At 33.8% G+C, this 140,817-nt stretch overlaps 18 protein-coding genes, 2 long non-coding RNA genes and 1 other non-coding gene across 37 annotated transcripts in view; 8 read left to right on the forward strand and 13 right to left on the reverse strand.

The window, feature by feature from the left end:
- Positions 1–9,946: 9,946 nt before the first annotated feature.
- On the forward strand, positions 9,947–10,532 carry LOC120280914 (protein NEGATIVE REGULATOR OF RESISTANCE-like). The gene has a single exon (XM_039287886.1). It carries the CDS (start codon positions 10,011–10,013, stop codon positions 10,383–10,385), a length of 375 nt encoding a protein of 124 aa, XP_039143820.1. The 5' UTR covers positions 9,947–10,010; the 3' UTR covers positions 10,386–10,532.
- Positions 10,533–10,828: 296 nt separating this feature from the next.
- On the forward strand, positions 10,829–15,027 carry LOC120280927 (protein NIM1-INTERACTING 2). Of its 2 annotated transcripts, none has more exons than XR_005542448.1 (2): positions 10,829–11,228; positions 14,730–15,027. XR_005542448.1 is itself a non-coding variant. In XM_039287898.1 (2 exons), exons 1-2 carry the CDS (start codon positions 10,888–10,890, stop codon positions 14,848–14,850), a joined length of 456 nt encoding a protein of 151 aa, XP_039143832.1. In that variant the 5' UTR covers positions 10,829–10,887; the 3' UTR covers positions 14,851–15,027. The 2 variants fall into 2 exon arrangements, 1 of the variants encoding a protein (XP_039143832.1); XM_039287898.1 differs by having other exon boundaries at positions 10,829–11,222.
- Positions 15,028–16,905: 1,878 nt separating this feature from the next.
- LOC120281533 lies at positions 16,906–17,044 on the reverse strand. The gene has a single exon (XR_005542673.1). It is a non-coding gene; the product is annotated as a small nucleolar RNA Z247 (small nucleolar RNA).
- Positions 17,045–24,569: 7,525 nt separating this feature from the next.
- LOC120280131 lies at positions 24,570–25,777 on the reverse strand. Its single transcript, XM_039286873.1, has 3 exons — positions 25,670–25,777; positions 25,321–25,532; positions 24,570–25,203 (listed from the first exon to the last, which is right to left on the reverse strand). The coding sequence occupies exons 2-3, from the start codon at positions 25,492–25,494 to the stop codon at positions 24,925–24,927; spliced, it is 453 nt and encodes a 150-aa protein (XP_039142807.1). The 5' UTR covers positions 25,495–25,532; positions 25,670–25,777; the 3' UTR covers positions 24,570–24,924.
- Positions 25,778–29,151: 3,374 nt separating this feature from the next.
- Positions 29,152–30,983, forward strand: LOC120280121 (metal tolerance protein 7-like). The gene is made up of 5 exons (XM_039286859.1): positions 29,152–29,382; positions 29,579–29,691; positions 29,809–30,054; positions 30,134–30,445; positions 30,523–30,983. Exons 1-5 carry the CDS (start codon positions 29,259–29,261, stop codon positions 30,865–30,867), a joined length of 1,140 nt encoding a protein of 379 aa, XP_039142793.1. The 5' UTR covers positions 29,152–29,258; the 3' UTR covers positions 30,868–30,983.
- Positions 30,984–34,466: 3,483 nt separating this feature from the next.
- On the forward strand, positions 34,467–37,118 carry LOC120280067. The gene is made up of 3 exons (XM_039286791.1): positions 34,467–34,715; positions 36,362–36,567; positions 36,656–37,118. Exons 1-3 carry the CDS (start codon positions 34,614–34,616, stop codon positions 36,918–36,920), a joined length of 573 nt encoding a protein of 190 aa, XP_039142725.1. The 5' UTR covers positions 34,467–34,613; the 3' UTR covers positions 36,921–37,118.
- A 1,481-nt stretch (positions 37,119–38,599) lies between these two features.
- On the reverse strand, positions 38,600–39,935 carry LOC120280813 (LOB domain-containing protein 41-like). The gene is made up of 2 exons (XM_039287763.1): positions 39,660–39,935; positions 38,600–39,080 (listed from the first exon to the last, which is right to left on the reverse strand). The coding sequence occupies exons 1-2, from the start codon at positions 39,847–39,849 to the stop codon at positions 38,719–38,721; spliced, it is 552 nt and encodes a 183-aa protein (XP_039143697.1). The 5' UTR covers positions 39,850–39,935; the 3' UTR covers positions 38,600–38,718.
- Positions 39,936–44,166: 4,231 nt separating this feature from the next.
- On the forward strand, positions 44,167–51,389 carry LOC120280389 (U-box domain-containing protein 4). Of its 2 annotated transcripts, XM_039287232.1 has the most exons (6): positions 44,167–44,279; positions 45,572–45,850; positions 47,658–47,774; positions 47,893–48,443; positions 48,537–49,944; positions 50,926–51,389. In XM_039287232.1, the coding sequence occupies exons 2-6, from the start codon at positions 45,581–45,583 to the stop codon at positions 50,983–50,985; spliced, it is 2,406 nt and encodes an 801-aa protein (XP_039143166.1). In that variant the 5' UTR covers positions 44,167–44,279; positions 45,572–45,580; the 3' UTR covers positions 50,986–51,389. The 2 variants fall into 2 exon arrangements, with proteins under 2 accessions (XP_039143166.1, XP_039143165.1); XM_039287231.1 differs by having other exon boundaries at positions 47,893–49,944.
- Positions 51,390–51,911: 522 nt separating this feature from the next.
- On the forward strand, positions 51,912–59,615 carry LOC120280646 (KH domain-containing protein At4g18375-like). 2 transcript variants are annotated; one of them, XR_005542379.1, is made up of 10 exons: positions 51,912–52,022; positions 52,809–53,504; positions 54,154–54,624; positions 54,729–54,974; positions 55,123–55,326; positions 56,693–57,183; positions 57,264–57,363; positions 57,697–58,293; positions 58,597–58,661; positions 59,504–59,615. XR_005542379.1 is itself a non-coding variant. In XM_039287549.1 (8 exons), exons 2-8 carry the CDS (start codon positions 52,851–52,853, stop codon positions 57,868–57,870), a joined length of 2,340 nt encoding a protein of 779 aa, XP_039143483.1. In that variant the 5' UTR covers positions 51,912–52,022; positions 52,809–52,850; the 3' UTR covers positions 57,871–58,464. The 2 variants fall into 2 exon arrangements, 1 of the variants encoding a protein (XP_039143483.1); XM_039287549.1 differs by lacking the exons at positions 58,597–58,661; positions 59,504–59,615 and having other exon boundaries at positions 57,697–58,464.
- Positions 58,673–60,874, reverse strand: LOC120280650 (NAC domain-containing protein 92). The gene is made up of 3 exons (XM_039287552.1): positions 60,467–60,874; positions 60,093–60,358; positions 58,673–59,903 (listed from the first exon to the last, which is right to left on the reverse strand). The coding sequence occupies exons 1-3, from the start codon at positions 60,618–60,620 to the stop codon at positions 59,451–59,453; spliced, it is 873 nt and encodes a 290-aa protein (XP_039143486.1). The 5' UTR covers positions 60,621–60,874; the 3' UTR covers positions 58,673–59,450.
- A 1,288-nt stretch (positions 60,875–62,162) lies between these two features.
- LOC120280647 lies at positions 62,163–64,475 on the forward strand. Its single transcript, XM_039287550.1, has 6 exons — positions 62,163–62,439; positions 62,533–62,744; positions 62,841–63,143; positions 63,240–63,617; positions 63,737–63,948; positions 64,047–64,475. Exons 1-6 carry the CDS (start codon positions 62,168–62,170, stop codon positions 64,290–64,292), a joined length of 1,623 nt encoding a protein of 540 aa, XP_039143484.1. The 5' UTR covers positions 62,163–62,167; the 3' UTR covers positions 64,293–64,475.
- A 1,578-nt stretch (positions 64,476–66,053) lies between these two features.
- On the forward strand, positions 66,054–67,321 carry LOC120280491 (zinc finger protein STAMENLESS 1-like). The gene is made up of 5 exons (XM_039287349.1): positions 66,054–66,066; positions 66,152–66,264; positions 66,362–66,481; positions 66,612–66,687; positions 66,799–67,321. Coding segments are annotated over exons 1-5 (834 nt in total). The 5' UTR covers positions 66,054–66,064.
- Positions 67,322–69,270: 1,949 nt separating this feature from the next.
- Positions 69,271–73,553, reverse strand: LOC120280648 (formin-like protein 20). The gene is made up of 7 exons (XM_039287551.1): positions 73,391–73,553; positions 73,214–73,291; positions 72,385–72,423; positions 71,736–72,281; positions 71,545–71,631; positions 69,669–69,860; positions 69,271–69,578 (listed from the first exon to the last, which is right to left on the reverse strand). Exons 1-7 carry the CDS (start codon positions 73,484–73,486, stop codon positions 69,444–69,446), a joined length of 1,173 nt encoding a protein of 390 aa, XP_039143485.1. The 5' UTR covers positions 73,487–73,553; the 3' UTR covers positions 69,271–69,443.
- A 1,160-nt stretch (positions 73,554–74,713) lies between these two features.
- LOC120280632 (formin-like protein 16) lies at positions 74,714–83,194 on the reverse strand. 7 transcript variants are annotated; one of them, XM_039287514.1, is made up of 9 exons: positions 82,259–83,194; positions 81,819–82,023; positions 81,661–81,737; positions 81,248–81,393; positions 81,081–81,158; positions 79,587–79,772; positions 79,397–79,482; positions 76,378–79,295; positions 74,714–75,779 (listed from the first exon to the last, which is right to left on the reverse strand). In XM_039287514.1, the coding sequence occupies exons 4-8, from the start codon at positions 81,323–81,325 to the stop codon at positions 79,280–79,282; spliced, it is 444 nt and encodes a 147-aa protein (XP_039143448.1). In that variant the 5' UTR covers positions 81,326–81,393; positions 81,661–81,737; positions 81,819–82,023; positions 82,259–83,194; the 3' UTR covers positions 74,714–75,779; positions 76,378–79,279. The 7 variants fall into 7 exon arrangements, with proteins under 7 accessions (XP_039143448.1, XP_039143447.1, XP_039143446.1 ...); XM_039287513.1 differs by having other exon boundaries at positions 81,819–81,988; positions 82,229–83,194; XM_039287512.1 differs by having other exon boundaries at positions 82,229–83,194.
- Positions 83,195–83,330: 136 nt separating this feature from the next.
- On the reverse strand, positions 83,331–86,954 carry LOC120280635. 2 transcript variants are annotated; one of them, XM_039287521.1, is made up of 5 exons: positions 86,792–86,954; positions 86,649–86,710; positions 86,018–86,186; positions 85,783–85,852; positions 83,331–85,679 (listed from the first exon to the last, which is right to left on the reverse strand). In XM_039287521.1, exons 1-5 carry the CDS (start codon positions 86,813–86,815, stop codon positions 85,645–85,647), a joined length of 360 nt encoding a protein of 119 aa, XP_039143455.1. In that variant the 5' UTR covers positions 86,816–86,954; the 3' UTR covers positions 83,331–85,644. The 2 variants fall into 2 exon arrangements, with proteins under 2 accessions (XP_039143455.1, XP_039143456.1); XM_039287522.1 differs by having other exon boundaries at positions 83,331–85,676; positions 86,792–86,945.
- A 7,557-nt stretch (positions 86,955–94,511) lies between these two features.
- LOC120280634 lies at positions 94,512–105,036 on the reverse strand. Of its 2 annotated transcripts, XR_005542376.1 has the most exons (9): positions 103,664–105,036; positions 103,476–103,565; positions 101,970–102,114; positions 101,805–101,882; positions 100,529–100,714; positions 100,339–100,424; positions 100,137–100,237; positions 95,253–95,529; positions 94,512–95,149 (listed from the first exon to the last, which is right to left on the reverse strand). XR_005542376.1 is itself a non-coding variant. In XM_039287520.1 (8 exons), exons 4-8 carry the CDS (start codon positions 102,045–102,047, stop codon positions 100,222–100,224), a joined length of 444 nt encoding a protein of 147 aa, XP_039143454.1. In that variant the 5' UTR covers positions 102,048–102,114; positions 103,476–103,565; positions 103,664–103,998; positions 104,093–105,036; the 3' UTR covers positions 100,051–100,221. The 2 variants fall into 2 exon arrangements, 1 of the variants encoding a protein (XP_039143454.1); XM_039287520.1 differs by lacking the exons at positions 94,512–95,149; positions 95,253–95,529 and having other exon boundaries at positions 100,051–100,237; positions 103,664–103,998; positions 104,093–105,036.
- A 1,897-nt stretch (positions 105,037–106,933) lies between these two features.
- Positions 106,934–108,404, reverse strand: LOC120280636. Its single transcript, XR_005542377.1, has 5 exons — positions 108,256–108,404; positions 108,098–108,175; positions 107,522–107,670; positions 107,286–107,371; positions 106,934–107,176 (listed from the first exon to the last, which is right to left on the reverse strand). It is a non-coding gene; the product is annotated as an uncharacterized LOC120280636 (long non-coding RNA).
- Positions 108,405–109,492: 1,088 nt separating this feature from the next.
- LOC120280637 lies at positions 109,493–112,464 on the reverse strand. The gene is made up of 2 exons (XR_005542378.1): positions 110,337–112,464; positions 109,493–110,196 (listed from the first exon to the last, which is right to left on the reverse strand). It is a non-coding gene; the product is annotated as an uncharacterized LOC120280637 (long non-coding RNA).
- An 831-nt stretch (positions 112,465–113,295) lies between these two features.
- On the reverse strand, positions 113,296–121,508 carry LOC120280631 (lysine-rich arabinogalactan protein 19-like). Of its 5 annotated transcripts, none has more exons than XR_005542375.1 (10): positions 121,358–121,508; positions 121,214–121,281; positions 120,228–120,413; positions 119,993–120,062; positions 117,479–117,594; positions 117,364–117,379; positions 117,044–117,278; positions 116,861–116,933; positions 116,441–116,662; positions 116,278–116,353 (listed from the first exon to the last, which is right to left on the reverse strand). XR_005542375.1 is itself a non-coding variant. In XM_039287511.1 (7 exons), exons 3-7 carry the CDS (start codon positions 116,558–116,560, stop codon positions 114,345–114,347), a joined length of 474 nt encoding a protein of 157 aa, XP_039143445.1. In that variant the 5' UTR covers positions 116,561–116,662; positions 116,861–116,933; positions 117,044–117,314; the 3' UTR covers positions 113,296–114,344. The 5 variants fall into 5 exon arrangements, 1 of the variants encoding a protein (XP_039143445.1); XR_005542372.1 differs by having other exon boundaries at positions 117,479–119,886; XR_005542374.1 differs by having other exon boundaries at positions 117,044–117,215; positions 117,322–117,379; positions 117,479–119,886.
- A 7,432-nt stretch (positions 121,509–128,940) lies between these two features.
- Positions 128,941–135,811, reverse strand: LOC120280622 (synaptotagmin-5). 2 transcript variants are annotated; one of them, XM_039287500.1, is made up of 14 exons: positions 135,406–135,811; positions 134,884–134,958; positions 134,690–134,797; positions 133,831–133,863; positions 133,657–133,746; positions 132,616–132,741; positions 131,852–131,995; positions 131,215–131,619; positions 130,934–131,068; positions 130,606–130,824; positions 130,232–130,507; positions 130,009–130,146; positions 129,428–129,736; positions 128,941–129,346 (listed from the first exon to the last, which is right to left on the reverse strand). In XM_039287500.1, the coding sequence occupies exons 1-14, from the start codon at positions 135,592–135,594 to the stop codon at positions 129,131–129,133; spliced, it is 2,463 nt and encodes an 820-aa protein (XP_039143434.1). In that variant the 5' UTR covers positions 135,595–135,811; the 3' UTR covers positions 128,941–129,130. The 2 variants fall into 2 exon arrangements, with proteins under 2 accessions (XP_039143434.1, XP_039143435.1); XM_039287501.1 differs by lacking the exons at positions 134,884–134,958; positions 135,406–135,811 and having other exon boundaries at positions 133,665–133,746; positions 134,690–134,792.
- A 4,947-nt stretch (positions 135,812–140,758) lies between these two features.
- Positions 140,759–140,817, reverse strand: part of LOC120280493 — a 933-nt gene continuing 874 nt past the window's right edge. The window contains exon 1 of the mRNA XM_039287352.1: positions 140,759–140,817. This exon is cut by the window's right edge and continues 874 nt beyond it. Within this exon, the coding sequence (XP_039143286.1) occupies positions 140,759–140,817 (59 nt within the window).

Here is a 140,817-nt window from a genome sequence, read left to right on the forward strand (position 1 = left end):
GTCAGCCGCGCCGACCTAGCGCCAGCGCTACTTGCCAGCCTTGCGCGCCAGTAACGCCTCGCCGCGCCTTGCCAGCGCCCAGCCGCGCGCCCAGCGCGCCTCTCGCCCATGCGCCTGACGCCGCCGCCCGCCCGCGCGCCCAGCAGCGCCTCGCCCGCCTTATGACCGGCCAGCGCCCGCCAACGCCTGCGCCGCAGCGCCCGCCGCCCGCCTTGCGCGCCGCCAGCCCGTAGCGTCCCAATGCCCTCTCGCCGCAGCGCGACCAGTAAATCGGCTAGCGCCGCGTCGCGTCCCCAGCCTTAGCGTCCCAGCATGCAGCGTCAGCCTAGCCGCCCGTAGCAGCGTCGCATGCAGCGCCGCCAGTACGCCGCCAGCCATGTAGCCGCCACGCCTGCCAGCGTCGGTAACGCGCCGCCCGTCGCGGCGTCAGCGCCCCCGCGCCGCTACGCCGATCCTCGGCCCTCGCGCTTTGTGTTGCCGTTAGCGGCGCACGCGCCGCCCTCGACCAGTGGTGTGTTTTTCCATAGCCTCTTCTCGAGGTTTCTTATCTGCAGGCGGATGTTATGCTTTCGATAAGCGAGAAATTATAAAGCATGGTACGTCCACTTTACGTGTACTTCTTACGCGGACTTAATCTTTGGGGTCATGTTGATGGTACCCGTCCGCCTCCGATTTCTTCTAGTCAGCCTCTTCGGCTCTTCTTAAACCGTCTGATTATCGGTAGCGTCCTCTTCCCACGTCTCTTGACTTGCTCAAGTGGGCGAGGATGATCTTTCGTACCATTGCTATCATCTGTCGATCCACAGTGAGGCTTCCTATTACGCTTGGGTCTGTTTGTGCATCTTTCTGACCCAAAGCGATTTAGAGATCATCTGCGCGCACTCTATCTTCCTTCCGATCGGGCGTTGCGCTACTCGCTTGCTACTGAGACTCTCACATCTACCTACTCGGCGTGAGGCGTGCATCTCGGATTCTTCTTGCCGTGCTTTCGGTGATTTATGGCGTCGGTGTGATGAGATGACACCACTCTCCTTCTCCGACACGTGCCAAGTGTCTTGCCGTTTGCTCGGGATCGTGATTATCTTCGTACTTATGAGTTTCTCATGCGTCTTCGCCCACGAGTTCGAGGGCCGTTCGGGCTCGGCTACTACGGGTTACACCTCAGATGCGCTAGTGATACTACGGCATATGTGTGCTTCGAGGAGACTGCGTCTTGATCCTTAGATGTGGTTCCACCACTGCTTGCTCCTCACTCTGTTCTTCTTTGCTCCCAGCGGCACCGATCTGATCGTTGCTCCTTTGATGCCGTCTCACAGTCTTAGCGCTCTGTCAGTCCTCTATCTCGGTCTCGAGGATCGGTTTCTGAGTGCAGCCTCCCTCGGCGAGTCGGGTTCGGTGTCATTCTTGCCATGCTCCAGCCATAATGCGTCTTGAGTGTCGCAAGCTTCAGCGAGGCTCGGATAGCCGGCCTAGCGGCCCGAGCACCCACCCTCACCCTACTCAAAGTGGTCGGCTATGCCTTTGGCGCGGTTTTGACAACTTATCGACGACTTTCCGAGTCGGATATCTCCTTCTTGCCCCGATACTCACTCAGGGGATGCCTCCAGGCGTCTCCACTCACCCATCGATCGCCTCACGCCCTCTCGGGTATTTCTTCGTCCTCTTGGTTACTTGACTCCGGAGCTTCTTTTCATATGACCTATGATGCTACCCACCTTCACTCTCTTCATCCTTTTTTTCTTCAGATCTTGCGTGTCATTATTGCTAATGGCATGACACTTCCCACATCTAGTCGTGGCCTCCTACACACCACTCATTTTTCATATTCCTGATGTTGCCTTTGTACCACAGCTCTCCATGAACCTTATTTCTGCTAGCCAACTAGCTTCTCTTGGCTATCTTGTTATTTTTAATGAGTTTGGTTGTCGTGTGCAGGATCGTCTTCGAGGGGACCCTCATTGGGCCGGCCGTCGCCATAGTGGGGGTGTATGTGCTCGATCATCTTCAGTCTTCCATCCCTCTTCTACATTCAGCTGACCTCTGTTTATTGTTTTTCTACTGTTCGTTTCCATCAGTGGCATCATCGGCTTGGCCATCCTAGTGGTTCTCGTCTGTCTTTTCTTATTCATCAAGGCTTTTTAGGTCGTGTTTTAGTTGATAATTCTCATTCTTGTTCGGGTTGTAAGCTTGGCAAACGACTGCAACTCCCGTATCCTTCAGTGTGTCTAGAGTGCAGGTCTCCGTTTGAATTAGTTCATTCGGATGTTTGGGGTCCTGCCCCGTTTGTTTCCAAAGGTGGACATCGTTATTATGTTATTTTTGTTGATGATTTCTCTCGTTACACTTGGATTTATTTTTATGCGTTCTCGTTACGAGTTTTTAAAGGTTTATATTGATTTCTCTAATATAGTGCGTGCCAATTTTTACGCCACCATTCGTGCTTTCCGTTCGATTCGGGGAGAATATCTTTCTCATGAGTTTCGTGAGGTTCTTGCCTCCCAGGCACTCTTCCTCAGCTCTCTTGTCACGGTGCCCATGCGAGAATGAGCCTTCTTGCAAAGAAACATCGTCATATTCTTGAAACCAGCTCGGACTCTTCTCATTGCCTCCCATGTTTCCCCCTCACTTTTAGGGTGAAATTTGTCTCTCTTCTTCATGTTTACCTCATCAATCTTCAACCCTCTTCCTTTCTTGAGGTTTGTAGTCGAGAATGTTTTTCTCCGACCCCCACGTTATTCTCATCTTACGTGTGTTTGGTTGTTTGTGTTATGTTCTCCTTATGCCTCGAGGCGGACTAAACTTTTACCCTTTCGATCTATTCCTTGTGTCTTCCTTGGTTATAGTCCACGAGCACAAAGGCTATCGAGTGTTATGATCCTGTTACCACGTCGCCTCCAGTATCTCGCGTGATGTCTCTTTTGTTGAGGATCGTCACTTTCTTTGTTCCTTCCTTCCTCTTCTTCTCATCCTCTACTACATCGACCGATGTTCGGTTTCTCATTGTGTCCTCACCACCTCCTCTGTCCCCCACCTCCACCTGTATCTCCTCCATCAGTTTTCACCGTTGTTGTTGACCCTCGTCCATGTTTCTATTCCGCTCCTCCTCTTCCTGAGCGGTCACCCCAGGCGCCCAGCGGTTTCCTCGATGTGTTCCACAGTGGATGATCCCCACACTGCGTCGCTATCCTCTTACGTGATCGTCGTCCCCACGATCGCCCTTAATCTTGCCTCTCGACTTCTTGACCTACCTATTTCTCCCTCAATGGCCCTCGAGCCGTCTTCTTCTGAGAGGCGTCAAAATACGAGTGGCAGGCTGCTATGTCTGCTGAGTTGGGCGCTTGCAGCGCACCTCTACATGGGATTTGGTTGTCCTTCCTCTGGTCTTTGTTCCCATTACACCAGTGGGTCTATAAAGTCAAGACTACGCTCGGCCGGTTACGTAGAAGCGGTGCAAGGCTACTGCCCTAGTGGCTCGTGGTTTTCGGCGAGGCGAGGGGACGAGATTATGATGAGACTTTTTGCTCCCGTCGCTCATATGACTACCATTCGAGCTCTCATTCTTTGTGCTGCTGATTCGAGCGATGGTCCCTCTTTCGACTTGATGTGAAGAATGCTTTTTCTTCCACGGGGATCTTCAGCGGGGAGGTTTACATGCTTCCTCCCCACGGTTTTTTCTTCTCCTTCGGTTTTGGTTTGTCGCCCTGGAAGGCTCTCTATGGTCTCAAAGCAGGCTCCTCGGGCTGGTTTGAGCGTTCGATTCTTGTGGTTCTTCTTTCGGTTTTCGACCCTAGTCCGCGTGATCCCAGCTTTGTTTGTGCACTCTTCCTCTCGTGGTCGGACTTTGTTGTTACTTTATGTGGATGATATGATCATCAGCTGGTGATGATCTGCTCGTATGGTTTTTGTCGAGCATCGTCAGCCCGAACATTTCGGATGGTGATCTTGGTCGATTGAGCTATTTTTTTGGGCATTGAGGTCACTTCTACTTCTCTTGGTTTTCGAGTTGTCAGCGCGTTACACATCGATATCCTGCTGCAGGCGGCTCTCTCGACTCTTGTCTTGTAACCACTCCTATGGAGCTACATCTTGATTCTGCGTCTTGATGAGGGGACTCCCTTATCGTCCGAAACGCACTCTCTCGTCACTTGGTTGGGGATGCGGTCTATCTTACCCTCACTGCGTCCGGACATTGCTTATCTTTGTGCATGTTTTGAGTCGGTTTGTTAGTGCACCTACTTACATTCACTATGCCCATCTTTTTGAGGCTTTTGCGCTATCTTGAGGCGACTTCAGTCTCGAGGGCCTTCTTTTCTCTCGGCCGCAGTTCTGCGGAGCTTCGTTCTTATTCGATGCTACTTGGGCTAGTGATCAGTCGATCGTCGTTACATTCTTGGCTTACGTTTGTTCTTGGGCTCTTCTCTCATTGCTTGGAAGTCAAGAAGCAAGCGGTGTTTTCTCGGTCTAGCAGCGAGCAGAGCTTGCGCTATAGCTACTCTTCGAGGAGATTGTTTGGTTGCGTTGGCTTTTTGCATGATCTTGGTGTTGTCTCACATGCTCCTACTCCTCACATTGTGACAACACGGTGCCATTCGAGATCACTTTGAATCGCATCAAGCATTCCCTCTCCAAGCATATTGGTGTTGATGCTTTCTTCTTGCGTGATCGATGCGACAAAGGCATTACGGCTCCCCAGTTTGTTCGCTACGGCGTCGACTGCGGATCTGTTTACTAAATCTCAGACACGGGCACAACATGATTTTCTCTTGTCCAAACTCTCGATGTTTTGATCCCCGTGAGTTTGTGGGGGTGTTAGGGGAATCATGTTTGTGTATACTATCTGTATATCTATATTTGTATAACTACCTTATTTATATAACTGTGTATCTATATATACCTTGTACATTGTAGGTTTTGTGTTAATGAAAAATTGTTTAATCTTTTCAACCTAACACAAATGACTTCGTTGTTCACGTAATTTTTTTTTTTCCCATTTAGTAAATTGTGCCAAACCCAATTTATTTTGTAGTCCTAAATGGGGTTTCAAGCCCCCAACAACAACAACAACAACATATGTAACCATTACTTTAGACCATGAAAATTAAAAGCAACCATAATTACTCACCCAATTTATTTTGTACTCCTAACTGGGGTTTCAACCCCCCCAACCCCAAAAAAAACACACACACACACACACACATTTGTAACCATTACTTTAGACCATGAAAATTAAAAGCAACAATAATTACTCACCATATATATTTATGATAAAATAAAAATATATACAAAAAACTTACACCATTGATATTCTAGAGACCAAGACTCAAATCCAAACCATTATTTTCTTCTTCTCCACCATCTTCCATCATCATCATCGTCATCATCTTCTCCTTCCTCTTCTTCTCTTTTTCTTCTTCATGTGCTACTTTTTCCAGTGACAATATATCACCATTAATCATGTTGTTCTTGTTGTTGTCGTCGTCTTGTTTGAAGTCTTCTAAGTTAAAGGATGGAGTCCATGTTTGTATCTCCTTCTTCATGGCTTTCTTGCTTGAGTTATAACTACTCTTCAAAAGATCTTTCATGGCTTTCATGTTTAATATCAACTCATTGAACTTCTCCATCTCTTCATCTTCTTCATTTTGAAAACTTGATGACCTTTTAATCCCTTTTCCCTTCTCATCCATAGCTAAGAAATTTATTAGCATTTCTTCATCACTTGGTCTTTATTTATATATACATTCATAAAACCGGCCACGAGTTTGGAAAACAGTGAACTACTTGTTCTGGCAAAACGTGTTTTATTAAATCGATGACTTGGAACTTAGAAGTCATATTCAATTTTTTTTTACGTAAATGCCCTTGAACCTTGACTAATATATACAAACAAATATATGTCAATGTGTATATATATATGTATGGATATTTAGATTTTTAAAAAAAAGTACTATTATTTAAAAGTCATGGTAAAATTATCAAGATGGGAAGATATTTTCATGATTTTTAACATTATGTAATTTTTTTAAAAGAATAGAACTAATAGAAAAATTAATTTTACTGATGTATTTGTTTAATAAACTTTTTAATTATTATTATGCGGTGATATTTGAAATTATTTTTACTTAAAATAATATTTTTTTAACATTATTTTTGAATTAATTTAATAAAAAATAATAATCAAATGTTTCTGAACTTGAAACTTTCTTCATTAGTCTTTGTAAATTATTTTTTTTTTCAATAATTTTGTTCTTCACTTTTAAGAGTAAGAGAGAAAATTTGAGAAATTGAATATTTATTAATAATTTATTAACAATTGTTCTCATATTTTTTTAAAAAATATATGGCTATCTTAAAAAAAAGGAAAAATATACTGAATGGTTCTTAATTTTTTTTTAGAAAATTTATATATATAATAATCACAATAAATTGGGAAGTTTTCGATGGGGTAAAATGGACATTTTTTCTAGTCTTTGCTTAGGTCAAGCATGTGTCACAATGATATCATGACACATACGTCATACCATTATGACGTTTTCTTAATGACGCCATTAGCATGGGTTAAATCGAGAGACATTCCTTTAAGAACTTAACATTAAATCTAATTAACTATGATTATTCCCTTGACTCACAAATTAAAGGTTTAACTTAGTTTTATACTTAATAAAATATGAAACATGCTTGTAATGATATGCATATCATTATTTCTTTCTTATATAAAAAAATCAATAATATTTATTTTTTTTTACAATAAAACGTTTGTTCTTTAGTTATTGCTAATAGCATATCCCCCTAAACATGAACAACATTAGGGATGCTTGGATTTGGCTTCATGACTGCAAGGGAATTTACACTGTTAAAAGTGTGTACATAGCCTTGTATAACATCCATAACTCTTACTCACATTTCGGCCCCTATTTTTTTTTTTTTTTGAAAGAAAATATGGCACTTACAAATCAGTTCAAGGCATCAGTGATCCGTTCATGGCCGAAATGCTGAGTTTTCGAAAAGCTTTGAGCTGGCTAAAAGGAAAAATATGGTTTTAAATAGTGGTGGAATTGGTTGCTCATGTTGTTTTTCAGATGATAAATGATAAGTCATACTTCCTCTCTTATTTAAGTTGACTAGAAAATTATTATCAACAATTTAAAGCTTTTATTCCCTTGTTATTTTTTTGTATTTGTCAAGAGATCTGTGAATTAGGTTGTCCATTTCATTGCAAGGGTGTTTGCTTCTATGCCAGACTCTGTTGTATAGGAGTTTTATTTACTCTTTTTTTTATATATATATATATCTGATATTATTATAACTTGACTTGCAAGCTTAATAAATTTTATATTAGTTTCAAAAGAAAAGAAAGAAATTAGAATAGTTATTATTTATTTTCGCTCCTTTGTTTTATACTGCCATCGTTTTCACTTTTAATATTATTCCTTATCTGAATCATTTTTCTTTCTTTTTAAAAAAGTTTTATTCTTCATCATTTATTAAATGGGTTTCATGCGGGTGTTCTTATAGCAATGCCCATCTTTCCTACTTTATTGCTACTCCATTGAAAGAGCCAAACATGCTGTTCATTTAATTCACAAAAGGTATTAAAAAAAAGAAATAAATATAAAAATATATATATACATCCAAATATTATATATATAATGAATTAGCACACACTACTACGAGACGTTGAACATACCCATTGTGTACTAACCGAGAAACATGTGATGTGTTATATATGAGTTTTTTGCTTTATTGTAGATCTAATAAAAATAAAATTTAACAATTATGATTGCTTTAATTATTATAAATATTTAATTAAATAGTTCAAATTAAAATACATCAACACAAATAAAATCATTCGAAAGTTCATAGATTTTGAATCTACGTGTTAAGATGTGAGTAGGAAAAAAACTTAGTCATCTAATTTATTCAAGAAAAAATTGCTTGTATGCCCCTACAAAACCATGAAATTGCTTAAATACCACCATAAAAATACTATTTACTTGCATACCCTCATAAAACTAACTTTTTTACTCATATATATTCCTACGTTATTGTTAGCCACCGTTAGGGTTTATAGAATTAACCATACTTCCCACTTAACCTAACTTAACAAAATTATCTAATTACCCTTAGCATCATCCAAGGTCATAATTTTTAGTATGAAATTATTTGTTATTTTTTAGTATGAAATTACCCAATTACCCTTAACATCATCTAACTACCCTTAACATTATTCAAAATTACCCAATTACCCTTAACCATAGTATGAAATTATTTGTTATATATTGTTACACGTTGTAATTTTTATCTATTTTTAGGTTGTGTTTGTAAAAAACATGTGATAATGTAAAATGTTTTAGAGATGTTTGTAAAACCTTAAAAATATGAATTTACTCAAAAATCCATGATTTTTTAATAATTTTTAAAAATAATTAAAGCGTATATAAAAAAATATAATAAAAAATTTTGATGGGTATATTAACAAACTCATAATGGTCATTTGTTAAATGAAATGAGTAATGTCTACAAAATAAGATTTTTTTTTTTTGAGGGGTATATAAGCAAACACATTTTGGTAATTTACCCATAGGGGCATAAAAGCAAATATAATTGATTTGTAGAGGTATGCAAACATATATCATTTTTATGGGGGGTATTTAAATAAATTCATGATTTTACAAGGGTATGCAAGTAAAATCTCATTCTAAGTTATTCAATCTATGGAATTCACTATTCAAACATATGAAATAAATAGTACTATATTATGACAAATGAGCAAACATGTGGCTCTACCCATTGGAAATTGTAAGGTCAAACTAAAATTATTATTTTTTATTTTGTATTATTTTTTCTGTCACTTTTCAAATGAACCATTTAATAAAAAAATTTCTCCGATTTAAAAGAAGGCATCAAAGGCAAAATAAATCTTGGGCTCCACATCTTCCGCCACTAATTTATTTGTGGTTCAAAATTTCCAACAATTTTATATCACCTAACTTTTTTTTTTTTTATCACCTAACTTCGACTTAATTTATTAAGTATCACAAATGTGATTTATTATTTATTCGTTTTACACCTAGTTGGGGAAAAAAATGAAAACCACAAATAATAAATTAAATAGTTTAAAAACATTGTTTTAGTTGAAAAAAACTTTGAATTTTTGTTTGGGTTGAAGTTTTAACCCAAACATAATATTAACAAAAACATATTGACAGTTTAATAAATTTTGTTCAACAATTTTGGTCAAAACTTTCATGTAATGTTTAATTTGAAACACATTGTTGACCATTATTAACATATTTAAAATAATATCGAATATTATATTCCTTAAATGACAATTTAACCTTTATTCTCACCACCTAGGATTGCCATGTACCGTTCAATAAGAAATCTAAACTTTTAATTTCACTTCCAAACGTATGAAAAAAAAAGGAAATTTTTTTCCAAAAAATAGTAAAAGAATTACTTTATTTATTTATAAAATCGACAAATATTATATTTTAAAGACATGTATAGTGTGTGCATGAATAACAAATTGATCCTACATATCTCACATTCTCAACTTCGTAAAAGAATTCACATTCTCAACTTCGGAAAAAAAATTTGGGTTACAAGCCTGCACACACAACTGCTGATATATTAACGCTGATATTTTTAAAAGGTTTTAAACTTAAAATTTTTAAATATCACACACTTTTTCCACAAAGAAACAAAAACCACAAGCGTATAAACCCTTACTTTATTTTATTAAATGAATTGTTTGAACGTGAGAATATTATTAGTTTTCCAAATAAATAAATAAATAAAATAAACACAACAAATATAGAAAGACTACCGAAATAGACTATCTCTACCCTTGTTCTTTCTCTAGTCTTCCCACGAGAATCATCAACCAACAATGACGTCATGACCGTGACGTCATCAAACCCCCGTAAGTTCTATAAATTTCGTTTTTTTTTTCTCAGAAACTTCAGGCTCGATAATCTCGACAAAGGAACCGTTCGTGTGAACGGATCGGAATGGAAACGGGTGCCGGGAAACGCCGGAGAAACGAATCGGAAACAACGACGAAGGAGGAGGTCGGGGAAACGAGGGATGTGACGGATGACGAGGTCAATGAGTTTTTCGCCATCATTCGCCGGATGCGGGAGGCTCGGCGCCGGCTCGCCGGCTCGATCGGCGCCAGATCACGTGAGGAGCGCGTGAGGACGAAGAAAAACGACGACGACGACGACGATGAGGAGATTTGGAGATGGAGACCGGTGTTCGTTTTGGAGGACTTTAAAAGGCCTCAAGCCGAACCTAAGCCGGCTCAGCTCGACCTGAACACCAAGCCGGAAGCCGACGACGCCGGTGATCATACCGGATCGGTGTCCTCATCCGAGAAGCAATAAAGCTTCATTGATGATCTATTGAACACCTTTGTTTCTCTCTTTTGTGTGAATGTCACTTGTGAACATAACGCTTTGGATTATTTTTTGCCATTTTGTTTTTATATTGTAAAAGAATTATTATGGTGGAAATTACCTATTACCCCCACATTCAACTCGTCTCTCTACTCAATTGGTTTATTTTTAAAAGTAAAAACCGATTAAATTAGCGGTAGATGATAATATAATATTATTTAATGTTAATAAAATAAGAATTATAAAAAAAAAAAAAAAAGCTGAGGACCTGGTTTTATCCGGTGGTAGTGCAGGGCCCACTTGTATCTTGAGTGACGTCATTAGCTTTCGGAAAGAAAGTGTGTGAATTACGTAAGGAAGGGATTAATTAAATAAATAAATAATAATAAAGAATAAGAATAATATATTGAATAAATGGGAAAGCGATATGCGGTTTTAGTGAGAAGCTCGAGAGCGGGGGGAGGGACGGCGTTGGTCTGGAGATCGAGAGATGAAGCGGAGAAGAGAGGGAGAGGATGGAGGGGAGAAGAAGGCTGGGGAGGGTGATCGGACGGTGACGGACGAGGAGGTGGAGGAATTCTTCACCATCCTACGGCGAATAAGTGAGGCGTGGCCGATGATCGCAAGGAGAGATGGTGATGCGAGCGTGAATCTCGGTGAGCGGTGGCTGCCGGAGTTCGTTATGGAGGACTTCGAGGCTGGAGAGAGAGATCAAGGACCAGGATCACGGGATGAGGACCAGATCTCGAGGCAACTCGATCTCAATCAAGAGCCCAAGTCTGATAGCGTGCCGCCGAAGACACAGACAGAGACGGCGAGAAGAAGGTGATGGTGAGGAATTTTCTGTAATTTTTAGATATTTATGGTGTTATTTTTTTTTTTAAAAAAAAATTTGTTTGTTTGGTAATTTGAATGTTAGTTTCTTTGTTGTATTTTTATTTTTAAAAACAATTTATAATTATTTTAATTCATAGAAGATATATATATATATATGTAATATTTTTAACTTTTAAATATTTACTTTGTATTAAGAGGAATTTCATTTAGTTTAATATTTAATATGATTAAAAATTTAAGAGAATAAAATAGAGCTATCCTGATATTTTTATAAAATTTAAATTCTTAAAAAAAAAAAAATAGCACTGTGTGTTGATTGGATGCATAAAAACTATATAGGGCCCTCTTATTTGAATGGTCGAGGGCTTTTTTTTTTAAATATTGCTTTTTTTTTAATTAATTACTAAAATAGGTATTTTTTTAAAATTATTTACCAAATTAGGCATTTTTATTTTTTTAATATTAAATTTTAAACTTTTTTAATAGATGTGGGTTCCACTGGTTTTTTTAATATTAAAAATTTTTATTTTTTTTAAAAATCGGCAGGTCCCACTAGTTTTTTAATATTAAAATTTATTTTTTTAAAACTGAGATGCCTACTAGTTTTTTTTAAATTAAAAACAATTTTACATTAAAACCCTTATCATTTCATAAAATTTTTTACAACTAGTTTTATTCTCACTCTATTTTTCACTAATCCCTAACGGATAAGGGTTTTTAGTAATATTCGGTTAAAAAAATTTAAAAAGATAAAAAAATTGTTGTGGTTAAAAATTTTTTTATATACATAAAAAAATTAAAATTATCTCCAATAATACATAAAAAAATTAAAATTATCTCTAATATTAGAATAGTCAAAAGATGTAATTGTTAGGGTAGGGTGGAGAGTATTATTGGGGGTTGATGGGATGAATTATTGGTGGCAGTGGCACTCACCCCATTCACAAGAGCTATTAGATCAAATTCATCATAACCATCCATTTGTTAGGGTGGAGCTCAAAAATTATCTTATAGTAAAAGATGTAATTGTTAGGGTAGGTGGAGAGTATTATTGGGGGTTGATGGGGATCGAATTATTGGTGGCAGAATAGCCTCACCCTGATTCATAAAAGCCATTGGATCAAATTGATCATAACCATCCATTTGTTAGGTGGAGGCCTCATTCGCTAATCCTAACAATTACATCTTTGACTATTCTAATATTAGAGATAATTTTTAATTTTTTTATGTATTATTGGAGATAATTTTTAATTTTTTTATGTATAAAAAAATTTTTAACCACAACAATTTTTTTATCTTTTAAATTTTTTTAACCCGAATATTAGTAAAAACCCTTATCTGTTAGGATTAGTGAAAGTAGAAGTGAGAATAAAAGCTAGTTGTAAAAAAATTTTTATGAAATGATAAGGGTTTTAGTGTAAAATTGTTTTTAATTTAAAAAAAACTAGTAGGACCCATCTCAGTTTTAAAAAAATAAATTTTAATATTAAAAAACTAGTGGGACCTGCCGATTTTTTTAAAAAATAAAATTTTAATATTAAAAAACCAGTGGAACCCACAGCTATTAAAAAAGTTTAAAATTTAATATTAAAAAAATAAAAATGTCTAATTTGGTAAATAATTTTAAAAATACCTATTTTAGTAATTAATTAAAAAAAAAACAATATTTTAAAAAAAAAGCCATGGTCGAGCACTTAGAAAAACGTACCAAAATAGTTGTTAGAGGGGTCATTTCATAGTGGGCATTGGGCCCTATAAGTTTAAGTGGGTTCCAGATAGTTGGGCTTAGTTCAAGGCACCTCCACAAGTCATTGAACATTATCATAATATCTTAAGCACCAAGTAAATACCCTGTTAAGATAGACGAGCTTTTTAATTTATCATCATAAAAGATGAGGTGGCAGACTTAATAAGTCATGAATTTACCATTGACTTACTTATTAGTCTATCAGATTGAATTTCTAATTGTTTAAAAAAAAAAAAAAAACTGAGATCAAATATCAAAATTTATATATATAAAGATGGTTCAGAAAAATTGAGTTATTAATTTTCTGTATGTGTATATTTTTTACTGGAGTTTTTGTCTGTTATTTATTTAAAAAAGTCAGTCAAAAATTTTATAAAATAATATTTTTATCCTGATTTATCTAGTATTTTGGGATTTGATATAGCATTGTTAAAATAAAAAAAAAAAATATGTAACCGGACATCAAATGGGACTAACTTGGTGGTGTTGTCATCATCGTTGAGCAATGATTCTAAACCTTAAATGATGACTATGTTAAAAAAAATATAATTATATTTAGAGAAATAGCATATTAATATGTGTAACAGATTGAGTTTCATTGAAATAGGGTTTTAGATTTCATTGAATTTAAAATGAATTCTTACGTCACTAAAAATAGCACCAAATTTATAAAAATAATGCGACATGTCACATGACTTATATAGTGCCTCGATTAACTCCATATATATATATATATGGATCATGAAAAATTGTTATTAATTTTTTTATGGATCATGAAAACATGAAACACTAGGGCTTAGATTTGAGTTTATATTTGATCGGCAGTTCATGGGCTATTCTCTAGGGTAATGCAATAATATCTCTTCCCCTTGCTTTGAAATTCAAAATTTTTTGTTTTTATATTCAAATTTAAGTTATCTTCATAACGATATAAAATTAAATAGATTTAAAAATTAATATTCAATAACATTATCATTAAAATTTATATTAATCCAAATTATTCTTTGGATAACAATTTATTTTTAATTTATAGTGAAGTTAATCTTTTGCATAAGAGTTATATATACACTAGAAGGCTAGCACATAGGATCCTTGATCTATGTTTTTGAAGCACCATCAACTGTAAATTTTCAAATGTTGATATAAATCTCAATAAGGTACGTATCAATTATACAATAAATCATTGAATCTTTTGTGTTAAGAAATTTACTTAAAATTATCTGATTGTGTAGACATTTGAGTTTTTTTTAATGGTGTTTACATAAATCTATAGTTTATCCATTTTATTAAAATATATATATATATTTACATGTGACTGTTAATGGGTTATATGTGATTTTATGAATAATTCAGTGGTTTTTTTTTTTCACTGGCTCCTAGAACTTGGAGACATTCAAATTGCTGGTTTTGAGTTGTTTGGCAGCCAAGTGTTATGTTGGAATTATAAAGTTGGGCTTATGTTTCATTAGCTCAGTTGTGTGATTTTTTGCTCACTTGTTGTTCAACTCCCAGAGTCTTTGAACTGCTTGGGTTTTCTCTTGTTTTATCGCTGATTCATGCTAATTATGAGTTTAAAATTTTAGTATTTATTGTTAGGCCTCAACATTATTTTCATAATATATATATATATATATACATATTGATAAAGGTAAAAAATAAACAATTACATTAGTACATCAGTTATGCTATCCTAAAAACTTCCAGAGATTTCTCATATAAGGTAAGCTAACAAAAAATAAATAATTCAGAGGAGGCCTCGTCGAGATCGTTTTCTCGGATGAGGGTGAGGATACGGTTGTGGTTGCGGTGGCGTCTTCAGGGAAGGCGAAGAAGAAGTCTGTGAGGATTGGGCTGAGAATTGTTGGTTGATAGAAGCTTGGTCTGTGAAAAATAGTGTGACTGTAAGCTCAAATGAGAATTGTTTTACAATATTTCAACTCAAAGCCATTTTTACTATGAGTTGAATTACCGGGGAATGGAAGTGAGAAGTAACTTGTATCACATGTGAAATGTATTTTTACCTCAAACCAAATACTAAAAACTAACTTTTACATGAAAAACTAGTTACTTCACTGATACTTATACTTACACCAACTTATTGTCAACCAAACAACCCTGTAATTTTTTATGCTTACACAGTGCTATTTTATATCTTATAAATATTTTCTTAGAAACTCAACATTTATTTATACCAATTGTGTGTGTACATATATATAGAGAATGAATCATCTATGAACGTTTGTAGATTTGAAATCTAAGAATGTTGCTATCAACTGTTAGACCGTCCAACCCTATTTCTACTACACTTACAACAACCAAATTATAAATAAAATCAAAACTAAAGAACCTAGTCAACCCTTGATTATGTCTCAATGTAGCATCATGCTTGATACTGTATTTACCTGTGGACGTTCTACTAACGTCCACAGCTCATGTTTTCTCACATATACATATATATATATATATATATATACTTTCTTATCATTTACTATTGACCAACACCCCACGGTCACTGCCATCAATCCCATGGCTTATGTAATATCAATTGATTATTTATTTATTTATTTATTTACTATTATTATTATTATTATTATTTTCTTTTACAAAGTGGACAACAACCTCCACCACGAATTAGTTATCTAGCATATGCACTCGCCCAAAAGATGAGGCAGTTATAAGTATTCTCATATAATCAGGGACTGTTTTTAGCATCAGTTCATAATGCGTGCATTTTAAATCCTGGCAATGAAAGTCCTCGTAAGAAAGTTCTCACAATGGATCAATACCATTGTACCAAAGCCCTTTTGGTCAATTACTTTATTTTAAAGGTAATTATGTATTTGATTTTCTCAAAATAAAATATCATTGAGAATTTCATTTATTTCAAGGTTCATTTGTTGCATAGTATAAGATAAGAGCAAATATAATATAAGAACCGGATAGGACCATATAGTATTTTGTTTATACATTTGAAGTGGGAATTGTATGTAAATTAATAAAATTATCTTTTATATTATAAATTATATTTTTTGAAAAGATCTATTTTTTGCGCACACCTATCTCATCGTTGAGACACTTTTCTTCCAAGTCTAGAATATGATGATTGAAAGAAGAGGAGATATAGTAAAACCCTCAACGTTGAGAAGCTTCTCATCCAAACCTAGAGTGTGACCATGGATAGAAGAATAGATATATGAAACCCTCATCATTGAGTGGGTTCTCGTCCATACTTATGACTATAAAAAAAAATAGAGATATAGTGAAATCTAGATAATAAAAAGAGATCGAGTGAAATGGCAAAAAAGTAAATTTTATTTTTCCTCATATTCAACTAATTTCTATCCTGATTTTCCACACAAAATTAGTTATCATATATTTGGTAGGATAATTGGCTTACCAAACAGAAATAAGATCGGGTAATATATGATAGCTTATTGTATTCTATCCTTCATATTTTGTCCATTAAACGGGCTTTTAAGGTACTTATTAGTTGTAACTGAACCCCATTTGCATGTGATGATAATCAAAGTTTATCTTATTTCTTAAATAATTTATTTTTTTTCATGGAAATAAATATTCTGCTTATATAATACTTATAAGAACTTATTTCGCAACATAAAAAGAAAAAGAAAAAAAAAGATTTAGTGATGGTTATTAAAATCTATAGGATTGACTAGTGATGTGATCCGTGGCTCTTGTGTCAGTGTACCAATTTGCATCCACGGCATAGGATTCAGTTATCTCGGCAACAACTGCTACACGGGTGCCTTCAATTGATAGGAATGGTCGAAGCGATGATACACACTTGACATGTGAGATGATGACTACCCCCGGAGTTATGCTGGTAGTGTCCACGCCCTCTGTGCCACTGCAGCTTTTGCCAGGCCCACCACGGTTTCCACGTGATGCCGAGTTGAGTGAGCATCTCAAATGCCATAAAGTGAGCATGCACCTCGTTAAGTGAGACCAGCTCAACCCCCGTGGTTAGAGATGTAACCGGCGGATCATAGTCATTGTTGAGCCTTGTGAGGACGTAGGTGGCGATCTCATCATCGCTGAGTGGATGGCCAATCGTAGCGAGCATGTCCACCAAGTTTTTACCTTGTTGAATTACTCCGTAGCACTGATGTCCTTTTGCAAAGAAGCAAGCTCACGCAGGATCTGCATGACTCTGGCCCTAGAACTTCCAGATAAGAACATGCAATCAAGGGCCGACCAGACCTCGTGAGCAGTAGTCAACAAGAGGACCTGCGCAAGTACATTCTCAAAGAGCGAAGAAATAATTGCACTAAGAACCATCTTGTCCTTTTGGAGCCTCTGTTCATACGCCGGTTGGTCTCCATGACGACTCCATTGTTTGTAACACATGTGATCATCTTCTTCTCCGCAACCACCGATCCATCTACATAGCCCAGGAGTTGTTAGCTATGAAGGTAGGTGAGGAATTGCGCCTTCTACGAGAGGTAGTTTTCCCTACTCAAACTCACATTGATCAGGTAAACAATGGGAAGAGCTAAGGGAGTCAATAGAAGGCCACCAGGCGCTGAAGCGGCACCAGTCATGACGAAAGCAAGAGTAGGGCCGAATCAAGCAACAAGCTCTTATGCCATCTAAAGAAATGAAGAAATAGATTGGTTTTGGAGAGAACACACAAGGGGTTTTGTTGTGTTTTATGTTGGTATAATACTCAAATTGGTCCCTCTACTCAGAAATACTTCCAACTAGTCCCTCTATGATTGAAAATAACCCAACTAATCTATCTATTTTTAAAAGTAGAGATACTAGTTGAAAAGAGACTAATAGTAGAGGGACTAAGTGGGCTCATCATTTCTGAGTAGAGGGACCAAAAAAATAGTGGGACCAATTTAAGTATTATACCTTCTATGTGTATATACTCGGGAAAATTGTTATATTGGCTACATGATGCATGATAAGGAAAAAAAAAAAAGCAGAGAGAAAGAGATTACAAGAGAGGTTACAAACTCATTCTATCTCTAAGAATAGATAAGAGTTAAATATATTAAATATACAACTCTATCTTTAAGGTGCTGTTTGTTTGTAAGGAATGGAATTAATAATGAATGAGATAGGAATTAGAATGAGAGGGAATGAATTAGGAATGGAAAGAAAACTGTGTTTGGTTGGAGGGTATGAGAGAGTAATTCATTGGGAATGAAAAAAGTAAAAGAGAAAATTTGTGGTGAAAAGACTTTTATATTCTTAATACAAGTTAATAAGGAAATAATATTATGATAGATAATTATCTTTTATAATAAATAATAATTATTTTTTAATTATAAAATATTTTGACTATTGTTATTTTTATTTAACTAAATATTTCACTTTAATTATTATTTATTATTAAAATTATCTATTTAATTATTATTTAAACTAGGTTATTATTTTTAATTATTAGTTATTATTTTTTACATTAATTATTATTTATTGTTAAAATTATTTATTTAATTATTATTTGAATAGATTATTATATTTAATTAGTAGTTACTATTATTTCACATTAATTAATATTTATTATTCAAATAACCTAATTAATTATTTTTTAAATTAAATTATTATTTTATTTATTGGATATTATTATTTCACTTTAATCATTATTATTATTGAATTAAATTATTACTTTAATTATTAAATAAGAGGGGCAAATGTGGTATTTCACCCCAAGGAGTTTGAGAGGAATAAGCAATCCTCCCATTTTTGGGAGGATTGCCATTCATCTCTCACTCCTCACTTATTCCTTCCTCACTTCCATGCATGGTCATCCAAACAAGGCATTGGAATCCCCAAGTAATGGTTCACAATCCATACCTTGCAACCAAACACCCCCTAACACTTTGGAAGCGATGAAGGCGGGCAAGTAGTTCTCTGTATCTCATCAGCACATGATCTTTGAAATCAGAACTATAGTGTTGTTTAATATCGCAAGGGAAATCAACACTTGGTTACCATAATGAGTTACATTAGACCTGGACAAAATGATCATTGGAAGACCTTTGTCGCGAGTAGGTCACAGGTTCGATCCCAGAGGGGATGAATTTCGTGTCTACTGTATAATACCTGGATTTTGTTGAGGGACCCTTTGGCCCATCTGTCTGTCTGATCTAATTTTTCGCTCTTAAGAGTGTAGTCTCTAACAAAAAAACATGCCTTTTATGTGAGAGAATGGCCCATCTTAGTGAGACCTAAAATAAAACTCATCATAATCCAAGTATTGTTTCGCTTATTCGGGTATTCACAGTCCCTAAGCCTTTTATCTCATTTAAATAAGCGTCTCTCACCAATTGATCCACGACGCTTGTCATAAGAGCGAGACAAAGAGTAGGCCGCAGGTTCTATCCCAGAGGAGATGAATTTCGCGGCTAATGTACAATACATTGATTGCGTTAAGGGGGACTGTGGGCCCATCTGTCTGTCTGATATAATTATGGATGGCAATGGGGCGGGGGCTGGGCCGGGCGCCGGCGGGGCACTATTCTTGCCCCGTTTTTTTAATAAATCTCCCGCCTTACTCATAATTACAAATAAGTAACCAAAATTCATAAAAAACATTTATAAAATAGATTTTTTTTATAAAAACATATACTTATAAAAACAAACTCAGAAGAAATTTATTGAAAATTTTTAAAAAAAAATTCACTTACCCCATACATTATATAATGTTTATAATAAATTAAATCATTATCGGGGCGGGGCGGGGCGGGGCAAGCAAATACCAAACCCGCCCCGCCCAAAACCGGGGCGGATCGGGGTGGATCGAGGCGAATCGAGTTTTGCCATCCATAGATATAGTCTGTCACTCTTAAAAAGACAGTCTCTAAAAAAAACATCTTTTTTGAGAGACTAGCCACCTTAGTGAGACTTAGAACATAACTCAATTGGTGAGAGACGCCCACTTTAATTGAGACAAAAGAATTATGTTGCGGGTTCGACTCCGAGAGAGTGTGAAATGCTCAAATAAATGAAACAGTACCTGGCTTGTGCAAAGTTTTATTCTGGGTCTCACTGAGGTGGATCAGTCTCTCACAGTGTATGTGGAGGATTATGATCTCATGGACTCCTTAAAGATCTCTCAATGTATTGGTACTTGGGATCCAATCAACATATTGAACAAAACTGGAAACCATTGGTCTGGATCACTTCATATCTGAATTAGAAATATGTATTTAATATACCCTTCCATAAGCATGTAGCTAGTTAGTTACCTCTTTTTGCTTATCCTCATTGTATCTTTTATTTCTTTTGTTTCTTGATTTTATATATTGTCTCGTTAGTATCATCTATCTTGTAAGTCTTGACTGCACAAACATTCATATATATTATGTTTTCCAACTTAAGTAAAACAGATTTGAGCAAGTCTTTGATGTTTTTTTGAATTATTTACAAATGAATATGTTAATCTTGATACCTTTCTTGAAATTGGGATGTATGTAATTGACTCATTCTTTAATTTCCTTTTAACAGTTGAGTATACTGTGAGGATTTGCCGGCGTGGAGAACGGATAGGTGGGTTAATCTTTGAAGTTCACATTGTACTGCTACTCATGATTCAAGCTCTTCATTCTGATTTTTTCTTTTTAATAAAATGGGTAAATCACTAATTCAAGCTTTTCATTCTGATTCTTTTTGTTAGTCTTGATTCCTAGATAGCTAATTATCAACATATTTACCCAAATACAGCGGCTGGAACTAGTAATTTCTGAATGCAAAGGTTTCATTTCCTTACGATAAAAAAAACTTGTGATGAATTTTAGATTTCATTGATACTTGTTTATTGATTCACCAATGCTTCCCTTGCAACACATACAGCTTCAAAAATATTAGAGTATATAATATTTATTAAGTATGAACCGACATATGCATGCATGCATGGCTTGATTGATAGAACCACCATTTTTCCAAGAACGTTCTTGGGGATAAAGCTGGCCATGTAGTGACTATTTACAAACAGTACAAACTAAACATGCATCGCTGCTTTGGGGAGCTAAAAATAATTTTAATTCATTTCTTAGTATCATTTAATATATATATATATTATTGATATAGCCTGTTTGAATTAAAATGCTGAATAAGATGATGAGTGATGACAGACTTATTTCATCTTTTAATGGATTTTTAATTTTCCTCCCATTATTTAAAAAATGGCAATGAATTTTAGATTTAATCAGTACAAGTTTGATTCACCAAGGGTTATATATATAGGCACAAAAATTTGAAATTACATCTATATTTAATAACTTACTCAAATACAAGAGAGAGAGAGAGAGAGAGAGAGAGAGAGAGAGAGATTATATAGCTATTAAAATATTCGTATGCAAATTAAATTAACATTTAAAAATTTTCATACTTCACAATTTGACTAAAATATTTCCGTATAAATGCAAACATTTTACTGTTTCATTTTTATTTAAAATGAAAAAAATATATTCCATTCACTGCTCACGTTGATCGATGTTGATAGAAAAACTATATAAAATTATTCAATAAGCTTAAGACGTTAAGTAATAAAATGAAACTTAAAAGGGGCCAAAGTGAGAAAATTAAGTCCAAAGGAGTACTGCAAAAACAAAAATAATATCCTAATTTGAAAATGCCTTTGTCGCATAATTGACCACACAACACCAAGCAAGACCTTCCACGCTATGAATTGCCAGCCTTTGAAAAGAATTCTGATATTTTTGTTAAAAAAAATTAAATTATAAAAGCAAAGAAATAACAGTCAATTTTATACAAGTTCAATAAGAATTGGTATTCTATTTCTCTCCTGAGATATAAAATTTATCACATTTTGTTTGAATTTATAAAAAAATAAATAAATAAATTTTTATAAAAAAAAATTAAACTAATATATATATAAGGACACATCATTCACGTACGTCTAAAATACTATAGTAATAATTAGATTTATATTTAATAGTTATGCTAATTCATATACAGTGACAAACTGTGTATAACAACAGATTAAACACTTTAAAATAGTAAAAAAGAAAAACACGACATGATCTAATAACTCTAAATCAAACATCCCTTAAAAAAACACCACCTAACTATGTTCTTAGGTAATGTTTTCACAATATATTTATATTTATATTTATATTTATAGAAAAAGGGTAAAAAAAGGAATAAAAACAAAGAGAGTTTGATTGATGTTTGTTGTCCACTGAGAAATCCAGGCTTTTTCCAAGGCAATATTATGATCTGGTTCCTACTTCCTAACAAAAGATGCCTGATTTTTGAGATTTCGAGTATCTTTTGTGAACTTGTATCCAAACCAACAAAGCTTCCTGCCAACTTAGATGATGCAATGCATGTGCAACACCTCTCTCTCACATGGATCATTTCTTTTTTTCAAAAAAACTCCAAAGAAATTAAAATTATTATAATATATTATTTTTTTAAATTAATATAATTATTTACCCATTAAACCACTTAACTAGTTTTTTTTATATATAATTGATGATAAATCCCTTACTTAAGAGTTATGTTAAAATTGATTTTATATACAAATTTACTTCTTGGTCTATTAAATTTTTTACGTAAAATTTTTGTTTCTGTGAAATATGGGATTAAAAGTTGAAATCTACTCTAAGATGAGAGCATGGTATGTTGTTGAGTTTACGGAAATGCTTCATATCAGTGGATGTCCCTAATTATAAATTTTAAATATGGATACGTTATTGCCTAGTGTCAAGAAAATAAAATGAATAAAACAAAATAAAAAAGAATTGATTTTATATATGACCATATAAGAATCAATCCAAAATGAACCCTCAGACCTCAATTCTAGATGTGTGTATAACATCAATATATTCCATCAACACAACTTCCTCTAGAATGCATTTCTTCCTAAACATAGATATACATATATATATATATATATATACAATCAAAATCAACAATTAATTATGGACACTGAAGACAGTTGATGAAGCATTCTCCCCAACAATAGGGAAAAATATTTAACCTTCTTAAAAGAATAAAATAAGTGACATAATTTATTGCATTTGGGTTAATGAACAAGTTGCTCAGAAGCAAGTAGCTTCCTCTCTAGCTTGCTTTATCTCATTCGCAAAATAATTTTGTTTACAAATTCCTTATATATATATATATATATATATATATATATCAAATAGAGATCAAAGGATCGGTTTCAAAACTAACTAAACTGTGTGAGCGCACGGCGCTTGTGCATGCATGCATTGATCAATCGATCAAGCTTCAAGATGAACATTAATGATGACAACCACCACCGAGACTGGTTCTCATTTATATGGTTAACGTGATAATCACATATTATTATCAATATTACAACCACGTGATAATCCGAAGAAATTACCACATAACAACGCTAGTATTTTCGCATTACTGCGAACCAAACAACGAGCCTGATGAATACTTGAATGTCGCTCAAATAACTAATGTGAAACTAATTCTGAATCCGTTACATAACCCTAACAATATCCGTTTGCACGAAATGCTGCAGACGAGGAGAAGAACGGTCAAGGTGCTCTCCTTTTTTCCAATTATGAACTTTGGGATTTTATATATTGATTGATCAATCTCTTTTTGCTTGTTTATTGTGAATTGGTCATCATAGACAAACAGGACAATTGTTTATCCTCTCTATATCTTTTAATTCTCTGTTTTGTATCATTTAATATATACATATATATATATATATATATATATATATATTTATCTGTATATGGTTGAATAAGAGCCCCTTTTTTGCAGTCTATGATATGATGAGACAAATACATTGAAGATGATGACCAACTTATTTCTTCTTTAAATGGGTTTTGTTCTTCCAAAAATTATTTTAAAAAAAGTGGCAATGAATTTAAGATTTAATCAGCACGCAGCTTGAATCACAAATTGCTATTATATATATATGGAAAGATACAAAAAAACTAAAATTAACAACTATATATATAATATCTTAATCAAATACAAAGAGAGACATTATTTATAGCTATTAAAATATTTGAATGCAAAATAACATTTAAGATTTCTAATACTGTACATTTAGACAGAAATATTTCCGCATTAATGCATGCACTCACAGTTTTAATCTTAAATAAAATGAAAATAACATTTTACCTTTCGGCGATGTTGATAGATAATTTATATAAAACATTTCAATAAGTTTAAAACGTTTCGTAATAAAATGAAACTTTGATAGGGGCCAAAGTGAGAAAATTCCAAAGGAGATATCGCAACGTCAGAAGGACTTTTTCGCATAATTGACCACACGATCTTCCAAGCTATGAAAGGCCGCCCTTTGAACAAATTTTCTTTATTGGACTAATTCCAAATTTCAAAATAAAATATAAAATAATTAATAACATTTTTTTAAAAAAAACAAAACAATTCAACGCATTCAAAATTCAAACATACTATAAATAAAATAAATATGACAAAATGGAAAAGAGCTGGCATGACAATCAAAATAAATGATATCTATCCATCACCACCCAACAAAATCAAGCCATAACTTTCAACACTTTCATGGACTTAAACACTAAATATAATACATACACAAAAAGACCCCTTAAAAATACATAAATTTCAACTGAGGATGAAAAAAATTAAAAAAAAAAAAAAGATAAATTTCAAAACCAACATACAAATGGAAAAGCTTTTTCTTTCAAAGCTTTTTCCATTTTCTCAAAATTATTACAAAGATTTTTGTTTAAAAAAAAAAAACAAAGAAAAACATATCTACATATTGGACTTACATAATTACAAAAAAGTCCCCCAGAAAATTATATTCACAGTGACATCCTCTCTTCCTCAACAACAGCACAAAACACAAACATAAACAAGATAATCATCATCATCATCATAAAGATCATTAAGAAGATCATTAACAACTAATCTTTGTAGTTAGCTTAACTTAATCGGCTCAGAGGTGGTAATATTTACGGATTATGCCATGGCAGTGATGCCGCGAGTTGGGTGGTCACGGCGGTCGAGGCACGCAAAACCCTCGATGCGGACCGGGGCCGGTTTGAACCCAAACTTGGTTGGACCGCACCCTTTCCTTGTTGGAGATAAGGGCGAACCGGTTTGGTGAACCGGTCCGGTCTGGAAAACCGGTTTATCTTCTCTGAACCGGGCGTCGTGCACTAACGGGTTAGCGGATCTGGTCGGCGGCGACCCGTTAAAGAACGGCGGTGACGATCCCACCTGGTTATGCTCCCCTCCCTAACAAAATAAAATTAAATTAATTAACTAAATTAAAAAAAACTACTTTTTTCGAGAAATTAGTAGAAAAAACCACAAAAAAATTTAATTTTAAATTAATTAAAAAAAATTAATTACCTTTGAGAGGAAAAGATCAAGGAGGTCGGAGGGAGAAGGGGAATCGGGCCGGAGACGGTGGCGATCGAGGGCGGCGACACCGGCGAGCTGACTAAGCCGACGAGGTTTAGGGCAAAAGACGGGGCCTTGGCGCAGCTCGGCTCTCATCTCCTCCAAGGCAGCGTAGCGGCTCATCCTTAACCGGATCTATTAAGATCTATGCCCTAAAACGCCTGAAACCAAGAAAAATCCCCAAATTTCTCATCAGATCTAAAAAATTCTCAAATTTCAAAGAAGAAGGAAGGAAAACCAAGATGAAAGCTTTGAATTTGGAGGAATAATTACGATAAAAAGAGATAAAAAGACTCACCTAAGCTACCAAAAAGGGAAGAAGAGGATGGAGAAGGAGAGGATGAGAGAAAAGTTTTGTGAGGTTATATAGAGATACAATGGATTTAATTTTCTTTATTTGGGAAAAAAAATATTAATTTTTTTAATTTAATGGATGATATTGGTCAGTGTGAACCCTTTTTTTTATAGAAATAAATAATTAAATAAATTGAATATTATTAATTTATTAATTAATAAATAAAATTAGAAAACAGAGGAGCCCACGGGAAATATAAATAAAGAGGAGTTAGTTCAGTCATGCGAGCAGTGCAGTGCCCGAGAGAAAAGAAGCGGGGGTGCTGTTTTCAATGTTTTTTTTAATTATTTTTTTTAAAATAAATATTTAAATATTTAAATATTTAATTAATTTTTTAATATATATATTTAGATAAAGGAAATTTAAAAAAACAAAAAAAAGGAGGGATAAGATCAAACAGGTAAAGTGGGTTGGATGGTGGCCATTCATTTGAGTTTGAAGGTATGACCATTTCAAAATAAAGCATGTGTATTGCGAGAGTGGACCCAACTTTTAGGTTTAGGGTTAGGGTTAGGGTTAGGGTTTGGATGACACGACGTGGATCTCTATGTTTTATATGTGATCTTTAGGGTGTGATTGCTGCCAGCCAAAGTGGTCGTATTAGTGTATTGATGTGATATGATGCCTTTCCTATCTCATAAATATTTATTTTTATATATATAAATGAAAATATAAAGATGGAAATCAGATTAATTTTAATTTTTTTTTTATTTGGTTTATTTGGATTTAGATTTGAGATGATAGAATCTGTGTTTTTTAAGAATGGATCAAGACAATAATAAACATACTAATATTAAATTTTATAAATAAAAAAAATATTGAAAACTAAGACTAGAGAATTAGTCAAAATTCCAAAGTCTATACTCAGTCAAACTGTAAAAGTATTAACTTGTCAAAATTAAATTTTTCTTTTTTCTTTTTTTTTTTGTATTTTTGTTTAATATTATTGCTGATATGCACTAAAATGAGAAAGATGAGTGGTAGTCAGAGTGAGATAATATTCTTTAAAAACATGATAATTTAACTTTTATCAACAAAAAAGAATCTTTCTATTTATGTAAACAAATATACAAATTTATCTCATATATATATATATATATGTATTAATAATGTCCATAACCAAAAAAAACAATGTTTTTAAGGAAGTTTTTTTACATTGGAGGTGGCAAAAATAATTTGGAGTGGAAACTGTTTATGTATTGAGTTCCATTGATTTTATTTTTTTATATTTTTTAAAGATGAAGCATATCATGTATTTGCATAAATATAAAATTAAATATTCAATACACTTTGTATTCTCACTCTATATAAATTGAAGTTTAAATTCACCTCCTCAGTAATACACTAATATTTTACACAAAACACTCTATGTTCTTATATTAAGAAATTGTTAGCAAAATTTAATATTTTTAAAATATTATATTATATTAAAATACTTATTATTATTATTATTATTATTATTATTATTATTATTAACAATTATTTCATTGCATTAGAGTTGTTAGGTCTTAGTTTCTATCATGGAAGTAAAAGTCCATGCTAATAAAAATTTCCATGGTTTTGTTTTTCCTTCCCTTTTAATATATTTTGTGGATGAGATTGATAAAAGCAAACCATGGATTGTGACTCTGCACATAAAAGAAAATTCAAAGACGAAATGTCTTTAGACTTAGTGTTTGAGCAAGCAACCCAACACCATAATAATAATAGGAACTGATTTTTATGTTAAGTTTTCTCTCTCTAAATAATACAAGAAGAATATAAAATATTTTGAACTTTTATAATTATATGAATGGTCCTTTATACGTACGTGGTCCTCCATATATCTTTTAAATCAAGAATCCAATTCTTTTGGGTTTTTTTTTCAACTTTGGATTAATAAAAAGACAATAGGTGCTAACCTTTCCTTATTTTTCTTCTAATTTATAAAACAAAAATATAGTACATCATCTCATTAATTACATGTTTGAAGTTAAAACAATACAAAATAAAATTACTTTTAATTTTTTAATTAAAAAGTCATTTAATTTGGACCATCTTGAGATATTTGTTAGGTTTGACAAGCCATTTGGATATCACTTGTCTCTTTAATGAACATTATATTAGTAAAATAAATAAATCAATTATTAAATATTTTATTTATTAAGTAATGCTTGAAATGAGCTAAAGTAAAGAAGACAAGAAGGCTTAGAAATATAAAACAACCGGCCAAGACATTGTGTGTTGCATGTCATCCTTGTCGGGTCCATGATCACGATGGATCCAATAAGAATAATAATTCATGTGCTCGTATTAAATTAATTTAATAAAATAAAATAAATGCCTTTTTATCAAGGAGAGGAAAATACTTGGAAAGGTCCTCTAGATTCCAATCAAATCGTTTGGAAAACAGATTTCTAACATGACTTTTGACCAAAAACATTAGGGCAAAATATGGGTAGGGTTAGGGTTAGGGTTTGGGGTATGATCATATTTATACCCACTTATTTAAAGGTGGAATTTAGGTTTAGGGTTGAGCGTTTAAAGAGTTCTGATTTGATTTGCATGTATGAAGTTCAAGACTTCTTATGCATTTTATTGTATAGAGCATCATTAAATTTATTAGTTTGACATGTCAATATCTTGATGTTGTTTATTAAAAAGTAAAATTAAAATATGTTGTCACATGTTAGGTAAAAATTAATTCACTCCATCATATGAAAGATAATATTTACAATATAATTTTTAATAAAAACTATATATATATAGGCTAAATGTCATATACGGAAGTACTTAAAGCAGTTGTAAATGATAAAAAAATAAAAAAAATAAAAAATTGATGAGAGATATAGACACAAAGTTGATGTGAGAGATAATACTACAATAGAAGAAACATACATAAATACAATAATGAATCTGTTGAGATACATCAACATTGTAAATTTCACGCACGTCCCCAAATAAATGCCCTTCACACACACACATATATATATATAACAATGATATAAAATAAAAACAAAAAACAAAAACACACATATGATCAACTTACATATAAAAACAAAATCATCAATTCAATTTTAACACCCCATAGCTTTCTACATATGTATTAAAAAATAAAATTAAATAAAAAAATTTAAAAAAGCAAAGTCCAAAAAAAGCAACCCTGTCATAAAATGTTAAATTTCAAATTAATAATAATAAAAATAATAATATCAAAAAATATACCTTACCTTCCATGAAGCTTCCAACCCTAACCTTACACTCCTTATCATCTTTGTCTCTTTTTCCGGACTCACATCCAATCAAATACACAACCAGTAGTACTAAAAAATCATACAACCATCTCTAAATCATGCCACGTACACCACCTCTCTCTAACTACCCATCTCTTCCCGGGATACTGAACCACATCTATAACTACCCATAAACTGAACTCCATCTCTCTCTCTCTCTCTCTCTCTCTCTATATATATATATATAAGCATACATATAACCCTTTAACTTCTTTTCTTTGAAACCCTAAAATTAAAAGAGATTGATTAATTAAGTGAAGATGGAAATCCATACCGAGCTATTGCAGAGCTCTGAAGGTGCACAACCATGGAAGATCAACGCCGGAGATTTCCGGTTGCCGGAGAGACCAAAGGAACCTCTTCTTGCCTCTCTTGTGCTCAAGAGTACAACATCTCTCCATCTTTTTCTTATTTAAAAAGTTTTTTTTTCTTGTGGTGCTTTAATTAGTTAGAATCATGTTCATATTTTCCATGTTGCAGTGTATGGTTAGAATGTAAAGTTATGTCTACTTGAAAAGATTTTTTTTTTTTAAGGAGATTAGTTAATTAAGTGATTTTAATGGGTTTTGGTTTGTTCTAGGCAAGGAAAGGAAAATTGCAAGGTATTACAAGAAACAAGAGAAGTTGCTGAAGGATTTCAATGAAATGGAAAGCATTTCCAGTGCTGGATTTACTGCAGATGCACCAACTGAGGTTTATTTTGGACCTACTTGTTGTTTTCATTTCAATCACATCATTTATCATGAAAGATGAACTAATATATATATATATATATATATTTATTTATTTATTTATTTATTGGTTTTATAGGATGAACTTAGAAAGCTTGCGAGGAGTGAAAGAATGGCTATAAACATCTCAAACTTTGCTAATTTAATCCTGTTTGTGGCCAAAGTTTATGCATCAGTTGCAAGTAGATCAATGGCAGTCATTGCTTCAACCTTAGATTCTTTCTTAGATCTTCTTTCCGGTCTCATCCTACTGGTCACATCTCGAGCAATGTCGAAGCCGAATCAGTACAGTTATCCGATCGGCAAAAAAAGAATGCAGCCAGTGGTAAGCAAGTTGAAGAATATATATCAAAATGCTCTAATACCATTTTCAACTTGTCTCTTAATTCTGATTCATCTATCAGGGAATAATAGTGTTTGCATCAGTAATGGCGACACTCGGCTTTCAAGTAATATTCGAGTCCGGTCGCCAAATCCTCGAGCAATCGCAACCGAACACTGATTCAGTGAAAGAAAAATGGATGATTGGAATCATGGTCTCAGTCACAGCAGTAAAATTCATACTAATGCTTTACTGCAGAATGTACAAGAACAAAATTATCAAAGCTTATGCACAAGATCATTTCTTCGATGTCGTTACTAATTCCATCGGTCTCATTACTGCAATTCTCGGCATCAGAGTTCGCTGGTGGATCGATCCTCTCGGAGCTATACTAGTAAGTTAAAATTAACATTACTATTCTAATAACTAATCTTGACACAAATCTGATTATAAATGTTTGTATTAATTCAGATTGCAATATATACAATTAGTACATGGGCAAAGACAGTGATGGAGAATGTGTGGTCACTGATAGGACAAACAGCACCACCAGAATACTTAACAAAGCTAACATATTTGATATGGAATCATCATGAAGATATAAAACATATAGATACAGTGAGAGCATATACATTTGGGTCACATTACTTTGTGGAAGTGGACATAGTGCTGCCAGGGGAGATGCAACTGAGCCAAGCTCATGACATTGGAGAGGATCTTCAGGTTAAGTTGGAGCAGTTGCCTGAAGTTGAGAGAGCTTTTGTTCATGTGGACTTTGAGTTCACTCATAGACCTGAGCATAAGGCTATGGTTTGAGTCAAGATTAAGTAATGAATTAAATGTAACCTTTTTCTGTTGTTAATATATTATCTTTGTCTTATTTGTTTTCAAACTAAAGATATTAACTTGTAATCTATTATGGCCAATTTATAATTTTCTTTAATCTACTACTACTACTACTATATATATATATATATTCTTTTGTTTTGAAGTTAAATGCATCTTTTTGTTTCCAATTTTTAATCTCCTTCTATGTCTGTAAGAATCCCTCCAAGTATAAAAAAAATATAGATATTATTTATATTAAAAAAAAATGAGGGAGACAACCACTAAATTTTCCGTGGTTCTCTTTTAATTCTTTTGACTTTTTTTCTCCGCACTAACTTTTCAGAAGGGAATTGATATAGATGTTTAAATAATTATTTTTGATATCTTAAAAAATAAAAAACTACTCACACAACTTTTTTTTTTTTAATAAAGCGGAAAAACCATAAATTTATTAAGATAGAGAAAAAAACATGGAGAACCAAGTACAAAGGAAAAAAGTATCGAGCAGAAAAACAACAATAATAAACCTGATATCCTCACCATGAATGAGAATAATAGTTAACATGATTGAGAGAAATACATTAATGAAAAAGAGGGGAAAGATAACTAGCTGAGTCGGCGAAGTCAACCAATAGGAGACACAGTCCTGTTCAGCAACAAAAGAAGCAAATTACTCCTGATCTGTGGTGAGCACCATATCGCCTATGAGATCGGTGGATCTAGAACTCAGGAAGTTGAGGGAACGCTTGATCCTCTGAGCAGTATCAGAAATCCAAGAAATAAGCATATTAGCTGTCTTATAGAGGGTAGAAGTAATTGGTGAATAGTTTTGGTTAAAAATACGATTATTGCGTTCCAGCCAGATATTCCAGAAAATGGCTATAGTGCAGAGATTCCAAAGAATTCTAAAAGTAGAATTCAAAGATGGGATCCAATTAGTCCAGATATTGGAAACAGAGGATGAGAGAGTTTCAATATCAAATAAACATATGAAAAAAGACCAAATTCTCTCTGAAAAGATACAATCGATGAAAAGGTGATCCACTGTTTCTGAATTATTATGACATAGAATACATGTGTCAGTGGCATTTAGGTTGCGGCCTTTTTTGAAAAGATTCTCGAGAGTAAAAATTTTGTTTTTATAGGCAAGCCAACAGAATAAAGTTATTTTGCTAGGGGATTTGTCTTCCAGAGTTTGGAGTAAAGTTGACTGCGAATTCCTCCATCAATTAAGAAGTTGTAGAAGGATTTGATTGAGAAGGTTCCATTTTTATCTAAAGACCAGGTATAGGAGTCATCTTGATCATTTGCACAATCCAGAATAGTATTTAAAATTATAGCAAAATCGTCGGTGGAGGTTGTTCTAAATGGATTACCTTGGGAATTAAGTATATGAATAAATTGTATTAAAGTAATCCAATAATTGGAGAATAGATTTTGGAAAGTTAAAATGCCCATTTCATTTATTTTGTCTTTTTTTAAAGAATGTGGGAGACCACTACTAAATCTCCGTGGTTCTCTTTTCTTCTTTACAAATTCCTTTTTATTTATTTTTTATATAAATAAAACTTCTTTTCAAATTCTCTTCACACTTTTCACAAGGGAAATGACATAGATATAACAAATAAAAAAATAACTTATAAATATAAGAGATGGGCGTCAACTACAAGTGGTAGTGGTTGTTAAGCGACCATTTTTAAGATATAGGAGAGAAAAGATATAACAACAAATAGAGGATATTTAGTTACAAAGAATGGAATGAAAAGGAGTGGAAGAGTAATGGCAATGAGGAGATTAAAGAAGAAATGTGAATAAAAATTATATTTAGTTGGAAAGATTGATGAGCTAGTTTATCAAGAATAAAAAAGTGAAAAAAAAATGATAAAATTACTATTATGTTCCTTATGCAAATAAATATTATATAAAGTGAAAAAAAATATATTAATTATTATAAATAAATATTTAACTTTAATAGGTCACAAATCTCAAATTTTTTTATAATATCATTCATTAGCAATTAATTAACTATAATAAATAACTAATTATGCGTTTAAAGATGTTTTAAATAAATAATTAAATATATTTATTAATATCATTAATTAGTAATTAATCAACTATAATAAATAACTAATGAATGATGAAATATAACTAATTAATTATTATAAATAAATATTTAACTTTAATTATTAGTTATTATTATTTCATTTTAATTATTAATTATCATTAAAATACTCTATTTAATTATTATATTAAATTAAATTATTATTATTCTTCTTTTAATTAATAATTATTTTTAAATTAATTTATTAATTTATTATTTAAATCAAATTATTATTTTTATTATTAAATAAATTAGTAAATTAATAATTTTTCCTAATGAACGAGGGAGAATGAAATGGAAGGATTGTTCATTCCTCGCTAAAGTCCCAACAATCGGATTCCTCTCATTTAGAATATTGGAACAATTAGCACACATGGTACTGGCTTACAACAAGATGATTCCACCATCCAAAATGGGGTTTTCAAACACGCCAGTATAAGCATGAGAAGTTATGATGTTGACCTCCTCACTTATGATAGGTGGTGTTATGTCATCACCAACCTTGAGGTGTGAATTCAAGGAACAAGTTCTAGGGCTATGCGCTAGTGACCCAACAATTGGCACCTAGTATGCTCAATTGGAGGTGGCCTTGCCACTAGTGAATGGTGCCATGGTTGAATGGTGTTACCTTAGTTTTGCTCATTGCATTGAAAATCTTCTCAAGTAATCATTCAAGGAACTTCTCTCTTATCACAAAGATCTTCAATTCCACTTTGATCTCACCTTGTGAGGAACACGACACTACTTCATAGGGTCTTTTTTTTATTGCGCATTCTCCTACAATATTAGCTTGAGCATAGATTACTTACAAATCTCTAGTAAATAGTGAGTTGACATAAATAAAAGGATTACCAACAAATAAGCAGTGATATTATGATTTGGTTAAAGATAACATCGTGCATCAATCTATGTTTGATGATGGGAAAAAAAAAAAAGTTTTAAGAGACCCTTCTAGTCTAACCCTAGATAAACACTCTAAAATTCTTTTTCAAACCTACTATGCTCCCATTTCAAGTCAAAAGATAAATAAATAGACACATCTCATTGTACAGATCGGGGGCATTAGTAATGACTGTGAGAGTCAAAGACATCTCTTAAGGAATGGGTTGTTTGTTTTGGGTAGGTGGATTTTTCTAATGGTACACTTCCATCCACTTTGAGGAAGTTGGGTGGTGGAGCAAGGAGCTAGGACCACTATCAACATAGATTGATAACTTGAACATTTTGTTCTAAGAGACTTGGCAACTTGTATGTATGAAACCCCATAGTCCATACTAAACTGCATGAAATGAATTTTCCAAATAATTTATTTATGAATGTTTTAGTAATTTAAAATACTAAAAATTAATAGAACCGCTCCTTTTTACATGTGAAATGATTGAAGACTTGAAGTGTAGATTTTGGAAAGTTAAGGGTCTAAAATGCATGATTAAACATATTTATTTAAAAAAAAATTAAAAAGAAAGAACACGATTCCACGGGCCACGGGCCCGGGCCCACAAGCGCAGGACTGTCTGTCACTTGTTCTACTTCCACACTGAGAAGCAGTGAACCCTAATCTCTCTCGATTGCTCCATTGCTTCGTGTTCAAGGAGAGAAGAAGAAGAAGAAGAAGGAGGAGGGCTTGAATTCTATGGCGGAAGGGGTTGGTTCCACGCTTGTGCACGTACTGGTGGTGGCGCTTTGCCTCACTGCATTTGGATTTGCCATTGCCGCCGAGCGACGGCGTAGCACTGTAAGCTTTTTTTTTATTTTTGTTGTTATGTGTTTGTAGATCATTGAATTGTTTTTTTTTTATTCTGCTGCTTTGTGTGGGAATGGTGATGATCTTGGTGTTTGGTTAAAGTTGGGGTTTTTAGGTGTAGAGTGAGATTTAGGGTTTTTTTAAATCTGTGTATTTAGATCTTCTGATGTATTGTTTGAGTTGAGTTGAGTGAATTAGATGTTGGAATGGAGGAAAGTTTGGTGCTTTGTTCTTTTTGAGTGATTAAGGAATTAGGGTTGTGATTTTGATGTATTTGTTTCTTGCGTTGTGTTCTTTGGTTTAGATGATTGGAAGGATTAGAAATTTGAAATCAAGTTTGAATTTTCTTTGTTTTTGTTTATTAAATGAGGTCTTTGTGTGTGAATGGCTTTGTTTTCGAGATTCGTCAATGAAAGTGATGGCATTTTAAAGAAAGTTTGAGAATTCTTCTCTTCATAGTTTATCATGTTTTAAGCATTGTATGGGATAGTTTTTATGTAAAGTCGGCATTAGAGAATTCACTACATGATTCCCTTCGGGTCACAACAGCAAGGTTTGGTTAGAAAGTTCCAGAGACGTGGCCTTTTGCTTTTGTGTCTTTTTCCATGATGAAGTTGGTGTCTTGAGCGATTATTTCGCCGTGACAGAGATTTATCCTTTAGTATTGGCTTCAACTAGATAGAAAACAATAGCTAAAGTTTGTGTTTGGAAGGTAGAAGGCAACATTTGAACTTTAAACACCAACTTTTCTCTTTGTCTTGGCTCTTGACACAAAGTAAGACTTCAAGCATTGATACTGTTCAATTCTCAATTCTCAGGCTGGGACTAGAGCACCTAGTGCACTCTTCTTTTTGCTTTTCACATTTTGTGATTTGTTATTGTTAAAATCTGGATGTGGTAAAAGATGAATGGCAGCTTCATATCCATCTTTTTGGTGTTGTTGTTGTTGTAATTTTTTGTGATGTGGTGTACATCATCAGCATCATCTTCTCAAGATTTTGTAAACTAGCAATGCCAACAAACTTCTTTTTTGGGTCCTCCTGTTCAAGCCTTTAAGAGATGCATGAACATAAGTGTATATTTCTGGCTTTAAATGCTTTTTCATTACTTTCTTCATTGAGATTTTGTTCTGTTTGTTATATTTCTGGCTTTAAATGCTTCTTTATTAGTTTCATCTTTGAGATTTTGTTTTGTTTGCTATATTTCTGGCTTTAAATGCTTTTAACATTTTTCTGGTAGCACTCATTAGTAAGCCTTTTTCTCGAGTTAGAACTCACCTTTAAGTTGGTGACTTCAAAAGATCTTAGCTCATCACCCATTTTAGATTTCTAAACATTGTTTTTTTTGCAAATAAATAAGCTGTGTCTCTCTAACAAGCAATACAATCAACAAAAACATCATGCATTCTTGTCTTTAAAAAAAAATTATTTCATTTGAATTCACAAGACCACATAACACAACCGAGTTGTTTTTCCTTTTTGCAGCTTTGGCATGTCAATAGCAGCAAATGACTCTGGTTTCCAGATAATGAATAGAACATGCTTCTAGCATTAGATTTTTGCTAATATCATATATGGTTTTATATTATACTAAATTGAAAATTTGATCCTCAACCAAATCCCATATTTATGCAACAGGGTACCATACATCCGGATCCAAATACCAACACCACCTACTGTGTTTATGATTCCGACGTTGCTACTGGTTATGGAGTTGGCTCCTTTCTTTTTCTCCTCTCAAGCCAGTCACTGCTTATGGGCGTCACAAAGTGCATGTGCTTCGGCAGACCATTGGCCCCTGGTGGAAATCGAGCATGGTCAATCATATACTTCGCATCCTCATGGTGAGCATCCGCGTTGCTCTGAAACAATTTCGCCTTTCCATTTTCACATTGCCTTGGTTTGCATTGCTAAGAACTTAATTCCTCTCAGGCTGACTTTCTTAATAGCCGAAGCTTGCCTTATAGCGGGTGCAACGAAGAATGCATACCACACGAAGTACAGGGATATGGTTTATGCTCAGAACTGGACTTGTGAATCCTTGCGGAAGGGCGTATTCATCGCCGGAGCTGTCTTTGTGGTCTTCACCATGATACTCAATGTATACTATTACATGTACTTCACCAAAGCGACGAGCCAGGCCGCACATAAAGCAAATCGAGCAAGCTCTACCGTCGGAATGGCAGGCTACACCTGAACATCAGACCTACCCGAAGAGGCTAAAATTTCCCAAAAAAAAAAAAATTATTAAAGTGTGTTACCGTTTCTGGCAAGTGTTTTGTCATTGTTTATATGAACTTGACTTTGTTGTGAACTGCAAACCTAGCCTTTCCATTTGGGAGTAGCAGTTTAGAAAAACCTTGATTGTTATTTATGATATTCATGCTGTTTTATATGCCCAGATATTTCTCTACAATATTTTGTTTTCTGTAAAATTTTATGATCAGAAGTGTAAAATAGTCATGTTAAACTAATAAATTAAAAAAAAAATGAATAAACAAACTGAGTAATTGTGCATCAAATCACACCTAATTGGTTGTGATACTTTTGAACTATGCACACTCATTCAATTAAATAATAGTATGATTAGCATCTAATTAATTGACTAAGCTTGAGTCTAATGATAAAAATTTAAATTATATGACAAACATACTAAGAATTGCCAGGATCAACCCCAGATAACCGGAAAATAATGGCATTGCATTATATATTAATGTTTGTTGTGTTATTTTATTATGCAAATTGAGACTCGGAGGAAAACATCCTCCGTTTTTTATGACTTCAAATTTATATAGCACATGCTGCCAGCTCCTTTGCAGACTTATGGTTCAATGTATTTAACCCACTATATTTACATGCATATATAAATTAAAGAACACGTGGGATGTTTTTAGATTTCAAATCTAAAGATATACATTCAATTGTGACTGATATTCTATGCAAAATATTAAATAGTATTAAATAATAATTATATAGTATATAACAATAATTTTATATAATTCCATATACAAGAAATAGTCATTAAACTATCATATAACAACTACTATCAAACATCTTTAGAGAATAGCAACTCTAAAAATGTACAAATAGTTAATATTTACCGTACATATTATATTTATAAACTAAGATACTAAGAACATAAAATTTTTTAAAATATTTAAATACAAATTTTCTTTGAACATAATAATTTATTAATTATGTGCTATTTACTTAAAAAGCATCATGTATGTATGGTATGTATATATATATATATAAGGTTTGGTATTCTAAGGATGTATACAGGTGTCCTCTGGGGACATCTTTTCTCTTTCCTCGTTTCTCTCTTCCCATCTTTTTCTCTCACCATGTTTCTTTCTCATTGTATCGCTCTCATCATCTTTTTCTTGCTCTCTTTTCATTCCTCTCTTTGAAAAATTAAAAAGAAAAATAAAATAAAAACAAAAACCCCCCCCCCACTAATCTACTCACTCATACTTTTCCTTTTCTGGGGATATCCCAAAAAAACATTTAGCCTATCTATAAATATGTTTAAGTCAACTATATAGGTACATAAATTATTGTTTATTAGAAATATTTGTTTACAGTCGTTGAATGATGATCTAATGTTATTATTTATATAAATACTATACAAATTTACTATTCATGATTAATGTGTACTATTGTTAGATATAGTATCTTAACCGTTGGATGATGAACCAATGACTACTATAGACATTTTTAAATTTTAAATCTATGAACACCCCTAAATCCTAAATGATGAGTTATATATATATATATATATATATATATATATATAAATAGCCTATATATATATATATATGATAAAAAAAAGAACTTTTCATCACATAGGATAATTAAAACACTAAAAAAACACAAGAAAATTAAATAAAATTTATATACAATCCTCTTTAGTTTCCCAACCCCAACTATGACTCCATCCTTTCTCTACATATTTTTCATTTCCTAAAATTCTATAAAAAAAAAAAAGAAGAAACCTACAGCCTGAGACCCAACCGACACGTGTCATCAGGCTGGGATCTATTAGCCGGCGGCTCAAGCCCCAAGCTGAGCTCAAGCCCAACCTCATCCTCTTCCACCGGCTCGGTTTGGCTCAAATGCGAAGAATCCATTGAAGCCACGCTACTCCCCCCATCTTCTTCGACTCGGCTCAGCTCCTCTCCAATTTTCACGGCTTCAGCCAGCTGCCCTCCCAATTGCTTAATCGGCGCGCCGCTGAGCACGGCTTCTACGGCTTCATGGCATAGCTGCCAGCTCCCACCCGTCAGCAACCCAGCCGAGCCATGAACCGGGTTCACCACCCTCCCACACGCCTCATACAACAAAGACCGAAACACCCCTGCAATAAATTAATCCATCAATTAATTAATTAAATTAAATTAATTAAACTCGAAATAACAAAATTATTAAATGAATTAGTTGAGACCACAAATAATATATTTGACCATCAGGATGGTTTAATCAATTTAATTCCATTTTTAGTAAAAAAAGGGTTCAGATTTAAAGAAAAATAACAATAAATAATTTTTCCATGAACGAAAGTTCCAGAGTAGGCGAGTGTTAGGTCCAATATAATTTTCTTTTGTTAAAATAAATATAAATTAAGAAAAAAAATTCTACAAAATATGTTAGCATTCCACAAATAATATTATTTACTAAATCTTAAAATTTTTCAATTGTTTCGCCCAATTTATAACATGATAACATTTTTCAATATATATATATATATATATTTGTACACATTTCTGATTAAAAATTATATTTAATTTATATTTTTTACTGTAAATTGCTAATCCGATTGCCAGATTTATAAAAGAAAAATTATTTATATATGTATATAAATAAATAAATAAATAATTTAAAAGTGGATGGAAATGAAGAGAGGATCGGAAAGGGGGGAAAGAGAGAGGGGCAAAACCTGGGCGCATGTTCTCCGGTGCGGCGGCGAGAAGGTTAAGGAGTCCGGCGCGGCCATAGAACTTGGCGAGAAAGAGGGTGGCGCGAGCCTGTGACTCCGGGTTCTTGATCCAGTGCAGGCATGGCCGGATCGCGCAGGTCTCGTTGCAAGCTTTGCGCAGGACTCGGCAGCCGTTGCAGCTCGTCCTCATCGTTCTCCGCCTCCAGCTCCAGCCCTAGAGCTCTGATGATGGAGAGGGATCTGGGCCAAAGATTTCTATATATATATATATATATAGAAAGAGATGGTGATGGTTTTTGGGGGAAAACAGCAGCGGGAGCAGTGGTTTTGGAGAAAGAGAAGAGGTCGAGGCGCGTGGTCTACACGTTGGATGGCAGCCTCGTTTCTTGCCACGTTGGCTTCGATTTTTCATCTTTTTTACTTTTATACCCCCTCCCCTCCTTCATTTATTCTGAATTATTTATTTATTTATTTGCTTAATAATAAATATCAAAATGGTATATATATTTTGCGTTTTCTAACCTTTAAATCCCTCTGATATAAAATCTGCTCTTTTGATTCTCGTATTTGCATATTTTCATTATTTAACTGTAAAATCCGCTCTTTTAGTTCTCATATTTGCAAATTTTCATTTTTTTGGCCCATTTAGTTCATCAACTGGAAGGACCAAAAAGACAGATCCGTCAGTCAATTGGAGGGATAGAAATGTGCAAATACGAGGACCAAAAAGACTGATTTTATATTAAATGGACTAAAAGGGCAGAAAACGCAAAATAGAGGGATCATTTTGATATTTTAACCTATATATATATATATATATATATGACTCATCATCTAGGGACGCCCCTAGATTTCAAATCTGGGGATGTCCATAATAGCCATCGGATGGTAATCTGACGGCTCTTATCATTATGAACAGTAGAAACCGCGTTCTACAGTTTTGTACAGTGATAATAAATAGTAAAAAGATGTACAGTGACTATATAGACAATCTTCATAATATATATGGTTTAAGTTATGTACGCAAGTATGAAGATGATTGTCACTATAGATATTTATTTACAATCGGTTCAATGATAATTAGACAACTATTGTTTATAAAAACACTGTGTAAATTTACAGTGCATGATTATTTGTGTTGTTTGACATTGTTTATGAATGTATTGTAGCGGTTCCAACATCTATTATCCCTAGATTTAAAATCTAGGAGCGTGTCCCTGGACGATGGATCTATATATATTTCATATTAATATTTAATTTCGGTTTCTATATTACCCAAATGGTTGGTAGGCAAGCGCTAAAAAAAACATTAATGTGAGAAGTTTAAGTTTCAAGTTCAAGTCCCACTTGACATAGTGGATTCCCAGTTGTGGATATAGAATTCCAACTCAAACCTTTTGTGAACAATCAATTCTTGATATGTGCTCAGGCCACTAATTTCGCTTGTCACATTTATAAATATATATATATTATTTATATATTCATTGAATTAATGGATTGTTATTATTTGCTGGTAAATGAAAATTGATTTTTTTTTTCTATTTATGGTTTGCGAGAAAGGGACGTGTTTTGTTTAGGGAAATGTTGATGAAATGAAGAAAGTGAGGAAAGTTTTGATTTGCTGAAATGTGCATTTTTGGTGTTCAATGATAGTGGAAATGTGATGTTGCTGAAGTAGGGTTATATATATATATAACTATATAAGTATAAAGATTGAATAAAATTTTGAAATATTTATTAGAGAAGAACAACACTTGAGATGAGGCATTTCGAAATTAAAATAAAGGGTTTTTCTATACCTCCACCCACCGTATACCATTAAAATATATTATAGATTATATAAATATTGATTTTTTATAATAATAAAATAAATAAATTTCTAAAAGTATTCTCTGGAATGCTAAATTTTATTTAAATGTAATTAATAAAATTGGCTTATTCGTTTTAGAGGTATATGTATAATAAAATCCTATTTTGAAGGATATGCATGCTATTTGGTTTAATTGAGAGATACACACAAGATTACGTGGAATCTCATAAATATATAAAAGGAAAAACTCAAAATAGATAATAAAAAATTGTGATCACTTTTTTATATGTTTTTTAAATAAATATAAATAAATGTCAAATTTTAAATTAGGAGAAAAATGAAATACCAATCTTAATCTTTATATCATAAAGGTCATACTTTTTTATATACTCCCCAAATTCTATTTACATATATTTATTTATTTATTTATATTTTTTATTTTTTATATATCCACCTAGAAAAGCTGTGAAGCATTAAATGTATATATTTTTCAATATCTATCTTTTGTTCCTTTTTTATATGTTCAAGTAAATAGTATGTGAAGCATTAGTATTATTATTATTTTTTTTTTCAAATTTATCCTTATGATTTGCTTTGAATTGATTTTTTTAGATAAATAAGATAAGGGTTTTGGGATGCCCGTGTTTGGAAGGGAGGTAAAGGTGAAGGTAAGGTTTTAGAGGATAAAATTAAGATTTCAAAACCTATATTTAACTCCTATTTTTAAACACCATTGAGCAAGATTTTGTAAAGTTTATGGGCTAAATTGCCCTTGTAAGTTTATAATATTTACTATTATGACAAATTACTCACCATCCACGGCTATAGACCACCTATTTGTTACATCGGACTATCGGTCATTAGAGTATCAACCACCGGTGATCTACCATCATTGGCTATTGTCCACTAGGCAACCAGTAGACACAGATGACCTGTCGCTATTGTCGGTCGGTGGCCATCGGAAGCCCATCACCACTAATCTTGGATATCCCATTATCCCAGTAGAGAGAAATTAATAGAATATTGATAGATTTTTAATAAGGGTAATTTTGGAATGTTGATAATTTTTTTTTTATAAATTTGATATTATCAACTAATTTTAACTATTTTTTAATTTCATAAATTGATTAAAAACTCAAAGTCGACATGTACATAAGACTAAATTGAGACTATTGAGTAGTAACAAAACAGTACTTATTGTGATGAAAATATTACTATTGAGATACACACATTACTTGAAAGTCATGGATATTTGATTTATTTTTAAAAAGTGCATGGAACCTTTTTTTTTTTTATTGCATAGATAAATATAATAATAAAATTTAGTCCAAAAAAATAAGTAAAACAATTTCAAAAATTCATGGGGCTATACATGTAAAAAAAACATTTGTAGTTATGACATTATTATTTAAGTCCCCCGGGTTTGAGGAATTGAGTTCGGGGCTTGGTTGGGTTCCTGTGGGCGCGCACCGGTTTAGTTTTCATTGCCGCCCTCCACCTCCACATCTTCATGTCATGGTTATTCACTTATTCTTATAATAATTTTTTAATCTTATAATTAATTATTAAGGTTGTGTTTTGATAGATATCTAATTATCCAATAAATTATTTTTTTTTGGTGTATAATATCTTACAATTCTCTTATTATTCAATATCCATCTTTATCCAAAATCAACCTTTTTAAATAAAAAATTTCAGAATAAAACAAGTGTAAAGTAATATTCGACTATAACCTTTCCTATCATGCACTTATTTATTCATAAATCATTATCCATTTGAGCTTCTAGGAGATATATATATATATATATATATATACTTTAAATGATTATCTATTATAATAATAATAATAATAATAAATAATAATAATAATAATAAAAAATTAATATAAATACGTAATAAGCATGCATTTCAAACAGTCCATGTTCTCATTCCTTCATTCCGTCCGCATTATAAATTAATGAGATATATGCTATGCTTTAAAAAAATCACAAGGACTCCAACTTTGAAAGCTATGAATGCCTCAAAATACTATAAACAAAGAACAAGTATTTATATATTTTTTTTTAAAAGGCTAAATATAAATTGGGAGTTGAAGTCAATAGTCACATTAAGCTTGTTTCCTCTCCCTTTCCTTAAATTTCTAATTTTTCACTAAAAAACAAAAAGCTATGATTTTTCAAACCCTTTTTTTTATTTGAAAGTGACAGACATTATATATTTCAAGTGTGTGTTCACAGACCAAAAATTAATCTTTTATCCATGCACTCTTAATTTGAGAAGAGAGATTTAGCTTGTGGGTCTCCACTCACGACTGACAATTAAATACTATCAATATTTTCAACCAATCTTGAATTTGAGACATTTGTATGCCTTACTCTCGTTTTTCATTTAAGACTAAGTATTACTAGGCTATGAATTTTTCGGTGTTTTTTTTCTTAATAAAATTAATATTATTTTATTAAAAATTTTAACAATCATTTGATATATTGGTACTGAATCCTTCGTATTCTGTCCACATTTGTCAAAAAAAAATAAATAAATAAATAAAAAAAATATCAATAATAATAATAAAAAAACTCTGCCCGAATCCGAGACAGTCTAATTCGGATCTTGCGGCTGGACCCGTTAGCATCGTTGGGCCCACACCCGCCAACCCGCACCCGGTCCTGCCGTCCCTTCCCTTCCCTTCGACTCGAAAGCTCCCGAAGACTCAGGATTCTCTCTCTCTCTCTCTCTCTTGCTCGCTTCCCCTTCTTCTCCTCCTCCTCCGTCTCCGAATAGCGCTATAGGCCCAGTTCGAGCACGCATCGGTGAGTGCTAAGATCTCCATCTCTCTTGATCTTCTTCTTTTTCGAGATCTAGGGTTTTATCGGAACCTTTTGGACTTACTTTCTTTGAATATCTTGTTATTTTGAATAGTTTCGTATCCATGATTAGGGTTTCATATTTTTGTCTCAATTTTTAGGGTTTTCGACTTCTCTGATCTCCAGCGTTGATGTGTTTGTAGATATATGTTGTGTTTTTTTTGTCATTGATGTTAGTATGGCGATCTGGAGTTTCTGAATTGAGTTTGGGTGTGGGAATCGATTGGTATCAACGAATTAGGCGAAACTACTTGTTTCTGTTATTCCATTGTCTGATCCCTTAAAGATGAAAATTTTGTCTCTCGCTTCCTTAATGTGTTTGCTGCTTTTGTCTGTTTGGTTATTTTGGAGGTGAGTCTTGCTCTTTGTTTCAGGTTTCTTTTGAGAGAGAGAGAGAGAGATTGTTGTTATACAAGCATTTTCTGTAGATTATATGGAAGAACAACTTGTATAGTAATGAGCTGAAGGGGAAATGGGATTGTTCCTTTTGGGAATAAATTATAGATTTTGAAGCATAATAAACCTTTGTCGGCTATACCTATGGGATTGAGAGAGAGAGTGTGTGTGTTGTTATACAAGCATTTTCTGTAGATTATGTGGAAGAACTACTGGTATAGTAATGAGTTGAAGGGGAAATGGGATTGTTCCTTTTGGGAATAACTTCTAGATTTTGAAGCATAATAAACCTTTATTGGCTATACCTATGGGATTGTTCCTTTTGGGAATAACTTCTAGATTTTGAAGCATGATAAACCTTTGTCGGCTATACCTTTGTCGGTTATACCTTTGTCGGTTATATCTCATGTATCCGTTATTTTTTTTTAAAACACTTTATTGTACTGTTCCATCATTTCAATACCCTGCTGAGATTGTGGTTTTTTGATTAAAGGATGAATCTCCTAGTGTGTTTCTTGTAAGTGAAAGACTGCATTTCTACATTACCATTAGTTTTTGCTGGTTTTTTATTGTTTGATATTATATTTGCGTGCCGAATTTGTTAACCTTTGTTTAGTCACTCCATTATACTCGACATACAATATGGTAAATTGGATCTTATTTTTTGGTTATAATAGATTGTTTTACATTTATCTTCTGTTCTGGATAGACATTTTTTTTTTTTATCTTCGTCCATCTTGGAGTGCTTTAGTGGGGTGAATTATTCTTTGTTTTATTAACAAGATGAAAATCTGTTTTTGTGTACATTATTTTCTAAATATGTCTTTGCTGTTTTTCTGTAGCAATTGACAATGGAGATATTGTTTCTGAAGACACTCTTGAACAGTATATCCCGATTTGACCTTTTATCTTCAAGCAACAACATGAAAGTTGAGATGGTACGAAGATATTACCAAAATATTGATAAGATGTTGAAGCTTCTGAAGCCTGTACTTGAAGGTGTTGCTGAAGGAGATTTGAATGAGCAAAGAAGTAAGGTTTTGCAAGAGCTAGATGCATTTGTCAATGAAGCAAGAGAGCTTATTGAAAGTTGGCACCACATGACGAGTAAAATTTATTTTGTATGTCATCTCACCTGTTTTTGGAGATATATTTGTTCTCTTACCAGCGAGTATGCCATAATTAACCATTTATCATATTCACATCAAAAGCAAACAGGCCTTTGCTTAGAAATTTGAACTTTCCAATTGTGACAATAATTTCTATTGTAGGGTTTGAACTTCTCGTTGTTAATGCTTTATGCTTGCCTTAACATTTGATATGTGAACTTCACATTTTAGCACATTGCTAGAATATTATTGTTGTAAATTTATTTTTTGAAGATTAGATTGTCATTTTTTTTTAAATTACTTGAGGAATTGAAAGATTTCATTTAGATCTAGGTGACATATTTAGGCTTGCTGTTGTGAGGGCCTTTGGATGCAAAGTTGGTGCTATATTTCATGTTAAGGCAAAGAATACTGTTTTGTTTTGCTACTTGGAGTTAGAAAGTGAGTATTGATGATAGGTGCTGGTCCTAAGTTATAGTTTGGAGTTTTTGGAGTTAATTTTTTTTTTTTTTGGTCTCAAAGGGATACATGCCTGGTCTTGTTTTGATCTTTTTCAGATCTATGTTTTTCTTTGGGATATTTTTTTTTGAAAATTTTCCTATACAACTCCTTGAAACATGATCGTGTCATTCTGAATATTTTGCTGTTCTTGAATGAATGGATATATTAAGCAGCTTGGGACACCCTTACTCTGTTGTGCCACCTATGGGTTTTATGGCTTATATCAAGCTTTCCTTTCTCCAATTTGACATTAAGTCTTTTCATTTATGGCAAGATTGGCACATGGTGTAAAATATGATCTTACAACTTTGCTTCTTGTACCATCCTGTTCTGATATGTGTGTGGCTTGTCTAATAACAACTCTACCGTCAACATCCTCTTTTTTGTTGAAAGTTGTAGGGACTTGATAAGAGCTATTATTGAACTTTAAAAAGGGCACTTTAATGATTCAAATCAGTGTTATTAAAAACAAGAAAGACGGTTGCCGAGGCGCTTAGGCGAGGCCCTAGCGCCTTGAACACCCTTAGGGTGAGGTACCTTCAATAAGGCGAGCCTAGGCGAGCGCTTTTTGCCGGGTGCCAGGCATATAAAAGGCGCACCTGCCTTCTTTTTTCCTTCTCTATTAGCCCTATATTTAATGCTTTTAATTAGTGTTAATTGGGATTTTGAAAAGGCACACAAGGAAGAAAATAAATTTAGAGGAGAAAAACTAGGTGATTTTTAAAAGGCGCACCTATTAATAAGGAAGGTAATAAATTTAGGGGAGAAAAGTTAGGCGAAAGACACACCTACTAATAAGGAGGAAAATAAATTTAGGGAGGAAAAGTAGGTGATTTTAAAAAGGCACACTTACTAATAGGGAATGAAATATTTTAGGGGAGATAAATTGGGTGCTTTTTTTTTAAATAATGAGTGACTTAAGGGATTAACTAATTAATTAGAGAAATTGAAAAGGTAGCAAAAGTTGCACTCTAAATTTAGTGATAAAGTTGAAGCTAGTTTAGATGATGACGATGACAATATTGTAGAATTAGATGACTTATGAAGATAGAATTTGGACTCTAAAAACCTGAGTAGTTCTAGACTCCTAAGAAATGTTTTACTTGACTTTATGTTACGCTTTGCTCGACTTAAATTTTTCCAAAAATTATATGTGCATGTGTATATATATAGAAGTTATTTATTAACTAGAGGTTTACTTCACTTAGGCGTTCCCCTTTTGTGGCGCCTCTCGCCTCATGCAATAAAAAGTCTTAGCATCTTACGGGCGCTTAGCGCTTTTAATTACAATGATTCAAATTGAATGTCACATGACCAGGTTATGCACATTGAGGGAGCTTTAACAAAGATACAAACCTTGGCGCTGGATGTATGTGAGCTACTAAAAACTTTGCCTTCATCCGCTGTTGATGAATCTACTTCGGAATGTATTGAGGTAATGAATGTGTTCTGTGGCCCTGAGTGTGACTCTATTTGCAATTTGGATATGTTACCAGTCTTTAGTTTTTTACTGCATCCTTCTGTCTAGTTATTTTCTTCCTGCATTATTTCAGCAATGTGTGCAGAAAATTCAGCACGTGCATTGTGAGTGGGTATCCAACATTATAAAAGAGTCTATAATAGATCAGAGAGAGAAAAGGATACCAAGGCCTGAACAACTGGAGAAGGTTTCAGACTCTCTAAGCTTATCAACAAATCAGGAATTGCTAATGGAGGTTGTTGCACTTGATAAACTGAAGTCAAAGATTAGTCATGTTGAAAAGCATGGGGAAGTGGAGCAGATTGATCATATAATTGCGCTCGTTACCCATATGCATGAATGCTTTGTTAGAGTAAAACAGGTGCATAGCATTAATGGAGTGCCAATTCCACCTGATTTCTGCTGTCCACTGTCCCTAGAATTGATGTCTGATCCAGTGATTGTGGCATCAGGCCAAACGTATGAGCGTGCTTTTATTAAGAAATGGCTTGACCAAGGCCTTACTGTTTGTCCCAAGACACGTCAAACACTTGTGCACACCAATTTAATTCCCAATTACACTGTCAAGGCGTTAATTGCGAACTGGTGCGAGTCCAATGATATTAAGCTGCCTGATCCTATAAAGTCTGTGAATTTAAACCTGCCCACTGCTTTTATCAACTGTGCAGATTTGCATGATAATGATTGCAATAACAACCATTCTGCTCATTCTCCCAGGAGCTCTCCATCTCCAGATCCTGATGTTGCTAAGTTGAGTTCACACAAGGATGCGATGTCTTCAAATGGTTCACTTCAAGAAACATATCAGCCTGAAAAGCCTCTAGCTCATCACAATCTGTCTACTGGTTCAATTTTGCCAACAACAAATGGGTTTGAGAAAGATATATCAAGAATGTCTCTTAATAGCTCTGATGGCTCGCAGCAGTCCAACTCAGAAGTGAGGCATGTTGATTCTGGTGGTCAATATTCTAGTCCATCTAGAGATAGTGGCTCCCCTGATGACGATAGATTTCAGGGACATAACCAAAGTGTTTCTGCTTCAGGTGCTGTTGCAACTAATGATTCCCTTCCACCTGGTGGAGATGCTAACTTGGTCTCACGGGTTTCAAGTGATCTGACGCAGTACAGTAGTGATAATTCTGGGGAAGTTGTACGAGAAGCACCAGCTTCCACTGCACCTCTGAGAGAATCTGCATTCCCATTGAGGCTGTCTGAATCCCGTTCAAGAAGCCAAACAATCTGGCGGCGCCCTTCTGAAAAGTTTTCCCCAAGGATCATATCTTCTCCATCTATGGATTCTAGGCCTGACTTATCTGGCATTGAGACACAAGTTCGGAAATTTATTGAGGATTTAAAAAGTGATTCAGTTGATTTGCAAAGAACTGCCACAGCTGAGATTCGACAGCTTGCTAAACACAACATGGAAAATAGAATTGTCATTGCTAACTGTGGAGCTATTCCCTTGTTGGTTGGTTTGCTTCAATCAACAGACCAGAAGATTCAGGAGAATGCAGTCACAGCCCTTTTGAATTTATCAATTAACGACAACAATAAAACTGCAATTGCAAATGCCGATGCCATTGATCCTCTCATTCACGTGCTTGAGACTGGGAATGCGGAGGCAAAAGAAAATTCTGCTGCCACGCTTTTCAGCCTTTCTGTCATTGAGGAAAACAAGGTCAAGATTGGACGCTCTGGTGCTATAAGGCCTCTGGTGGAATTATTGGGAAGTGGAACCCCCCGAGGAAAGAAGGATGCTGCTACAGCTTTGTTTAATCTATCAATATTTCATGAAAACAAGGCCCGCATTGTGCAGGCTGGGGCTGTTAGGCACTTGGTTGAGCTAATGGACCCAGCTGCTGGCATGGTTGATAAGGCTGTGGCTGTTTTGGCAAACCTGGCCACAATACCTGAAGGCCGAACCGCAATTGGTCATGAAGGCGGGATTCCAGTACTTGTGGAAGTAGTTGAATTGGGATCTGCACGAGGGAAAGAAAATGCTGCTGCAGCACTGCTTCAACTCTGCACAACTAGCAACAGATTCTGCAGTCAGGTGCTTCAAGAAGGTGCTGTGCCACCTTTGGTGGCATTGTCACAATCAGGCACTCCACGAGCCAAGGAAAAGGTATGTCTGTGGCATTTTCTCCATAAGTTAGATCCAAATTGTTTAGATCTTATGTTTGCTAAAACAAATTAATTATTACTTCAGCAGTGTTTCACGCTAAAGAAATTAAAGGGATTTAAATTTGGACTAGGTTGTAGGTTTCTGAAGTTTAATTCTAATTGATGTAGATTACTTGTATTTTGTAATTTAGCTGATTGGAAAAGAAATTTTATTTGCTTTGGTAGTGAAAGGGATCCCTAGTGTAGTTCTTTTGCAGTGCCCTAAATTCAGTTGTTAACTAAATTCAAATGTTAAATTGATGCTCTTGTTGTATAATATCAATGGGTTCCAATTGATAAATCCTCAGTTTTGTGGATTTTGCTGTGGATTTCACTACGTAATATCTGTCTGGCATCAGGTGACCTACGAAATCATTTTTGTTCGTAATCTTGCTTTCTGTGTTCCCCAAAAACCTTGCAAGTGCGTCAATGAGCGAATCATATATATGTAGAATGCCCCTTTAGGATTGCAGATTTTCATATTGCTGGTTCTTGATGCCTGAATTTTATGAAACTGAGGTATTCTGATTTTAAATTGATATAGGCTGCCTTTGAAAGAGGAGTTCCATTGCCTAATTTATTGAAAGATAGTACATAGACCATATTTCGTGAGATGCAATCCGATTTCCTTTGTTGCATCCTTGCAAGTTCTTTAGACAGGAACCGCTTCGTATCTGTTGTTGTAACAACTAGAACTTCATTGACAGAAATCTAATTATTCTCTCATAGCAAAGCGGCAGCAAATATTATCTGAGTGATGTGAATTAGGACTTTACTTTGTATACCTCGTATCACATATTCTTGGTGATGAATGATTTCTTTTTATCTAGTAAGATTATTCACACAAACAGCACAGACATTCACTCATGATGCCATGATTTCATTTTCTATTAAGAGCGTCTAATGTAGACTCTGATATGAATTTCGATGCCCATGTTCTCAGGCTCAGTCTCTTCTCACCTACTTCCGAAGTCAGAGACATGGCAATGCTGGGAGGGGATGATCTTCTAAAAGACGCATTTTACACCCATCTGCCCTAATGTAATTATGAGTTGGATTTTAGAACTGTTGTATGCAGTGTCAAGAGAAATGCCTGTGCCGAACCGCACACAACTGTTTGAAATTGGCTATCTGATTAACTAGCATTGGTTGAAGTTCATGCTGGCATCCCCTTGTGTAGAAAGGATGTGCTGATCTTGATCTGTAAAGTGTTCAATTGGCTTCTCTTGTTGATTATTTTTTTCCCCCCTCAGTGATTGTTGTATATGCTTCTCCATAACTTATGTATCATTTTTCCTTACTGTTGCACTGTAACTTTCATTCTTGAGTCCCCCTTCTTTGTTTGTCCAGTTTGAATTAAGTTATAGACAGTACCAGATTACAGCGTATACATTAGGATTGATTCCAGTTTTCCACATCACTGCAATTGCTTTATAAATACCTTTGAATTTTAGTTACAGACAAAAATATTACATTTTTTTTTTCTTTTACTTGTCAATTTTATTTAATTTACATCGATTTAAAGAGTTAATTGCATTTAGTTAATAATTTAAAATTTATAAAAATTATATTAACTTTTCAATATTATCTTTATGTTTTAAAAAATATATAGTTGAATATAATTTATTGGAAGTTGTAAAAATATATTAAATATAAATAGTAAATTTTAAAAAAATAATATTTAATATTGCATTAAAAAAAAGAAGACAGTATTTATGTTGTTTTATTTTGGAAAACTTAATAAAGAATTATTTTTTTATTTTCTTAATGATTTTACTCCTCTACAGTTTGGGAGAAAATTGAAAAAAAAAAATTATCATTATTTTCACTGTTATATTTTTAACTTGCAAACGAGTACGTGAATCTAGGCCGTCGGATTGTCCATATATTTCTGATAACCCCGCGCGTGCATCGCACGTGTACCACCCTTTGTTCGATCCCCTCAAAATGAGCCCCTGTTGTCTCTTCCTTGCTGGATCGCTCTTCTGTTCTCCGACACCACAAAGCATCAAGAATTCGATCCCTTTTCCAAACGAACTGGTAATCCTCTTGCCCTTTTGATTGTCCTCTTTCCTTCTTCAATTGAAGCACCGTTCTAGGTTTTCGTTTCTATGGATTGTTGGAGTTATTCGTCTTTTTTTTAGTTATTATTTAATTTTTTTTTTCAGTTATTATGTGTGTGTGTGTGTGTGTGTGTGTGTTTTTTCAGCAATTGTATCCGAAGATGGAACAAATTAGTGATCTTTATTAATCTTATTGCTTAAATCTTGTTGTTTCTTGTCTGGTCGTTGAGCTAGGGTTTTGATTCATAGCAATGAATTCTGTTGACCGAAGAGTTGAGACTTCACAAAAAAAAAAAGAAAAAAAGAAAAAAAAGAAGGTTTTTTTTAGTAAGGAGTACTGGTGATGTGCTTCTTCATTGAATGATTTTAGCTTCTTGATAATGGCCCTGATGTTATCCATAGTTTTGTTATCATAAAATATTTATGTTTTTTATTTTGGACATGTAATTTGCTATGAATGTTAGTTTGTAATGTGTGGTCTGAGACTAGGTTGGAATTTTTTCTTCTTTTAATTTTTAAAATAGATGACATGACCTTTTTTTAATTTTTCAATTGTCATTGTCATCATCATTATTATTGCAATGCATTATTTGCATTCAATGGGCTTATCTTGTCGTAAGTTCGATTGCTTTTTCATTCTTCATGTTTTTTGGCTGCACAATGTTCACTATTTTCAATTATGATTTTGCATTTGGTTTTGACTTCTTGGAATGCTTTATATATATTTGGCATTATAATATCTTGATGAATTTTTGTGTTTCAGATTATTTGGTGATTGTTAGTTATTTAGTTCTGATAGATTTATATGGATGATGAGAGGTCATATGCTTATGGCCATGGGAAATCTGTTGGTCATAAGAGAAGATCTTCCTTCCAGTTTGATAATGGAAAACACAAGCGTCAGAACTTCAGCCATGATTCAGTGACTTCTAAACCTATTGATACCATATATCGCATTCTCTGCCCTGCAAAGAGGATTGGTAGTGTTCTTGGGAAAGGGGGAGACATCATCAATGCTCTTAGAGAGGAGACCCATGCAAAGATTAGGGTTGCTGATGCCATTCCTGGTTTTGAGGAGAGAGTAATTATTATCTTTAGCTACCTGTCAAAGGAATCTGAATATAATGACTCTGATCCGGAGCCTGACAATGGTTATCCAGCTGAGGAGGAACGTGAGGAAATGCGGCCAGATTGTCCAGCCCAGGATGCTCTTTTGAAAGTCCATGATAGAATCACTGCTGATGATTACATCCGTGGTGGAGTGTTGCATGAGAAAGCTGAACGTGATCATGAGGATGTCATTGCACGCATTCTAGTTCCTAATAATCAAGTTGGGTGCCTTCTTGGTAAGGGCGGAACTGTGATTCAGAAACTGCGAAGTGAAACGAGAGCTAGCATTCGCATTTTGCCTGCGGAACACCTCCCACCATGTGCTATGCGCACTGATGAACTTGTGCAGGTAATGCTTTCTTTATCTGAATATTTTAAAAGTACCTTTGCCTCTGAAATTGTTCTTCATATGAAGAACAGATTTAACACTTGAACTTTTGGAAATTTTGCTCAGTTGGAAATGATATGATGACAATGTTTTCATCTGCCTGCTAGAGAATTTTATTTGTGCTTAACATTGCCAAAAGATAGTCGTTAAAATATTGTTCCAAGAATTTTGGTCTGTTCACCATCAAGCTCAGTTGAACATACCAACACCATTCATTTTTACTGCCTCGATGATGATCAATATCAAAAGCCTTTTATCATCTTAGTTTTGTGAAGCCCTATTAGTCTGGCATTTATCTTTAGGTTATTAAATCCGTAAGCATGATTCATTTTGTTGAATTTTTACCAACATTTTCACAGCCATTTATTTTGCTTTGCATTAGTACTAACTTTGATCTTGCTACAATTAGATGAATTCTAAACAAGTGAAGCATTTTTTTTGTAGCCTCTCATAATTAGTTAATATGTTTTCTTTTTCCATTTGTCCTCTAATGCATTTAACTGAAAACTTGTATATTTGGATTGATGCTGCAATTATATCCATGTGCAGGTTATGGAGTCTTGTTACTTTTTCCCTTCTAAGAAATTTATGTTTGGATTATACTTTTCAGATTTCTGGAATTCCACATGTTGTGAAGAGGGCTTTGTATGAAATATCTTCTCTTTTGCATAGGCATCCTCGCAAGGAGAACCCTTCTCTAGAAGATCTTATATTCGCCAGTACCAATGGGTTGTATACACCTGGTCCCTCGTTGCCGCCTTCAATGTCTCAGGGAAATCAAGGATGGTCTCACAAACATCCTGGTCTGCATGAGATGCCAATGCCTCGGTTTGGTGGATTTATGAATAAATCACCAGGATATGCTCCAGGTGGTTATGATAACGGTCACGCTAGAGATAGTCATGATTTATCAGATGAATTCTCCATGAGGATTTTGTGTGCCACTGAGAAGATTGGTGGGCTAATTGGTAAGGGTGGTGTGAATGTCAGGCAATTAGAGCAACATACAGGAGCTCACATTCAAGTTGAAGATACTGGTCCAGAGGCAGATGAGCGTGTGGTTCTTATTTCTTCAAAAGAGGTAAGTATTCCTAGATTATACCTGTTATTGATACTTTGTAGGTGCCCACACTTTTGTTTGTTTAAGACGGCAATGCAAATAACTAATGTATTACTTATACCCAGGCTTCTTGGGATAGAAATTCCCCGACAATCGTTGCTATTCTTCAACTTCAGGATAAGATAGGTGCAACATCTGAAAAGGGCACCATCACAACAAGGCTTTTGGTTCCCTCAAGCAAAGTTGGTTGCCTTCTTGGACAAGGTGGCAACATCATTACTGAGATGAGAATGAGGACCCATGCAGATATTCGAGTTTACTCCAAGAATGATAAACCAAAGTATATACCTTCAAATGAAGAGCTTGTGCAGGTGATGTATACCGCATTCTTTGGTGCCAGTCCACATTTCTATCCAATTGTTGATGCCATTTATAATTCCTTTCTGCTGGTTCTGTTATTATGTATTTTGGTTAAAGTGTTCATGCTTTGCACTGAGCATTTGACTTGGGCTAACACAGATATCTGGAACAAATAGTGTAGCAAAGGAGGCCCTAATAGAGATAGCGTCCAGGCTTAGAGAGAGAACCCTGAGGAGTTCCACAAATCCTGTACCTCATGGCTCTTTTCATAGAGGTGCTGATTTTGATGATTTTGATTCCAGAGTAATTCCATCATCCACTATGGTTAGGCCAAGGAACACTTCCAGCTATCGACTTCCCAAGGTACGAGTAGATACTCTGCTTTTAAATGACTAATACTGTTAGATGACATATCAGTTATGCATGTTTCTTTTGGAAACTGTATATTCATCTCTACATAATCTCTTTGCTTAATTTTATGAATATATAATGTGTATTGTGCTCTAGTTGAGTTGTGATATTCATAAAAAAAATATAATCATGTAATGTTGCTAGGGTTTTAATTTGTTCATTTTTTTTTTAAAAATCATGTAACTTGCCTAGATTTCCTCATTTTCATGTAATGGATATCCAATCACTCATAATTTTTCTAATGGTTTGGTATCAAAATATGTTTGATCCTCACAACCATATTTCTTGCTTGTCCATAGTTTTTTATTTTGGCTATTTGTTAGCAGAAATAGTGACTAACAATCTAGTATGAGATGAGTGCTTGAGTGCTTTTTCCTACCAAATGTTGACTTAACACCTTCTGGCATAAGATGACCTATGAGATCTTTTTTGTTTGTTTCCATGATCTTTATGGCTATTTTGGTAACCTGAATTACCGAGTTGAAAGTCATAGATTGATTGATTATTTGGAGAGCACATAACAAATTGTAGGAATGGAATATTGCTTTATAAGATTTGATATTGCTTTAACTGTTTAATGGCTCGTTCGTGAGTTATGTTTTCAATCATATGATATTGGCATTGGTAGAAGTAGAAATTTACGATATGTAGGCTCTATCATCCAAGATGACGGGGAACTTGTAGAAGACATCACAAATAGAATTAAAGTAGGATAGGTAAAATGGAAGGAAGCTTTTGGAGTTTTATTTGATTGTAAAATATCTCTTAGATTGAAAGGTACATTTTATAGAATGGTTATTACACTAGCGATGATGTATGGGTCAAAATGTTGGGCTATTAAAAATCAACATACTTAAGATGAGCGTGATTGAGATGATAATGTTGAAATGGATGTTAGGCGTTAATTAGGATAGACTGATTAAGGAATGAAGTTATCCGAAATATATTAGGAGTGGCACCTATTAGTGACAAGTTATGAGAGAATCGTTTAAGATGGTATGGAGATGCCCTAAGGCAACCAGTAGATACCCCATAAAGATAGTGGAAGCGCTTTAGGTGGAGTGTCGGAAAAAAAGATAGAGGTAGACCTAAACGAGGTGCAATAAAAACTTTATGTAAGGATATGTTTGCTCTTGCTTTATTTTGTCTCTTGGATTTTCGTAGAACATCATTCAAGGGAAAGATTCATGTAGCCGACCACTATTAGTTGGGACTAACGGTTATTGTTGTTGTTATTCCAGTCCTCTCATGCTGAATGTAGTTATAATTCATTTGTCTAGTCAGGAGCCACTCTGAATTCAGAACTAATTTTTTTTAGAGGGATTCTGGGCTGCCATATGAATTTCATGAGCGTCCTGGTTCGCTGACACGTGCTGGGTATCCTGGACCTATGGGCGTGGCTGGGTATCAGAGTTCTGTGAGTGCTGATGGGTATAGAAGTCCTGCCAGTGTATCCAGGTATGCTGGTCCAGCGAGTTCGGTGGGGTATGGTCCTTCAGGTGCTGCTGGTTACCTGAGTTCTGTGAGTGCTGATGAGCGTCCAGGCCCTGCTAATGTATCTGCATACCCTGGGCCTGCAAATGCCACCAGGTACTCTGATCCTGCAAGTGCCACCTGGTACCCTGATCCTGTAAGTGGTGCCAAGTACCCTGATCCTGCAAGTGCCACCTGGTACCCTGATCCTGTAAGTGGTGCCAAGTACCCTGATCCTGCAAATGCGGCTCGGTACCCTGGTCTGCCAAGTGGAGCTGGATATCATAATGCACCAATTCCTACTGCATATGATGGACCTTTGAGGAGCACCACCAGGTTGGTTAACTTCTACCATGCAATTAGAACTCTTTTCTGATTTAAGTGTTTTGTGATTGCCCTTCGGTGCATCATCCCAGGTACTCTACTATGAACAATTCTGTGGAGATTAAAATTCCTATGGGTGTTGCACCTACGGTTCTTGGAGTGGGTGGGAGCAATATTTCAGAAATCTCTCAGGTAGACGATTTATATGTATTTATTGAATGAAAAATTTATTAGTCAGACAAAACGTTAAATGGATAAAGAATGAAGGTGTTCATGACATATATCTAATTCCTAACCGTAGGTCCGTAACCAAACCATTTTAGCTAGAGAAAATTCAAGTGAGTCATGTTTAACAGCTATAAACAATACTTCTTTCCTCATTCTATTGGAAAGTACATCTTTTTATTATCTGCTAACTGAAAAACACCCTCTAAGAGGCTCATGTTGTAATTTGTTTAATTCTAATGTTACATTATCAGTAAAAATAATAGCTAAGTCCTTTTGTGATATCTGTTTTACTTATAGATATCTGGAGCGAGAGTGCAATTACGGGAACCACTTTCTGGTGCATCTGAGTGTGTTATTGAGATATGTGGTTCCTCTGATCAAATAAAGGCAGCACAAAGTCTCCTTCAGGCCTTCATAGCATCTGGTGGGCGTGATGTGCCTCCACCAACATATGTGCCTCGTTCGTTCTGATATTTTTTTGGGAACTATGTCTCTCGCGCAACTCAGTTTATGGTGGTTTGGCCATTTGTTCCTATGGCATATTCAGCATTTGATGTCAGCCAACATGTTTAATTACCCACAATTGTGTTATTATCTGATCTGCATTGTTTAATGTAGGAAATAACAATCTTTTAGGAATTAAAGTCTGAGTTAAGTTGTGATCACTGTATTTTTTTTTATTTTATTTGAAATGAATATTGTAACTCTGAAGCAAACTGAAAATTCAAGGATTTGTTGGCAACATTGTAGATGGATGATGTTCTGCTATTCTTCTGTAGACTGCATCAAAATATTAGCAGTGCCACTAATTGTAGGGTGCTTATTTCATTGTCAACGATGCTAATCATTATTGATGGTGCAGTTGGCATTACTATGATCCTTAGCTGCCCTGAGGTATTTTTTCCCTTCCATTGGATTTCATTTTACTTTCATCAACAAATGGGGGCATAATAATCTTACTCTTTCTTTTATGTCTGGATGCTTAGCTATGCAAAGCTAGTAATACCTGCAAATTTGATTTTATGAATGCAACCATGCAAGAGTGGCTGGTTGATTAATATGATAAATACCAATCAGGAGTGGTTATAGTAATTGTAGTTTGCTATTAGTATTTGCTTGTACAGTTTGTTGTACTTGCACAACTTGCTTATATTGCTGTTTGAATTGAGTTCCATTGATAATACTGACTGTATGCAGATATGTGACACTAGCGTGTGGTTGCTTCAGAAGAATTCGATGGGCAACTTCTCATGAACATGGAGGTACGCTTACACCTATGTTTCCTTGAAAGTACTGTGGTTGTTAACTAGCTTATATCTGTCATTTGTTTGTCCATTGTGTTTGAGCTTTTCTTTTTGTTGAATATATCACATGTAAGTTCAATTTCTCTTATACCTTACACATTTTTTTTTGCCTAGTGTGTTTGAAATTCTGTCTTTACTGAGTATATATATAATAATTTCTCTTGTATCTTACACATATTTGTTTGCTCAGTGTGTTTGGGCTTTTGTTTGTACTGAGAATATCATGTATAAGTGCAACTTCTTTCATATCTTATAGCTTTGTTTGCTCAGTGCGTTTGCGCTTTTGTTTCTGCTGAATTTATCATATGCTAGTGCAACTTCTATTGGTGGTAATTTTTCCCAAAAATATGGTAAATGCTGCTTGGATTGTCTTGACATCAATGCTCCACTTTAACTATTGAGTCACTAGTGCATGCAAAACAATAAAGTTGTGACATAGTTTAGTGTACTGTAAGTTGTACCAGATCCTCAACTTTCACGTAACCCAAGAAAGAAGTCATAATTTGGAATATGTGAATATTGTACTAGTCAATGGTTTTGTAGGGGCGTCTATCATGGCAAAGATATCTGTTTTTTTTGTGTTGCCAATCTTTCATTATAAACTCATTTAGGATGACAAACTAATTTAGATCTGGACTAAAAGCAATGATAATTTTCATAATAACATTGATACTTAGTATTATACAATTGAACTTTGCATAACGAACAAAGGATAATCATATTATTATTAAGCTAATCTTCTTGCATTTAGTAGCCTCCTCTCCAGATGGAATCCTGATGATCAAAAGCCTGTTGTGCAGCGCAATCTGATGCTTTGGAGGAAGTTGCATGATCCTGTGCCATGAAAGAGCTCAAGGTTGCAATGCTAGGCCATGGCTTCATGACCGTCGGGCTCGATGAAAAGTTCGACCCAAGAAGGTTCGATGACCATGGAAATGGGCTCGAGCTCAAAGCGTCTCTACCAAACCAATTCATACACATACTCAGGTCCATCTCCTTGTTGCCATACTTGTGCTTGTTGTTCTCATTAGTTTGCACAGCCTCAAATGAACTAGAATTGTTAACTAGATTGTTGAAGATTGACACATCTAGCTCTCCCACATCACTCAGTGAGTTAGTGTTTGTAGGAGACTCAGTCAAGCTTGTAGGTCTCTTGCCATTAGAGTTCTTTTTGAATACCCTACAAACAACCCATTCTTCCTACAAAGCCATTAAAGGAATGCAATCTTGTTAGAGTACTTATATATATATATATATATATATATATATATATGTACATACAGACATATATCTTGCACATGAGTAAATATTACCTTTGTAGGTCTATAGGGGAACATATATATATATATAGATAGATATACATTTATCATGCGCATGAATAAATATTACCTTTGTAGGTCTGTAGGGGAACTTGGTCTGGTGTCTATACTCATGCATGACCCAATTGGTTTTCTCACCCTTAGGGGCTCTACCCTTGTAGAACACTAGAGTTTTCTTCATTCCAACCATTGCCCCACAATGAAAGATCTCCTTATCTTTGCCTGTGGTTTTCCAGTAACCAGCATTGGTTGCTCTATTGGTCCTTAACCCTGTAGGATACTTCCTATCTCTCATGCTAAAGAAGTACCATTCCCTCTCTCCCATATTTGCCTTCTCTGCATTCCAAACACACACATTGATCACTTAATATAATTAATGAAGCACCAAAAACTTATATGTATATATATATATATATATATATTTGCATCTTATTGTGTTGTAACCTGGCAGATCCCATGGCTCACACTTGTTTAGATCGACTTCGGCAATGGCTCGGGCGATGAAGCCGAAGTCGGACACCTTGTGTGTGAGATAGTAAGTGATGAGCTCTTCATCAGTAGGATGGAACCTGAATCCTGGAGGAAGAGTGGCCTCCATTGTTAGCTAACTGAATTGAAGGTTGTGTGGTATTAGAGAGTTGGATATTAATGGAAGAAGGTAACTGTTCTCTAGAAGCAGTGTTAATCTCATCCAACTCTTTGAAAAAAAAAAAACAAACTATAGTGTATAAACTTTCAAAATTACTTATATGTCCATTTGGGTCTAATGTATATGAATGGGAATGGACAAAAGAGGGAAAGGATTTAATGGGTCTGGTTGTAAATATTGGTGGTGGTTTTGGGCAATTTGGTTGGAAAATTTGGAGTCTTATGGCACACTAGTTTGGGTATCATGTTTGGTCTCACCAAACCACAACAGCTTCTTTCCTACCAGTCAGATGGCCAAAATATAAAAACAATGACCCGTTCCAATCTCCACTTTTTTTTAGCAGCCTCTCTCTCAAGCTTTTAATTCTCATTATAAAATTTGGTTGAGTGCAACCATTTCTCTAGAAAATTCTTCACTCCCATTTAAATACAAATTCTCTCTCTCTCTCTTTCTCTCTCTCTCTCTATATATATTATTATATATATATGTATGCATGCATGTGAATGTATATATGTATGTATGTTTGTATGTATGTATGTATACACACTTATACATATACACATAGATACAGATATGTATGAACTGTAGATTGTGTATAAACCATAGATCATAACTGAAATAATTATAACCGCGTAATTCTATTTCTACTAGATTTATAGTGAAACTAAATCCTAAGCTAGAAATAATTTAACAAACTGTTTGGGGTTGGTACAATACTTAAGGTACTGCTTTGTATATGACTTACATGCATTTATTACATAATATATGTACTGATTTGTTATGAATTAACTAATATTAAATAAAGGTTTTTACTTTTTAAGGGGTTAATCTCTTGCTATGTTTAATCCTAGAATGTTGATTACTTCATTAATTAGTAAAATATTAAAATTAATATAATAATTATTTTAAGCATGCATGTTACATAGGTTATTAGACAGGATAGCGAGTTGAGCAGGCCTTTTACTGATGTTTACTGTATTGATCAACATGGTTGGGTTCTAATTAGAATTGAGGATTGGATCATATACTGGCTCAAAGGATTAAAGCTAATAATTTGAATCTAATTATGTATATATATATATATATATAACCAAGTTTTCTCATGAAAAAATCAGCATAATAAGAATTGGAAAAGTAAGTGTGTGTATATATAAATAACTAAAATGGTTAATTAATCAGTGGAAAACAAGATTAGTGGTGATACTTAGCTTAACCATATAAGCAATCTCCCCCAACATCCATCCACATCACCTATCATTTCTGCTTCATCTTTTCCCCCATTTTCATGAATCACACTTTATAATTAACTAAAAAAGGAAGAAGAAATGTACTAGTTTATTCTTTTTGGTGCTTTACTTGAGCTGATGTGTTCCTTGATATCTACTACAAGTATATATATAATTTTTTTAAAAAAAAATTATATGAATGTGATTATCTTTAAGCTACTAATAAAAGGTGTCATTGTGTGGTCTCAACCCTGAGAAATTAAAAGCACTATGAACCTTAGAGACATCATCCTGCCATCTTTTTTCTATAATGCAACAACATCAACAACATCATCAACAACAATAAGCTCTCCCACCACCTTTCTCTCATTCTTTGTTGCCTTCTCATTCCATGGAAACAACATCACAACTACTCTACAATGGAGATCTCATGCCAATCTAATGTTTCTTTTCCTTCTCTTCCTCTTCCAAATCTCTTCCTTTCTTCTCTGCAAGCTCTTCAACTCTCTCTACTCCAAAAGACTTCTTCTACTCTCTCAAAGGTTTGCATGCATGCATGCATGCATGCATGCATGAATTTTGTTTCTGTTTCATATATATATATATATATATATGCTAAGTGTTTATTTTTGTAGGGATTTTGTGGAGAAGAATGAGTGTGAAGATGGATACATTTCTTGTGGTTCAATCTCTGTTGAGGTTATTGGAGAGGAAGACCATGTTTTCTTCTCAGATTTTTCAGAATATGATTCCCCTTTGGATGATCTTGCAGACTGTGATGCTTTATCCACACCTTCTGCTTGTCCTTCACCAATCATATCCTCATCTGAAAATGCTGCTTTTGATGGTATGTATGTGTTTCCAAAAATTTAAATTTGTTTCTTATATATATATATATATTTATATATATGTTTATATATTTTTAAGACTTTAATGGAAACAGTTGAAGAAGTGTTTAATGGAGAAGAAGCTAATTCTGATGAGAAGAAGTACATCATAATTGAAGCTCATAAAGAGAAGAAGCAGCAAAACTATGGTGAGTCTCTGAATGGAGATTACTCCACCTCAAAGAGTTCCATTGAATGGAGAAGTTCAGCTATACTTCGAGACTCCGAAACCGATTACCCCTTCTCCTCTTCGTCGAGACGAAGCTCCTCTCGATGGGAATCGTACACAATGTTCCGTAAATACGACGAAGAAATGCTCTTCTTTGATAGGATCAGTGAACAGAAACTCAATGAAACAGGTTCTGCATGCATTACTATTTCTCTTCTTCAATAATTTAATTTTCTTTTGCTAAATATTATACATATGTTACTCTGCATGCATGAAACTTCACCAGAATATCTTAGGACATTCAAGGTCAAAAGATCAATATCTCAAAGAATAGTTCACAAGTTGACACCACTGAGGAAGCACTCACCAGAAGGGAGTATAAGAAACCCATATGAAGAGTTGGAGAGTGCTTATGTGTCTCAAATTTGCTTAACTTGGGAGGCATTGAATTGGAATTACAGCCATTTTCAGAGATCAATCAATGTTAATCAATGCATGAAGAATTCAGGTTGTCCTGCAAGAGTTGCTCAACAATTTCAGCAATTCGAAGTCCTTCTTCATCGGTTCATCGAGAACGAGCCTTTCGAGCATGGCCGTCGCCCTGAAGTCTATGCTAGAATGAGGATTTGCTCTCCAAAACTACTCCAAGTTCCTGAATTTAAAGGTTAGTTTCATACACACACACACACACACACATATATATATTCCTCTCTTTTTTCATTTAAACAATTTTGATCACTAATATATCAATCAATTAATGAATAAATCTTTGCTTGTTTAAAGATTTAGAAGGTGATGAGAGAAAGGAGGAAGTGAGTTCAAGGGTTTCATATACTGAATTCCTGGTTATTTTAGAAGACTGCATTAAAACATTCATGAGCTTTCTTGAGGCTGATAAAGAGACCCCTTGTGAGATGTTCAGAGCCTTTATAATCAAGAAAACAATCTCAGTTGATCAAAACCATCTCTTCTTGATCAAGAGAGCACATAGAAAAGTAATTAAACACATCATCTCCTAATCATCAGCTTTCTTAGTTGTCTTACTAATTAATCTCTGCCTTAATTAATAGCATGTTGTTATATTGATGTTCAGAAGAAGATGAGGATCAAAGAGCTGGAAAGAAGCAGGAAATGTTTCAAAAAACGGAAGGCAAAGTATCCACAAGGAATGGAAGCACTGATGGTGCTTATAGACTTGAAAGTGGTGTCCAGAGTGCTAAGAATGGCAGGAATCAGTGAAGAACAATTGCACTGGTGTGAAGAGAAGTTGAACAAAGTAGAGGTTTTGGATGGCAAAGTTCAAAGAGACTCCTCCCCACTGTTTTTCCCTGTACACTGATCACTAATAATTCACTTAGTTTTTAGAGTTCTTGATGAAAAGATAAAGTGCCAAGGACTTCATCTTTGTATATATATACACACACACACACAGACATATATAGTGTAAAAAAGGAAAAGAAAAAGAAAGAAGAGCAAGAGCTATAGATTTTGTTCTTGATAATAAAAAGTAAAAGTTGTGAGAGAGTAGAGACGAAGACAAGAATAACTTTAGTAGCTTTTGCTTTTTATTATTAGTCTTTATTATATTATATCTAAACTGCATTACTGCATTACTACATTAATTAATAATTAACTAGAAGCTTGAACATGTGACTAAGAAAAGATAAGGTATAGCAATTAAAGCATGATGGCTCAAACCAATGAAGCTCTTTACTCTTTTTAGAACAATTGATAACTCTAAAGTGTAATGGATCTAGCTCATTAGATTTGTTTCATTAAGTCCTCAAATCATTCATCTTTTTAGCTTCATGATCATATTATTAATTACTATGTGAGACCAACCAAGGTCTACATCATTTGTATTTTTTAAGCACTGGACCATTCAAACAATAGGGAGCAGAAGATCATATCTATATATATATATATATATTTGTATGTACAACAAATTAAAATCATAATAAAAAAAAAAAAGACATAAGTGAAACATGATGAATAAGAGACACATAGTTGCAAACAGGTCACAAGGATGGTGGGGGTGGACCTGCAAAGATACAGAAACCAAAGGGACACTTGAAAACAACACTTGCATTGCTCCTCTTGCTCTTCTTCTTCCTCCCTCTTCCTCCATGTCCATGAGCACAAGGGTACTTTCTGATGACCCTAATCATATAGGCCCTTCATCTCATAGACTAGCCCCTAGCATGCCCTTCTCAACTAAATATCCGGGCAGCACTTTGTAAGAGGTGCCCTTGTCTTTACTACCCTCAAAGGGATCACCTTCTTCCACCTCCCAACATGTCCTTCTTCATTCACTCTCCCATTTATGAATCCAATGCTTCTCTCTCTCTCTCTCTCTCATTCCACTCTTCTTCTCTTATAATTATTCATGCAAAGCTTTCACTTTCACTGTCTTTTAATAATAAATTAATTTTCCCTTCAACTCTGTGAGCCAGCTCAGTAAATAAATAATAGACAGAGAAAGAGATACAAGACATAAGAGTGTATTATAGAGTAGGTTTTGTAGGGTAGAAAAGCAGCAAGGGCACGTCCCTCTCACTCTCCCCCCATCCCAACCAAGTAGCACTAGTACTCCCCCAGAGCCCCTCCCCTCCCCTTCCCCTCTAACACTCACGGAAACCAATGTCTCTCTTTTCAGTTCATATACACATACACACACACACATATATATATATATATATATATCTATATAAGCTAAGTTAGTAAGCTAAGTGTTGTTTTGATGAAGATAAAATAATAGTAATATAGATAAGAGAGAGAGAAAGCGACGGCTATGCAGTGAGAACTGATAGAAGGACCTTGAAAGCCACCCCTCTCCATCTCTCAAACTCTCTTACTCTTTTTCTCTCTCTCTCTCTCTCTCTCTCTCATCTATTCACATTTCACACCACCCCTTCACCTCTTAAAGACCATCCCCCAAACTGCAGTCTTTGTGTCTCTTAAACTCTTACTATAACTCTTTCCCTTCCATCCTTTTCTTCTCTCCCAGTTGATTATACATTCACAACCAGTTCTCCATTCTCTCTTATTCTTTGTCTTCTATATATATATATATATATATATATCTCTCTTCCTCTCCTAAGAGAAATTATCATGTAAATTATATGACTCTTTTCTTTATTCTCTCTTGCTCTCCTATATATATATATGTATAAGTGACTGGATTTGGTGTTGTTGTAGGAGGAGTACACCAGAAGGGAACCCTTTGGACCTGAACAACTTGCCTGAGGAGTATGGCAAACAACCCTTGGAAGAGAGCTCCACCACAACTGCTGCTTCCACTGACACTGCCAGTAAATTAAGCTTTTCTCTTTTTGATCAAACAGTGGTCACTATACCTTCACTTGTTCAAGTTCACTAGCTAAATCTTAACCTCAAAACATTATTTAGGGTTTAAGAAGAAGAAGGGTTCTGGTAAGGATGATGCCAAGGTTTATGAGTGCCGTTTTTGTTCCTTAAAGTTCTGCAAATCTCAAGCTCTTGGTGGCCACATGAACAGACATCGCCAAGGCAATTAATCCACTCTCTCTCTTTTCATTTCTATATCTCCCACTATATCTATATATATATATATATATATAGATATATATGTATGCATGTACTTCATCATATGATATTGTTAATTCTTTGTATAATTCAGAGAGGGAGACTGAGACACTCAACAGAGCTCGCCAACTGGTTTTCAGCACTGATGGAGGCCATGGATCTCATATTGGGTATATATATATATATACACACACACAAACATATATATATTATAATTCACTGTGATTTTTTCTTTTCTTTCATTTATAATATATATGTTGGTGAAAATAATAATGGATTAGGTTGAGGGAGATGAACATAGGAGGAGGTGGTGGAATGCAAAGTATAAGCCCAGGGAGTTTCCAGCACAGAGGAGGTGTTGCTGAACAATGTTTGCCTCTCAGGCCAATGTATCCAAGACTACCAACACAACCATATGTTTACCCTTCTTCTTCTTCTTCTTCTTCTTCTTCACATCATGTGGCTTATCCTGCTCCTTATCCTCCTCCACCCCATCACCCTCCAGTTGGTGACTATTTCATTGGCCATGTCATTAGTGGCAGTGGAAGTGGGGTAAACTCACAGAGGCAAGCAGTAAACCCTAACCCTAATTATAGTACTAGTGGTGGGGGTGATCAAACAAACTACACTTGTTATGGAGCTCCACTTCCTCAGAACTTTCAGGTTGGAGATAGACTTCCAGTAACTAGAGAAAGTGCAACTACTAGTAACAACAACAACAACAACAACAACAACAACAACAACAACCAAGGAGAAGGACTAGGAGTGAACTGGAGTACTTCAAACCCAAGCTTTGTTGATTGATTGATATATAATTAACAAGGTCATTAAAGATTTTGATGATATATGAATGATTTCTTGTCTCAAATCTCTTCTTCTTTGATTTTGACTGACTTGTTTTGAATGGATGTGTGGAAATATAGAGAGTATGAGAGAAAAAAATGGACATTAACTGAAAGATTGTAGGACTTTTTTAAGTGTGTGTTTGTGTGTGTGTGTGTGTGAGTGTGTGGTTCTTTATCTCTCTCTCCAAATTGGGAACCTTTTGAATTAAGGCAAGTCTGTTTTTTGCAACTTGTGCTGGGACAATAGGAGAAAAGGCCTAGAGAATGAAGGGTGGCTCATGCTCTCTGTGCAAGGGTTTCAACTCCTCCTGAGTCCTCTCCAAAACACACACACAGCTCACAAACATATATTTAGCTTCTCGAGAATGTCTTGTCAAAAAGTTAAATGCTTTTAATCTTTCTTTTCAGAGAACTTGACCTTCAAAAAATATATTTATATTTTATTTATTGTTGTTGTTGTTGTTGCTGTTGTTATTATTAGTATATTCATATAATAAGAGCATCTGGATTCTGAAATAACAAGTTAAATGCATGAATAATGTCCGTTCCTGCATGAGAGAGTGGACGTACCGTGAGGCCAGTTTAGAGGGGCATCTTTATTACCTACTTTTTATTTATTTATTTTATTCTTTTTTATAAGTAGCATATATATCTGAAGAAAATTGCTCCTGTAACACTAGCTAGTTTCTTATGTATATGTATACCCTTGGAAAATATTTTACTTTATGTATAAACTTTATGATAAAAAGTCAACTTACATATTAAAAGATTGACCTCTTATTTTCTCAAGATGGAGAAATAAAAAAAAAAAAAAAAATCTAGTGCCAATAATTTGTAGCGTAAGTGAACATATATGGTGTTTACATATACATATTAATATTTACCCATTTTTATGAAAGATATATAACACACACACAGAAAAAAAAAAATCTAACATAAATGAGATAAATTTCATGGGTCCTGTTAAAACAATATCATATTTATATAAAGTAAATAAAATATAATTACATATCCTAACATGATACTAAAAGCATCATCTGAATCCTTTAAATATGAAGAAATATCACTTGAACTTAGATGATCTTTTAGTATGTACTAGAAAGTACATATATAAATAAATACTATCAATCTTAGTCTTTGTTATACATAGAAAAATAAAATAAAATAAACATAAAATAAAGGATCAATGAGGTAAAATGCAAAGGCGTTGGTTTTGAGACATGAGAAGAGAGCTGCTCTCGATTCAGTGCTTTCATTGGTACGGCGCTCATGAACAGCCGCTTTTCATCCCTGTCATTTATCACGCATTTGCGGCTGCTGCTGCTGCTTTTTCTTTTATTTATTTAATTAATTAATTTATTTAAATATATATTAAATAAATAAATAAATAATATGCAACTTTCTTTGTTTCTTTCTTTTCAAAGAGAACAGAACAGAACAGAGAGAGAAAAAGAGAGAGAGACAAGAACCTGGGATGCTGTGTCTTATGCTGTCCAAGTGTTGGGAGAGATGAATCAGATGATCAAGAGAGAATCCTACGGCAGTCTATACACCACCATCACCACCATCCAACATCTCTCTCTCTCTATCTCAAGTCACCATCCTTTTTGGGTATCTGTGGTTTCCCTTTCCCAGTTACTACTCCTATCTCTATTCTCAAACATCAACATTACATACATGTTTGTTTTACTTTTCTTTCTTTTAATTTTTTATTATTATTTTTTAAATTTATGTATTTTATTTTATTTTATTTAACAGATGATAACAAAGAAATCAACAAACAATAGCATTATCATCATCATTATCACCTGTGCAGAGGAGAATGAGACTTGTAAGGCTCCAATTTCAAGCTGGGATCAGAAGAACTCTGCCTGCCCTGCCTGGTTTCAAAGTCACACACACACATACTAGACACTACACACTATCTGGCATTGTATTGGAACATGATCAATTTGACTAAAAGGATTCAAAACAGCTGAATGAAATATAACTTTATCAATCTTTAATCAGAAGAAGTAGAAGTACTACTACTACTACTACTACAACTACTGCAGAGAAACTTGGGATTATAAATCTCTAACTTAGCGATTTCTCACCATTAGCATTTCCTGCAGTTGTTTTACCTGGTTTCTTTGCTCTGGAGGCAGGAGATTAATCTGATCTGGAGTGAGGCTCATGACTTGCTCAAGGAGATTTCTCTCCATCTCAGATGTTAGCTGTAAAAATACAAAAGATAAACCTTCAGCTGAAAATATTATTTTTGGTTTATATTGAATCAGTGAAGTTGACAGAGTGATTGAGATCACCTGAGGTGGTCGGGGAGGACCACTGACGCCTGGCCCAGGGACCATTTGTCCAGAAGGCAATGGTGGTGGCCCTGGTAATTGAGTTATGGGCATTGGGTTCTCTGGTAGACCAAGTGCCCACGGTGCTCCTCTGTCTCCTTGCATGGTGTTCCCAACTTGGACTCCAAAGTCAGTACCCATATGTGAACTTCCCTGCAATGATACATTGTCGATCAAACAGTAGCTATCAATAAAACATGCATATCAAGCGACAATGAAAAGGGAGACTGGTTGTTGAAGGCTGATCCTTGTTTAAGTAGTTCACTTAAAAACAAGGTACAAGTCAGTCCAAACTCATTGACTTTTATCAGCAAATTTTCAATTAGAGACCACAGAAATTTGTTCCCATATATAAGGGATCAAATCCGTGACAGGCTCAAGAATATATATGATAATGTTCACTATGGACCTTTTGGTGCATGATGAACCTGAGGTCAAACCTTTTTAACTTCCAAAATCATGAAACATATTTAATAAGATAATATACACGAATGGGAAAAATATTTTTAAAAAAAAATGTGCAACAGAATTGTGTCATGACACAGGATAGTGAATACGAGTTAAAATGTGAACTCAATAAAAATTATCTGAACTAGAAAAAAGATTTATAGAAGCCATCAATCAAAAGGAAATGTAAGGTTTTCAATCAAACTATGAATGTGATAAACGTCAGTCAGCTGTTGAGACACAAACTTGGTCAAACCGAGTGTGAAGTTTCAGGAGAAGAGGAATCTCACACAATGATTCAGGAAAACAGAAAAGTCATCTAGGAGAAAGGAGGAGAAGGGATAGAAGATTTAGAAGATCTAAAATGATATGAACCAAAGAAGAAATATGGAAAATTTCAAAACATCAAAAAAGCTTCATAAAAATAAATAAATAAATAAATAAGACAAAAGTGAGAGAGAAGGGAAGATCATGAAGTTAGGAACCAGGTAAAGAAAATCATAGGCCATGTGATAGCACATAGATAACAGTAATTCTAGCTAATGATCACTAATAGATTTGCTTACTATTAAGATGCCTATAATTCTCTCTAAGATTATAATATGATAAACTAAAATTTTGTCTTGTTAAAAAGAAATATTTTTCTTTTGATGAATAACTTCTGTTTTTTCTTCAAGTTTTGGCAAATGCAAAGGACATACATTCATAAATTTAAGGGTTCTAACTCATTGTCCTCAGCCAACTGGAACAAGAATTTTGAGCATTTATTAGATTCTTTGTAAGGCATTATAAAGCTTTATATTTCACAACAATTCCACTCCATGGTAAAGATCATGGTAAGGAGAAATGAAATCCTTTATAAATTTTAACTTCATTGACTTCCACACATTCGATGTAAGTGATACAGCCCTACATACTGACTGACTTCATCTCACAACAAATAAACATAACATAGGGGTAAAACAATCATTTGATTGATCAACAGCTCAACACAAGTACAAAAGATAAGTACATCCAATCTTAAGATCATCAAACAATAAGAATAAAATCCATTTAATGAATACGATGATGAACCTACAAAAATTCATAGAAATTTTAGAAAGTAAAACAGAATTGGTATAAGATACAAATATGATAATTGTAAGAATGACAGAAATAGAGTCAAGAAGATATCCACTATGAGGAGTGAAAACCATAAAGTAGAAGCAAGAAAAGAAACAAGCAAAGTGACCCATCAAATAGAGCCCAATTAAATTTACCATTATGTTACCATTATATATTATTGCAATACCTCTCTTTCCATTCTTTTTCTATTCATTAATCAAATATCAAATTGAAAAAATCTACTGCATATGTAGCACAAACAGCATATTGCAGATAAAAATATCACCTGATAAAGCTGTTGAGGCGGTGGATGGCTTGGTAAAGGAGGTTGCCCTTGTGGAAAGGAAGATGGTAGTGATGGATTGCCCCCAGACTGAATTAACATTAAGAAACATTCTTAAGTGATTTCTTCATTTAATGAGTAAAAAAGATCACAAAAAACAAGGCAAAATTTCGAAGCTTCTACAGTTTACTCACATGGAACATAGGCTGTGACAGATGCTGTAGAGGCATATTTGATGGTTGATAACCAACATTGTGGGGCATCTGCGGATGAGCTTGATGAGGAAATGGCAGCATGGAAGATGGTCTTGGGTGTTGGGGCAAAGGTGGCTGCATTGGCTGATGCATTGCACCGGGGATTTGCATAGGTTGTTGGGTCAAACCAGCAGTCATAGGTAAATGAGCTTGAGGAATTGGGTATTGTGGAGCAGGGGGAGGGGGAAGAGGTGGATTATGAGTAGATATAGAATGTGGAGGAGCTGCTGAAGGAATTTGAGGATTCAAAATGTTCTTAGTTTGCTGAGGTAAGGATGGGGGATTTGAAGGCATTGACTGTGACTGAAAGGCCAACGGTGGAATAGAAGCAGATGACATGGACATGGAGGGTTGAGAATGAGTTGGTCTAGCTGGTACTAGGGGTTGGGAAGAACCACCTACTCCAGCTTGAACAGAGGAAGATTGAATAGTTTGAGCATTTGGCTGCTGTGCTGTTTGTGCTTGTTGTGGTTGAGATGATGGTTGCTATAAATTTGGTAAGTGGAACCAAGCAAATCATTAGATCTTATGCAGGTAACAGAAATCAATTCAGTATGCTGCGAAGTGTTGCTAAGAGCAAAAAAATTACCTGTTGGCGCGGACGCACCATTCCCAGCATGATTTGTGCCTGCAACAAATTAAATTAAGACATAACATTATATACTTCAAATAAGAAAATTTACCCCTGCTTTCCCACTATTGTCTGTGAGGCATAAATTTTAAATCATCCACCCAACAACAATTGGTAGCAAGAGAAAACTAGAAGAAAGATAATTTACTAGTCCTATTAAGGATAGATACTAAGTAGCCATTTGATTTGGTAAAGAAAATACATCTGTCTATCAAATTTTATTCCAAAAGCATGAAATGGGCACATTAAGTCAGCAGTACTTTTATAATTTTATTCTATGTAAGCATACCATAGTGCAGTGAGATGTGAGAGCTTGCTGGCCATGATACTCATTAACAATTTGCATAATGCATACATTACCACGCTGCTAATACCATATTCAAATGATTATGCTTGCATAACAAATACTGGCAATGAACAGGTCAATTATACATCAAAATTTTTTTCTCAAACTAGCAATGTTATTCTGTTTTTCTCTAACGGAAAGCACAAATTGAAAAAGTTTTTCCAACTAGAACTCCATCCAATTTATACATCCTCATTCCTAACTAACAAATCAACATCCAGAATTATTCCATAGCTAGAAAAATTGAATACTTGAAAACCCACAGTTCACATCGGATAACAAACAGAATGATTACAAATTAAAAAACCCATCTTTGCAGGCAGACAAGCTGCGCCCAGAAAACCCACATTACAATGACCAAAATAAATTCAGGAAGACCAATAACATCACAAAACCAAAACCCTAATTAACAGAAAACCCTCATAAAAAAAAAATGAATACCTTAAATACAGTCCTGGTCAGCATAGGGTTGTCGATTAGAATTTGCCTCGCAAGCTGGGGGTTCTGGTCGATTAGCTCCTGCAACATCGATCACAAAACCATCGGAAATCTTCAAAAAGAGAGCACCAGCCAAGAAGAAGAAGAAGGTTGAGGAGGAGAAGGTCAAGAGACGAATACCTTCATCTGGTACATGATGTCGAGAAGCTGGTCCCTGGACATTTCTCGAATGTCCAGCGAGGATCCATCGCCGGAGGCCGGCTGTGACGCCATCATCGCAGCTCTGGTTTCTCTTTGAAGCGTCTTCTCTTCCAGCCTTCAGCGTTGGGTAGAACTACTAGTTATATGTCTCTGCGAGAAAACCGTAACGGATCGGATTCACTTCTCGGAGCTTCGTTGGCAGCACCCGGATCCGAATCCGTAATAAAAACTTTTTACATTCTTCCCTTCTCGTCCCTGGTTGAAATATAAAATTACATGATATTAAATGAATTTTTGGTTTATTGACTTGGTCTTCTTCATCCCTATTAAAAAACCAAAACCTAGAATATACTGAGTGCGGGTTGAGAGATTAACTCTGCCCTATTAGCATATGCAGAGTGCAGGTTGAGAGATTAACTCTGCCCTATTCATGTTATAATTAGGTGATTTACGCACATTTTGTTAAAAAAAAAAAAAAATCACTGGTTTTTCTTTTTAACTATATTATTAATATATTTATTTATCTATTTATTTATAAAATCTTTATTGTCATTATAAGATATCATTCAATGTGCAAAATTAGTTCGTTAAAAGTACATTTTATTCAGTTAAAATGACAAAATATTCACATTATTAAAACTGCAAGGGTGTTCTTTCACATGAGGCGAAAAAGGAAGAAGGTTCTGTCAAAGGTTAAGGGAAAAATATGCCAAGGCATTTAAAAAAAAATAAAAACACTTTAATCAATGATATCGCCTATATCGAATATATAGATTAAAATTAGTTTCATTCTAATTTTATAGTTATTATATTCACTATTCACACAACAAATTGATTACTTTGTTTCGAAAATATAAAAACGAAACCAATATGAACAGAAACCCATATGATTCTTGATGTCTTTCTATTTATCAAAAGAAACCTAACAAATATAAAAGGGAGAAAACATTTCAAAGTTTTTGGCGTTGAGATTAAAAATTCTTTACCTGTAGTAATCTATCAGAAAAGTTAAGATTATTTAGTTACCCTATGAGAAGTTGAAAACCAAGTACATACACACTTCAATTCGCTCCACTCCAGATGATACAAACACAAAAAACCACAGCAGTACAAAAGGGTAAAAATGCTTCTCCTTGGTCAGACCTATCCAATTTACATATATGCAGTGACACACACACACAGACTTCAGATCTTCAAGGCTTCAACAAATATATATATATGTATTTATGGTCACAAAACAGAAAATATCTCTCTTACATGAATTTAACATTATAAATTAGGAAAACAGATAAAAGAGGAAAATAAAAAAATCAATCTCCAGGAACAAATCTTCTGCAACAATAGAAACATTTCTACTTTGCCAATCTTTCTCAGATCACAAGTCTATAGCTGCAAGAAAAGAAAAAATACACATTCTTTTTCAATTGATTCTATAGCTAATTTGATTCAACTCAATATGATGCTTTGCCAGATGTTCTAAATTATAATGATTTCCCAGCAAAGCTCCGTTGATGAATAATGGCTTGCTGCAACATGCACAAAATCTGGATACTTTCAGTGTGTTCTACAATACACAGCGATATCAATGTGTTTAAAAAATGTCCGTATCACGGTATCACCGGTCATTGGCTGCAGTGTCTACGAAAGCTGCCTGTCCTGCATTATTTGAAAATTCATTGTACTTAAATCAATATAAGGTATACAGTTCAACTTACATGAACAAATTTTGTTTGATTTGCTTCAGGACAATATATCTGTCCAGCAAGTCGGTATCTCTTGCACGATATGTCTCTGCTCGTTACTCCTTGCAGAGCAAAAGACTTGTCTATAGTTTGATTATGGAAATAGCCATTCTTATTCAACAGCAAACAAAGGGATCAGCATTTGGGCTCAGACGATTTGGCTGGTTTAAAAATTAAGGTACAGCATCTGGCACTGTTAGACCAGACCATTTCAACAAATAGCTTATACAGAGATAACATTCTATCAACCTAATCAGAAGATCTGCATTGATAAAAACACAAAGCTCAACTACAACAACTGCAACAACTACAGAAACCAAGTGTACAAATCAAACTTTTAATTCAATACCTTACCGAATTCTAACGGCCAGCCAAAGGAGATTTCACTCCTTTTCAGGTGCTATATGCAAAAGCACAAGGGAATGCATCAGTAAACGAAATTATTTAGCTCAATGAACCTCTGATGCATGGCACTGGTCATCCATCAAGAAAGCATTGGTGGCAGCCCTGGCATGAGTTAGAAAGCACTGCTTTTTCCTGGAGCCTAGGTGCCATTGGTACTCCTCTATGTTGCAAAGAGTTCCCAAAGTTGCACTCCAAAATTGGACATAAGAAGTTAAATTTCCCTGCATGATATAGACAATGTTGAAGGATTTCATTCAAATCCATGGTTATTTGCCAAAAAGATAAGAAGCAACCACTACAGACAAAATACAAGTCAATTCAAGTTCATCAACCTTTATAACCAAATAAATTTGCTCTCTTACATAATAAATCAAATCAGTGCCAGTTCAAGAATAGCAATTAAAATTAAGGGCCACTATGAACGTGGTTAAATGGCAAGAAAATCAGTGAATCCAGGAATTAAACTTGGGCAATAACATATTTGGTAAAACTGTAAAAGACAGATGCACATAACAAAGACACTAAAAAAAGAAAAGCTGCGTCATAAGAAAATCTAGGAGTTTAACCTGTTTCTTCGATGGAATTTTATCTCAGTCAAGAGAACTTCTTGTACTAGAATGTTCAACAAGAAAAAAAAATGAATAAACATGCATGCATTTACAAATTCAGCGGTTGGCTCTCTAGATTTCACAAGTGTAATTTTAAAGTTAGTGATTCAAATAACTTTTTTTTTTTTTGGTAACTAAAGCATGTCATTGTTTCTGTATTTCGAATTGTTTGTTGACATAAACAAAAGGAAAACATCTGCCATGATTTCACCTCTACAATCATAAGTGGATGAGATAGCTACTGTGTATTAAGAGGCCAGCAACTACCTGTGCAATAAACACAACAAACAAGATTCAAAAAATCATGAACATCATAAATAAATAGGGAAGTTTAAAAATACTTACAAAAGTTTAAAAGACTGATGAAGAAGATAAGAAAAGGATGAAAATAATTGATAACTTATAAATATGAAAAGAAAATTGAAGAAGTTGGGAAAATGGAAAAGATGAACAACTGACCTCCTAAATCATTCAAAAAGATAAATCAAGAAGTTATCATGAAAAATCAATAAGAAAGCGGACAGGACGAATATGATAAATACAACCTTAATCAAGATAAAAACTTACCAAAAATAGGGAAAGAAAAAACAAACAAAAGTTATAGTTAGAAACTGTGATACACCATCAGTAATGTGAATAAGACAAAAACTCATGGAATCAACTTATCAAGAAAAAAATATAATATTTTTAAATTAAACATCCAGATGCATGTTTTAAGGCCCTTTTAACAAATTATCATAATTGAGAAAGCTATTAAAGACAACAAAAAAGAATGAGAAAATCTACATGCAACATAAGAAATCATTAGAAGAAAGGAAAATTATGTGGTGATATGTCAATAGATGATACCAAACTAATAGCAGATACCTTGAATGGTGCATATTAACTGTCTACTTAGGTATTAAACCAGACGTCACAAGTAGATTAGTGGACTTCCAAGATTTATGGTTTTCAATACTTAGCACAGACTACTTCAATCATTAATTAATTAAGAGGGTGTTTGCCCGTGGTGAATGGTTAACTAAAACAAATCGCAATAAGCAGTTCCATTCCTCTAACTTTTGCCTATTAATGTGTGAGAAACTATTTTCACATTTCTGTTAACTCCCTAAAAACAAAAAAATATCTAAACTGGGGGAATGAGCATTATTTGAAATTTTTTTTTTTTCCACTTTATAAATATAGCTCACCATAAAATAAAAACAAGTAACAAAGTCTAAGTTGAGTCCATTTTATAGAAATGGTGCCTAACCCTTGATTTCAACTTCACTCACTGCAACACAGACAAACAAGCAAGACCAAAGAGCATTTCTATAGCACCACGACTATTCACAAGGTAGTGGTCGATCAGCACAAGTAGTTCTATTCTTAATTTATGTGAACAACATAAATAAATAAATAAATAAATAAACATTCAACAAATAAGACGAACAATCTAAAAGAAAATTCAGCCATTTGTTGTTAACTTTGGTTATTGGTTCAAAGTTACTAGTTTTTAAGAAGCTTCTTCTACTTTCTCGATTGATCTCATTTGTGGTTAACTGACTTCAAACAAAATCCGACTGAACTTGGGGAATGACAATTTTTAAAAAAAATTAAATTCACCAAATCACAAAACAAACACAAGAAATAACAGTAAGTCTGTCTTAATTCCACTTTATATAAGTGTTTTGCCCTATGTTCACACTACACCAGATTATAAATAAACAATTAAAAGAACTCTTTTACACCCAGATAATACTAACAAGTTAATGCTTGATCAGCATAATTACTTCCAATCAACGCTCTGAAAAAAAAAATTAAAAAACATTGAACAAATAAGATAACCACCAAAAAGAAAATTCATAGTTATTTTAAAAAGTAAAAATAGCATAACTGGTATACAATTATCATAAGCGGTGTCTTAGATGCAATTTTGTTCTATTTCAGTCAAGGCAATTTACTGGACTCGAATGTTCAATCAGATAATGGGCAAAGATGGTACTAGCATTGAACATTGTTCGATTTGCACAATCAAGTCCCTAAATTTCTGAAATATTGCAATACATATATATATAAAGAATCATTACTATTTGACCTGTCCCCATAATCCTATATGATGGTAATCATATAACAATCGAGACCAGTCCAAAACGGGCACCATACAGTAAACCTGCCCAACCCAAATGGGGAACCATATGAAAAACTTACTGCCCAATCCCAGAAGTAAAACCTACAGGAAACCTGCCCAATCACAAACAAGGATAAATATATGGGAAACCTTCGGGTAATGGAGTTAAATGTAAAAAAAAAAAGATTGACAAGATCAAAAATAGCGGATAACAAATCAATAAATTATTAAGGAAAGCTTATAAAAAAAATTTAAAAATAAATAAAGATAAGAAAAAGATAAAATCATTTAAAAAACAAAATAGGAAAATTAAGAAATGAAAAGAAAAACCATACATCCAATCTTGAGAATCCCTAATAAATCATATAAAAAGATAGATCAAACTCAATAAGAAGATTTGGGAAGAATAAATTATAACTAATTTTTTAAAATTAAAAAATAATTACAAACATAAAATTGAAAAAAGAAAACAAAGAAGTTAGAACTTAGAACCACAATACACCGCTGAGCAAGTTATATAGAATTGTCAAAAATAAAAATTTAAAACACACGAGAGTGCGCGCGCACACAAAATTACATGTGAAAAGAATAAAACTTGGTTGGGGTCTACATTAACCTTGTAATAAACCATTAGCCATTACCCAAGCTTTCCCATTTCCTTCACATCATTATAAACAAACAAGACCTAAGAGCATCCCTATCACCACAAGATGTAATAATAAGTTAGTGCCTGATCAGCATAAATATTCATCAATCTAAGCTTTGTAGACAACATGAATAAAAAACACTGGACAAACAAGATGAACAGTCTAAATGAAAATTCATAGTCATTTCAGAAAGCAAAGATAGCATAACTGGTATCACAACATACACATATCATAAACAGAACGAAAATAGTCTAGTTATGGTTTTATCAACTGAGATTAGAACAATATGGGGGATCCACATGAATGGCAGCTTGTTCAAAAGGATGCAGATGTACTCCCCCTCACAGCGAAAGCCTTCATTTCTTTCCACCTCTGTTTATCAATGCAATATCATATGAGAAAAGAAAATTCTTATTAACACAATGCACAACCATATATTGCAAATAGAAAACATCAACAAAAAGAAATATCACCGAGTGCTCTTGGGTGGTGTCTGGCTAGGTGGTGGAGGCAGTTCTTCCTCAGGGGAAGAAGATGACTCTCCTTGAACATTCCCAGCCTGAATATTAATTAACAAAATTTCTTAGTCAATCTCTTCATCTAATAAATGAAAAGAAAAACATAACCGGGAAATAATTTGAAGCTTATACAAACTTAACCCACATCAAAGACAGATTCTGCTGCAGCTGCACTTGGTGGCTGAACCTGCGGTGGAGCCCTGGGAGCTGGCCTTGCTGGTGGGCCCAAAGGTGGCTGCGGCAGTAGCGGAGAATAAGCAGCTACAGGTTGATCATCAACTTCCACAGGCAGGTATGGGGGGAGCCCCACATTGAGCAGCATCGACATTGCCTGTTATAAAACGAAGACATAACATGAGTTGCTTGTAAATCCATGCTTCAGATGAAAAAATTCCTCCCCTTTTCCTCACTACCGTATGTGAGCCATATGACTTTTAAATCATGCAACTTGCCATGAATTCCATGGCAGTACACAGTAACAAAGAAATGGAAGAAAAATACCTTAATGATATATGTTGAGGATAGATACCAAGCTGGCCTTTTTTTTGTGTGTGGCCAAAGGAAATATAATATATACATATATATATACCAGTTCTATTCTAAAAGAATGAAATAAGAACATTAAGCAAATGGTCTTTTGAATGCACTACTAACAGCATAACATATACAGATACTTGAGCGGGGCAATCATATACACAAGCAGGTAAAGATGGTGAAAAACCACAAGAAAATAAGATTCAGAACTTCAAAATTATCAACAATTTGCATAATGCTTAGGCCATCAAGTTATCAGCATCAACTTCTGGAATCTTCACACATATATAAAACAGATCGGCACTAAAACAGTCATACACAGTTAATAATCTAACAAGATACCAAAGATTGATGCAAAAAATCAAACAGTAAATCCATAGAAATGACTTCTAGATCAATAACACCACCAAATAGACCTCCAAAATCACTCCATCAAATAATTGATTTCTTTGTTTAAACAGGATAACAAAAGGCAAGATCACATATTAAAGAAATTATCAAACAAGATACCAAAGATTGATGCAAAAAATCAAACAGTAAATCCATAGAAGGGCTTATAGATCAATAACACCACCAAAGCGACCTCCAAAATCACTCCATCAAATAATTGATTTCTTTGTTCAAACAGGGTAACAAAAGGCAAGATCACAAATTAAAGAAATTATCAAACAAGATACCAAAGATTGATGCAAAAAATCAAACAGTAAATCCATAGAAAGGGCTTTTAGATCAATAACACCACCAAATTAACCTCCAAAATCACTCCATCAAATAATTGACTTCTTTGTTCAAACATGATAACAAAAGGCAAGATCACAAGTTAAAGAAAATATCAAACAGATACCAAAGATTGATACAAAAAATCAAACAGTAAATTCATAGAAAGGGCTTTTAGATCAATAACACCACCAAATTGACCTCCAACATCACTCCATCAAATAATTGATTTCTTTGTTCAAACAGAATAACAAAAGGCGAGATCACAAATTAAAGAAATTATCTTTCAAGGCTGAAAATTTCTCCCAAGAAGCAATCAAGAAACCAAACAACATCAAATAACCGAAACCCTAATCAAACTAGAAACGCAAGAGGGAAAAATGTATACCCGACAGAAAGCCCTAGCCAACTCAGGGAACGCCCTTAAGATCGACATTGCTTCTTCTGGGTTCTGATTAATTAGCGCCTGCAACATCATAATTAAAAAAAAAATATCAAAACTCTTGCAGAAAAGCAACAAAGAAACAGAAGGCTGTGAGGAGAATTGATCAATACCATCAGCTGGCTTGTCACCCGGAGAAGTTCCATGTACATTTCACGAACGTTGTCACCAGGGGGAGGCTGCGATGCCATGTTTTTTTGCTCTGGTCTCTTTTGGAAATTTCCCTTCGGACATTAGGGCCGAGCACTGGTATAAATATCTACGAGAAAAATAAGGTGGGTCGGTTCCAATTCAGAGCTCCGCTAATACTCCAACAATCGGATCCAAATCCGAATCCGAAACCGAAATTTTTTAAATAGAATCATATATGTAAACAAAATTGATATATATATATATAGACTCAAAATTCATAAGTCAAATTAAATGCAAGGCATTATTTATAATCAATGCAGAATAAATGAAATACCTTTTCTCTTATATATATATATATATATATTTCTAAATACTTAACATTATCCATACATACCTCTGCACGTGTTTGTAGAATAAAAAAAAACCAACTTATATTTTCACTCTCTTGGCTTGTTATTTCTCTGTTGTTTTCTGCCAACAAAATCCATCAGTTCTCAAGAAGTTGCATCATCTCCAAGAATCAGACTACACAAGTTATCCAGTTCAACTTACCCAACAAGATTTTATATGCTTTGCTTAACGGTGACATATCCTGGGTCCAAGCTCAATATCCCCCGCAATTCGAGCATCTTTCTTGCTAAGTGTACATGCATCTATCAGCTCTTTACTCTTTGCAGAGAAATCCATTTGTCAGGCAATTTCCTTTTGGAGATAGCTGTGTTCTTATTCAACAGAAACAGCAACTTCGTCAGCATCTCTACAAGGAGAATGAGACTTGTAAATCAAAATGCGACATCTAACACTGTAGGGACAGTTCATTTCCACAAATGCATGGAAACATTTTATCATTCTTATCATCAGAAGACTGCATTGATAGAGGAAAAAAACAACCCAACTACAACAACCACAAAAGCCAGGTTTACAAAGCAGGATTTGGTGTAATATGTCAATGGATTTCTCACCATCAGCATAAAATGGCTGTTTTACTCAACTGCTTTGTTTAGTTGGCAGGAAATTGATCTACTCGGTGGTGAGGCTTACTACTTGCTGAAGGAGATTCCCTTCTATCAGTTATTATCTGCATTAAGTACAAGAGAAGACATCAGTCAAAGAAATCATTTGGTTCAGTGAACCTCAGATGCCTGGCACAGAGGCCATCTTGCTAGAAGGCACTGGTGGTGGCCTTGGCAACCAAGCCAGAAGCAATGGCTTTTCCATTAGCCTGAGTGCTTATGTTGCAAGGAGTTCCCAACTAAAACTCTAAAGTCAGCACCCATACTCAAAACGTCCCTGCATATTTGAGACATGTTGAAGGGAAGCATCTCATTCAAATCCATAGTGTCATGAGATTAAAAAATAAAAAATAAAAGCCAACCCCACAACTGTTAACCTTTATGACTAAATTTTCAATAAAACTACAGATATTTGTTCTCATATACAATAAATCAATCTGTGCCAATTTTCAGAAGATTAAGGGGCACCATGGAATTTTCTTGAATGCCAAGAAAATCTTTAAACCTGGGAGTTGAACATGGATCATACTATATTTGTGATACATTACGAAGAAAATAAAAAATGCAAAACTTTGTGATAAGAAAAGGAGAGCTTAATCTTGTTTATTGGAAAAGGTGTCTTGGATGCAATTTGTTCTATTTTATTCAAAGAATTTGCTATGTTAAAATGCTCGACACTTAAATGGGATGATGTTATGATTGCAAATCATGGATTTTATCTGCAAATAACTAAATCATACTACGAAAAGAACATAGGAAGTATTTGGAATTGTTTGTTTTAAATAAGGAAATATCTAAATGATTTCACCCTTGCAACCATGTTGGGATGAGAAGGATATTGTGTAATAAGCGTAGAATAATCAAAATTTTTAAAACAAGAAAGACATAAAGATAAGGAATATCATCACATAATAAATAAATAAATAAACTGTACAGAAGTGTATAAGAATTAAAAATTTAAAATATAAGTGAAGATAAGCAATGGTAAAAAAAATAATTATTATATTCTAAACAAAAAAACACACGTCAGGAAGATAAGGAAGTTAGGAACAAAGAAAAAATCTACTTATCATGTGAGAATGACGCAATTAGACTTCTTTAACAATTATCAACCATGAGAAGTTATAAAATTAAAAATAAAAAAGTAAAACATAAATGTAATAAAACAAGATAACGGATGTAGCACATTAAAAATGCACTTTAGCATTAAATTTGTCTTTAACCATTAACTTAGACTTTCCAAGTAGGTAGCATTCTTTCCTATGTAGCATTTTTTTCCCATGCTTTATGGTGCTCAATGCACACCAGATGCTACTACTATCATTAATTAATTAATTAAGAACGTCTGGGTGAAGTAACTGAAAGAGTTAAAGTAGACCGAATCCATCCATGGGGGATAACATTGGCTACTAGAGTGTGAGAATCATCTCTCACTTCTTCAATTCACTCATGTTCAGCTTCCTTGAATTCAAACAAATCCTATCACAACTAAAGGAGATGACCATTTTTTTTTAAATTAAATTCATAATATCACCAACCACAAAACAAGCACAAGAAAGTAGCGCAAGACCTAACTTGCTTCTAATTTATACAAGTGGTGCTTTGGCCCTGTTTTCCCACTTCCTTCACCACATTATAAATAAACAAACCTAAAAGCATTCAAAGACGCCAAGAAGTATTAACGAATTAGTGCTTGATCAGCTAAATTACTTCCAATATATGTTCCGTAAATAGTATGAATAAAAAATATTGAACAATATAATATCGACAATCTGAGCAAAAATTCATGGTCATTTCATAAAGCAAAGATGGCATAATGCTCAATAAGAAAATCGGCAAAGATGTCAATTGATTGGAAATAATTTTTTTTACATCATATCCACATGATCTAGCTCCTGGGTTTCTAAAACATTGTAATACAATATAAAATTTGTGGTTCAAACAATTACTACTTGACCCAGTTATGTCATCAAAAATTGACATATTTTAAATGTTTGTTAACACCAGGAAAAGCAAGGGAAAACAATGTCATGTCCACAATCATATAAAGGTAAAATGGCCATTGTTAATACAGATGGCAAGGAAGCAATTTGACCAATCTCAAACAAGAAACTATGAGCAAATAAGGTTCAAAGGAAAAGTAAAATCACATAATAAATAAATGAATTAATCAGTAAAACTAAAAAGAAAAAAAAAACATAAAAACTTAAAGATCAATGAAGATAAGAAAATGACAATATAATTTATAGCCTAATACTGAAAATTAAACAGTTAGGAAAACATCCACTCCCCCACTCAAGCTATACAATAAACTATTGAAAAACTTAATCAAGAAGTTATCTAGGAAAATCAATAAGACGAATAAAACATCATTTAAAAAAAGAACAATAAGTAATTTGAGAATCATTGTGCACCACCATTTGTGAGGTGAATAAGATAAAGACTTGCATAATCTAGTCATAAAGAAAAGGATATGATTAGGCATGCCTAAACAAATTACCAACATTGAAAACACTATAAATTAAAAACAAAAAGAATTGTAAAATACATATGTCTACAGAGAATCATAAGAAAAGAACCATAAAAAAATATTCCGAATAGGGCATATTACTTCGACCGCGGCACATTAACCCCCACTAAACCATTTACCTTGTTCTTGAGCATTAATCCACAATTCACAAGCAGGTAGCATTTTCTTCCACAATTTACAGTGTTCAGCATAGCAAATACTGCTGCCATCACTGTCTAATTAAGCGGCATTAGCTCATCGCTAATGGTTAGGCAAAAGAATTCAAAAAGCAGACCCACTCCTCTAACTATTGGCTGATAATGTCTCAGAAACTTCTTCCGCTTCTTCATTTTCTCCTATTCCCTCATTGATTGTAACTCAACTCAACAAACCTTTATAAACAGGACCAAATGGCCATCCTTTAAAAAATTTCAATTCATAAAAATCACTAATTCACGAAACAAATACAACAACTAACACTAAACCTAATTTGTTCCACTTGACAGAAGTTGGGATTTACCCATTCTTTCCTACTTCCTTCACCGCATTATCAATCTAAGAGCATTCCTACTGCACCTAGATGTATTAAAAAGTTAGTTCTTGATCAGCATAAATACTTCTATTCTAAGCACTGTAAACAACACGAACAAAAAACATTTAATAAATAAGATGCACGATCTACGAGAAATGTCATAGTCATTTCAGAAAGCGCACATAGCATTGTCAGTATCACACCATACATATAACATAAACAAAACAAAATAGGCCTTAGTTCATTATTTAACAACTGAGACAAGAACAACATTGGGGGTCCACATCAGTTGCAACTTCTTCAGAAGGATGCAGATGTAGTCCCTCACAAGCAAAAGACTTCACTTCTTATCTCCTCTGCTTTTTCATGCAACATCAAGTGAAAAAAGAAAATTACTTATAAACACAAACCACAACAATATATTGCAGATAAAAAATAAATATCAACAGACAGCAATATCACCTAGTGCTGTTGGGTGGTGTCTGGCTAGGCGGTCGAGTTTCTTCTTCCTCAGAGGGTGAAGATGGCTCTCCTAGATGATTCCCACCATGAATATGCATTAACAAAATTTCTTAGCTGTACTCTTATTCTAATAACAGAAAAGACAAACATAAAGACTGGGAAAAACTTTCAAGCTTATATAAGCTTAACCCACATCAAATGCAGGTTGTGCTTAGGGTGCAGTTGATGGCTGAACCTGAGGTGGAAAATGAAGCAAGGGAGTTGGCCGTGGTGGTGGGCTCAAATGTGGCTGCGTCAGCTTGATCAACAAAATTATCATCCCCATCCACATCATCATCCATAGAAGCATCAGTTTCCAGAGACAGGCATGGGGGAAGCCCCACCCTCCGCAACAACAATTCTGCCTGTCAGGAAACAAAATAAAACAAAGCATTAGTTGCATGCAGATCCATACTTCAGTTGACAAATGTCTCAAAAAATTTTCTGAGGCAAGAATTTTCCATCAATCATGCAACTTGTAATAAATTTCATGGCAAAATTTGGACACAATAATGGAAGAAAGACAACTAACAGGTATGTGTTCACAATAGACACCAGTCAGGGCATTTTTTTGCCAAAGGAAATAAATGAAATATTAAAAAAAAACCCCAGTTACCAAATCAAGAAAGCACATACAAATCATCAAACTCAATTGGTCAAAAAATCAAATGACAAAATGAAACCAAAACCCTAACCTAAAAATAAAAAAAGATAATTTCACATTAAGATCATTAAACTCGTCAGATCAAGAAGACAAATAATAACACAAAACAAAAACCCTAACGACAAAAAATATTAATAATAATAATACTCTAAAGAGAGATCACATCAAATCAAGATTGGCGTGGAGCATCTCCCTGCCAGCCTCCAGGTTCTCGTCAACGATAGCCTGCAAAACCGATTCCCAAATCATCAGAAATCTTAACGAAGAGAGCATTAAAAAAAAAAAAAAAATGGAAGAAATGAGAACCTTGACACTGTGCATCATCTCCATGAGCTGACCTAGGGATGGAAGTCAAGCAGGAAATCATTGCCGGAGCCCGGGGGAACGCTAGGCCGGCACCTTCTCGTTTCTCTTTGAAGCGTCTTCTCTTCCGGCGTTCAACGGGGAGTTGAACTACTAATTATATATCTCTGTCAGAAAACTGTTAACGGATCGGGTCCACTTCGGAGCTTCGCTGGGCGCAGCATATAGACCCGAATCCGAAATGACAACGTTTTACATCCTGCCCTACATTTACGAATCGGGTCTACATATATTTTTTTTTTTTTTGTTAAAAATTGTCCAACAAAATGATAAATTGGTTTCTAAGATATAAAAAAAAATTTCGGAAAAAACTCCCCACATAAAGATGTTCTTATGATTCCGGATGCATTTTATTGGAAATAGTTTATTACCGTATTTAGTTGTCATAGTAATTAATTTGTTAAAATATAAAAAATTATAAGATTACTATAGTAATTCAAAATAGACACCAAATTTGATGGTAATAGAATTACCACTTTCTTGGTAATTTTTATAAGTTGGTAATGTGATATTACCATTCACATTACCACCGGTGCAATGCCAAACGTGATAATATTTTCAGATTACCACGTAACACGAGTTATCTTTCTACATTACTGAAAACCAAACGCCCCTTAAACCTAACAAATATAAAATTGAAAGAAAATTTCAAATTTATTGACGTAAAAATTAAAAAAAAAATCTTCAAAAGATTCTATTTTGTTTTTAAAATTTATTTTAGAACAAGTAAAACTTTAAATATATTTTTAAATTTTAAAAAGAGTTTTATGAGGCAAAGTGATAAAAAAACAGTTGTAATGCATGGTTGAAATAAAATAATAAATATTATATAAAAATAAATAAATAATTTTTTACAAAAATATTCTTGGCGCACATTTTACCTGTAGTAATCAATCCGAAAAGTAGTAATTATTTAGATACCCTACGAAAACCAAAAATATATATACTTGGATCCGTTTCAAAATGATATAAGCACAAAAGCCATAGCAGAACATAAGGGTAAAAATGCTTCTCCATGGTAAAGTTTATCCAAATTTATCCAAATCCAATTACATAATCACAGAGACGTCAGACCTTCAAGGCTTCAACAAATAAATATATATTTGTGGTCACAAAAACAGAAGATATCTCTCTTACATGAATTGCACAGTATAAAATAGGAAACCTGATAAAAGGGGGTTAAAAATAAAATAAAATCTCCAGGAACAAATCTTCTTCAACAATACAAACATTTATGCTTTGCCAATCTTTCTAAGATCATAAGACCGATAGACGCAATAAAAGAATAAATACACATTCATTTTCAACTAATTTATAGCTAATATAATATGAGTTTCAATATGATACTTTGCCAGATGGTCTAAATTCTCATGATATCCCAGCCAAGCTCGGTTGATGAATAATGGCTTGCTGCGACATGTACAAAAACCTGGACATTTTCAGTGTTCTACACAATACAGAGAGAGATTAACAAGTTTTCGAAATGTCCACAACACCAATCACCGGCTGCATTGTTGATGAAAGTTGTCTACCTGCATTATTTGAAGATTCATTGTACTTAAATCAATTCAAGGTATCCAGTTCAACTTACCTGAACAGATTTTGTTCAATTTGCTTCAGGGCGATATATCTGTCCACGACGTCAGTTTCTTTTGCAATTCCAGCACATTTCTTGCAATATGTCCGTCCATGCATCTCTCAGTACATTACTCTTTGCAGAGCAATCCACTTGTCTGTAGTTTGATTTTGGAAATAGTGGCTCTTATTCAAGGGCAGACACAGCAGGATCAGCATTTTTTATCGTCAGAAATTTGGCTAGTTTAAAAATCAAGCTACAGCATCTGGCATTGTTAGACCAGATCATTTCAACAAAAAAGCTTGATAGAGATAACATTCTATCAACCTCATCAGAAGATCTGCATTGATAAAAACACGAAGATCAACATCAACAAATACAGAAACCAAGTGTACAAATCAAGCTTTAGTTCAATAACTTACTGATTACTATTTGACATGTCCCCATAATCCTATATGATGGTAATCATATAACAATCGAGACCAATCCAAAACATTCCTTTATGGCAAAAAATGTCTTAAAGTTCCTTAACTTTGATAATGCCATTGGGGTGGACATTGCGCACAGTAAGTATGGCAATCTGAATTTCTGGTTGGATTCTGCTCCTCCCAATTGCTCACGGGCTTTTCGTAGTCTCTGCAGAACCGCTTCTATCTTGAAACCTTTTTGTTGGATCAATACTGTTAACCCTTTCCATACCTCTTTTCTTTTTGATCCATGGCTTTTTGATGTGCCCGTTGCTTTTAAACCAACCTTTCTGAATGTAAACTCTGATTTCCAAACTATCAATATGATTGATTTGATCTATGATGGCATTTTGAACATACAGAATATAAGATCTTTCTTTGGTGATAACTTGAACCACCTGATCTCCACTCTTGGTTCTATTGATGTCGAAGGCACTAATCACTGGGTTTCAAGCCCTAAATCTTCCTGCATCAGTATCTCTTCAGTGGTTTTTCTCCGCTTAAATCATAACGCCTTCTTGTCTGAGCATTGGTTGGGTTGGAGCAAACTCTGGAAAATTGAAGTCACCCCTTGTATCAAGCACTTTATCTGGCTTCTCCTCCATGGCAAAATCTCTACTACTGATTATCTCAGCAGCAGCATCAACCTGGGTCCCAGAAGTTTGTGTATCCTTTGTAATATTGAAATGGAATCTGCTGACCATATGTTTTACCATTGCAGCAAAGCTCAAATTGCTTGGAGTATTCTTAGGGCCAATATTGGTCTGAGCCTTTACTTCTCTGACAGCATTAGCTCTGGAGCTTGGATAAGTGATTACAATCTTCCTATATTTACTGTTTCTCTTATTTCTGCAATTATATGGTTTCTGTGGAAAGCTCGTTGTGAAGCCATCTTCAAAAACATCACCCATAATTTCCCCCTGATTATTAACAGAGCTATTGCTCATGCTGAATTCATTCAAGAAGATACAAACCTTTGTGAAAAGCGCCCACTCCTCACCAACTTCAATCATTCCGAAGGCCTCTTCCTTTTCTCCACTGCAAATTGGAACTCTGTCAGAGAGATAGGGTATACTGTTTTTTTATTTCAAACTCCAATTGCCACGTTTCCATTGCAGGTTGCTCTGCTTTCCCTGCTGACTCAACTCTTGCTGCTGAGCTCCATGCCATAGCAATTTCTTTGCGCACTGTTGCTGAAAGGCAGTTAAAACATTCAGTACATTTTCACCAGCAATCCGGAAATCCCCAACTTGATTAAATCCAACAGAAATCTGATCCTATGACGATTGTCTCATGTGATTCTGAGTGTCAAGCTTCTCATTGAGAATGCGGGAAACCAAAACATCATTGGCATACCCAGAAATTGGATGGATCCTAACACTAAGCTTGTTGTTTCAGGAGCCAACATTCATGCTCTTAATCTATTCTTGTCTGGTCGCGATCTCCTTAGATGGGTCATGAAGAGCTTTTGTAATTTTGGTTTCATCTTTTAGTTTAGCTTTCCTGTTGTTTTTGTGTATTTGTACTTTCTTTCAATAAAGCAGCTACAGCTTGATCATTACTTTCCACAGGCAGGTATGGGGGGAGCCCCACACAGATCAGCATCAACATTGCCTGTGATAAAACAAAGACATAACATGAGTTGCTTATGAATCCATGCTTCAGATGAGAAATTCCTCCCCTTTTCCTCACTACTATATGTGAACCATATGACTTTTAAATCATGCAACTTGTCCTGAATTTCAGGCAGAACACAACAAAAAAGAAATGGAAGAAAAATACCTTAATGGCCTATGTTCAAGATAGATACCAAGCAGCAGTTCTATTCTAACAGAATGAAATGGGAACATTAAGCAAATGGTATTTTGCATGCGCTACTCTATAACAGCATTATATATACAGAAACTTGAGCGGGCCAATCATATACACATGCAAGCAAATATGGTGGAAACCCACAACAAGAAACTTCAAAATTATCAACAATTTGCATAATGCTTAGGTCATCAAGTTATCAACATCAACTTCTGGAATCTTCATGCCTAAATGAAACAGATCGGGCCTAAAATAGTCATACACAGTTAAATATCAAACAAGCTACCCAAGATTGATGCAAAAAATCAAACAGTATATCCATAGGAAGGGTTTCTACATCATAGTTACCAGAAACCCGATCCAAGTAGCTAGACAGGTAGGGATACAAGAAACTTCTATTGTATTGATACCATCAGTTATATAAAATATGTATTGTATCGATACTTATATAAAATATATACAAAATTATAAAACTTTAATATTAATTCGAAAGAAAAAGATGTTCTTAGATTACTAAATAGATCCAGAAGCGCATAAGCATAACATTTAATAACAAACGACTATTATAATTAAAGTTATAAAAATAATTAAGCAAACTTCAAAGAACTAATTTTATTGCAATTTTGAAGTATATATAGATTATAATTTTATGTAATAAAATTTTATATTAGATAATAATTTAAAAACTTATACTAGATTTAAAAAAAAATAGCAATTTTATCTATAACAACTTTTAAAACCTAATCAATTATAGCATTATCTATAACTATTTAAAAAAACAAATTAGATAGATTTTTATAAAATGTATGGTTAATTAATTTTGATACGCCCCCTTTCATCGTCTCAGGTCGATCAATCCGGAACAAACTCTGATTGAGTACAAGCGATCGAAGATCTATGGGAGCCTTAACGAATCTGGTAACCATGTTCTGCATCAATAACACCTCCAAATCGACCTCCAAAATCACTCCATCAAAAAATTGATTTTTTTGTTCACACAAGATAACAAAAGGAAAGATCACAAATTAAAGAAATTATCTTTCAAAGCTGAAAACTTTCCCCAAGAAGCAATCAAAAAATCAAACAAAAAAAGATAACAGAAACACTAATCAAACAAGAAACGCAAGAGGAAAAACGTATACCCGACTGAAAGACCTAGCCAACTCAGGGAACGCTCCGAAGATCTCCATTGCTTCTTGCGGGTTTTGATCAATTAGCACCTGCAACATCATCTAAAAAAATCAAAACTCTTGCAGAGAATCAACAAAGAAGCAGAAGGTGGTGAGGGGAATTGATCAATATAAAAAAAAAATCAAAACTCTTCCAGAGAATCAAAAAAAAAAGCAGAAGGCGATGAGGGGAATTGATCAATACCTTAAGCTGGCTGGTCACCCGGAAAAGTAGCAAGAACATTTCACGAACATCGTCGCCTAGGGGAGGCTGCGATGCCATGCTTGCTGCTTTGGTCTCTCTACGAGAACAATGAGGTGGGTCGGTTCATACTCGGGGTAATACACCAACAACCCCGGATCCAAATCTGAATCCAAAACCAAATTTTTTAAATAAAATCATATAAGTAAACAAAATTGAGATTTATATATATAGATTCAAAACTCACAAGTCAAATTAAATGCAAGGCATTACTTTATAATCAATGTAGAATAAATGAAATACTTTTTCTCTCTTATAAATAAATTAATAAATAAACATATATTTATATATTCTAAATAACTAACATTATCCATACATACTTTTGCATGTGTTTGTAGAATTAAAAAACCCACTTATATTTCACTCTCTTGGCTTGTTATTTCTCTGTTGTTTTCTGCCCACAGAAACACATAATTTCAAACATGCCAACAAAATCCATCAGTTTCTCATGAAGTTGCATCATATCCAAGAATCAGACTACACAAGTTATCAAGTTCAACTTACCAAACGAGATTTTATATGCTTTGCTTAATGGTGACATATCTGGGGTCCAAGCCCAATATCCCCCGCAATTCCAGCGCCTTTCTTGGTATGTGTACATGCATCTATAAGCTCTTTACTCTTTGCAGAGGAATCCATTTGTCAGGCAATTTCATTTTGGAGATAGCTGTGTTCTTATTTAACAGCAAAACACACAGAAGATTACAAGATTTGAAACAGTAACTTCGTCAGCATCTCTACAAGGAGAATGAAAATTGTAAATCAAAATGCAACATCTACCACAGTTCATTTCAACAAATGCATGGAAACATTTTATCAACCTTATCAACAGAAGATCTGCATTGATAGAAAGAATGCTCAACTACAACAACCACAAAAGCCAGGTTTACAAAGCAGGGTTTCGTGTAATATGTCATATGGATTTCTCACCATCAGCATAAAATGGCTGTTTTACCTAACTCCTTTGTTAAGTTGGCAGGAGATTGATCTACTCCAGTTACCAAATCAAAAAAGCACATACCAATCATCAAACTCAATTGGTCAAAAAATCAAATGACAAAATGAAACCAAAACCCTAACCTAAAAAAAAAAGATAATTTCACATTAAGATCATTAAACTCATCAGATCAAGAAAAATAATAACACAAAACAAAAACCCTAACGACAAAAAATATTAATAATAATAATAACCTAAAGAGAGATCACATCAAATCAAGATTGGCGCAGACTAGCATCTCCCAACGATAGCCTGCAAAACCGATCCCCAAATCATCAGAAATCTTAACGAAGAGAGCATTAAAAAAGAAAAAAAATTGGAAGAAATGAGAACCTTGACACTGTGCATCATCTCCATGAGCTGACCTAGGGATGGAAGTCAAGCAGGAAGTCATTGCCGGAGGCCGGGGGAACGCTAGCCGGCGCCTTCTCGTTTCTCTTTGAAGCGTCTTCTCTTCCGGCGTTCGACGGCGAGTTGAACTACTAATTATATATCTCTGTCAGAAAACTGTTTAACGGATCGGGTCCACTTCCGAGCTTCGCCATCCGAATCCGAAATGACAACTTTTTGCATTCTGCCCCCTCCCACCCATTTACGGATCGGGTCTACAATGTTAAAAATTGTTTAACAAAATAATAAATTTGTTTCTGAGATATAAAAAAATTTAGATAAAAACTCTCCATATGAAGATGTTCTTATGATTCCTGAAGCATTTTAAACCCAACAAATGTAAAAGGGAAAGAAAATTTCAAATTTATTTACGTTGAAATTAAAAAAAAATTTCTTCAAAGGATTCAATTTTGTTTTTAAAATTTATTTTAGAGCAAGTAAAACATCAAATATATTTTTAAATTTTAAAAAGAGTTTTATGTGGCAAAGCAATAAAAAATAACAGTTGTAATACATGGCTGAGATAAAATAATAAATATTATATAAAAATAAATAATTATATATATATATATATATATTCGTGGCACACATTTTACCTGTAGTAATCAATCTGAAGAGTAGTAATTATTTAGATACCCTATGAAAACCAAAAAACATATATACTTGGATCCATTTCAAAATGATATAAGCACAAAAGCCATAGCAGAACATAAGGGTAAAAATGCTTCACATGGTATGGTTTATCCAAATTTATCCAATCCAATTAAATAATCACAGAGACGTCAGACCTTCAAGGCTTCAACAAATAAATATATATTTGTGGTCACAAAAACAGAAGATATCTCTCTTACATGAATTGCACAGTATAAAATAGGAAACCTGATAAAAGGGGGGTAAAAAAAATAAAATCTCCAGGCACAAATCTTCTTCAACAATACAAACATTTATGCTTTGCCAATCTTTCTAAGATCATAAGACCGATAGACGCAATAAAAGAATAAATACACATTCATTTTCAACTAATTTATAGCTAATATAATATGAGTTTCAATATGATACTTTGCCAGATGGTCTAAATTCTCATGATATCCCAGCCAAGCTCGGTTGTTGAATAATGGCTTGCTGCGACATGTACAAGAACCTGGACATTTTCAGTGTTCTACACGATACAGAGAGAGATTAACAAGTTTTCGAAATGTCCACAACACCAATCACCGGCTGCATTGTTGATGAAAGTTGTCTACCTGCATTATTTGAAGATTCATTGTACTTGAATCAATTCAAGGTATCCAGTTCAACTTACCTGAACAGATTTTGTTCAATTTGCTTCAGGGCGATATATCTGTCCGCCACCTCAGTTTCTTTTGCAATTCCAGCACATTTCTTGCAATATGTCCGTCCATGCATCTCTCAGTACGTTACTCTTTGCAGAGCAATCGACTTGTCTGTAGTTTGATTTTGGAAATTGTGGCTCTAATTCAAAGACAAACACAACAGGATCAGCATTTTTTATCATCAGAAATTTGGCTAGTTTAAAAATCAAGCTACAGCATCTAGCATTGTTAGACCAGATCTTTTCAACAAAAAAGCTTGATAGAGATAACATTCTATCAACCTCATCAGAAGATCTGCATTGATAAAAACACGAAGATCAACATCAACAAATACAGAAACCTTTATTAAAAACAAATACAGAAACCAAGTGTACAAATCAAGCTTTTAGTTCAATACCTTGTTGATTTCTAACAGCGAGCGAAAGAAGATTTCACTCTTTTTCAGGTGATATATGCAAAAGCACAAGAGAATGCATCAGTAAACGAAGTTATTTAGCTCAATGAACCACTGATGCATGCCACTGGTCATCTGTCAAGAAAGCATTGGTGGCAGCCCTGGCATAAGTTAGAAAGCACTGTTTTTTCCTGGAGCCTAGGTGCCCATGGTGATCTTCTATGTTGCAAGGAGTTCGTAAAGTTGAACTTCAAAGTTGGATGTATGGAGTTACACTTGCCTGCATGATACATACATGTTGAAGTAAGGAGTTCATTCAAATCCATGGTTATTTGCCAAAAAGATAAAAAGCCACCACTACAGACAAAATACAAGTCAGTTCAAGTTCATCAACCATTATAACCAAACAAATTTGTTCGCTTACATAATAAAACTAATCCATGCCGGTTAATGAATAGAAATTAAAAATTAAGGGTCACTATGAATGTTGTTAAATGCCAAGAAAACCAGTGAATCCGCGAATTAAACTTAAGCCATAACATATTGGTAAGAGACAGATAAATATAAACAAAAATACTAAAGACAGAAAAACTACGTCATAAGAAAACCTGGGAGTTTAACCTGTTTCTTAGATGGAATTTTATCTCAGTCAATAGAACTTCTTGTACTAGAATGTTCAACAAGAAAAAAATGCATAAACATGCATATACATTTACAAATCCAGAGGTTAGCTCTCTAGATTTCACAAGTGTAATTTTAAAGTTAGTGATTCAAATAATTGTTTTTTTTTTAACTAAAGCATGTTTTTAAAATAATCAAAATGTTTCTGCATTTCGAATTGTTTGATGACATGAACAAAGGGAAATATCTGCCATGATTTCACCTCTACAATCAAAAGTAGATGAGATATGTACTGTGTATTAAGAGGCCAGTGACTAACTGTGAAATAAACACAATGAACAAGATTCAAAAATCATGAACATCATAAATAAATAACTTAGTGGAGTTTAAAAAGACTTCAAAAAGTTTAAAAGATTGCCGGAGAAGATAAGAAAAGGACAAAAACAATATATAGCTTAAAAATATGAAAAGAAAAATGAAGAAGTTGGGAAAATGGAAAAGATGAACAATTGACCCTCCTAAATCATTCAAAAAGATCAATCAAGAAGTTAACATGGACATCAATATGAAAGCGGACAAGATGAATATGATAAATACAAGTAACCTAAATCAAGACAATAACTTACACAAAATAGGGAAAACAAACAAACAAACAAAAGAAACAGTTAGGAACAGTGAGTATCAGTAATGTGAACAAGACAAAAACTCATAATTGAAATTAAACATCTAGATGCATTTTTTAGGCCCTTTAAACAAATGATCATAATTGAGAAAACTATTAAAGACAATCAAAAAAGAATTACAAAATCTACATGCAAACCAAAATAGTAAAATATCATTAGAAGAAAGGAAAATTATGTGGCCATATGGTAATAGAAGATACCAAACGAATAGCAGATACATTGAATGGAGCATATTAACCATGTACTTAGGTGCTTCCAAGATTTGTCGTTTTCAATTCTTAGCATAGACTACTTTAGTCATTAATTAATTAAGGGGGTGTTTGCCCATGGTGAATTGTTAACTAAAATAATTTTCAATAAGCAGATCCACTCTAAAAAATTTTGCCTATTAATTTGTGAGAAAGTATTTCCACATTTCTGTTAACTCCCTAAAAACAAAAAAAATTTGAACTGGGGGAATGAGCATTCTTTGAAAAAAAAATTTTCATTTTATAAATATAGCTCACCGTAAAATAAAAAAAAGTAACACAGCCTAAGTCGAGTCCATTTTATAGAAATGGCGCCTTACCCTTGATTTCAACTTCCCTCACTGCATCACAGATAAACAAGCAAGACCAAAGAGCATTTCTATAGCACCACGACTATTCGCAAGGTAGTGGTCGTTCAGCACAAGTAATTCTATTCTAAATTTACGTGAACAACATAAATAAATAAATAAATAAACATTCAACAAATAAGACGAACAATCGAAAAGAAAATTCAGCCATTTGTTGTTAACTTTTGGTTCAAAGTTATAAATTTTTAAGAAACTTCTTCTACTTCTCGATTGGTCTCATTTGTGGTTGACTGACTTCAAACAAAACCCGACTAAACTCGGGGAATGTCAACTTTAAAAATTTGTTCTATTTCCGTAAAGGCAATTTACTGGACTAGAATGTTCAATCAGAAAATGGGCAAAGATGGTACTAGCATTGGACATTGTTTTATTTGCACAATCAAGTCCCTAGATTTCTGAAATATTGCAATATATATATATATATATAGAATCATTACTATTTGACATGTCCCCATAATCCTATATGATGGTAATCATATAACAATCGAGACCAATCCAAAACATTCTTTTATGGCCAAAAATGACTTTAAGTTCCTTAACATCGATAATGCCATTGAGGTGGACATTGCACACAATAAGTATGGCAATCTAAATTTCTGGTTAGATTCTGCTCCTCCCAATTGCTCATGAGCTCTTTGTGGTCTCTGCAGAACCACTTCTATCTTGAAACCTTTTTGTTGAACCTTTCTGAATGTAAACTCTGATTTCGAAACTATCAATATGATTGATTTGATCTCTGATGGCATTTGGAACATACAGAATATATGATCTTTCTTTGGTGATAACTTTAACCACCTGATCTCCACTCTTGGTTCTATTGATGTCAAAGGCACTAATCATTGGGTTTCAAACCCTAATTCTTCCTGCATCAGTATCTCTTCCGTTTAAATCATAATGCCTTCTTGTCTGAGCATTGGTTGGGTTGGAGCAAACTCTCGAAAATTAAAGTCACCCCTCGTATTAAGCACTTCATCTGGCTTCTCCTCCATGGCAAAATCTATACTACTGATTATCTCAGCAGCATCAACCTAGGTCCCAGAAGTTTGTGTATCCTTTGTAATATTGAATTGGAATCTGCTGACCATCTGTTTTACCATTGCAGCAAAGCTCAAATTGCTTGGAGTATTCTTAGGGCCAATATTGGTCTGAGCCTTTACTACCCTAACAGCATTAACTCTGGAGCTTGGATCAGTGATTACAATCTTCCAATGTTTACTGTTTCTCTTATTTCTGCAATTATATGGTTTCTGTGGAAAACTCTTTGTGAAGCCATCTTCAAAAACATCATCCCTAATTTCCCCCTGATTGTTAACAGAGCTATTGCTAATAAAGAATTCATGCAGGAAGATACATACCCTAGTGAAAAGCTCCTACTCCTCACCAACTTCAATCATTCCGAAGGCGTCTTCCTTTTCTCCACTGCAAATTGGAACTCTGTCAGAGAAATAGGGTATACTGGTTTTTTTTATTTCAAACTCCAATTGCCACGTTTCCATTGCAGGTTGCTCTGCTTTCCTTGCTGACTCAACTCTTGCTGCTGAGCTCAATGCCATGGCAATTTCTTTGTGCACTGTTGTTGAAAGACAGTTAAAACATTCAGTACATTTTCACCAGCAATCCCCAACTTGGTTAAATCCAACAGTAATCCGATCCTATGGCGATTGTCTCCTATGATTCTGAGCGTCAAGCTTCTCATTGAGAATGAGGGAAACCCAAACATCATTGGCATACCCAGAAATTGGATGGATCCTGCCACTAAGCTGTACTTTCTTTATTTCAAACAAAAGAGGGCACCATACAGAAAACCTGCCCAACACAAATGGGGGACGGTATGAAAAACCTACAGAAACCTGCCTAATCACTAACGAGGATAAACATATGGCAAACCTTCGGGTAATTGAGCCCGAGGTAAAAATAAGATTGACAAGATCTAAAAAAGGGGATAACAAATCAATAAATTATTAAGCAAAGCTTATAAAAGAAATTTAAAAATAAATAAAGATAAGAAAAAGATAAAATCATTTAAAAAACAAAATAGAAAAATTAAAAAACAAAAAACAAAAACAAAAGCAATACACTCTATCTTGAGACTCCCTAATAAAACATATAAAAAGATAGATCAAACTCAATAAAAAGAATTGGGAAGAATGAATTATAACTATTTTTTTAAAATTAAAAAATAAGTACGAACATAAAATTGGCAAAAACCAAAGAAGCTAGATCTTAGAACCACAATATACACCACTGAGCAAGCTATATAGAATTGTCAAAAAAAAAACAAAATCACAAAACACACACGAGAGTGCGCGCACACACAAAATTACATCCAGATAAAACTTGGTTGCTACACATTAACCAAGTAATAAACCATTAGCCTTGCCCTTCAGCATTAACAAAGACTTCACCAGCAGGTAGCATTATTTTCCAAAATTTAAGGGTGTTCAACGCTTAGCACAGACAACCTCCAATGATTAATTAATTAAGAGGGTGTTTGCTAATATTGAAAGGTAAACTAACTTAAGGCATTCAATAAGCAAAACCACTCATTACCTTTCGGCTATTGGCAAGTGGCACGCTTCATCTCCCTCTTTAACAAAACCAATCTAACCCAAATATCACTAATCCCTAAACAAACACAGGTAACAACACCAAGCCTCATCTATTTCCGCTTTATAGAAGTTGGGATTTACCCAAGCTTTCCCATTTCCTTCACATCATTAAAAACTAACAAGACCTAAGGGCATCCCTATCACCACAAGATGTAATAATAAGTTAGTGCCTCATCAGCATAAATATTTATCAATCTAAGCTCTGTAGACAACATGAATAAAAAACACTGAACAAACAAGATGAACAGTCTAAACGAAAATTCATAGTCATTTCAGAAAGCAAAGATAGCATAACTGGTATCACAACATACACATATCATAAACAGAACGAAAATAGTCTAGTTATGGTTTTATTAACTGAGATTAGAACAATATGGGGGATCCACATGAATGGCAGCTTGTTCAAAAGGATGCAGATGCACTCCCCCTCACAGTCAAAACCTTCATTTCTTTCCACCTCTGTTTGTCAATGCAATGTCAGATGAGAAAAGAAAATTCTTATTAACACAATGCACAACCATATATTGCAAATAGAAAACATCAACAAAAAGAAATATCACCGAGTGCTCTTGGGTGGTGTCTGGCTAGGTGGTGGAGGCAGTTCTTCCTCAAGGGAAGAAGATGACTCTCCTAGATCATTCCCAGCCTGAATATTAATTAACAAAATTTCTTAGTCAATCTCTTCTTCTAATAAATGAAAAGAAAAACATAACCAGGAAATCATTTGAAGCTTATACAAACTTAACCCACATCAAAGACAGGTTCTGCTGCAGCTGCTCTTGGTGGCCGAACCTGTGGTCGAGCCATGGGAGCTGGCCTTGCTGGTAGGCCCAAAGGTGGCCGCGGCAGTAGCGGAGGATAAGCAGCTACAGCTCGATCATCAATTTCCACAGGCAGGTAAGGGGGGAGCCCCACACTGTGCAGCATCGACATTGCCTGTGATAAAATGAAGACACAAGTCACATAACATGAGTTGCTTGTAAATCCATGCTTCAGATGAGAAATTCCTCCACTTTTCCTGCCATATGACTTTTAAATCATGCAACTTGCCATGAATTCCATGGCAGATTGGAAGAATGATCTATGTTCAGGATAGATACCAAGCTGCCTTTTTGTGGCCAAAGGAAATATAATATATATATATATAACAGTTCTATTCGAAAAGAATGAAATGGGAACATTAAGCAAATGGTCTTTTGAATGCACTACTATATAACAGCATAACCTATACAGATACTTGAGCAGGGCAATCATATACACAAGCAGGTAAAGATGGTGAAAAGCCACAACAAGAAAATAAGATTCAGAACTTCAAAATTATCAACAATTTGCCCATCAAGTTATCAACATCAACTTCTGGAATCTTCACACATATATAAAACAGATCGGCACTAAAACAGTCATGCACAGTTAATAATCAAACAAGATACCATAGATTGATGAAAAAATCAAATAGTAAATCCATAGAAAGGACTTCTAGATCAATAGCACCACTGATTTCTTTGTTTAAACAGGATAACAAAAGGCAAGATCACAAATTAAAGAAATTAGCTTTCCAGGCAGAAAATTTCCCCCAAGAAGCAATCAAGAAACCAAACAACATCAGATAACCCAAACCCTAATCCATAGAAAGGACTTCTACATCAATAACACCACCAAATTGACCTCCAAAATCACTCTATCAAATAATTGATTTCTTTGTTTAAACAGGATAACAAAAGGCAAGATCACAAATTAAAGAAATTAGCTTTTCAGGCAGAAAATTTCCCCCAAGAAGCAATCAAGAAACCAAATAACATCAGATAACCCAAACCCTAATCCAAAGAAAGGACTTCTAGATCAATAACACCACCAAATTGACCTCCAAAATCACTCCATCAAATAATTGATTTCTTTGTTTAAACAGGATAACAAAAGGCAAGATCACAAATTAAAGAAATTAGCTTTCCAGGCTGAAAATTTCCCCCAAAAAGCAATCAAGAAACCAAACCCTAATCAAACTAGAAACACATGAGGGAAAATATACCCGACAGAGAGACCTAGCGATCTCAGGGAACGCCATTAAGATAGATATTGCTCTTTGTGGGTTCTGATTAATTAGCCCCTGCAACATCATCAAAAAAAAAAAAATCAAAACCCTTGAAGAAAAGCAACAAAGAAGCAAGAGGCGGCGAGGAGAATTGATCAATACCATCAGCTGGCTTGTCAACTGGAGAAGTTCCATGTACAATTCACGAAGGTTGTCACCGGGGGGAGGCCGCGATGCCATGCTTTCCGCTTGTCTCTCTTGGAAATCTCTCTTCGGACATTGGGGGCCGCGCACTGAGTATAAATACCTACAAGAAAACCGAGGTGGGTCGGTTCCAACACTTGGAGATTCGCTAATACATCAACAATCGGATCCAAATCCGAATCCGAAACCAAAATTTTTTAAATAGAATCATATATGTAAACAAAATTGAAATATATATATGAGCGATGCTATTTTTACAGAATAAATTTACCGAATAAGTTTCCCGAATGACGTGGATGCCCAACTTGTCATCCACATCCTCATCCACATCATTATTTTTTTTATATAAACTTCAAATCTGAACTTTAAAAATTCTTAAATACTTAAAATTTTTAAAAAAATTTAAAACTATATCTAAAAGCATAAACCCAAATACTACAAAATCTATACTCTAAAAATCTAAAAATTTAAACACTAAATAATAAATATTAAACCCTAAACTATAAACCCTAAACCTTAAATCCTATGCCCTAAACCCTAAACAAGACATCACAAACCCCCTTGTGATTTTTAGTTTAGGGTTTAGGGAGGGGTTTTCGGTTTATCATTTACATGTTTATCTTTTACGATTAAATGTTTAAATTTAAGATTTAGATAATAAAGAGAAATTAAATTTTTCTTTAAAAAAAATATAAAGAAAGAATGACTCGATAAAATATCATTACTCTATATATATATATAGATCCAAAACTCACAAGTCATTATTTTATGAGTGATGCTATTTTTACCGAATAGATTTCTCGAATGACGTGATGCCAACTTCCCATCCACGTCATTATTTTTTTATATAAACATCAAATTTAAAGCTTAAAATCCTTAAATTCTTAAAATTTTAAAAAAAAATTATAAAACTATATCTAAAATCTTAAACTCAAATACTACAAAATCTATATCTAAAAATTTAAAAACTTAAATTCTAAATAATAAACTTAAACCCTAAAATCATAAACCCTAATTCTTAAGCCCTAAACCCTAAAATCCTATGCCCTAAACCCCTAAACAATAAATCACAAGATTTACACTTTAGGGGTTTAGAGAGGAAGTTTTCGGTATATCATTTACGGATTTATTATTTATGATTAAATGTTTAAATTTAATATTTAGATAACAAAGAGATTAATTTTAAAAAAATAAAGAATGAATGACGTGGATGTTGACATGGATGCCAACTTGACATCCACGTCATTCGGGTATTAAATTTTTTTTTTTAAAAAAGAGATAAGTCAAAAAGGGCGTAAATACTTACATGGATGTCAACTTAACATCTACGTCATTCGGGATTCGGGAAACTTACTCGGGAAATCTATTCGGTATTTATAATCAATGTACAATAAATGAAACACTTTTTCCCCTTTTATAAATATATATATATATATATAAATACTTAACATTATTCATACATACCTTTGCCAGTTCTTGTAGAATAAAAAAAAAACCCACTTATATTTGAACTCTCTTGGCTTGTTATTTCTCTGTTGTTTTCTGTCCACAGAACTGCACAATTTCAAACATGCCAACAAAATCCATCAGTTACTCAAGAAGTTGCATCAACTCCAAGAATCAGACTACACAAGTTACCAAGTTCAACTTACCCAACAACATTTTATATGCTTCGCTTAATAGTGACATATCCGGGGTCCAGGCTCAATATTCCCCGCAATTCCAGCACCTTTCTATGTGTACATTCTATCAGCTCTTTACTCTTTGCAGAGGAATCCATTTGTCAGGCAATTTCCTTTTGGAGATAGCTGTGTTCTTATTTAACACCAAAACACACAGATGATTACAAGAATCAAAACAGCAACTTCACCAGCATCTCTACAAGGAGAATGAGAATTGTAGATCAAAATGCGACATCTACCACTGTGGGAACACTTCATTTCAACAAATGCATGGAAACATTTTAACAATCTTATCATCAGAAGATCTGCATTGATAGAAAAAAAAAACTCAACTACAACAACCACAAAAGCCAGGTTTGTAAAGCAGGATTTGGTGTAATATGTCAATGGATTTCTCACCATCAGCATAAAATGGCTGTTTTACCCAATTTCTTTGTTTAGTTGGCAGGAGATAGATCAACCCGGTGGTGAGGCTTACGACTTGCTGAAGGAGATTCCCCTCTATCAGTTATTATCTGCAATAAGTACAAGTGAAGACATCAGTCAAAGAAATCATTTGGTTCAATGAACCTCAGATGCCTGGCACAGAGGCCATCTTGCTAGAAGGCAGTGATGGTGGCCTTGGAAACCAAGCCAGAAGCAATGGTTTTTCCAATAGCCTGAATGCTCAGGTTCCAAGGAGTTCCCAGCTGAAACGCAAAAGTTGGCACCTATACTCAAAACTTCCCTGCATATTTGAGACATGTTGAAGGGAAGCATCTCACTCAAATCCATAGTGTCTTGAGACTACAAAATAAAAAATAAAAGCAAACCCACAATTGTTACCTTAATGATTAAATTTTCAATATAACTACAGATATTTGTTCCCATATACAATAAATCAATATGTGCCAATTGTCAGAAGATTAAGGAGCACCATGGAATTTTCTAGAATGCCAAGAAAATCTTTAAACCTGGGAGTTGAACATGGATAATAATATATTTGTGATACATATAAATGAAGAAAATAAAAAATGCATTACTTTGTGATAAGAAAAAGAGAGCTTAGTATTGTTTATTGGAAAAAGGTGTCTTCGATGCAATTTGTTCTATTTTATTCAAAGAATTTGCTATGTTAAAATGCTCGACATTTAAATGGGTAAAGATGATGTTATGATTGCAAATCATAGATTTTATATGCAAATAACTAATCATACTACGAGAAAGAACATAGGAAGTATTTGGAACTGTTTGTTTTAAAACAAGGAAATATGTAAATAATTTCACCCTTGCAACCATGCTCGGATGAGAAGGATAGTGTAATAATAAAAAAATTAAAACAAAAAAGACTCAAAAGATGAGGAATATCATCACATAATTAATAAAAATATATATATATATATATAAATAAAATAAAAGAATTAAAAATTTAAAATATAAATGAAGATAAGCAATGGTAAAAAAAATTATTATTATTATATTCTAAAAAAAAACAAATGTCAGGAAGATAAGGAAGTTAGGAACTAAGAAAGAATTATCATGTGAGAATGATGCAATTAGACTTCTTTAACAATTATCAAAATAAAAATAAAAATAAAGAGGTAAAACATAGATGTAACAAACAAGATAACGGAAATAGCACATTAACAATGCACTTCAGCATTAAATTTGTCTTTAACCATTAACTTAGACTTTCCAAGTAGGTAGCATTCTTTCCCATGTAGCATTTTTCCCCATGCTTTATAGTGCCCAATGCACACAGGAGGAAGTATTAAAAAATTAGTGCTTTGAACAACTAAATTACTTCCAATATATGTTCCGTAAATAGTATGAATAGAAAATGTTGAACAATATAATATCAACAATATGAGGGAAAATTCATGGTCATTTCATAAAGCAAAGATGGCATAATGCTCAATCAGAAAATCGGCAAAGATGCCAATTAATTGGAAATAACTTTTTTAGCATCATATCCACATGATCAAGCTCCTGGGTTTCTCAAACATTGCAATACAATATAATTTGTGGTTCAAACAATTACTACTTGACACAGTTACGTCATCAAAAATTGACATATTTTAAATGTTTGTTAACATGGGGAAAAGCAAGGGAAAACAATGTCATCTCCACAATCATATACAGGTAAGATGGTTATTGTGAATACCGATGGCAAGGAAGCGATTTGACCAATCTCAAACAAGAAACTATGAGCAAATATGTTTCAAAGGAAAAGTAATATCACATAATAAATAAATAAATTATTCAGTAAAACTAAAAAGAAAAATAAAATATAAAATATATAAACTTAAAGATCAATGAAGATAAGAAAATGAGAATATTAATTATAATCTTAGACAGAAAATTAAAAAGCTAGGAAAACAACCAATCCCCCACTCAAGCTATACAATAAACTATTGAAAAAGCTTAATCAAGAAGTTATCTAGGAAAATCGATAAGAAAAATAAAACATTATTTGTAAAAAGAACAATAATTTTTTGAGAATCATTGTGCACCACCATTTGCGAGGTGAATAAGATAAAAACTCGCATAATCTAGTCATCAAACAGAAAAAGATATGATTAGGCAGGCCTAAACAAATTACCAACATTGAGAAGACTATAAATTAAAAAAAAAAAAGAATTGTAAAATACATGTCCATAGAGAATCATAAGAAAAGAACCATAAAAAAGTATTCCGAATAGGGCATATTACTTTGACCGCGGCACATTAACCCCGCACTAAACCATTTACCTTGTTCTTGAGCATTAATCCACACTTCACAAGCAGGTAGCGTTTTCTTCCATAACTTACTGTGTTCAGCATAGCACAGACTGCTACCATCACTGACTAATTAAGCGGGCATTAGCTCATAGTTAACGGTTAGGCAAAAGAATTCAAAAAGCAGACCCACTCCTCTAACTATTGGCTGATAATGTCTCAGAAACTTCTTGCACTTCTTCATTTATTCCTTTTCCCTCATTGATTGTTAACTCAACTCAACTCAACAAAACCTTTATAAACAGGACCAAATGGCCATCCTTTAAAAAATTTCAATTCATAAAAATCACTAATTCACGAAACAAATACAACTAAAACAAAACCTAATTTGTTCCACTTGACAGAAGTTGGGATTTACCCATTCTTTCCAACTTCCTTCATTGCATTATCAATCTAAGAGCATTCCTACTGCACCTAGATGTATTAAAAAGTTAGTTCTTGATCATCATAAATACTTTTATTCTAAGCACTGTAAACAACATGAACAAAAAACATTTAATAAATAAGATGCACGATCTAAAAGAAATGTCATAGTCATTTCAGAAAGCGCGCATAGCATTGTCGGTATCACACCATCCATATAACATAAACGAAACGAAATAAGTCTTAGTTCATTATTTAACGACCGGGACAAGAACAACATTGGGGGTCCACATCAGTTGCAGCTTCTTCAGAAGGATGCAGATGTAGTCCCTCACAGGCAAAAGACTTCACTTCTTATCTCCTCTGCTTATTCATGCAACATCAAGTGAAAAAAGAAGATTTCTTATAAACACAAACCACAACAACAATATATTGCAGATAAAAAATAAACATCAACAGACAGCAATATCACCTAGTGCTGTTGGGTGGTGTCTGGCTAGGTGGTGGAGTTTCTTCATCCTCAGACGGTGAAGATGGCTCTCCTAGATGATTCCCACCCTGAATATTCATTAACAAAATTTCTTAGCTATACTCTTATTCTAATAACAGAAAAGATAAAGATAAACACTGGGAAAATCTTTCAAGCTTATATAAGCTTTCAACCACATCAAAGGCAAGTTGTGATTGGGGTGCAGTTGATGGCTGAACCTGAGGTGGAAAACTCAGCGAGCAAGCTGGGCTTGGTGGTGGGCTCAAATGTGGCTGCAGCAGTTCCCGAGAATAAGTAGCTTTAGCTTGATCATCAAAAATATCATCCACGTCATCATCCATAGAAGCATCCGCAGCAACAATTCTGCCTGTCAGGAAACAAAATAAAACAAAGCATTAGTTGCATGTAGATCCATACTTCAGTTGAGAAATGTCTCAAAAAATTTTCTGAGGCGAGACTTTTCCATCAATCATGCAACTTGTAATAAATTATGTGGCAAAATTTGGACACAATAATGGAAGAAAGACAACTAACAGGTATGTGTTCACAATGGACACCAGTCAGGCCATTTTTTTTTTGTCAAAGTAAATAAATGAAATATAAAAAACCTCAGTTACCGAAATCAAGAAACCACATACAAATCATCAAACTCAATTCGTCAACAAATCAAATGACAAAATGAAAACAAAACCCTAATCCAAAAATTAATTCACATTAAGATCATTAAAGTCGTCAGATCAAGAAGCCAAATGACAACAAAAAAAAACCCTAACGACAAAAAATAATAATAATACCCTAAAGAGAGATCACATCAAATCAAGATTGGCGCGGAGCATCTCCCTGCCAGCCTGCATGTTCTCGTCAACGATAGCCTGCAAAACCGATCCCAAAATCATCAGAAATCTTAACAAAGAGAGCATAAAAAAAGAAAAGAAATGGAAGAAATGAAAACCTTGAGACTGTGCATCATCTCCATGAGCTGGCCTAGGGATGGAAATCAAGCAGGAAGCCATTGCCGGAGGCCGGAGAAACGCTAGGCCGGCGCCTTCTCGTTTCTCTTTGAAGCGTCTTCTCTACCGGCCTTCAACGGCGAGTTGAACTACTAATTATATATCTCTGCCGGAAAACTGTTAACGGATCGGGTCCACTTCGGAGCTTCGCTAAATAGACCCGAATCCGAAATGTCAACTTTTTTGCATTCTGCCCCCTCTCGGTCCTTGGTTGAAATGTAGAATTACATATTACTAGCTTTTTTCTATTTTAAGGTTTTCTTTTTAAGATAATTTCATGATTGGCAGTACATTTTATTCAATTGAAATGTCAAAATATTCACATTGTTAAAATTGAAACAATGTTCTTTTAAAAAATTAATATGCCAAAGGCATTTAAAGCAACACACATTTTAATCAATTATGTCAAAAGGACTACTGAAACACATTGCCTACATCGAATACATGGATCAAAACTAGTTTTATTCTAAATTTATATAGTTATTGCATTGTCAATTAGTACAATAAGTTTAAGTTGATTAACAAAATAATAAATTTATTTCAAAGACTACAAACAAAATAAAATCTAAATATGAAGATGTTCTTATAATTCCTGATGTATTATAAAGCTAACAAAATATATACGATAAAGAAGATTTCAAATTTTTCGGTGTTGAGATTAAAAGCTTTTTCTTCAAAAAAATCTATTTTGCTTTTCAAAATTTATAATTCTATTTTAGAGCAAGTAAAACTTGAAATATACATTTTTATACTTTAAAAAAAGTTCACCAAGGCAAAGCAATAAAAAATGCTCTTCCAATGCATAACTGAAGGAAAATAATTATTATTATAATAAATAAATTAATTAATTAATTAATTTAAAAAATTATTTTTGACAAATGTTTTACCTGTAATAATCAATTAGAAAAGTAATAATTATTTTGATACTCTATGAAAACACCAAAGAAAATATGTACTTAGCTCCACACCAAATGATATAAGCAGAGAAAAAACATAGCAGAATATAAGGGTAAAAATGCTTCTCCATGCTCAAGTTTATCCAATTTTATCCGGTTGCAATTACAATTTACACACACAGAGAGACACAGACACAGACATCAGACCTTCAAGACTTCAACAACAATTTATCGTCACAAAACAGAAGATATATCTCTTACATGAATTGAAAATAGTTAAGCAGGTAAAAAGGGGGAAAAATTACAATCACTTGGAACAAATCTTCTGCAACAATAGAAACATTTCTACTTTGCCAATCTTTCTCAGATCACAAGCCTATAGATTCAAGAAAAGAATAAATACACATTCATTTTCAACTAATTTATAATAGCTAATTTAATATGAGTTCCAATATGATGCTTTGCCAGATGTTCTAAATTCTCATGACTTCCCGGCCAAGCTTGGTTCATGAAGAGTGACTTGCCGCAGCATGTACAAAAACCTGGATATTTTCAGTGTTCTCCACAATACAGAGAGATATCAACAAAATTTCAAAATGTCCAGTGTCTAAGAAAGTTGCCTGTCCTGCATTATTCGAAGATTCATTGTACTTAAATCAATTCAAGGTATACAGTTCAACTTACCTGAACAGATTTTGTTCAATCTGCAGTGTCCATGCATCTCTCAGTTTGTTACTCTTTGCAGAGCAATTCACTTGTCTGTAGGTTGATTTTCGAAATAGTGGCTCTTATTCGAGGGCGAACAGCAGGATCAGCATTTTTTTATCAGAAGAACTTTGGCTAGTTTAAACATCAAGCCACAGCATCCGGCACTGTTAGACCAGAACATTTCAACAAAATGGCTTGATTCAGATAACATTCTATCAACCTCATCAGAAGATTTGCATTGATAAGAAGACGAAGCTCAACTGCAACGACGACAGAAACCTAGAGTACAAATCAAGATTTTAGTTCAATACCTTACTGATTTCTAACGGCTAGCCAAAGGAGATTTCACTCTTTTTCAGGTGCTATATGCAAAAGTACAAGAAATGCATCAGTAAACGAAATTAGTTAGCTCAATGAACCTCTGATGCATGGCACTGATCATCCGTCAAGAAAGCATTGGCGGCAGCCCTGGCATGAGTTAGAAAGAACTGCTTTTTCCTGGAGCCTAGGTGCCCATGGTGCTCCTCTATGTTGCAAAGGATTCCCAAAGTTGAACTCCAAAATTAGACGTAAGAAGTTAAACTTGCCTGCATGATATAGACATGTAGAAGTAAGGAGTTCATTCAAATCCATGGTTATTTGCCACAAAGATAAGAAGCAACCACTACAGACAAAATACAAGTCAGTTCAAGTTCATCAGCCAAACAAATTTGTTCTCTTACGTAATAAAACAAATCAGTGCAAGTTCAAGAATGGAAATTAAAATTAAGGGCCACTATGAACGTTGTTAAATGCCAAGAAAACAAGTGAATCCGCGAATTAAACTTGGGCCATAACATATTTCGTAAGAGACAGATAAATATAAACAAGAAAACTAAAAAAAGGAGAACTACATCATACGAAAATCTGGAAGTTTAACCAGTTTCTTAGTCAAGAGAACTTCCCATTCTAGAATGTTCAACAAGAAAAAAAATGCATAAACATGCATGCATTTACAAATCTATAGGTTGGCTCACTAGATTTCACAAGTGTAATTTTAAAGTAGTGATTCAAATAACTGTTTTTTTTTTTTCAACTAAAACATACTATTAAAAAAACCAAAACTTTTCGGTATTTCAAATTGTTTGTTGAAATCAACAAAGGGAAAATATTTGCCATGATTTCACACCTCTACAATCATAAGTAGATGAGATAGGTACTGTGTATAAAGAGGCCAGCGGCTAATTGTGCACTAAGCGCAATGAACAATATTCAAAAAATCATGAACAACATAAATAAATAACCTAAGAAAGCTTAAAAATACTTGCAAAAGTTTAAAAGATTCATGACAAAAATAAGAAAAGGGTAAAAATAATTGATAATTTAAAAATACAAAAAGAAAAATGAAGAAATAACCAAAATAGAAAAGAGTAATGACCAACCCTCCTAAATAACTTAAAAAGATCAATCAAGAAGTTATCATGGAAGATCATATGATAAATACAACACTAATCAAGATAATAACTTACCAAAAATAGGGAAAAAAAAACAAACAGACAAACAAAACAGTTCGGAACTGTGAAAAACCATCAGTAATGTGAATAAGACAAAAACTCTTGGAATCAACTTATCAAAGAAAAAATATAATATTTTTTAATTAAACAACTAAATGCACTTTTTAGACCCTTTTAACAAATTATCATAATTGAGAAAGCTATCAAAGACAATAAAAAGCAATAAGAAAATCTACATGTACTATAATCATTAGAAGAAAGGAAAATTATATCGCAACATGGTAATAGATGGTACCACATGAATAGCAGATACCTTGAATGGTGCACATTAACCATGTACTTAGGTATTAATTAAACCAGGCGTCACAACTAGATGGGTTGATTTCCAAGATTTATGGTTTTCAATGCTTAGCACAGAATACTTCAATTATTAATTAATTAAGAGGGTGCTTGCCCTTGGTGAATGCTTAACTAAAAAAATTCTCAATAAGCAGATCCACTCCTCTAACTTTTGCCTAATAATTTGTGAGAAACTTCTTCCACATTTCCGTTAACTCCCTTCAAAAAAAAAAATATCTTAACTTGGGGAATGAGCATTCTTTTAAAAAAAAAATCATTTTATATATATCGGCAATATCGCTCACCATAAAATAATACAAGTAACAAAATCTAACTATAGGCCATTTCAAAGAAGTGGTGCCTTAACCTTAATTACCACTTCCCTCACTACATCACAGACAAATAAACGAGACCAAAGACCATTTCTATAGGACCAAGACTATCAGCAAGGTAGTGGTCAATCAGCAAAAATAATTCTATTTTTAAGTTATGTAAACAACATAAATAAAAAAAGAATTCAACAAATAAGACGAAAGCTAAAAGAAAATTCAGCCATTTGTAGTTAACATTGGTTATTGGTTCAACGTTATTAGTTTTTATAAGAAGCTTCTTCTACTACTCGAGTGGTCTCATTTGTGGTTCACTGACTTCAAACAAAACCTACATAAACTTGGGGAAATGACAATTTTTAAAAAAATTTAAATTCACAAAATCACAAAAACCAAGAAATAACAGTAAGTCTAACTTGCCTCCACTTTTTATAATTGTTTTGCCCTACTTTCACACTCACTTCACCACATTATAAATAAACAAGAACCAAGAGAATTCCATTACAAGTTAGTGCTTGATCAACATAATTGCTTTGAATCTAAGCTCTGAAATAAAAATGAATGAAAACAAAAATTGAACAAATAAGATGAACAACCAAAAAGACAATCCATAGTCATTTTCGAAAGCAAAAATAGCATAAATTGGTATCACCATATACAAATATCATACGAGGTGCCTTAGTTGCAATTTTGTTCCATTTCAATCAAGGCAATTTATTTCACTGGAATGATCAACCAGAAAATGGGCAAAGATGTTACTAGCATTGGAAATTATTCAAATTACATAATCAAGTCTGTAGTTTTCCTGAAATATTGCAATTAAACAAAATGATTGGAATCATCACTATTTGACATGTCTCTACAATCATATGAGATGGTAATCTTGAATTGATATAACAATCAAGACATATCCAAAACTGGAACCATATAGAAAACCTGCCCAACCCAAATGGAGACCATATGGAAAACCTACCGCCAACACCAGAAGAAAAACCTAAGTAAATCTGCCCAATCACAAATGAGGATAAACATATGGGAAACCAATGGAGCGAGATGTACCAATAAGATTCACAAAAAGCAGCAAACAACAAACCTATACATTATTTAGGAAAGCCGATATAAAAATTTTAAAAATAAATAAAGATAAGAAAAGGATAGAATCATTTAAAGAAAAAGAAAGAAAGAAAAGAAAATTAAAAAGAAACAAGAAAAACAATAAATCCTATCTTGAGACTCCCTAATTTATCATTTAAAAAAATCGATCAAACTCAATAAGAAGATTTGGGAAGAATGAATTATAACTGAATTTTAAAAATTAAAAAAATAAAGATGAAAAAGTTAGAAACAACTGTACAGAACTGAGAAAGCTATATAGAATTGTGAAACCTATAATACACCACTGAGCAAGCTATATAGAATTGTAAAAAAAAAAGAAATTAAAACACACACACAATAGTACGCGCACACACAAAATTACGTCCAGATACTAGTGAATAGGATATAACTTGGTTGGGGTCCACATTAACCTTGTAATAAACCATTAGCCATGCCCTTCAGCATTCACAAAGACTTCACCAGCAGGTAGCATTTTTTCCCAAAATTTATGGGTGTTCAATGCTTAGCACAGACAAAAACCAATGATTAATTAATTAAGAGGGAATTTGCTAATACTGCACGGTCAACTAACTTAAGGCATTCAATGAGCAAAACCACTCGTTAACTTTCCGCTACTGGCAAGTGACAAGCTCCATCCACTTCTTCATCTCCCTCCTTAACAAAACTGCTCTAAGCAAGAGAAAAATGGCCATCCTCTAGAAAAATCAATTTGCAAATATCACTAATCCCTAAACAAACAAAGGTAACAACACTAAGCCTCGCTTGCTTCCACTTTACAGGAGTTGGGATTTACCCAAGCTTTCCCATTTCCTTCCTACATTACAAATAAACAAGACCTAAAGAGCATTCCTATCGCAACAAGATGTGATAAGTTAGTGCCCAATCAGCATAAATATTTCTAATCTAAGCTCTGCAGACAACATGAATAAAAAACACTGAACAAACAAAATGAACAGTCTAAACGAAAATTCATAGTCATATCAAAAAGCAAAGATAGCATTACTGGCAACACAACATACACATATCATAAACATAAAGAAAATAGTCTAGTTAATGGTTTTATCAACTGAGATTATAACAATATTGGGGATCCACATGAAGGGCAGCTTGTTCAAAAGGATGCAGATATACTCCCTCACAGCGAAAGCCTTCATTTCTTTTCGCCTCTGTTTATTGATGCAATATCAAATGAGAAAAGAAAATTCTTATAAACACAATGCACAGCCCTATATTGCAAATAGAAAACATCAACAAAAAGAAATATCACCGAGCGCTCTTGGGTGGTGTCTGACTAGGTGGTGGAGGTTGTTCTTCTGATGACTCTCCTAGATCATTCCCAGCCTGAATATCAATTAACAAAATTTCTTAGTCAATCTCTTCTTCTAATACATGAAAAGAATGACACGCAAAACCAGGAAATCATTTCAAACTTATACAAGCTTAACCCACATCAAAGACAGGTTCTGATGCAGGTGCACTTAATGGCTGAATCAGAGGTGGAGCCACGACAGTTGCGCTTGCTGGTGGGCTCAAAGGTGGCTGCGGCAGTTGCGGAGAATAAGCAGCTACAGCTTGATCATTAGTTTCCACAGGCAGGTACGGGGGCAGCCCCACACAGATCAGCATCAACATTGCCTGTGATAAAACAAAGGCATAACATGAGTTGCTTATGAATCCATGCTTCAGATGAGAAATTCCTCCTCTTTTCCTCACTACCATATGTGAGCCATATGACTTCTAAATCATGCAACTTGCCGTGAATTTCATGACAAAACACAACAAAAAAGAAATTGAAGAAAAATACCTTAATGGCCTATGTTCAGAATAAATCCAAGCAGCTTTTTTTTTTTTCCCTTTTTTGCAAAAGTAAATATAAAATAAACACCAGTTCTATTCTAACAGAATGAAATGGGAACATTAAGCAAATGGTATTTTGAATGCACTACTCTATAACAGCATTACATAAACAGAAACTTGTGCAGGGCAATTATATACACACACAGGCAAAGATGGTGGAAACCCACAACAAGAAAATAAGATTCAGTACTTCAAAATTATCAACAATTTGCATAATGCTTAGGTCATCAAGTTATCAACATCAACTTCTGGAATCTTCATGCATAAATAGAACAGATCGGGGCTAAAATAGTCATACACAGTAAAATATCGAATAAGCTACCCAAGATTGATGCAAAAAATCAAACAGTATATCCATAGAAAGGGTTTCTACATCATAGTTACCAAAAACACGATACGATCCAAGTAGCGAGGCACACAGGGATACAAGAAACTTGTATTGTATCGATACAAGAAACTTGTACTGTATCGATACAAGAAACTTGTACTGTATCGATACAATTGGTTATATAAAATACATACAAAATTATAAAACTTTAATATTAATTCAAAAGGAAAAGATGTTCTTAGATTACTAAATAGATCCTAAAGTGCATAAGCATAACTTTTAATATGAAAAGACTATTATAATTAAAGTTATAAAAATAATTAAGCAAACTTTAAAGAACTAATTTTATTGCAATTTTGAAGTAAATATAGATTATAATTTTATGTAATAAAATTTTATATTAGATAATAATTTAAAAACTTATACTAGATTTAAAAATAAATAGCAATTTTATCTATAACAACTTTTAAAACCTAATAAATTGTAGCGTTATCTATAACTATTTAAAAAAACAACTTAGATAGATTTTTATAAAATGTATCGTTAATTAATTTTGATAAGGCCCCTTTCATCGTTTCAGATCGCGTACCCAATCAATCCAGAAAGAAAACAAACTCTGATTGAGTACAAGCGATCTAGATTGAAGATCTGTGGCGGCCTTAGCAAATCTGGTAATGATGTTCTACATCAATAACACCACCAAATCGACCTCCAAAATCACTCCATCAAAAAATTGATTTCTTTGTTCACATGGGATAACAAAAGGAAAGATCACAAATTAAAGAAATTTTCTTTCAAAACTAAAAATTTCCCCCAAAAAGCAATCAAAAAACCAAACAACATAAGATAACCGAAACCCTAATCAAACTAGAAACTCAAGAGGGAAAATTGTATACCCGAGGGAAAGACCTGGCCAACTCAGGGAACGCCCTGAAGATCTCCATTGCTTCTTGCGGGTTTCGATCAATTAGCACCTGCAACATCATAAAAAAAAAAAAAATCAAAACTCTTCTAGAGAATCAACAAAGAAGTAGAAGGCAGTGAGGGGAATTGATCAATACCTTCAGCTGGCTTGTCACCCAGAGAAGTTCCATGTACATTTCACGAACGTTGTCGCCAGGGGGCGGCTGCGATGCCATGCTTTCTGCTCTAGTTTCTCTTGGAAATTTCTCTTTGGACATTGGGGGCCGAGCACTGGTATAAATATCTACGGGAAAACCAAGGTGGCTCGGTTCCAATTCGGAGCTTCGCTAATACTCCAACAATCATATCTAAATCCGAATCTGAAACCAAAATCTTTTAACTAGAATTATATATGTAAACAAAATTGAGATATATATATATATATATATAGACTCAAAACTCATAAGTAAAATTAAATGTAAGGCATAATTTATAATCAATGTAGAATAAATGAAATACCTTTTTCTCTTATATATATATATATATATTTCTAGATACTTAACATTATTCATACATACCTTTGCACGTGTTTGTAGAATAAAAAAACCAACTTATATTCACTCTCTTGGCTTGTTATTTCTCTGTTGTTTTCTGCCCACAGAAACACATAATTTCAAACATGGCAACAAAATCCATCAGTTTCTCAGGAAGTTGCATCATCTCCAAGAATCAGACTACACAGGTTATCAAGTTCAACTTACCAAACGATATTTTATATTCTTTGCTTAATGGTGACATATCTGGGGTCCAAGCTCAATATCCACCGCAATTCCAGCGCCTTTCTTGGCATGTGTACATGCATCTATAAGCTCTTTACTCTTTGCAGAGGAATCCATTTGTCAGGCAATTTCAATTTGGGGAGATAGCTGTGTTCTTATTCAACAGCAAAACACACAGATGATTACAAGAATCGAAACAGCAACTTCGTCAGCATCTCTACAAGGAGAATGAGAATTGTAAATCAAAATGCGACATCTACCATTGTGGGAACACTTCATTTCAGATGAAACATTTTATCAACCTTATCAACAGAAGATCTGCATTGATAGGAACAAAAAAAAAGGCTCAACTACAACAACCACAAAAGCCAGGTTTACAAAGCAGGGCTTGGTGTAATATGTCAATGGATTTCTCACCATCAGCATAAAATGGCTGTTCTACCTAACTCCTTTGTTTAGTTGGCAGGAGATTGATCTACTCGGTGGTGAGGCTTACAACTTGCTGAAGGAGATACCCCTCTATCAGTTATTATCTGCAGTTAAGTACAAGAGAAGACATCAGTGAAATAAATCATTTGGTTCAGTGAACCTCAGATGCCTGGCACAGAGGCCATCTTGCCAAAAGGCAGTGGTGGTGGCCATGGCCATCAAGCCAATAGGTAGCATTCTTTCCCATGTAGCATTTTTCCCAATGCTTTATGGTGCTCAATGCACACCAGAGGCTCATACTATCATTAATTAATTAATTAATTAAGAGCATTGTATCCTTGCCCAGGGGTTAAGTAACTGAAAGAGTTCAAGTGGATCGAATCCATCAACTGGGGATAGCATTGGCTACTGGAGTGTGAGAAACATTTCTCACTTCTTCAATTCACTCATGTTCAGCTTCCTCGAATTCAAAACATATCCTATCAAAACTAAAGGAGATGACTATTTTTTTAAAAAATTAAATTCATAATATCACCAAGCACAAGAAAGTAGCGCAAAACCTAATTTGCATCTAATTTATACAAGTGGTGCTTTGGCCCTGTTTTCCCACTTCCTTCACCGCATTATAAATAAACAAACCTAAAAGCATTCTAAGATGCCAAGAAGTATTAACAAATTAGTGCTTGATCAGCAAAATTACTTCCAATATATGTTTTTACGTATGAATAAAAAATATTGAACAATATAATATCGACAATTTGAGGGAAAATTCATGGTCATTTCATAAAGCAAAGATGGCATAATGCTCAATCAGAAAATCGGCAAAGATGTCAATTGATTGGAAATAATTTTTTTTACATCATATCCACATGATCTAGCTCCTGGGTTTTTCAAACATTGTAATCCAATATAAAATTTGTAGTTCAAACAATTACTACTTGACCCGGTTATGTCATCAAAAATTGACATATTTTAAATGTTTGTTAACACCGGGAAAAGCAAGGGAAAACAATGTCATCTCCTAAGATGGCTATTGTGAATACAGATGGCAAGGAAGTGATTCGACCAATCTCAAACAAAAAACTATGAGCAAATAAGGTTCAAAGGAAAAGTAACATCACATAATAAATAAATGAATTATTCAGTAAAACTAAAAAGAAAAATAAAATAGAAAATAGAAAACGTAAAAACTTAAAGATCAATGAAGATAAGAAAATGACAATATAATTTATAATCTAATACAGAGGAAAACATCCACTCCCCCACTCAAGCTATACAATAAACTATTGAAAAATCTTAATCAAGATTTTATCTAGGAAAATCGATAAGAAGAATAAAACATCATTTAAAAAAACAATAAGTAATTTGAGAATCATTGTGCACCACCATTTGTGGGGTGAATAAGATAAAGACTTGCATAATCTAGTCATCAAACAGGAAAGGATATGATTAGGCAGGCCTAAACAAATTACCAACATTGAAAAGACTTTAAATTAAAAACAAAAAGAATTGTAAAATCCATATGTCTACAGAGAATCATAAGAAAAGAACCATAAAAAAGTATTCTGAACAGGGCATATTACTTCAACCGCGGCACATTAACCCCGCACTAAACCATTTACCTTGTTCTTGAGCATTAATCCACACTTCACAAGCAGGTAGCATTTTTTCCATAATTTACAGTGTTCAGCATAGCACAGACAGCTACCATCACTAACTAATTAAGCTGCCATTAGCTCATAGTTAATGGTTAGGCAAAAGAATTCAAAAAGCAGACCCACTCCTCTAACTATTGGCTGATAATGTCTCAGAAACTTCTTCCACTTCTTCATTTTCTCCTATTCCCTCATTGATTGTAACTCAACTCAACAAAACCTTTATAAACAGGACCAAATGGCCATCCTTTAAAAAATTTCAATTCATAAAAATCACTAATTCACGAAACAAATACAACAACTAACACTAAACCTAATTTGTTCCACTTGACAGAAGTTGGGATTTACCCATTCTTTCCTACTTCCTTCACCGCATTATCAATCTAAGAGCATTCCTACTGCACCTAGATGTATTAAAAAGTTAGTTCTTGATCAGCATAAATACTAGTTAGTTTTTTATCAGCATAAATACTTCTATTCTAAGCACTGTAAACAACATGAACAAAAAACTTTTAATATATAAGATGCACGATCTAAAAGAAATGTCAGTCATTTCAGAAAGCGCACATAGCATAGTCAGTATCACACCATACATATAACATAAACAATATGAAATAGGCCTTAGTTCATTATTTAACGACCAAGACAAGAACAACATTGGGGGTCCACATCAGTTGCAACTTCTTCAAAAGGATGCAGATGGAGTCCCTCACAAGCAAAAGACTTCACTTCTTATCACCTCTGCTTTTTCATGCAACATCAAGTGAAAAAAGAAGATTTCTTATAAACACAAACCACAACAATATATTGCAGATAAAAAATAAACATCAACAGACAGCAATATCACCTAGTGTTGTTGGGTCGTGTCTGGCTAGGCGGTCAAGTTTCTTCTTCCTCAGTGGGTGAAGATGGCTCTCCTAGATGATTCCCACCATGAATATTCATTAACAAAATTTCTTAGCTGTACTCTTACTCTAATAACAGAAAAGATAAACATAAAGACTGGGAAAAACTTTCAAGCTTATATAAGCTCAACCCACATCAAATGTGGATTGTGCTTGGGGTGCACTAGATGGGTGAACCTGAGGTGGAAAATGCAGCAAGGAAGCTGGGCTTGGTGGTGGGCTCAAATATGGTTGCGGAGGTTCCAGAGAATAAGTAGCTCCAGCTTAATCATCAAAAATATCACCCTTGTCATCATCCATAGAAGCATCAGTTTCCAGAGACAAGTATGGGGGAAGCCCCACCATCAGCAGCAACAATTCTGCCTGTCAGGAAACAAAATAACACAAAGCATTAGTTGCATGTAGATCAATACTTCAGTTGAGAAATGTCTCAAAGTTTTTCTGAGGCGAGACTTTTCCATCAATCATGCAACTTGTCATAAATTTTGTAGCAAAATTAGGAAACAATAATGGAAGAAAGGCAACTTACAGGTATGTGTTCACAATGGACACCAATCGGCCATTTTTTTGCCAAGCAAAATAATATATATATATATATATATATATATGCATGCCAAATGTCATTCTACAAGAATATAATGGGAACATTAAGTAAAATTTATTTTTTATTCAGTACTGTATAACAGCATAACACACTGAATAGATAAGTGAGTAAAAGATAATTAGCAATCACACACAAGCAGAAAAAGATGGGGGAAAACCAGAACAAGAAAATAAGATTCAGAACTTCAAAATTATCAACAATTTGCACAACACTCTTATGGTGTCAGGCTATCAACACCGAGTTCTGCAATAGCAATGCTCATATGACACAGATTGGCACTATACATCTCAGTCATACACTAAATTTCTAACAAGATGCCATGGATTATTGCAACAGTCAGACAATAAATCCATAGAAAGGGGTTCTAAATCAATACTAGATCAGCCTCCATAACTACTACTCCTTCAAATAATTGGATTTCATTGTCCATAGGAACAACCACAAATAAAAGAACTCATCTTTAAAGGCTTAAAATTTCCTAACAAACAATGCAAGAAACCAAATACGTAACCAAAACCCTAATCAAATGAAAAACACGAGAGAAAAAATGAATACCCACAAGAAAATCCTGAGAGCGTTTGCCGTGAAGATATCTGCAGTTTCCCACGGGTACTGATCCATCAGCGCCTTCAACACCAATTGTGAACCATTGCCAATCCTCAAGAAACTCACATAGAAAACAGCCACGAAAGTAGCTCAATACCTTCACCTAGCTCATGATCATGAGCATTTGCATGAACAATTCGACCACAATGTTGCTGTTGTTGCCTGAGGGGAGGCATGATCGCCGCTCCTCGTTTCGAAATGTCTTCTCTTCAGACATTGGAAAAGAGCACTTGGAGCTTCGCTAATGAACCAACAAAAAGATCCGAATCCAAAATGAATATTTTTTAAAATAGAATTTATATATTTAAAAAAAAATTAAGATTCTTATGTGATTGTAATTTGTAATAATAAAATATTCAAACTAAATACATAGTATTATTTTGTAATGAAGGTAGAATAAACAAAATGTCTATTTTATTTACCTATCTCATAATAATATACACACAAATGTATTTATAAGCATGGCTCTACGTAGGTTTATTAGTATTTAAAATGAATAAATAAATGAAAACCATATCAATTTCACTCTCTTGACTTGCTTTGCATATCTTGTTTCTGCCCATGAAGTCACAATTTAAAATAGGAAAATTTTCATTAAAAAAAAATTGTCTTTTTCCAATTTTGCAGAAAAGGTACATATTTGTTGTTTTAAACTATGTGGTTTCTCCAACTTGTAAAGAAAAGGAAAAACCATTAATAAGTCTAACAGTGTTAACTCACAGAGCAAAATGGTCATTTTCTTTAAAAACCGTCTCATTTGGTATAAAAAATATTTTCTTTACACATATTAATCTTTTCCAAAATTCAAATAAACAAAAAAAAAACTTAAATTTAAAAAACCAAATAAAATCATATTAAAAATTATGTTTTTTATACCACGTGGGGTTTTTTATAATAAATTGACCATTTTACCCATGTGAGTTAGCACTATTAAAGACTTATTAACGGTTTTTGCAAACCGGAGAAACCACATAGTTTAAAAAAACAAACAAACCTTTGTCACTTTTTGGCAAAACGGGGAAATCATAAGGTTTTTTTTTTTAATTTTATTTTTCCCTTTAAAATACACCAGTGTAAATTAGTGTACACAAGGTAAAGAAATTCAACTTGTCCAACAAGATTTTATGCTTTGCTTAGTGGCAATATATCTGGGTCAGGCTTCATTTGGAGATGGTTGTCTTCTCATTCAATAGCTAAACTCGAGCCTTCTCACAAGCTTCGAGGACCACCTCACGAGCTTCATCACGTTCCACTTCACGAGTTGTGGCTTCAACTAGTGTCTTAAACCCTAGACCAATAATTTCCACAAAATTTTGAAAATTTTGAGATATTCTATCCACTGATGGATCCGCGGGAGCTTTTCTTTTTTGATGTCCTCTTGAGGTGCTTGTCTATGATCCTATAGACGATGGGGCCGGATTAGGTTCCTCTATAGCCATGTAAAACTCATCACTCGCCATTTGAAAGAAGCATGTGTCGTCATCCAAAGTGATGTTCTCATGTGAAATAAGTTAATAATATAGTATCATATGCATAGTTCATTTTATAATCACCAAATAAAATTATGTGTACCTTAACATACTCATCATATGCACTTTTTTCACATTCGATAGTGCATCTCTCATAGTTCCAGTCGAAGCCACTTATCTATAGAATATCTGCAATTTAAATAGTCTTGCTTCTAAATAATTTTACCCAACTCAATGTTGGGAAATGCTTTCAAGGTACTCGTTGGAATATTTTCTTTCACCATTCTTTCCAATTGGTTAAGATAACCATTTCTAAACTCATTCTTCACCCGCCATAATGGATTTGCAGATAACTCAACTAACGCATCAATAAGGGCTTTGTCTTCTTCCACGGTCCAATAATGCTTGTTTTGTCCCTGGCCCCTTGGTTGTGAATCTGACTCCATACTACATAAAGAAAGAAATGAAATGTTCAACTTTAAACCATAACCAATAAAGAATTATTCACCATTCCTTTTAATCACATCCCAAAATAGAACATGCACAATCAATATATAGAGATAGGATTGGTGAGAGAACTAGGGACAACCTTTTTGGAGTGATATAAAAGCATCTTGATCTTCATAATTGTTAATAGCTTAAAAAAAATTAAAATAAGAATCCTTTAGCTTGATAGCAAATAATTATTTATATATATAAATAATAATGGATTGTATAACTCCATTTTCCCACTTCATTGACAATGAAAAGATCTATACTTTGTTTAACCTAATAGCAGATAATTATTTAGGACTTGCATGAGCTTCTTACAGAAGTAATATCCAATGTGTACATGACAAATTTCAAAAAATTACTAACTTGTAACTATGGCAACGCTAGTGACTCAAACGGGGCTACATCTACTTTGTATTTCCCTACACTAGCTTGACCATCTGAGAGCTTCCTGGCTACAATTAATGAATCCAACAACATTAAAATGGTTTAAAAAAAAATTATAACTCACAACATTGCTTGGCAATGCTAGAATGGCAAGTGAAAAGAAGCTCCCCTGACATTGGATTTGCAATCATATTGCGTTTATTAAGAAATCCCTTGTCACTACTGAACTTAAAATGCTTTGTTGTTGTCTTAAAATACTCTATTATTAGAAACTTTAACCAATAAAATCTCAAAGCAAACTTATTAAATAAAGTCATATATACTAAACATAAACATCATCATATTTCTAAAAAAGAAAATCATGAACAAAATTAGGAAAAGAAAATAATACAAAATTAAAGTCAATAGTGTCATCCACCTTTTCATGTTCACAAGGTAGTTCGCAAATCACATTTTCTCTCAAAAAAATATATATCAAAAGACTTCATTTGGTTAAAACAAGTCTTCTCATAGACCAAGTAAGAGAGTAATATCCAATGAACATTCATAATTAACAAACTCGAAACAAATTCAAGAAAAAAAATTGAGCAGGCACTCACCACAAATTGATTAAAGATATTTTCAAACAAAATTCTAAGAAAAAACTCAGAAAAATCATTATGGAGAAAGTACAAAGTGAAGAGACTTACCAAGTCTTCTCCAGACTTAAGTCAAGACTAACATTAAAATCCAATAAATTAAATTAAAAAAATTAACAAGCACTCACCACAAATCATTAAGTAAAATACACAAATTTTCCTTGATATCAAAATAGAAAGAACAAAAGTGATTGAATAAATGAGCAAGACTGTATCCTGAACATCATTTCAAGACCATCAATTTCAATCACAATGGACACCAAGTTCAGAAACTCCAAATCACAATAAAAATTGATTCACTGCTGCTTCAATGGTCACAAACCAAGAGAAAAAACCAAGAGAAACATAAGATGATGCCCTAAAAAGAAAGGAAAAAAATTTATTCGGAGAAAAAACCAACCAGATTTTCCCTAATTGGTCGTCATTAGTTTACTGCTGCTCAAATGATCCCCATTAATTCACTGTTGCTTGGTATTCTCTCAACAGCCGCTCGATCGTGATTTCTCTCCACATCCGTCTGAATGATCGAGAGAGAAAGGAGATAAATATTTATACAAGGGCAATGTGGTCATTTTACATGTCAGTAATCAAGAATCCCCCCCATTTTTCTGGTGATTGTGAATACCCCTTCATAACCCCTTCACTCCTTCCTCAATACTCTCCCACTCCCATTACTCCATATCCAAACAAATGCTTACCCAATGTAAAGAGTCATTCCCATTCCACTCCTCCAAACCAAACACCCCCTTAAAAATCAAACCGCAACATCAGAAGACCAATCAGAAAAGTATATTGAAAAGTTAACACTTATCAAACTTATCAGAAGATCTGCATTGATAATAAAAGCCCAACTACAACAACCAAAAGAACAAGATTTACAAATCAGGATATGGTTTACTATGTTACTAATTTCTCACCATTAACATTTCAATAAAAGTTGTTTACCTTGGCTTCCTAGTTCAGCTGGACAAGGATTGATCTGCTTTGGGGTGAGGAGATTCCTCTCTCCTTGCAACAAGTACCCAACTTGAATTCAAATGTCAGCACCCATATGCAAACTTCACTGAATAATGGAGACATGTTAAAAGTAAGGATTTCACTCAAATCTAGAACTTAGTTGAAAAACGCACAAAAACACCGTGTAGATAGATAAGTTACCATGTGAATTGGATATAATTTCATTGGGGGTACCTTATCCCTGTCTATAAACATTGACCTAATACTTGAGCATCAAAACGCATTTCACAATTAGGCAACATGAAAGAATTCATAGTCATTTCAGAAAATAAATATACCATAGCTGGTATCAAAGCATACATATATCATGAACAGAAAGAAAAAACTCAATTAATGATTTTAATAATTGAAGTAACAAAGATATTGGGGATACATGAGTTGCAGCTTGTTCAAAATGATGCAGATGTAGTCCACCACAGGAAAAGATTTCATGTCTTTTATCATATGTTTATTGATGCATTATCAAATGAAAAAAAAAAAATCTTATAAATACAAACCACAACAATATATTACAAATAGAAAGTCAACGTCAACTAATAGAAATATCATCAGATTCCACCATAAGATATGGGGGAAGCCCACACTACACAACATCAATTCTGCCTGTGATGAAGGAAATAAGAAATAACATGAGTTGCTTGTTAAATCATACTTCAAATGAGAAATTCCTCCTAATTTTTCTCACTGTTGTATGTAAGGCAAGACTTTCCAATCATGCTACCTGCCTTAAATTTCATGGCAAAATTAGGGGAAAAAAAAGACAATTTACTAGCCACTGTTCACAATGTATACTAGGCACTCATTATCTTGCCAAAGGAAATATAATATATAACCTAATGTTAAATGGGAACATTACAGTTCGGTTTTTTTTTTTAACTCGCTATAACATATACCAAATGTTAAGTGAGGGAGAGATCAGTGACAACCAAACACAAGCAAGGAAAGATGGTGAAGAACCCGACCAACAAATTACAATTCAGAATTTCACAATGATTAACAATTTGCAAAATGCTTATGTCATCGATTTATCAATATCAAGTTCTGACATCGTAATGCTTACATGACACAGATTGGCATTAACCAGCTCAATCGGGCATAAGATTCATTTTTAATCAATATTCCCCAATTAATGTAAAAATAATACAAAAAATCCATAAAAAAAAGGCAATCGATAACACCACAAAATCGGTCTCCAGAATTACTCCATCAAACTATTGTTTTTTTTTTTTGTGCTCATATGGGATAACAAAAAGAAAGATCACAAATTAAAGAACTCATCCTTCAAGGTTGAAAATTTCCCCAAAAAAGAAATCAAGAAACCAAATAATATCATATAGCCCAACCCTAGTCAACCTAGAAATAGGCGAGGAAAAAAAGAATGAATACAAGGTCCCTGACATCACATGGAATGCCTTGAAGACCTGCCCAGCAAAATCAATTGAAAAATAAAAAATCTTTCGGAAGAAAGCAATGGAAAAAGAGCAATAACAACAACATCGATACATTGACCTAGGTCATGATACAAAGTTGTCAAACTCAATGCATCAAGAAATTCAAATCATTTACCTAGATCATCATATCAAAATTACAAAACGAAAGCAATACCCTAACCATAAAAATAAATGAAAGATAAAAACCCTAGTCACTGAAATTAAGAAACCACATACAAATCATCAAACTCAATTCATCAACAAATCAAATAACAAAATGAAATCAAACCCTAGCCAAAAATAAATAAATAAATAAATAAGAGAATCACACATTAAGATCATTAAACAGGATGAAACAAGAAGCCAAATAACAACACAAAACAAAACCCTAACCAAAAGAAGCATCACCAACAACAAATAATACCTTGAAGAGAGATCTCGTCAATTCAAGATTGTCGAGGAGCATTTCCCTACCAAATAGCCTACACAATCGTTTTAAAATCATTGGAAATCTTAACAAAGAGAACATAAGATAAAAATAAATAGAAGAGATGAATACCTTGAGACTATGCAAGATCTCCATGAGCTGGTCCCTGGACGAAAGTCAAAACTGAAGCCATTGCAGGAGGGACGATGCCTTCGCATTCCTCTTCAAAGACGAGGGTTTCTTCTTATTCTTTGACATTTGGGGTCTGAATCTTAACACCACTATGCATGTTTACGTCAATACCAATACGGATTGGTTTCAAATTGAAGCTCATAATCCGAATCCGGATCCAATGAAATGACTCTTAACAATATCACCTCTCAAAAAGTTCAAATTCAAATTACTTGTTTTTTTCTGTTAGAATTTTTATAAGAGTAATGTTATTTAGACGAATAAATATTCTGACGTGGATGCCAAGTTGGCATCATGTCAGCATCCACATCATTCTTTTATTTCTCCTTTTTTGAAAAAAATTTATTTTTTATAATCCAAACCCTTAATATTTTATAATTTTTAATGTTTAGAGATTTATATTAAATTCTAACCCCAAGACATAAAAATTTTAAAACCAGATTTTATAAAATCTTATATCTAAAATAAAAAACCTTAAACCATAGGCCTTAAACGGCAAACCTATACGGGGGTTTGTGATTTATAATTTAGGATTTAAAGGGAAGGTTTTGAGGTTACAATTTACACTAAGGTTTAGATGATAAAGAAAATTTAAGTTTTTTTTATTAAAAAACTAGAGAGAAAGAATGATGTGAATGATGATATGGATGCCATCGAATTACTAATTCGGCCTAAATATTATTATTTTTTTAATTTTTATAATTGTATGAGTCCCAATGAGTTCACCATTTTTATCCTAATATATGCACTATATACTTTGTTATCATCTCCAATGTGAGACTATTTTTCGTTCCAACACCCTACTATAAGGCCCATGTGGTTCTGATACCATATTAGAATTTTTATAATTATATGATGGGCCCTGAGGATGTGGGCAGTGTTCATGTGCATCTTTAAACTTGGAATGGATTACTTGTCAAAAAAAGCCTCTAGATGCACATGACAATTATAATTCGATGTGGGATTACTTATAGTTCCAACAATTTCAAGGGTTTTTTTTTTTTTTAATTTTACATCCCTGAAAAATTAAATAATTTGATGCCATAGTATTTCTTTCTTGGAATAGAGTAGAAATAGAGTAAATCACTCGAAAACATATGTAATTTTATTTTTCGTCAATTTAAATATAGCATAACGGCTGCACCATTTAATTTAATTTAATTTTTTATTAACCGGTATTTTGTATTATAGTTAATTATATATGTATCACAAAGAGATTTTATTTTTTTTAAAAAAGTAAATAATTATATATATATATATATATAGCTTGAATATTTGTTCTGAAGATGATAAATAAAATGAAGGGTTGTGAGATATTTTTGGAAAATTTGAGGTATCAGATACAAGAATCCCTTGATTCAATAAACAGTATTTTAAATGACTATTTTGTGGACCGCCATAATATTATTTTGTATAATTCATAAGGGTTCAAATACATAAATTTTAAAACAGATTAATACTATGGAATGTTTGTTGTCATATTCATTTTTTTGGACATGAAAGAGGTATGAAAACCATCTATCACGTTTAAACCATGAAGACCTGGAGATGCAAACAGTAAAGAATCCAACCTCTACAAAGGAACTAAAAAAACCATAAAACCACAGTTCATCTCTGTGACAGTGAGCTTTCATTCATAATGGTACATTTGTATAATAATTTTCATATGATTAGTATAAATTAATATTTGAGACCAGGAATCAGAAGAGAGACTCAAAACAATGAAAAAGGATTACATACAAACTATTCAGAAGAAAAGAATACATACAAACTCGTATTTTCGATTCTTTTATATCTACTTTGCGGCAAACGTGAGACTCAATATGGCATCTTACTAGGTGTTGATGATGTTCGACTTATTTCCCGGCCAAGCTCGCCGATTTTGTCAAGCAAGAGTGTCTTCTCCTTCTCAAGCTGCAACATATACTCAACTTGCCCGTCTTCGATGTTCTCTACCTCACTTAGAGCTAGTGATAAGTTCTCGTAATCTCCATCCTCGATCAATCCATGAAGTTTCTTAAGAAGTTCCCTGACCTGCATAATTCAAAAGTTCATCATGCTCAAATTGATCAAAAGCAAGTTTTCAGAGTAAGCAGTGCATCTGGTTCAACTAACCTGGCCAGATATTTTATTCGCTTTGCTTAAGGTTTTTGATATATCTGTATCCAAGCTCGTGTTCTTCTGCAGCTCCGGCACTTTTCTTGTTACTTTTACATGTATCTCTCCGCTCTTTACTCCTTGCAGAGGAATCCACTTGTCGGCTGTTTGATTTGGAGGTAACCATTCATATTCGACAACACAATCACCTATACTTGATGTTGGTAGTAGAGCATTGTGATCTTTCACATGAAGAACCAACTGTTTACCGGTATCAGGAAACTCTAAAATTTGGTTCCATTGGGGATTCAATGTCTTGTGAACAACCTGAATGATGTGTGCATTGTGAGCAAACGACAAGTCGATATGCAAAAGTTTTCTTTTAACAAGAAGAGTGTCTTGTGATAGTGATAGCAACTTTACAGCCGAAGATTGAATACAAACCTATGCGACTAGAATTGGGTGTTCTATATGGATCATATAAAGCATATCTTCTCATCCAGAAAACATTTTAGTAATAAACTTGGATAATGGTAATAAGATGTCAGTACAAAACATAAGAAAAATAAAAAAACTATCACCATTGGGTTTTGACTGACCTTAGTTCGTTTCTTCGTGTTACCATACTGCACCCTTACATAAGGATCGCTAGTTCCCCTTAGATCAGCAGCAATGAGGTCCCTAGCTTCAATAAGGACTAGTTCAACCCAACCACTTCCAGATTGACTGACTATTGTCTACAAAAAGCAGATAACTTAAACCATCAGATACATTGAATATTTGAATGTTAATATGAAAATCAAAATATGAGGAAGCATATACCCTTGATACTTCAAAGTCTTCATTATTCAATGCTTCAATCAGGAGCCTCAACTCCCCGGAGTTTACCTTCTCCAAGGGTATCCATACATCCTTACAAGAACCTTCCACAAGGCCATCAAGATTCACCCTTGCACTACCAATATTCTCATCACCAAATATGTCCGCATTGTAGCATTTGATCATGAGACACTCTCCACCTCCTATTTCATCAAAATCAAACCTGTGGTTCCACACAGGATTTGTAGTATGAGAGAGAGTTTTCGTTTTGTGCATAAGCTGGAGAAAGTAATATTTGATGAGAAACGTATCCGGATATTTAATGAGAAACATATTCGGACTTTGCAGAACAAGAAGTATCTTGTGGCAAAACTAACCTTTCCGTATTGCACTTTTACATAAGGGTCACATCTTCCTGATTTATCTTTTGCCATTAGGCTCCGTCCTTCGGCAACTGTTACTTTAAGTTTCCTTCCTGTTTTTAGTTGTATATGCTGTGAATTATATACTGAATTTTGAGTTCTGCTGGAAGCTTTATTCAGGCTAGTTGAGTCATCTGAATATTGCCACTCTTTAAGCACAAGCTTTACAGTCAACTGTAAAACAAATGAAATAAATCATACTAAACGTATGTATAGTTATTGATGATTGAATTTATGCATGAATTACAAGTATACAATTATCCCTCATGAAGCAGTAGTGTACCTCACCAACATTGGTTTCTTCAAATGGCACAATCATTTCAACTTCTTTACCACAATATTCGGCTTGCTTCGCCAATACACTAAAATTGGGTCCTATCGCCCAAAAGGTTGTAGTGTCATCCAAAACATATTTCATCTGTTCAAACATAGGAAAGTTTAAGGCATCAGATGTTTAGAGAGGTCTCGCATACAAAACCAACCAATTTTTGTGAATGCATTTGATTCTTCTCAATCAAAGCATTCTCGCCAAAGGCAAATAAAAGATGAGTTTAGATAGAGTACCTTGATCTCACAGCTAGTCAAGTAATTATACTTCACGCTGCTTGGATCCCATTCATAAAGATTAAACTTGAGAATTCCCGATTCTCCATGCAATACCATGTTAAAGGTAGCATTCCATTTAGGGCTTGAACCTTGACTAATGCTAGTTCGTCTCGTCAAATCTCCAAGCTCTACTTCTATAAATGTCTGTAGAATTTTATTTCCTCCATTTTCCATTATGTTGCCACTTGATGTAGAGGTTTCTCGACTAAAACCATTATTTCTGCCCAATTTACTGGCTGAAACTACAGTAACTGAAAGCACACCTCCAACAGCTTTCTTCCTTAAATCTACTGTCGGTAAAGAGTAACATCCACGCCGGGGCTCAACCATCATCCTGACTAAAGTATCAGTGAAAACTTTTACCTGGATAAAATAAAGAACATATGCAGAATGTCATACAAAATAGCACAAGAAATGTCACATTAAAACTTAACAGAGTATTGCTATTGTCATGCATCCGATGAAAAATTGAGATGTGCTGTTACATCATGGGGAAAAATTAATAGTTTGTAGAAATAGTGTACATTGTTCCGCAACTTAACATACTTTCAGAACATGTCTAACCAAACAATAGTCACTAGGAGGAGGAACTCACCAGCCAACTTGATACCCCTGGTAATTCTGTAGCAGGAAGTGATTGGCTTCCGCCACTTCCAAATGCAACACCTATCCTGACCTCAGGAGTAGATTCAAATGAATATAGAACTGCTTGTCCATCAAGAATTGGCAGTAGACGAAGCTGCAGAACCAAAATCGGAATGGACATCAAAGGTGAAAAATATAATTGATACCTCAAAACAACGATTGATAGCACTAGTTGTAAAAAATTCCTAATCCAAGATAAGCAATCTTTTAGAAGTAATTTCAATGCCATCATGCAAATTTGTAGAACTTAATAGACCATTCCATGGCTGCAAAAACCACGGGTTACACTCAAATGCAGAAAATTAAGGCAAAAACTTTAACATGATTACATAATAGAGACAGGAATTGAAGAAGATGTTTGTTTTAATTAGCATTTGTTATTTTCTGAAAGAGCGCCTCATTTATAGAGCTAAGAAAGGGACAGAAATCACAACTGGAATCAGGTTAAAAGACGTTGAGCACCATTAGTACCAATGGAACAGACCAGCTTGCAGTCTAGATCTTGGCAGGAATAAAACATTCAGTTCAAGTGCCTTGTATAATGAATGTCCTTTTATTTCAAATTTTAGGATAAATGTGAAAGCAACTAAAGAATTATAATATCAGGAATTTAACTAAGACTCTTTACGTTAGACCATTTCCAACCCCAGCATATCAGTCAAGTAATCAAGAATTTTGAATAAGAAAATAATGGAGGAAAAGATCTCTACTTACATCCCCTTTAATATAAAGGTTGTTGATGACAATTCGAGCGGTCCCAATCAATGGCCTTGCCAACTTTGCCAGCAGCATTACACTCATGTCATTAGTGTTCCATTCAAAACCAAGCCGCATAACTTGCTGTCACGATCAATATACATGGCTAATTTTATGTTGCCCAAATAACAGTACAATGAAGATCATAGCATTTTGCAAGGAAAAGGTATTCTAAGAACCATGGCAGATGTATAACAGTCAAACAAAATACAGAATGGTCATAAGAAAAAACTACAAGTTATATTGTTTTAAAAAACATGATATTGTTTTAAAAAACTACAAGTTCTCAGTGATCATGCATAATCACTGAGAACGTCATTAGTCATCAAAAGAAGCTAGCAAGCTCAAAGTGATATTGTTTTAAAAAAGAAGATCTTGAACAGATACGAAGACAGTGAGATACATTATAAATAATACAGTATTCTCTCATTTGACAGTTAAATATTCAGTTTGTGCTGAAAAACATATCAAAATTCAGTGCTGGAGGTTTATGGATGAGATGTCAGGATGCTCTAGGTGGATTAAATATCTATTCCAAAACAATTAAAGTGAGTTAACTTTAAATTTTAAACAATAATCATATCCTTAGATCTTAAGAACAAGGATCCAAGTGATATTAATTTCAAAGATTAAAACACAAGCTAATTGATCATATTGTGATTTATAGTCTTTGAAGCCAAATCTCCACCAACCAGCATATTTCACTCCATATCCCTCAATTATTCGTGATGAGCAAATAACAGTGTTATGTTATGTGCCATCATTTATAAGGCCTTGTGCATGGCTCAAATGGCTTGCCAACTTAAGGTCTCTAGATGAGAAAGGAATGGGCTACTGAAGCCCAATTTCTCTGATTATTTAAAAGGAGATGGTGCTCAAAAATGGATATTTAACAAGTATATCATGCATTACAAGTAGATTATAATATTTACCTTATAACCGAAATAAATTCAGATCATAGCATTAAAAACTCATGTAAATACTAAATAGAAACCAAACCTGGTCACCTGAAGTAATCCAGTGTACACCATTTTGTCCCAAGCTGGGAGGGCAGGACCCAAGTGAGAATTCTTGCAATTCTATTCTTTCCTAAACAAAACAAATGTCTGCTTGATCAGCACTTTCTGATATTTAAAAATCAGAAATAAATGGGCAAATGCAGTTGAAACTTACAAGAAGCTTTGGTTTTCGATGTTTCAATCGCCTCTGCAGAAAAATCAAAGAAAAGATAATACACGTCTAATCAGTTTTTACATCAGGCATGTATATCAAAATGAAAGCAAATTAACTCCTTAAACAATACATCAGAGATCAATAGAAAATTATTGCCACCTTTTTCCCGATACACTCTTTAAATTGTTCTATACCCAAGAAAGCATGCTACCGTAAAGAAAATGGGTAGAAAAGAAATGCCACTATTTTTCTTGCATTTATCCTCACCAAACATAAATAAACAATTAAGACATATCAGGATCTGAGATCCAAAAATAAACAAGAACTTTGAATGGTCCCAAGCTTCCAGAGATATGTAGTGATTTGCCTTAAAGGGGAATGCCATGCGGGCGAAAAAATGAAACGACTGAAGATATGCAGTCCAAATTAAAAACTCTGAATCTATAAGTCAGTTAGTTAATTAAAAAAAAAAAAATCCAGATTTCACTTTCAAATACCCCAATAAATCTTCATCTCATTATCACATTACATGCCAAAATTTAATCTTCCTATTCTTAGAAATAACTGTTTTAAGAAAGTCAAGTGACGGTCAGGTTAGTTAAAAGTGATCAAGTGCTCAAACAGTTCACAGTAGACAACATAAGCCCAATTAAACCACTCATTAATGAACCACCTCTCTACTCGACCAGAATAGGAAGCAACAAGATATCTCCAACATCATGAAAGTCACATGCCAAGAGTTCTCTATTTTTCTGTTTCTTCTATTTGATACATAAAGTGAAAAAGAATGCATGCTTGATGCTTCACACTCAATTCAAACCAGAAAGGAAAGTTCATAACAAATACATGTGAAGCTCACCTCAACAAGTGCCGAAAGCCGTTTTGAAATTCTGGGTTCCATGAAATTCGACCAGACTTCCATTGAGAGCTTGTTCAACCATGCACAAGGTTCCAATGGCGTTGTAGGCTGCAACCATTCATACACTAACATAAATGAACTAAATAGAAACAAAACCCCAAACAAGCAAAACAACACAAGTCAAAGTATCCCACCGATGTATTCATTATGAGCTGCCTCCATCTACTGTTCAAACCTTCCACAAGCAATCTGCGCTGATACCTCCCATACTACAAAAACAACAAAATAAACAGCAGTCTTCAATAGCAACAACTTAAAAAAAAACTAAAATTTTGATTCATCTGAGCAGCTGAATTAGATCCTTTCACCACCAAAATTCATTGAAACAAATAAACAAACACCAAAACAAAATTTCCTGTTCAACTCCACCACAAGCAATCACCAAAGAAACAGCACAATAACTAAAACCTTCCAGGGAAAAAAAAACCCTCCAAAAAAACTGAAATTTTGATTCGTCTGAGCAGAAAAGCCATGTCCTTTCAATAAACAGTCCAACAATAAACAGCAATCCTCTATAAAAACTGAAAAAAGGCTGAAATTTTCTCACCCGAGATGGAAAGGCACTACCTTTCAACACCAAAACTCAAGAAGAAACACATCAAAACCAACAACTGAAACACAGAGCTAAAGAAGAAGAGAAACAGAAGAGACAGAACCTGAATTGTAGCCCAGACGGCAAAAGCAAGGGGCACCCAATTAGAGAAAGGCACAAGCCAGCGCTCAATAGCCCAAGCAAACAATCCAAGAGGCACTAAGAAGGGCAGCAATGGCTTATCTCTAATCACATGATTCAAGAACTCCACTGCCTCCTTTGCATAGTAATTCCCAAGCCTCTTCCTCACCATCTCTCTCACTTTCACCTTCTCAAATGAAAACCACAAACACTAACACATGAAACCAGTATTAGCAATTGAGAAGAAGAGATCTAGAAGGAGAAGACTTCAAGGACGTCAATGGTGGAAGGATTCAACCACCCATCCTTGAATCAGTATAAATAGAGATGGAGAAGAAGGTAGTTGACCAATGGCTTCTTGTTTTTAGACTTTTGGTTTGTTATTAGTGTTCTGTTCTTGTTGCCATGAATTGTTATACTTTTGCTGTCTTGTCTCAGACAGGGATTTTTTTTTTTTAAATGAAAATAAAAAGTTTAAGATATTTTTGTTAGTTAAAATTATTCATTAGTCCCTATAACTTTTCAAATACCATCTACAACCTCTCTAGCATTTCAATTTTTTTTCGGTTTACTTATTTTCAGTCTTTACATCAGTTTATTTTATTTATAAATCTAATTTTGCCCCACTTACAAAATATAATTTTTATTTATTAATTATATTTTTTATTAACATTGTGTGTTTACATGTAATTATACAAATTTTCATTTAAAATGTAACATTTTTTGTTTAATATTTATTGTTAATATTTAATATCTTGTTTGTTGTTTACTACTTTGTATTCTAGTTATAATCATTAAAGGATATTTATGACAAAAATACCGTAAAATAAGCTATTATTTTGTGTCAAAATTTTTTTTTTTTAAGAATATAAAATAGTACATAGATTTTTGACAGAACTGGAGGATGATACGAAGAATTTCAATTCTTTTAAAAAAATATAATTTATTAAATATATATTTATTTAGTAATGGCTAGAATGATGGAGCTGATGGAACGGAGGACAAAGTAGAGAAAAGATGGGGTGTTTTTTCATGAATATGAAGATTAGATTTTTTTTTAGAAAAAGCTGCATCAATGCAACCACATGAAATTGCATGTATGGAATTTAATAAATTTCCAAACTTTTAATTTTTTATATTTATGTGTTGGTGTTTCATCCACTAGTTTTTTAAAGACCGCCTGCTGTATTTCAATTTGGGATAAAGTAACGAGAGCTCTATAAATCAGTGTACTTCTTTTTTTTTCTTCTGTTTTTATTAAAAAAAATAAGAATTTAAAATTTTTTAATTAAATAAACTAAGCCTAATTATTATTATTTTTTAAAAAAGACCATAAATATTGTAAAAAAACATATAACTGCAAAAGTACAAAAATTACAATCATTTAATGACTTCCTAGGCCCAATCATATAACTCTATAAAGAAAAAAAAAATATTATTTCTCTTATAAAAAACCCACACAATCACTAATAAAATTATATTAATAAACAGAACACAGTTCATACAGTTCATTGACAGTGTTGATGAACATTAGGAACAAGTTTCTAATCTTTATCCCCTTATGAATTTTAGGGAACACAAGTTATATATAAATACATGTGTGTGGTACACGTGTCAAGATTTGAATCGTTAAAATGAAATGTTAATGCTGTGCTATTCGGTGTAGCGGTTCTAATTTCAAACTTAGCCTTCTAATTTGACGGCTCTCATGAATATAAACAATTAATTCGGGGCCGGCAATGAAGGATGCACTAATCTCGAGGAGCAATGCATGGATTGAAAACAGCCGTTGGATTAAACAAAGCTTTGCGTATTCTTAAAACGTAAATTAGGGAATGATAAGTCATTTATCTTAATGGAAGCAGTGACTTTTTAAACCTTGTTTAATAATAACACTTTTGATTAAATTTAAACTTGTAATTATTGTTTTGATCTTTTGGACTTCGCCTTAACTGCATATGATAACAACGTATGTTTATATATATAAATCTATTTTTTATTGCCAACTTGTTTTTATGGATAACTGTTTCTTTTGAAGACTAGAAATATTGATTGATTTCTCAAGTCTACTTTAATGGCTAACTCATTCCATAGTTTTTCCTTAGTTTTTAATAATTAATATTAGAGGGGTTTGGATATAATTATAATTTAACATTTATTCTTTATTTCTTTTGAAAAGAAAGAAAGGTTTTTTTTTAATTAATAAAGTGCTCACCATATATCTTTCATGACACCAGGTGTAATAATAATTGTATAATAAAAAAATAATTAATATTCTCCACCCAATTAAAGCTTGTCCCACTAATTTTTTTGAAGATTTTAATAAATAGATGAATGAATGAATAAATGCTATTAATGGAGTAATTGTTTTGTAGAAAATATTAACATTAATAAATTTTTATTAAGACTAATATAACAAGTGTTTTTAGTCAAAGAAATGTGCGCATAGACATATAAAATGTGTGGACTACAAACCTGAATTTATAACCAGAGATCCATTACCACCATTATATTTAATGAAACTTTAACTCGATATATTTAAACTTTTCACATTGATCTTTTTACGGTGTGTCTAATATCATTTAATTATAAATCCTTTAACAAGTAAATACTTTTATACTTAATATAACTTAATTTTCATTATGCATGATGAAATTAGTTGTTTGGACACTTTGAAAATATGGTTCTTAAATAAAGTTATAGAAAATAAATAAATAAATCAAACCTCTCCCCATGTTTCTTTAATTGTATATATATATATTATTATATTGCCATTGGAGAAAATAGCTATATAAATATTGTCAACATCTATTGAAAAAAATGTCGGTGTATACATTAAAAAAAAGCAAACAAAACCCATCCTTTCCCTTTATGCCCATGACCATGACCCTCACACCTTCTAGCAGCTGAAAAAAGCAATGAATTTCATAATTAGAATTTGTTTAATCATATTTTTAGTAACATTTTAAAAATAAATTATTATTTAATTTGTTTGATCCAAGAGGTTAGAATGTTTTCAGGAGGATTGCACCTTTTTGTCAAGCCCATAGAAGACAAAAATGCAAATATAGTTTTAAAAGGCAAATAGACAAACAATTATTCATTTTTTTAATAATATGTTTCATAACTTCTAGCAACTCAATTTTTCCTTTTAAAGAAATTCTACCATCATTCTACAGAGTGTTTGACCACAAGTTAAATTAGATACTGATTATAACGAGACCAAGAAAGCTTGAGAGGGAGGACTCTACCAAGCAACCAATTCTACCCTCAATTACAGACTCCAGCCATAATTTTTGAACCCTAATCCAACAAAGAGGATATTTTTATTTTATTTATATATATATTTATATTTATGGCAGTCATCGCCAAAAAACCGTGTCTTTCCGCGACCTAACCGCTTTTAATGGTCACAATAGCATCTCTAACAAAAAATTTTGGAAAATTTATTTATTAGTCTTTAAAATTTTTTGTTTATCCTCTATAGTCCGTCTGACAAAATATTATCCTTTGTAATCCCTTCTTTTTATAACCAGTCTTATTTCATCCCTCCCATCACTTTTGGAAGTTTGAATTCTGTTCGATAATATACAAATTTAAATAAATTCATTAAATAGTAAATAAATACATCAAAAACTAAACGTGATCTAAAAATAGTAAATCTGAAATACTAGAACGAAAGAGCAAAATTAAAAATTGAACGTGATGTAAAAATAGTAAAATCGAGGTTATCTAACTATTGACTTAAAAGTAATTTTTGAAGACTACCAAAGGATTTGAAAAAATTAAAGGTATAGTTATTTAAATTTTTTGAGCAATTCCTCAAATTTTTTTAATCTTATATTTACTCGTTGTCTTTCTCTGTGTACTTGATTTCACTAATCTATTTTTCAGGATTGATTCAAGTTTTATAAAAAAATAAAAAACAAAAGAGAAGCACAACGGAGAGCAAGACAAAAATAAAGCATTTGGGTTGAACTCTCCTTTTTGTGTCAAGGCAATATGGGAAAGAGTAGAAGAATGGTACATATAATGCATTACATGTTTATGATAATTACTTTTGAACATAGTTATTTTACTCCATCTCTTTTAGAGAAAAAACAAAATAATTTTTTCCGTGTCTGTCTTGTTCTCTTGTCTTTTTATTTCAATAAAATTATGAGATTTTGAACATGTGCTCACACCGTGAACAATACTCGTCGCATTTGGAAAAAAAAACAAAACAAAACAAAACTCAACAGATGATGAATTTATCCCCATTCGTAAGTGTGTTGAAACTCTATTAATGGTTTAAAATTATACACTTTTCCATTGAAAAAACAACCTTGAAAACATAGCTTTGAGTACCTGAATTATATTTTTATTACATATATACATATGAATTATGTGATCAATTAGCTCCGAATAAATGAATCATATATATATATATATATATATGCATGAGTCTGCGGACGCTTGCTGTGATTTATGTTAATAATTTACCTGGAATGCAATTTTGAAAATTTTTAAATTAAATAATTTAAATTATCAAATAAACAAATACATCACAAACAAAAATGGACAATTCTAATATATTTTAAGTGACCAATCTATATTTTCAATTAAAAAAAGGTTTAACATTCCGTAAGCTTATCACAAGCGTGTTGAATTACTATTAATGGCTTGAAATTATATATATATATATATACTCCATATAACTAATCCATTGAAAAGTCAACATTGATAACATAGCTTTGAGTCCATGAATTACATTTCTATTATATACATATACACATATGAACTACGTGATTAATTAGCTTTGAATAAATGAATCGCATATACATGTGTTGTGGACGCGCTCTACAAATTATGTCATTAATCAGCTTCCAATGAAATTTTTATTTATTTATTTTTTTGGTTAAATAATAAATAATTTAAATTATAAAAATGATCACAAGCGTGTAGAAACACTATTAATGGCTTAAAATTAATATATATATAACCAATCCTTTGAAATGTCATCATTGATTACATAACTTTGCGTACATAAATTACATTTCTATTATCTAGATATATATATATATACCTGAATTGCGTTGATTAATTAGCTTTGAATAAATAAATTAATCATATATACATGTATTGTGGACGCGCTCTACAAAATATGTCATTAATTAGCTTCCAATGCAATTTTCATTTAAAATTTTTTTTTTGAGTTAAAAATTAAATAATTTAAATTATAAAAATGAAAAGATATATATATATATATTACAAACAAGATGGGCTGTGAGCCCGCGAAGCAATGGGCCCAGGTCCACAGCTGGAATCCGCTAAGCCACCACCACATCGTAAAAACTTCATCTCGACGAGGGCAAAACGGGAAAACATCTAACGGCGTTACGACACCACGCCGCCA

The sequence above is a fragment of the Dioscorea cayenensis genome, chromosome 17 (assembly GCF_009730915.1).
Source record: "Dioscorea cayenensis subsp. rotundata cultivar TDr96_F1 chromosome 17, TDr96_F1_v2_PseudoChromosome.rev07_lg8_w22 25.fasta, whole genome shotgun sequence".
Lineage (NCBI taxonomy): Eukaryota > Viridiplantae > Streptophyta > Magnoliopsida > Dioscoreales > Dioscoreaceae > Dioscorea > Dioscorea cayenensis.

Coding starts and splice junctions, on each gene's coding strand:
- LOC120280914 (XM_039287886.1), top strand. CDS start 10,011: ATGGAAACGGGTGCCGGGAAACGCCGGAGAAACGAATCGGAAACAACG.
- LOC120280927 (XM_039287898.1), top strand. CDS start 10,888: ATGAAGCGGAGAAGAGAGGGAGAGGATGGAGGGGAGAAGAAGGCTGGG. Junction 11,223..14,729: donor ACAGAGACGGCGAGAAGAAG/GTGATGGTGAGG, acceptor TAAATAATTCAG/AGGAGGCCTCGTCGAGATCG.
- LOC120280131 (XM_039286873.1), bottom strand. CDS start 25,494: ATGAGCCGCTACGCTGCCTTGGAGGAGATGAGAGCCGAGCTGCGCCAA. Junction 25,204..25,320: donor TTGATCTTTTCCTCTCAAAG/GTAATTAATTTT, acceptor TTATTTTGTTAG/GGAGGGGAGCATAACCAGGT.
- LOC120280121 (XM_039286859.1), top strand. CDS start 29,259: ATGGAAATCCATACCGAGCTATTGCAGAGCTCTGAAGGTGCACAACCA. Junction 29,692..29,808: donor CTGCAGATGCACCAACTGAG/GTTTATTTTGGA, acceptor TTGGTTTTATAG/GATGAACTTAGAAAGCTTGC. Junction 30,446..30,522: donor ATCCTCTCGGAGCTATACTA/GTAAGTTAAAAT, acceptor GTATTAATTCAG/ATTGCAATATATACAATTAG.
- LOC120280067 (XM_039286791.1), top strand. CDS start 34,614: ATGGCGGAAGGGGTTGGTTCCACGCTTGTGCACGTACTGGTGGTGGCG. Junction 34,716..36,361: donor CCGAGCGACGGCGTAGCACT/GTAAGCTTTTTT, acceptor TTTATGCAACAG/GGTACCATACATCCGGATCC. Junction 36,568..36,655: donor ATATACTTCGCATCCTCATG/GTGAGCATCCGC, acceptor AATTCCTCTCAG/GCTGACTTTCTTAATAGCCG.
- LOC120280813 (XM_039287763.1), bottom strand. CDS start 39,849: ATGAGGACGAGCTGCAACGGCTGCCGAGTCCTGCGCAAAGCTTGCAAC. Junction 39,081..39,659: donor ACCGGAGAACATGCGCCCAG/GTTTTGCCCCTC, acceptor AATTTATTGCAG/GGGTGTTTCGGTCTTTGTTG.
- LOC120280389 (XM_039287231.1), top strand. CDS start 45,581: ATGGAGATATTGTTTCTGAAGACACTCTTGAACAGTATATCCCGATTT. Junction 47,775..47,892: donor CTACTTCGGAATGTATTGAG/GTAATGAATGTG, acceptor GCATTATTTCAG/CAATGTGTGCAGAAAATTCA. Junction 49,945..50,925: donor CTCCACGAGCCAAGGAAAAG/GTATGTCTGTGG, acceptor CCATGTTCTCAG/GCTCAGTCTCTTCTCACCTA.
- LOC120280646 (XM_039287549.1), top strand. CDS start 52,851: ATGGATGATGAGAGGTCATATGCTTATGGCCATGGGAAATCTGTTGGT. Junction 54,625..54,728: donor TTCTTATTTCTTCAAAAGAG/GTAAGTATTCCT, acceptor ACTTATACCCAG/GCTTCTTGGGATAGAAATTC. Junction 54,975..55,122: donor CAAATGAAGAGCTTGTGCAG/GTGATGTATACC, acceptor GGGCTAACACAG/ATATCTGGAACAAATAGTGT.
- LOC120280650 (XM_039287552.1), bottom strand. CDS start 60,620: ATGGAGGCCACTCTTCCTCCAGGATTCAGGTTCCATCCTACTGATGAA. Junction 60,359..60,466: donor TGAGCCATGGGATCTGCCAG/GTTACAACACAA, acceptor TTTGGAATGCAG/AGAAGGCAAATATGGGAGAG. Junction 59,904..60,092: donor TCCCCTACAGACCTACAAAG/GTAATATTTATT, acceptor ATGGCTTTGTAG/GAAGAATGGGTTGTTTGTAG.
- LOC120280647 (XM_039287550.1), top strand. CDS start 62,168: ATGAACCTTAGAGACATCATCCTGCCATCTTTTTTCTATAATGCAACA. Junction 63,618..63,736: donor CCAAGTTCCTGAATTTAAAG/GTTAGTTTCATA, acceptor GCTTGTTTAAAG/ATTTAGAAGGTGATGAGAGA. Junction 63,949..64,046: donor TCAAGAGAGCACATAGAAAA/GTAATTAAACAC, acceptor ATTGATGTTCAG/AAGAAGATGAGGATCAAAGA.
- LOC120280491 (XM_039287349.1), top strand. Junction 66,265..66,361: donor TGCTTCCACTGACACTGCCA/GTAAATTAAGCT, acceptor AACATTATTTAG/GGTTTAAGAAGAAGAAGGGT. Junction 66,482..66,611: donor CATGAACAGACATCGCCAAG/GCAATTAATCCA, acceptor TGTATAATTCAG/AGAGGGAGACTGAGACACTC.
- LOC120280648 (XM_039287551.1), bottom strand. CDS start 73,486: ATGATGGCGTCACAGCCGGCCTCCGGCGATGGATCCTCGCTGGACATT. Junction 72,424..73,213: donor TGACCAGGACTGTATTTAAG/GTATTCATTTTT, acceptor AATTTGTTGCAG/GCACAAATCATGCTGGGAAT. Junction 69,861..71,544: donor CGCCTCAACAGCTTTATCAG/GTGATATTTTTA, acceptor GTATCATTGCAG/GGAAGTTCACATATGGGTAC.
- LOC120280632 (XM_039287514.1), bottom strand. CDS start 81,325: ATGGCATCGCAGCCTCCCCCTGGTGACAACGTTCGTGAAATGTACATG. Junction 79,773..81,080: donor TGGCTAGGGCTTTCTGTCGG/GTATACATTTTT, acceptor GTTTTATAACAG/GCAATGTCGATGCTGCTCAA. Junction 79,483..79,586: donor CAGCAGAATCTGTCTTTGAT/GTGGGTTAAGTT, acceptor ATTAATATTCAG/GCTGGGAATGTTCAAGGAGA.
- LOC120280635 (XM_039287521.1), bottom strand. CDS start 86,815: ATGGAGATGATGCACAGTGTCAAG. Junction 86,711..86,791: donor AGATGATGCACAGTGTCAAG/GTTCTCATTTCT, acceptor TCGGTTTTGCAG/GCTATCGTTGACGAGAACCT. Junction 86,187..86,648: donor CACGCCAATCTTGATTTGAT/GTGATCTCTCTT, acceptor GTTTCCTGACAG/GCAGAATTGTTGTTGCGGAG.
- LOC120280634 (XM_039287520.1), bottom strand. CDS start 102,047: ATGGCATCGCGGCCTCCCCCCGGTGACAACCTTCGTGAATTGTACATG. Junction 101,883..101,969: donor AGTTGACAAGCCAGCTGATG/GTATTGATCAAT, acceptor ATGATGTTGCAG/GGGCTAATTAATCAGAACCC. Junction 100,425..100,528: donor CAGCAGAACCTGTCTTTGAT/GTGGGTTAAGTT, acceptor ATTAATATTCAG/GCTGGGAATGATCTAGGAGA.
- LOC120280631 (XM_039287511.1), bottom strand. CDS start 116,560: ATGTCCAAAGAGAAATTTCCAAGAGAAACTAGAGCAGAAAGCATGGCA. Junction 116,354..116,440: donor GGGTGACAAGCCAGCTGAAG/GTATTGATCAAT, acceptor ATGATGTTGCAG/GTGCTAATTGATCGAAACCC. Junction 114,830..116,275: donor TGGCCAGGTCTTTCCCTCGG/GTATACAATTTT, acceptor GTTTTATCACAG/GCAATGTTGATGCTGATCTG.
- LOC120280622 (XM_039287500.1), bottom strand. CDS start 135,594: ATGGTGAGGAAGAGGCTTGGGAATTACTATGCAAAGGAGGCAGTGGAG. Junction 131,069..131,214: donor TGACTAGCTGTGAGATCAAG/GTACTCTATCTA, acceptor ATGTTTGAACAG/ATGAAATATGTTTTGGATGA. Junction 130,825..130,933: donor AAGAAACCAATGTTGGTGAG/GTACACTACTGC, acceptor TTTGTTTTACAG/TTGACTGTAAAGCTTGTGCT.